This window comes from Tachyglossus aculeatus, chromosome 10, assembly GCF_015852505.1.
Source record: "Tachyglossus aculeatus isolate mTacAcu1 chromosome 10, mTacAcu1.pri, whole genome shotgun sequence".
NCBI lineage: Eukaryota > Metazoa > Chordata > Mammalia > Monotremata > Tachyglossidae > Tachyglossus > Tachyglossus aculeatus.
In genome coordinates this window covers 48,213,224-48,329,231 of record NC_052075.1, presented here as the reverse complement: position 1 = coordinate 48,329,231, position 116,008 = coordinate 48,213,224, and the positions used below count along the sequence as shown (strand labels likewise).

At 44.9% G+C, this 116,008-nt stretch overlaps 1 protein-coding gene, 1 long non-coding RNA gene and 2 other non-coding genes across 4 annotated transcripts; 3 read left to right on the top strand and 1 right to left on the bottom strand.

Moving 5' to 3' along the window:
• The first annotated feature begins 23,140 nt into the window (after positions 1-23,140).
• Positions 23,141-23,258, top strand: LOC119933742. Its single transcript, XR_005452615.1, has one exon. It is a non-coding gene; the product is annotated as a 5S ribosomal RNA (ribosomal RNA).
• A 1,203-nt stretch (positions 23,259-24,461) lies between these two features.
• On the top strand, positions 24,462-88,590 carry PTN (pleiotrophin). Its single transcript, XM_038753306.1, has 5 exons — positions 24,462-24,586; positions 71,442-71,551; positions 76,184-76,357; positions 78,283-78,444; positions 88,318-88,590. The coding sequence occupies exons 2-5, from the start codon at positions 71,443-71,445 to the stop codon at positions 88,368-88,370; spliced, it is 498 nt and encodes a 165-aa protein (XP_038609234.1). The 5' UTR covers positions 24,462-24,586; position 71,442; the 3' UTR covers positions 88,371-88,590.
• LOC119933906 lies at positions 33,345-33,482 on the bottom strand. The gene has a single exon (XR_005452773.1). It is a non-coding gene; the product is annotated as a small nucleolar RNA SNORA7 (small nucleolar RNA).
• A 23,173-nt stretch (positions 88,591-111,763) lies between the features above and the next one.
• LOC119932962 lies at positions 111,764-114,250 on the top strand. Its single transcript, XR_005452520.1, has 2 exons — positions 111,764-111,866; positions 113,951-114,250. It is a non-coding gene; the product is annotated as an uncharacterized LOC119932962 (long non-coding RNA).
• The last annotated feature ends 1,758 nt before the right edge of the window (positions 114,251-116,008 follow it).

Below are 116,008 nucleotides of genomic sequence, written 5' to 3'. Positions count from 1 at the left end.
ACCACAGGGCTTAACTGCCTATGGAGATCCTTGAGTTTTGGGGGCCCGTTGGAAGCTGGGAGTTTTTCCCGGGGAGGACGGCCCCTCGCTCTCCGGAGAAATGGAGAGCCTGTTGGAGAGGAGAACTTTCCATCACGTCATGACCTGGCATGCTTTATTACTATGATGGATTGCAGCTCAACTGCTCCTTTGTGCTGCTTTTCTGGAAATCTGTGGATTTTTTTCCCCATTTCACCCCACCATCTTTTGGGACTTTTAGATGCCTGACCATCCGGTTTGTAATGTGTTGGGAGAAAAGAGGAAGGTTTATTCTCCATTCTCCTCTCATTTCAAATGCCTGAGTTAAGACTTTCAAACTCACCCTTATTTTTTTCACTTGACTAGGTTCATGTCTGGACATAGAAATTTGGTGGAAAGAGCCAAGGTCCGTGGTCCAGCAGATCTGAGTTCTAGTCCCAGCTCTGTCACCTGCCTGCTGTGGGACCACAGGCAAGTCAAGGGCATGGGTGCTCGTTTCTTGGGGGTGTGGGAGGAATCACCCCCATGGCTGTGTGAGCCAGACTCTCAAATTTCCTGATCCAAGGCCTCTAAAAAGGCCTCGGAGAGTTTCCAAACAGATTACTCTGTTGGCAAATCCTTTTGTGTTTGTCTCTTCCACTAGAGTGAAAGTTTCTTGAGGGAAGAGACTGTGTTTGGGATTTCTCTAGCACTTAGTACAGAGCAACGAATCCAATCAATCAATCAATCAATGGTATTTATGGAGCATTTACTATGTGCAGAACACTGTACTAAGCAGTTGTGAGACTACAACAGGGGACATAGGGCAAATAGACCTTGGGCAAATAACTTAATTTCTTTGTGCCTCAGTTTCCTCATCTGTAAAATAGGGATTTAATACCTATTCTCCCACTTACTTGAACTGAGGTTACACTCTTCTAGAAATTGGAGTAGATAAAAGTGATGTCCCTGTCCCCGACTTTTGTCTACTCCAAATTCTAAAACAGTATTTGATACACTAAATGAATACCTTTATATTATTATACTAATATAATAATAATAATAATGGTAATCATAAGTCCTGGTCCGATATTTGGCAGTTGATACCATTTTAGCATCCGCTGTTTTTAAATGGGAAGGGGATTCTTTCAGGGATGAAGCCAAGGAGTTCCGAAACATAGTCACGGATCATGTAGCTGAGTTTTTCCCCAGGCTCTTCTTGTCTCTCTCTGTACTCGGAGAGGAGTAATTTTCCTGCTTAGTTAGAATTTACCACTGAGCCAATGTCGAATCATCCTGTTGATCTATCAGAGTGCGAAATTTCAGTCCAGAGCTCTGAAAGGCGACTTCTCGCCAAAATCTCTAAGGAGTGGAAAGCGTTAAAACCTTTTTAACAAAAGTGCTTGCTCTCTCTTTTTTAACCCACAGGCACATCAATAATTCACTGAAAGCTTTCATTTTTAGTCTTCTAAACGTATCCGGTTACATGGAGGCAGCTCTGAGTCCCACAGGGATGGCCAAAACCCTTCAGGGTAATGATGTGTTTGATCAAAAACAGACCAAGGGTCCAAATTGAAGAGGAGGTGAACGGGGAGGGACTTAAGAATCAGACAAGGGTCTAATTCCTGCTTGGTTTGACATTCTCAGTCATCTCTCGGTAGCAGTAGATGCCAAATTAGAAATGAGTCCAGTCTTTCTGCCCAAGAAATGTGTCCTTGGTTTTCCACGTTTTTTCCGTGGAACTTATCAAGGAGGCTATAGTTACAGAAAATTAGAGATGAGTATTCCAGTCTTTCCACATAAGAAACGTGTCCTTGGGCCTTTTTTTTTTCAAATGGTATTTGTTAAGCACTTACTATGTGCCAGGCACTGTACTAAGCATTGGGATAGATACACGTTAATCAGGTTGGACACAGTCCCTGTCCCACATGGGGCTCAAACTCTTGATTCCCATGACTGAGGCCCAGAAAAGTGAAGTGACTTACTCAAAGTCCTTCTGAGTCCCAGGCCCATGCTCTATCCACTAGACCATGCTGTCTCTATGCTTTTCCATGCTTTTTTCATGGAGCATATCGAGGAGGCAACAGCTACAGAGGAGAGATGAGGCTGCGAGGAAATTATGAGCGAGGAGCAAAAATGGTTGTAGGGTGGATGGATGCAGGAAAGAAAGATGGAATTGCCAGGCCAGGGTTAAAATGGCTGTTGCCTAGCTGAAGAGACACAAACTGCTGTCCTGGTCCAATCCCACCACAACTGTCTAAAGTTTCAGTGAGCTCATCCGCGTAGCATGTGCAAGTCCAGAAAATCAGCAGGAAGCCACCACAACGAGCTGCTTCCCACATCTGTATGTTACCGAGCTCACGGGTCTCGTTACCATATTTCTTTCCCAGAACGCTCAATACCTTTGCTTCTCAACCATTGGCATTGACATTTATTAGTGGATCCAAAGCAGGCCAACTGCTTTGCACCGGGAAAATATCACATTAGGCATCTGGTAAATAGCTTCTTTGCTGGTCCTCCTGATTGCTCAGAGGTCATATCCCACTTTGCCTCTTCCCCTTTCCCCAATTTTTTTTAATGGTATTCATTAAGCATTTACTACGTGTCAAACACTGTTCTAAGCTCTGGGGCAGTTACGGGGTGATTAGGTCAGACACAGTCCCAGTCCAACGTGGATCTCGCAGTCTAAGTAAGAGGGAGAACAGGTATTCAATCCCCATTTTACAGTGGAGAAAACTGAGACACAGAGAACTGAAGTGACTTGCCCAAGGTCACACAGCAAGAAATTGGCAAAGTTGGGACTAGAACCCAGGTCTCCTGACTCCCAGGCTGGTGATCTTTCCATCAGGCCACACTGCTTCCCCCACCCAGCTACAGCCTGCCACACAAGCTGACAGTGGGGAAAGAGAAGAAGGAGTTTCCATGGTTCTCCATTCCAGTGCTTTATAATGCTCCTTGCCAGTCACTCCCACATATCCAACCTCAAACCTCTCCTAAATTTGTGGGATGGAGTGAAGACTCTCTGACCTTTCCCATTCCTTTCCACTTCTCCCTGGGAGGGCTCTCCATTTTGCTCCTTGCCCATTCCTCTCACAAACACCTTTTTGGTGAGGGAGCAGAGCTGAGTGTCTTGTCTTCAGTCCAGGAGAAACAGGCAAGAAGAAACAGGTACTTTTGGGCATTTTTGGCATATCAATTAATCAATCAATCACTGGTGTCTAGTGAGTACTTACTGTGTGAAGAACACTGAACTAAGCATTTAGAAGCAGCGTGGCTCAATGGAAAGAGCACGGGCTTTGGAGTCAGAGGTCATGGGTTCAAATTCTGGCTCCGCCATTGGTCAGCTATGTGACTTTGGGCAAGTCACTTAACGTCTCTGGGCCTCAGTTACCTCAACTGTAAAATGGGGATTAAGACTGTGAGCCCCACGTGGGACAACCTGTTCACCTTGTAACCACTCCAGTGCTTAGAACAGTGCTTGGCACATAGTAAGTGCTTAACAAATGCCATCATTATTATTATTATTACAATATAGTAGAGTTGGTAGATGCAATCCCTGCCCACAAGTTTACAGTCTGGAATGTATATATTCATTCATAATCCCTCTCAATTCTTCTCTCAATCAATCAATCAATCGTATTTATTGAGTGCTTACTATGTGCAGAGCACTGTACTAAGCGCTCTCCCTCTTCCTCTCCTTTGTTTCTCTCTCTCCGCTCTCCCTTTTTCTCTCTCCAACTCCTGCTCCCTCTTGACCTCTCCCTTCCTTTCTTTCTTTCCCTTTCCCCCTTCTTCTTCCCTTCTCTATTCCTCTTTCCCCTTCTTCCTTCCTATTTGAACTGTAAGCCCCTTGGGGGATAGGGACTGCATCTAACCTGATTACCTACAAACCACCCCAATGCTTAGAATAGTGCTTGATACATAGTAAGTGCTTAACAATTACCACAATTATTATTATTATTATTATCTTGGCCCAACTCCCTGATTCATTTGTCAGTGGATAAGATACCACTCTGGGGCAGCAGAACATGGATAAATATTGACCATAGGAGGTTAATATGTATCCAGAGCTGGCCAATAAAAATAAAGAAAAAATCAATGCAGAGGCATCGCATATCACTTGGAATGAAGACTAGCAGCTTTTCCCAGCACTGTTTCCAAGCACCGACAGGACCAACGATAAAAAGTAATTTTGTTTCCTGGCTGGAAAACAAACAATCCTGCCCACTACTTCTAACAAAGTGTTTAGAGCACTTAGCAACAGGCTGAGTGATCCTGGGTTCAATAAAATTCTCAATTGCAAGAGTCAAGCCCACAGTCCAGTTCCCCTATATCCATAGTGTCTGAGGATCTTTTGTAGATAAGGGAGAAGTCAGTGGTCAGGGAAATTTGGGCCCAAGGCCAGACCTAGAGATAATAAAATCTGTGGTATTTGTTTAGTGCTTACTATGTACCAACTATTATTCATTCATTCAATCATATTTATTGAGTGCTTACGGTGTGCAGAGCACTGTACTAAGTGCTTGGGAAGTACAAGTTGGCAACATATAGAGACGGTCCCTACCCAACAACAGTCTCACAGTCTACAAGGGGGAGACAGACAACAAAACAAAACATAACAAAACAAAACTACTAGGTATTAAGAGCTGGGGTAGATACAAGATCATCAAGTTGGACATAATTTCTGTCCCACATGAGGCTCAGAGAGGGAGGGAGAATGGGATTAAATCCTCATTGTATGGATGGGAAACTGAGACCCAGAGAAGTGAAGTGAATTGCCCAAGATCACAAGGCAAACAGGTGGTAGAGCAGAGACTAGGATCCAGACTCCCTAACCCATTTGCTGATTCTCTTTATGCTAGCCCATGATGCTTCCTTGCTGAAAATGGTTCTGGAATATTTACCTTTCTTCTCTCCCTGAATCCCATTCCCCTTCCTCTCTCTCTCTTTCCTTCCATCCCTTTCTTTCCCTTTCATGTGCCTCCCACTCCCTTTGACTCTGCCCTCCTTCCCTGCGTTCTCACTGGTGGTCAGTGAGAAGTGGAAAGAGAGTAAGGAGGGGGCTATAAGGGACCGGTTCCATTACTTGGTGGGGGACATCTAGGATCTCCCACTTGAGTTTGGGGATCTTCTCCAGTTTTCATAGCAATCTCTGACATCTTCCCCTTTCCTCTTTCCCTGAGTTGGCAGGGCATCTTCGTGGTATTTGCCTAAATGGTATTTGTTAGGCACTTACAATGTGCAAGGCACTATACTAAACACTGGGGTAGATACAAGATAATCAGGTTGACACAGTCCATGTCCCACATGGGGCTGACAGTCTTACTCCTTATTTTACAGATGAGGGAACTGAGGCCCCAAATCAAGTGACTGATCCAGGGTCACCCAGCATATAAGTGGCAGAGACAGGATTAGAATCCAGGTCGCCTGGCTCCCGTGCTCCTTCCACTAGGCCACACTGCTTCTCGGGGCATGCTGTGTTTGTGATCCAGCCCTTGGCCTGACCCAAGTTAAGGACAGTCTTCCTGGAGGCCGGAGACTAATCTCCCTCCAGCCCTGTGATCCTATAAAATTCTCTCAGGAGACTCATAGAGGCAGAGAAGAAAAATCTGTTCTGAAGGATAAACCACACTGAGTGTTTCAATGGGTGAATTAAACATGGCTGAACTTGGAGGAAATAAACTATTTGGAAAATTTGACTTCTGTGTTGACCTCCTCTCTGGTCTCCCTGCCTCCCACCTTTCCAGTCACTCAGCTGTTCAGATCATCTTTCTAAAGGTCATTTTGCACGTGTCTCTCCACTCTCCCAGAGACCTCCAGTGGCTGTCCATTCGAGAAGCCTCATGGCATATTCATTCATTTGTTCAATCGTATTTATTGAGCGCTTACTGTGTGCAGAGCACTGTACTAAGCGCTTGGGAAGTACAAGTATATGTTGGCAACATATAGAGATGGTCCCTAAAGCATGGTCCTTGGAGTCAGAAGTCCCCCTGTCTCTCCCCACTTCAATCCATACTTCACGCCGCTGCCTGGATTGTCTTTGTCCAGAAATGCTCTGGGCATGTTACTCCCCTCCTCAAAAATCTCCAGTGGCTACCAATCAACCTACGCATCAGGCAAAAACTTCTCACCTTGGGCTTCAAGGCTGTCCATCACTTCGCCCCCTCCTACCTCACCTCCCTTCTCTCCTTCTCCAGCCCAGCCCACACCCTCCGCTCCTCTGCCACTAATCTCCTCACTGTGCCTCGTTCTCGCCTGTCCTGCCATTGACCCCCAGCCCCCGTCCTCCCCCTGGCCTGGAATGCCCTCCCTCCACACATCCGCCAAGCTAGCTCTCTTCCTCCCTTCAAGGCCCTACTGAGAGCTCACCTCCTCCAGGAGGCCTTCCCAGACAGAGCTCCCTCCTTCTTCTCCCCCTCCTCATCCCCCTTGCCTTACCTCCTTCCCCTCCCCACAGCACCTGTATATATGTATATATGTTTGTACATATTTATTACTCTATTTTATTTGTACATGTTTATTCTATTTATTTTATTCTGTTAATATGTTTTGTTTTGTTCTCTGTCTTCCCCTTCTAGACTGTTAGCCCACTGTTGGGTAGGGACCGTCTCTATATGTTGCCAACTTGTACTTCCCAAGCGCTTAGTCCAGTGCTCTGCACACAGTAAGCAATGAATGAATGAAAGTCATGGGTTCTAGTACTGACTCTGCCACTTTCCTGCTTGGGACAGAGACTGTGTCCAACTTGATTTGCTTAATAATAATAATAATGATGGTATTTGTTAAGCACTTACTATGTGCAAAGCACTGTTCTAAGTGCTGGGGAGGTTACAAGGTGATTAGGTTGTCCCACGGAGGGCTCACAGTCTTAATCCCCATTTTCCAGATGAGGTAACTGAGGCCCAGAGAAGTGAAGTGACTTGCCCAAAGTCACACAGCTGACAATTGGCAGAGCGGGGATTTGAACCCATGACCTCTGACTCCAAAGCACATGCTCTTTCCACTGAGCCATGCTGCTTCTCCTGCTTTTCCTCCTCCAGGGTTTATGACAGTGCCTGGCACATAGTAAATGCTTAACAAATACTATCATTTTTATTCCTTTCCTCATCGTGTAGAGACTCCTGGCCAATGGCTTTATAGCCCTCTATCAGCTCTCTCCCTCTTCCCTATCCCCTTTCTTGTCCTAATAATAGTAGTAGTAGCAGTATAAGTAATATGGCTTATTGAGCCCTCACTGGCTGAAATGCACTGTACTAGGCATTTGGGAAGAGTAATATACACATCTCTAGACTGTAAGCTTGTTGTGGGTAGGAAACGTATCTACCTCCTCTGTTGTACTGTCCCAAGTGCTTAGTACAGTGCTCTGCACACAGTAAGAGCACAGTAAATACCATTGGTGATGATTCCCTGCTCTTAAGGAGCTTACACTCTGCTGAGGGAGACAGGTAGAAAGATACTTACCATCAGAAGAATCAAAATAAGTAACTGAATGTATAGGTGAGTAAATGTATACTCACAGGTGCCCAGGGTAGATATAAATTACGTGATGCTACACTCCAGGACACCTGTGTTGGGCAGTAGCAGCACAGGAGACAATTCAGGGACTCAAGGTACTCAGCAGAAGAAGGCGATGGTAAACTACTTCCATATTTTTACTAAGAAAACTCTATGGATACACCACCAAAGCAATCAAAGGTGGAGAGTGGGGAAGTCTGGGAGAGAAATGTCCATGAAGTCACTATGGGTCAGAGATGACTCGACATCAGAGATGACTGGACATCAAAAAACAAGACAAGACACTCCAGCACACATGCTCTGGTCTCCCAAACTCATCTCTTCCCTAGACCTTGTTCTTAGCTCTCCTACTTGTGACCTCAGAGTTACATCCTTTCTTCTGCTTCCTCCCTCTTCAAATCCACCTCTGCGTGTCACTGCCTCTTCCCTTCAGGTTGGGAGTCATTGTTCAGGTTTGGGCAACGGAGGTACACTCCAACTGAGCAGGAACCTTTTCTGACCCACTGAGTGGGAACCACCATGTGTTCATAGATGGTGGAGCTGGCCCTGACCAGTGGAGAGGTTGTCATCCGGTCGGGTTCTACGTCCGGCCTTCGTCACTACCCAGAACTCAGTGTCCCACACACCCGGAGACTCCATGTGGGCTCCACGAAACTTGGAATCCTCTCCCTTCCCAGAGAGGGGAGACCTGTCCCGCTAGACAGCTAGACAATTTGTAAAAGGGTCATTTCATGCAGAAATTGAAGGGAGCAGGGTTATAGGACGTGCTATGCAGGTCAACTTGCTGGAAGGGGCAACATGTTTTAATTAATTACTGGGAGGAATTTCTAACTTTCCTAACTAGCATTTATATAAATCACCTCATTTACATGAACTGTTAAGTTATTCCTCCCATTTCCTCTGAATCAGTCTCCCTCATTTGCACAGGCAGAAATGGAATTTTGGAAGGGAGAAAAAACAGTCTCCCTCATTTGCACAGGCAGAAATGGAATTTTGGAAGGGAGAAGATACTTCCTTGAGGTCATAATCACACATTGGGATTTGCACTACATCTAGATAAAGCTGAGAGAAACCTTTCTGGTAAGGACCCAGGACTGTGTTTTGCGTCTTGCATGGACCCAACCAACTCAGGCAATGTGGCATCCGAGCGGAAAACTGGGAGACAGCTGCTATCCAAAGACCAGAATGGCATATTGTGTTCCAGAACAAAGTGGTTCTTTTCAATCAATCATATTTATTGAGCGCTTACTATGCGCAGAGCACTGTGCTAAGAAATTGGGGGAGTACAACACATGATTAGCAGACACATTCCCTGCCCATAATGAACTTACAGTCTAGAGGGAGAGACAGACATCAATACGAATAAATGAGTTTCGAGCAGAAACTTCGTAAGGATCTTGACACTAGGAGATAGAAGTGAAAACAGTGCCAGGCCGGGCAAGCAACATGAAAGCACAAGTGACGGTGTTTGTGTGAGTACACTGGCCAAGATTGTGGACCCTGAATTGTCCTCTTCAGCCTCAACAACAAGTGAATTTCAGCATCAGCGGCGTCTTCTCCGAAGGACAGCTCTGGTGAGCCAAACCTTTTTGGTTGGAGAGGATTTTGTTTTGTTAGGATTCTTGACCTTAGAGTGCCTAGGGAGAGTTGTGTAGCTGAATCTTCTTTCCCTCAGGGACAATTTGATCTGGAGGAGAGAGGCTTCGACCCAGTGGGGCTCTCACATTATCTTACCCGTTGAGATAAGTTGCGCCCTCTCCCCTTTATAAAGTGAGTGGTTTATTTATTAGTATTCCTGGAAGGGAGGCTAAATCACACTATTGGACATCATACTGCTTGAGGGGAACTAAAATACAGAAACCTCAAAAGCAACGAGCGATGCTCTGGAAAGCCAGGCAAAGCCCAAACTGAGGAATTGAAAGAGAAAAGCAAAACAGCATGCAAGATTCCAAGAGTTCCCCATGACCTTTCTTAATCCTTTCATATTGGGGAGATCAGAAAGAAACCTGTGCCCCTCGGCACCCCAAACCCCCACAAGTTCACCACCAAGCCACCACTAGAGAAATGCAGTGACTTGCCCAAGGTTGCACAGCAGACAAGTGATGGAGCCAGTATTAGAACCCACGACCCGTACTATAAGTAAGGTACATGGATGCATGCCCTGTGGACAGTGCTGAAGTGCACATAACAGGTCCTTTGTGGTCTGTAAGAGTTGATGATGATGATGAGTTGAAGTGCCTGCTGAAGTCCTAACTTCCACCCAGTCACTAGAATAATAATAATAATAATAATAATAATAATAACAATAATAACAATAATAATAATAATGGTATTTGTTAAGCGCTTACTATGTGCAAAGCACTGTTCTAGGCGCTGGGGAAGTTACAAGGTGATCAGGTTGTCCCACGGGGGACTCACAGTTTTAATCCCCATTTTACAGATGAGGGAACTGAGGCACAGAGAAGTTAAGTGACTTGCCCAAAGTCACACAGCTGACAGTTGGCGGGGCAGGGATTTGAACCCATGACCTCTGACTGTTTTAATCCCCATTTTACAGATGAGGGAACTGAGGCACAGAGAAGTTTAGTGACTTGCCCAAAGTCACACAGCTGACAGTTGGCGGGGCAGGGATTTGAACCCATGACCTCTGACTGTTTTAATCCCCATTTTACAGATGAGGGAACTGAGGCACAGAGAAGTTGTGACTTTCCCAAAGTCACACAGCTGACGGTTGGCGGAGCAGGGATTTGAACCCATGACCTCTGACTCCAAAGCCCGGGCTCTTTCCACTGAGCCACGCTGCTTCTCCGAATAATTAGGTTCAGTTGAATTTCAGGAATCGGGTAAGTGGTATCCTGATCAATGACCACCTCCGTTTTTTAATGTCAAATTCTTCTAAGAATTATTGACCGTCTCCATTCAGAGAAAGCGTTCTGAGCCTTTGATATTTCAAGCTACTTACGCTATCGATCTACACCTGCGTTCCACCCCCAGCAAATGCAGGTGAGTGCTTCGATGAGAATTCCCACTGCGCCTTATCTCTTTCCTGCCATCTGGGTTTCCATCCTCAAATATACGACCACTTCCATGTGACTCCGTGGCACCCATTCTCTCTTCATTCATTCATTCTATCCTATTTATTGAGCGCTTACTGTGTGCAGAGCACTGTACTAAGCTCTCTTCCAAAAGGAAAGTGCCTCCTCAGCCCAAATCTCAGGCTGGCATCGGTGGGCCTAATGAAGATGCTCATAAACTAAGTCCTCTCTAGTGTCTGTGGAGGTGGATACGGGTTATGGGCTGATGTGATGCTTTCAGTGATGCGTGTGAAAAAAATCAATGGCCGGCATTTGCTCTGACCAAATAGGTGTTCACGTAACGGTTGCCAGTTGGCTTTTCTGTGGCTTGCACAAGCCACAGAGAGGTTCGGTCTTTTGTGGGAAGATCAAGATTGGCTCTCCTGGCCTGGGGGCCACCACGGCCCCCATTTTAAGTCAGAAAATGGTAGAAAGGCTTTTGACTTGATTATTAGTGCTCCTAGATGACCACCCACTAATAATTAGGGAATTTGACGTGGCTAATGTAAGCTGGCCCTGCTCTTTTTGTCTTGAGGGGACAAGGAGAGGCAGAGAGAGTTGTAGTTAGTAGTGATGGTTTTTACTGAGCTCCCGCTAGATGTTAGGCAGTGTACTAAGCACATGGGAGAAGCAGTGTGGCTCAGTGGAAAGAGCCCGGGCTTTGGAGTCAGAGGTCATGAGTTCAAATCCCAGCTCCGCCACTTGTCAGCTGTGTGACTTTGGGCAAGTCACTTCTCTGGGCCTCAGTACCTCATCTGTCAAATGGGGATGAAGACTGTGAACCCCCTGTGAGACAGCCAACTTGTACTTCCCAAGCGCTTAGTACAGTGCTCTGCACACAGTAAGTGCTCAATAAATACGATTGATTGATTGATTCCCCAGAGCTTAGAACAGTGCTTTGCACATAGTAAGCGCTTAATAAATGCTATCATTATTATTATTATTATAACAGCAGCACAGACATATTCTCTGCCCACAGGGAGATTACAGTCTAATTCTTAGTTTATTCGAGCCACTTCAAACATACAGCTCACCTTCCCTTTACTCCTTAACTTTCCAGATATAATCCTTTGCAAGAGGGTCGTTCATTCATTTATTCAGTGGTATTTATTGAGCGCTTACTACGTGCAAAGCACTGTACTAAGTGCTTGGGAGAGTACGATATAGCATCAGACATGTTCCCTGCCCACAACGAGCTCACAGTCTACAGATGAACTCACAGTCTAGAGAAGGTCAGTATTATGACCCTGTATTCCACTTTTGGGGAGTCAAGGACAGGATCGGTCGATCTCTCGAGGTCACGTTCAGCCTCTGGGTGTGATTCTTTCATTCTAGGGACACTGAGAAGATCACGCCATGAGCCAGATTCTCTCCAGGATAACGGCCACTCCAGGGAACATTAGAATTCAGGAAGGCTATTAGCATGTTGTCAGGGCCAACAAATAAATCAAGTCACAGCAACATAGCTCAAGGGTTTTATATTGCAATATTAATATAGACTATATGGGTGATGACAGAGTCTGCTGCCCAAAAAGCTGGATGAAACTCCTCACTGGAAGGTGCGAGAGGTAGCTAGTTAGAGTTGGTGATAGGCGTGGTATTCCTTCACACCAACAACAGAATCCAAGCAAGTGTGGTCGCAGTTTTCTTGAACTGAAGACAGGGTGTGGGTGAGATTGTCGACAGGGGAAGGTTGCGGCTGTACCACGATTTAGGAAAACAAGGTAGATGAATGCAATCTGGAGACTGAAAACAAAATGGAGTAAGGCTGGTTAACGCTTGGTTTCCACAGTGTCATTTTGGCCATGGCTGCCGTTGAAAAAGAAGTAGCTTCCCGATGACATGGTATTCCAACCTGGTCCTCATCAAAAGCATTTATTGAGCAGCCACTGTGTGCAGAGCACTGAACTACCTTTCAAATGGCTCACTCTGAGGCTTCAAGATTTCTAAAATGTGGACAGAATTTCTTTCAAATCAATAGTCTTACCTTCCTCAAATGGAAATTTTTGTTAATCTTCAGTGTGTTCTCCTATGAAACCAATCAGTGGTGCTTATTGAGCACTTACTGAGTTCACAGAATTGCGTTAAGTGCTTGGGGGAATACAGTGCATGCATTTTTTTTCCTTTATGGTGTTTGATTGATTGATTGATTCGGTAAGCACTTACTACAATGTACCTAGCACTGTTCAAAGCACTGGGGTTAGACAATCAGGTTGGACACTGTCCCTGTCCCACATTGTACTCAGAGGCTTATGGAGAGGGTGACTAGGAATCAAAGGAGCTTAAAATCTAGTGGGGGAAGCAGACGTTACAATAAATTATAGGCAGAGGAGGCAACTGACTGTAAAGATATGTTCTTAAGTGCTGGGTTTGAGGATGCTAAAAGTACTTATGGGACAAGACTCAAGTTCATAGGTCATTTCTAGACTGTGAGCCCGTTGTTGGGTAGGGACTGTCTCTATATGTTGCCAACTTGTACTTCCCAAGCGCTTAGTACAGTGCTCTGCACACAGTAAGCGCTCAATAAATACGATTGAATGAATGTAGTAGGGAGGGAGAAAAGAGAGGGGAGATGAGAGTTCAGACAGGGAGGAGAGGTGATTTTAGCAGGACTTTGATGAGGGGGTGAGAGGTGGTCTGTCGGATATGAAGGGGGAGGGAGTTCCACGCAGAAGCAGGAACAGAGTGGCACAGCAGAAGTGAACTGGGCCCAGAACCCAGAGGTCGCTGGATTTTAACCATCCTCCACTAAATCTTTCCCTCTAGACTGTAAGCTCATTTTTTAAAAAATGGTATTTTCATTCATTCATTCAATCGTATTTATTGAGCGCTTACAGTGTGCACAGCACTGTACTAAGCGCTTGGGCAGTACAAGTTGGCAACATACAGAGCCCAACAACGGGCTCACAGTCTAGAAGGGGGAGACAGACAACAAAACAAAACATGTGGACAGGTGTCAAGTTGTCAGGACAAATAGAATTAAAGCTAAATGCACATCATGAACAAAATAAATAGGAAAATATGTACAAGTAAAATGAATAAAGTAATAAATCTGTCCAAACATATATACAGGTGCTGTGGAGAGGGGAAGGAGGGAGGGCGGGGGGATGGGGAGGAGGAGAGGAAAAAGGGGGCTCAGTCTGGGAAGGCCTCTTGGAGGAGGTGAGCTCTCAGTAGGGCTTTGAAGGGAGGAAGAGAGATAGTTTGGCGGATGTGTGGAGGGAGGGCATTCCAGGCTAGGGGGAGGATGTGGGCAGGGCCGTATTTGTTAAGCACTTACTATGTGCCAGGCACTGTACTAAGTGCTGGAATAGATACAAGATTAATCAGGTTGGACATGGAGCTCATAGTTTAATCCCCATTTTACAGATGAGGCCCAGGGAAAGTGAAGTGACAACAGCAGACAGCTGGCAGAGCCGGAATTCGAACCCAGGTCCTTCCGACTCCGAGGTCCGTGCTCTATCCGCCAGGCCATGATGCTTCTTATTGTGGGCAGGGCAGCTCGTTGTGGGCATGGCACGTGACTCCCAACTCTGTTGTATTGTACTCCCAAGTGCTTAGTACAGTGTCCTGCAACTCAGTTATTCATTCAATCGTGTTTGTCACTCATTAATAATAATAATAATGATGATGGTATTTGTTAAGTGCTTACTATGTGCAAAGCACTGTTCTAAACACTGGGGAGGTTACAAGGTGATCAGGTTGTCCCACGGGGGGGCTCACAGTTTTAATCCCCATTTTACAGACGAGGTAATTGAGGCCCAGAGAAGTGAAGTGACTTGCCCAAAGTCACACAGCTGACAATTGGCGGAGCTGGGATTTGAATCCATGACTTCTGACTCCAAAGCCCGGGCTCTTTCCACTGAGCCATGCTGCTTCTCCTAGACAGTGGATAACATTAATTGATTGATTGACTTGATGGCAAGAGAGACAAGATGGAGGCTAAATGAGTAGGTTGGGATTAGAGGAGCCAAATAGGTGGGATGGGTTGTAGTGAGAGAGGAGTGAGGAAAAGCAGTTGGAGAGAGTGGATTGTAGGAAAATAGTTACCTTTACCTCCCCTGGCCTGCTAAATACAAGTCTTCAAAAGGACTGCTAAATACAAGTCCAACTCCAGCTTGAATTATCTGGTTTTCTTCAAGATTACCTGTCAGTTAAAGACCATGAAGTGGGTGTAAGATAATAATAATAATAATAATAATGATAATAATAATGGCATTTATTAAGTGCTTACTATGTGCAAAGCACTGTTCTAAGCATGGGGGAGGTTACAAGATGATCAGGTTGTCCCACGGGGGGCTCACAGTCTTAATCCCCATTTTACAGATGAGGTAACTGAGGCCCAGAGAATAATAATAATAATAATAATAATAATAATAATTATAATGGCATTTATTAAGTGCTTACTATGTGCAAATCACTGTTCTAAGCTCTGGGGAGGTTACAAGGTGATCACGTTGTCCCACGGGGGGTTCACAGTCTTAATCCCCATTTTACAGATGAGGTTAACTGAGGCCCAGCAAAGCTGACAACTGGCAGAGCCGGGGTTTGAATGCATGACCTCTGACTCCAAAGCCCGGGCTCTTTCCACTGAGCCACACTGCTTCTCTAGACAGGCTTGACGTGTCCTTTGCTCTCCCCTGCTCAGACTATGGTTTATGGCGGGAGCCCTGATAACCCTTACCACAGGTCTTCACTCCCCTAAATAAGTCTCTGCTAATGTCTATTAAACCACTGGAGAAGCAGCATGGCAAAGTTGATGGTGCATAGGCCTGCTGGTCAGAAGGACCTGAGTTCTAATCCTGACACTTGTCTGCTATGTGAACTGGGACAAGTCACTTCACTTTTCCGGGCCTCAGTTCCCTCATCTGTAAAATGGGGATTAAGACTTGTGAGCCTTATGTGGGAGACGGAATGTGTCCAACCCAATTGTCTGGTTTCTACCCCAGCACTTAGAACAGTGCCTGGCCCATAGTAGGCCCTTAACAAATGCCATAATTATTATTATTGTTACTCTACCTAATTCCATCAAATTTTCAGAAAAGGTAGGTCAAAATGCTTAGACCTTTGATCGGAGCATGCTGTTCATTTCGACTCGTGGTGCGGAAACTGTCGGCTGGGATTGCATCATTCCAAGACAGGAGATGGGCAACGGGTTGTCATCCTGTGTGGAATTTCGAAACCACAATTCGTGACCATTTCCAATGGACCTCATTCTACATACTTGACTAGGAACATGCGCCAAGCCAGTGCTGGGAAAGAAAAGTCTCTTCTCCCAAACCACAAAAAATTAAATGAACATGTTGCAAATTGTTTATAGGTATTTACAAAAAAAGAGATTCCCCAGGGCAAAAAGAGGCCTCCCTCCCCCTGCTCATCTTCTTGAGGATTTTGGCAACCAGTCAGAGACCCAGGGAAAGAAAGAGCATCTAACAGAGCTGATCTTGGAGTTCGGTAGCCACTGAATAATTCAGGATCTCTAATGGACAGCGGATCCGTTACTTCCCCTGCGGAGTAGCCGGCCTTCACCGGGTACTCAGGGCTTTGGCAGTTGAAGAGCTGGGAGAATAACAAGAGAGTTAAAAGTGAAAAATCTCTCAAATGTTTTTTGCGTACTCCTGTATGCCTTTCCCGGAATCAAGTTACCACTTCCTGGACGCTGCTGTTCTTGAGAGGATCAGAGGGTGAGAGAAAGGAATCGATACTTAAATCTGAGACAACGAAAAAGTTCGACATGAGACACTCTCTGGGCGTGTGTGTGTGTGTATGTGTGTATGTGTTGGGGGGGAGGCTGTTTTTTTCCCCTTCCTCAAAACACAAAAGCATCCTTCTGAAGACTGCAGACACCCCAAGCGAACCACAGTGCTTGAAATTTCATCGCATAGCTGCCGAGCCATTTAGAGAAGAGTATTTTGGGGGCACTTTTGATCTGGGAAGCTCATTAAATGAATGAATGGTAGCATAAGATGGGGGAGCCCTTTAAGAAGAGGATAAATACAATTCCCTTCCTCGACCTCCTTCTCCTGGTCCCTCCAGCCCCACTCTTGACTCACTTTGAGAATTAGGATTAATGAGATAATGTCTCTAAAGCACTTGGAGTTCCTCAAGAGAGAGGTTCTGTATAAATAAAATGCATTATTATTATTATGAGCTGGTAGGAAGTTTGAGAGAAGGAGTTGGGGCATTTGTCAGAGACTGTTGGGGCACAGACATGTGATGTCAACTAGGGAAAAAAAGGGCTTTGAAATTCATTGTATGTAACCACGCCTGGCACCAGGCCCGGGATACAGTGGGGCTTCTGGCCACTGGCCCAGGGATTAAGAGACCTTTTATGTCTTCGTCTCATTGATATTAGTCACAGAATCGCCCTCTTCATGCCAAGATACAATATGGCAGAGCAGGAGGAGAGCCGAAAGTGCCTTAAACTGGGCATGCCCTGGAGTCAGAGTGCCCAGCTCCAAATTCTAGCTAAATCAATCGATCGATCAATGTCATTTATTGGGCATTGACTGTGGGCAGAGCACTACGTTAAGCAGTTGGAAAAGTACAGTACAATACCATTGGTAGACATGTTCCTGGCCCACAAGGAGCTTACAGTCTAGAGGGGGAGACAGACATTAAAAGTTACTAAACAACTGGATGTGCATCTGGAAACTCACTGGATTCCCAAATTTATTACTGAGGTGAACCTGGGCTATATGGACACAAAATCTCATCTAGGCTTAAATCTAAAAATGAAGTCCCCTTTTCTGGGAATTAACATTTGTTGGAAGATTTCTTTCAGTTGCCTCATTTGCCCAACCCTCTGTGAGTTGTTATGTGGTTCTATGCTTGACTCTCCAGATTCTCGTTCTTCATCAGCCTCTGGAAATGCTTTGCAGACCTCCGGAGGCTGACGACTGAGGCCCTAATGTTTTATTAGACAACCATGCCCAGAGGTCCATTTTGTCTGCTGCATGACTTTGGACAAGTCACTTCACTTCTTGGTGCCTCAGTTTTCTCACTTGTTAAAAGAGATTAAATTTATCCCTCTACTTAGACTGTGAGCCCCACATGTTTTGTTTTGTTGTCTGTCTCCCCCCTAGACTGTGATCCCGTTGTTGGGTAGGGACCGTCTCTATATGTTGCCAACTTGTACTTCCCAAGCGCTTAGTACAGTGCTCTGCACACAGTAAGCGCTCGATAAATACGATTGAAAGAATGAATGAATGTGGGACAGGGGCTGTGTCCAACCTGAGTATCTTGTATCTAACCCACTGCTTAATACAATGTTTGGCTCATAGTAAGTGCTTAACAAATATTGTTATTGTTATTATTATTGGTTTTATTATTGTTAGGCTAGGGAGAAAGCAATTTCGAATCATTTTCTGGGTCCCCTCTAGAAACATCCTTTCATATCCCTGGGGCTTCTTAGAAGGTCCACTCTGCCCATCCGGCGGTATGAGATGGGAGTTAGAAGACCTGAGTTCTAATTCTGCCACTGCTATTTGCCTGCTATGTGCTTGTGTGTGTGACTTGACTTCATTAGGCCTAGGTTTCCTGTAAAATGAGGACTCAATACTTGTTGTCCCTCCCCCACCTATATACTGTGAGTCCCATGTGGAACAGGGACTGTACCTGATCTGATTGTCTTGTAACTACTCCACCGCTTAGTACAGTGCTTGGCACATAGTAAGCACTTAATAAATACCATGATTATTGGAGGGAGAAAGGGAGCTTACTAAGCATGGTGAAAGTTGGGACAACTAAGCAGGACCTGTTCCTAGCCATTCCTCACAGTTCTAGTTGGAATTCTGGGAAAACCCAGCCATCCTTGATCGATCGATCGATTGATTGATGCATCCTTTTCCAGGACCCAATCCCTGGGCTCTTGGGAATGACTAGTCCCTTTGGCAGCTTCTGGTAACCGAAGATTACACAGCAGGCAAATGGCAGTGCCGGTATTAGTCTCTGTGCTCTTTCCAAGAGGAAAAAGAAGGAAGACAAAGGGCAGGCATCAGAGCCATATTGGAATAAGGTGATGAGAAGCTAGGAAGGGAGCCGGGGCTGGGATCTAAGGAAGCACTGACGTCTCGGAGTTGACTCTGGGATTTAGGGGCTGGAGCCGGGACAGGTAAAAACAGAGCTGGTGATGAGGCAGGGGTCTCCACATCTCACTTTCCCATTATCCCTAGCAGTCCAGGATGCAATGGCCGCATAAAAAACCTCCCACATTTGGGCTCATGTGAGTACTAATTAGGGTTTTGTTCTCAATTTTGACCTTACATTTCAAAGGAGTGAGGAAAGAATTTAAGAGCCCTAGGAGACCGATTTGATTAAAGTCATGGAAATTAGGATGTGGGGTGAAAGGTTAAAGACAGCGGGGCCATTTTGTTTGGAAGAGTGAAGAGTAGTTTTTCAGTTTTCTGAAGAGCTACTGCATAGATGATGCTGGCCAGTGATTCCCATCACACAGGAAAAAGAACAAGAAGAAATAGCTTTAGACTGCTGCCAGTGAGAGTTCAGTGGGACATAAGAAAGAAAGAATGGTAAAACAATCCAATTTTGGAGCAGATAATGAAAGACGTTTATATGATCTCCATCTTTGGCAATGGACCATCTTCTGTGAGGGAAGGGCAAATACCATACAAATACAAATACCATAAAAAAGTTAAAAAGGTGTAGGAGGTGGGAACAGATGATATCTTGAAGATTTCTCAGGGTGAGGAGCTTGATCTCCCCATCCACCTGCATATCACAAGTTTAATGAATCATATTTATTGAGCACTTATTGCATGCATTACCCTATACTAAGCACTTGGGAGAATACAAAATAACAATATAAAAGAGCTGGTAGACACATTCATTCCCTGCCCACATTGAGGTTACACTCTAGAAGGGGAGACAGACATTAATATAAACAAATATATTATGGTATGCACATAAATGCTGTGGGGCTGAGGGAGGAGTGAATAGAGGGAGCGATTTGGCTGATGCAGAAGGGAGTGGAAGAAGAGGAAATTAGGGCTTAGTCGGGGAAGGCCTCTTGGAGGAGATCATCACAAATAAGACTTTGAAGGTAGGGAGAGTGATTGTCAGATATGAAGCGGGAGGGCATTCCAAGCCAGAGGCAGGATGTGGACTAGAGGTGAGCCCCAAGATAGACATACACTAAATTTTCTTTTCAAACTTGATTGTCACAAATCCCATTCTACTGTATTTCCTAAAGTTCTGCTTTCTTCTGCCAAGCTTCACTGCTTCAGGCTTTCTTGAAGGCAACAGGGTACAGGAGAGATCCTGGGTACTACAATCTTCTGGGATTGAATTCAGTCAGGGCACATTTGGAGCTGTGTAAGTCGAGTCGGACTAGCCCTGGGATCAGTGTAGCAAAGCAAAGACAGAATCAATCCTATCCTTCAGAAGGGACAAGAGAGAAAATGGAATCAACTCTTTTCTTGGGAATGTCCTCCCTCCCCTTCATCTTGTAGTTGGTAAACAAGGCATGCTGGGGGTAATGACATCATTCCCATGTGCCTTCTCCATCTTTCTCCCTGGGATGGAAGGGAGGTTGCTGAAATAGAAGCCCTTTTGAACTCCTTTATTAAAACCCATGCGTGAGAAGGGGGTACCATATTACTAAAATTGCAAAGCAACACCTAAGCAAGGAAGAATAAAGATGGTAATACTGTGATGAACCCCAAGGCCTACACTCCAAATATTCAACCTTCTGTTCTGAGGCTGGATCTTCTGCTTTAAGTGTCGCCACACAGCAGACTTGCAGCTAAAAGGAAACTGGGAGAAAACAATTCATACATTCAATTCATTCGATCGTAGGCTTACTGTGTGCAGAGCACTGATCAATCACTAAATCAATTGTATTTATTGAGCACTTACTGTGTGCAGAGCACTGTACTAAGATTTGGGAAAGTATAACACAACAATGTAACAGTACAGTCCTCTGCACACAGTAAGTGCTCAATAAATATGATTACTTGTTGTGGGCAGGGAATGTGTCTAAGTGCTTGGGACAATACGATATAACAGAATTGGTAGACACATTCTCTGCCCACACTGAGCTTACAGTCTAGAAGAGGGGGAGAGAGACATTAATATAAACAAATTAAAGACATGTATTTAAGTGCTGTGAGGCTGAGGGAAGGATGAATAAAGGGAGCAAATCCTAGTGCAAGTGATGGGTCATTGAAGACTTTCAGGATGGAGGAAAGAACTCCTTGTCAAGTTGTATTCACTGTTCAGGATGAGCGTTTTTGGATCTGAGATGGTGGGGAAGGATGAAGGAAAGAACTCGTATTCTCTGTTGAGGATGAGCATTTTTGGATCTGAGAGTCATGGGGAAGGGGTGGGAGGATGCCTGTTTGGGCAGTGACTGTTTGGGCAATGAAATGAATCTTCTTTAAACTCAGATGTCAATTACACCCCTGCAGGTGGAGGTTTCAGAGGAAGAGAGTAGACATGTGCTTGGACTGACCCAGACCTCATAGTGCCTCGAAACTGTTCCTGCTAGATTGTAGCTTTTTGTGGCCAGGACATGCGTCTATCATCTCTGTTCTATTATATTTTCCCTAGCACTAAGTACAGTGCTCTGCACACAGCAAGTGCTCAATAAATACCACTGATTGATTGCTTTTCTGGAGGGGCATAACAAAAGTCTTCTGGTGTGCTCTTCAAAGCAGGATTCGGGGGAATATTTTTTTGCCATCGGATGGCCTCAGCCGATGGGTGACTTCAAGGTGTAGAGGTTGGCAAGAGAGGAGGATGAAAGGGTGAGTAGACTAGGCACAATCTTGGGCCAGCTTTGCTGTGCCCTGAGTTGCCAGTCCACCTGGATGGAGGGGGTGGTTTATCAATCAGCCAATCAGTGATATTTACTGAGCTCTTAATATGTGCAGAGCACTGTAATAAGCACTTGGGAGGATACAATACAGCGGAATTAGCAGACATGTTCTGTGCCCATAATGACCTTACAGTCTAAAGAGGGAGACTCTTTTATTGTACTCTCCCAAGCACTTTGTACAGCGCTCTGCACACAGTAAGCAATCAATAAATTCTATTGATTGATTGATTAATTGAATTCAGAGAAGAGGAACAGTGGAGCTTATCCTCATTAGAACAGAGAATTGGACTGTGGGTCCCATCTAAGCTCTTGAGGAAGAATTCCCAGAGAGTGAAGACTTACCTAAGGAAAAGCAGAGTGGCCTAATGGAAAGAGCATGGACTTGGAAGTCAGGAGAACTGGGCTCTAATCCTGTCTACGCCACTTGCCTGCTGTGTGACTTTGGGCAAGTCAGTTCACTTCTTTGGGTCCCAGTTTCCCAAACCGTAATGTGGAGATTCAATGTCTGTTCTTTCTCCTACTCACTGGGCAAATCACTAAACTTCTCTACGCTTCAGTTTCCACATTTTTCAAATGTGGATTTTTGTGTATAACATGCTGGATGCCTATTTTAGCATAACACAATCTTCAAGTTGGTGCAAGTAGATTGGTGTAGAGAGAATTAGATGTGCACATACCTGTGGCATCAAACAAGGTGTGATGTTGCTAAATTTCCCTTTCTCTGCCTTTGGGTTTCTGCAAATTTGCATAATTTAATATAGTAAAATAACAGTGAGTAGCAGGGGTGTAAATCATTCTAATGATTTTGGATTGAAGACAAATATAAGAATTTGGATCAGAAAATGTCAATCGTGGTAGCATCTCTGAGTCATCCACTCCCTACAACCCATTAATTTCCATTGAATCAATCTACCATACATGATTTTCCTATATTTTCTTCAAGAACACAACTCCCACATTACAGTGGATATGAATTCCTGACAACTCGCGGGGCCCAGGAATCTATAATATGCGTGAAATATCTGAAATATCCAAAACCCAGGTATCCAAAATATTAGTGAAATACAGATGTGTGTTTCTTGTGGACATTTGCAGACACCAGAGACTGAAATGCTGGGACTGGGCATGTCAATCAATCAAGAAATCAAGAGCATTTACTAAGCACTTATTCTATACAGAGAAGCAGCATGGCTCAGTGGAAAGAGCCTGGGCTTTGGAGTCAGAGGTCATGGGTTCAAATCCCGGTTGTGTCAATTGTTAGTTGTGTGACTTTGGGCAAGTCACTTAACTTCTCTGTTCCTCAGTTACCTCATATGTATAATGGGGATTGAGACTGTGAGCCCCTCATGGGACAACCTGATCACCTTGTAACCCCCCAGCGCTTAGAGCAGTGCTTAGCACATAGTAAGTGCTTAATAAATGCCATCTTTATTATTATTATTATATAGAAGGAGAGAAAGGAGATGAGGTAGGAGGGGGGCAAGGTGATGGAGAGCTTTGAAGCCAATAGTGGGGACATTTTGTTCGATATGGAGGTTAATAGGCAACCACTGGAGATTTTTGAGGAGTGGGGTGACATGCCCTGAATGTTTCTGCTGAAAGATAATCGGCAGCATGGCCCAGTGTAGAGAACACAGGGCTGCGTGTCAGAAGGACGTGGGGATCTGGGTTCTAATCCCGGCTCCACAACCTGTCTGCTGTGCAACCTAGGGCAAGTCACGTCAACGGCCATACCACCCTGAACACGCCCGATCTCGTCTGAACTCGGAAGCTAAGCAGGTCGGGCCTGGTTAGTACTTGGATGGGAGACCGCCTGGGAATACCGGGTGCTGTAAGTTTTGGGAAGCAGCGTGGCTCAGTGGAAAGAGCCCGGGCTTGGGAGTCAGAGGTAATGGGTTCTAATTCCGGCTCCATCGCTTGTCAGCTGTGTGACTTTGGGCAAGTCACTTAACTTCTCTGGACCTTGGTTACCTCATCTGTAAAATGGGGGTTAAGACTGTGAGCCCCACATGGGACAACCTGATCACCTTGTATCCTCCCCAGTGCTTAGAACAGTGCTTTGCACATAGTAAGCACTTAACAAATGCCATCATATTCACTTCTCTGTGCCTCAGTTACCTCATCTGTAGAATGGGAATTGAGACTATGAGCCCCATGTGAAACAGAAACTGTGTCCAACCGATTTGCTTGTATACATTCCAACACAGTGCCTGGCACATAGTAAGCACTTAACATGCACCACTATTATTATTATTTCAGGTTAATCAGGTCAGACATAGTTCCTCATGGAGCTCACTGTCTACTTTGGAGGAGGATTTAATCCCCATTTTACGGATGAGGTAACTGAGGCCCAAAGAAGTGAAATGACTTGTGCAAGGTCACACAGCAAGCAATGATAGAGTCAGGATTAGAACCCAGGTCCTCTGATTCCAAGTGCATGCTCTTTCCACCAGGCTGCTTCTCTATCCCTGCTATAGTACGGTGCTTTTCTCATAGCAAGTGCTCCGTAAATACCACTGATTGATGGATGGAACCAGGAGACATCACCTAGGCTATAGAGAGGGCACCTGGGAGGATGAAAATTTAACTCCAGGTCCCTTCTCTGAATTAATTGGAAGTGAAGGCCTCCCGTCACCTCTTTCTCTTTCTTATAGCACCTGCTTTGCTTCAGTTTTAGGAGGGGAGACGGGACCTTGAGTGATCTACTTTTAATGAGCTTCCCAATCGGATCACATGAGGGAAAAGTGCTCTTTCTCTGACACTAGCTTTCTCACTCTCCCTCCCCAGCTCCCTAGCTCCTTCCCTCCCTCCCTCCCTCCTCCCTCTTTTTTTGTCCCTCTTCGGCACAGTCCCTGGCTCACTCATAGTCTGCATGCAATTGAGTCAAAGTGAGGATCAGGTTCCCTGCCTTTGAGTATAAAAATCTGGCTAAGGAAGTCCCCGTAGGAGAGGAAAACTGAAACTGGAAAGAGAGGGAGGAGAAGGGAGGAGGAGGAGGAGGAGGAGGAAGAGGAGAAGGAGGAGGAGGAGGAAAAGAGGAGCAGCAACTGGAGCTGTGCTTGTGTGTGTGTGTGAGTGTGTGGGTGTGTGTGGCAAGCAGACAGCAACCCTCCTCTCTTTCTGAACTGAAGACAGGCTGAGCCGGAGGGGAGATTTGCAACTCAAAGTAAGTAGAACTGAGGGTTTGCTTTATCGCGACAGGAGCCTGGCTCTTTCTTTCTTTCTTTTTTCTTTTTTCAGTTCATCTCCCCTTTCTGACACTGTCCTGGAAGAGGGAGTGGGAGGGAAAAAGAGTTGGTGGCAGGGGGATTTGCAGATGGGGGTGTGGGGCAACCCCTAAACTAGAGGGTCTTCCCAGCAATGGGGCTTGGAGGGGTGAGGGCAGTCTAAGGTCGGACCTATAGATTCTTTTGCTTCGGACGTGTTGTGGTTTCAACTGCACAGGTGTCGGACGACACGATCTCTCTTCTGGGAGAGGCAGCGGCAGGCTGTAGACAATCTAGAAGAAGACTGCCAGCATCCTTTCTCTGCCTGGCACTTGCCAGGTAGGACAAGAGCTAGGAGAACGAGAAAGGGCGGATTAGGGAGACGTCCAGGAGGAAGTTAGAGGCAACCGGACAATCACAAAGGGGAATGGACTTTTTGGAACTCACTTCTCCAGCCCTACTCTATTTTAATGTCCGTCTCTCTATCTAGACTGTAAGCTTCCTGTGGACAGGAATCATGTCTACCAACTCTGTTGTAGTACACTCTCCCAAGCCCTTAGTACAGTGCCACTAAGCGCTCACTAAATACCATGGATTGATTGACTGGCTAGATGGGCTGCCAGAAAGTGGATAACCAAATGTTTAGTACAGTGCTCCACATTCAGTAAACGCTCAGTAAATTCCATTGATCGATTGATGGATTGAGAATGAGCCCCTCCACTTTCTCGCCTGCTCTTTGCTGGCCTCTCTGAATCCCCCTGTGCCAGCAGCAGATGAGCAGTACTCAGGGAGCAGCTTTTTCTCTTCTAGAGAGTGTGGTGGCGGAGAAAGAAGTCTTGTGTGAGACTGCTTGGGCTCAAGGGTGCATGCCTGCGTGACTCTTTGATGCAACAAGTTAGAAACTGTTCAGTTGAAAGTTTTTCCAAGGAGATTGGCTGCTCATCTTTCCGTGGCAATAAGAAGGGTCAAAGCTGGCATGGTTTTGAATTTTCTCCTATCTACACCCACTCCAATTTTGAAAAGTTCAGGAGAAAGTTAGCAACCCTTCCTGTTGCCCCCATCCCCTTGAGGATGCCCTCCTTCACCCCTACCCCAGTTTGAGAATACTGTGGGGGAACATTTCTCCCCTCTTCCTGGGGAAAGTCTTGAGAATATTATGGGGGGACATTTCTCCCCTCTTTCAGGGGAAAGGCTTGAGAATTCTGTGGGGGGACATTCAAGAGCTGGGAGGGGGAAGGGAGCGGGGAGAGAGGGAGTGTTTAGGCTTTAAAGTTCCTTTCCTTTCAGCTTTTCTTGTCGACCAATCATCCATGCTGCTTCCCGAGGTGCCACAGCTTTGGAAGAGCGGTCTTGAGTGCTAATAGGATAATGGAAAAAATGCCATGATCTCAGCTAAGGGGGGATTTGATGAAACAGCAGCATTGCATTTAGCCCCTTGATGAGAATCATTTCCCGTGGTAGGACCGCAGATCAATAAAGGGAAATTAAAGGATGGCAAGTGAGAAGAGAAAAGGAAGATAGGGGAATTTTCGCTCCCTTTCCCCTCTCCTTTTCTGTCCGCTCCACTCAGTTGCAGATGGTCCCAGGAGACCGGGCCCACGCATGCACAAACATGTTTAGCCCATGGTTCCTCTGAACTGACTGGGCCAGGGCCGATCCAAAGGAGAACTCTTTCCAACTAGATCACCAGGGGACCCTATTATTTTTCTTAATCTTTTAAAATGGTCAAAACCTCTTCAGGGTCCTTTTTTCCAAGTGGATTTTATCTTGTTAATCCTCATTAAAGTAAGAAGACAGAAATAGCCTCCCACTCTCCAACAAACACAGTGGAGTTTTTTTTATCTTTTGCCTTCAGGACTTCTTTTCTGAGAAGCAGCGTAGCACAGTGGAAAGAGCCCGGGCTTTGTAGTCAGAGGTCATGGGTTCAAATCCTGGCTCCACCACTTGTCAGCTGTGTGACTTTGGGCAAGTTACTTAACTTCTCTATGCCTCAGTTCCCTCATCTTTAAAATGGGGATTAAGACTGTGAGCCCCATGTGGGAAAACCTGATCACCTTGTAACCTCCCCAGTGCTTAGAACAGTGCTTTGCACATAGTAAGTGCCTAATAAATGCCATTATTACTATTATTATTATTATTATTATGAAGATTAAGATTGTGAGCCCCATGAGGGACATGGGCTGTATCGAACTTGATTAGTTGCTATCTACACGAGTACTTAGTACAGTACCTGGTACATAGTAAGTGGTTAGCAAATACCATTAGAAATATACATAATTTGGTGAAGTAAGCCAAGATCTGGTTTGTTGGATTGCTGTGGCTGCAGAGGTCCACTAACACAGAAATGGTTAATTAAATTCCCAAATCAAGTGCTCCACCTGAGCTTCCTTCAGTCAGCACTTGGACTTTGTATTAATAAACTCTTCCTTGAGCCTTTCTGCCCATAAAAGCCAGTTACACTCTGTGGTAATTTCAACCAGATGGCCTCGTTAGGTGAGAGCCAGCCACTTTCACTCTCCACGTCCCAATTTCTGATTTGATTTCCCCTCCCATTCCCCAATCCCTATTCTATTGGGATGGGAAAGCCTAGCAAAACCCTCCTCAGCTTGAGCAGAAAAGGATCAATCAATCACTCGTATTTATTGAGCGCTTACTCTGTGCAGAGCACTGTACTAAGCACTTGGGGATCAAGTGACCTAGGTGGACCTCCCCCTCAGACTGCAACCCACAATCCCTTTCCTCCATCTATGCCAACATGGTCAGTGTGGTCTAGTGGATAGAGCACGAGCCTGGGACTCAGAAGGACCTGAGTTCAAATCCCGACTCTGCCACTTATCTGCTGTGTGACCTTGGGACTTGTCACACAGCTGACAAGTGGTGGAGCCGGGATTTGAACCCATGACCTCTGACTCCAAAGCCCTGGCTCTTTCCACTGAGCCACGCTGCTTCTCAGAAAAGAAGCCCTGAAGGCAAAAGATTAAAAAATCTCCACTGTGCTTGTTGGAGAGTGGGAGGCTATTTTTGTCTTCTTCACTATTTAACGAGGATTAACAACATAAAATCCACTTGGAAAAAAAGGACCCTGAAGAGGTTTTGACCATTTCATTTCTTTCATTTTTATTAAATGAAATATTTTATTTATTTCATTTCTCTGTGCCTCATTTACCTCATCTGTAAAATAGGGATTAAGACTGTGAGCCCTATGTGTGGCATGGACCATGTCCAACCTGGTTAGCCTGTATCTATCCTAGCACTTAGTACAGTGCCTGGCACATAGTAAGTGCTTAAAAAATACCACAAAATAATCAATCAATTACACTTATTGAGCACTTACTGGGTGCAGAGCACTGTACTAAACTCTTGGGAGAGTACCTTGACTGATCTAACTTTTGCTTGGCTCTGTCTTTAACTATGCAGGAGTCTTAATGATAAAAAATAACTTGTGCCTGGACCTAAATGATAAAATAAAACTCCCCTCCCAGCCCACCTTTGACTTCTCACCTAATCCATCATTGGAAGAACCGTCCGGTCATTGAACTTACATGGCTCTCTCAAGGATGGGAATGATCTGAAAAGGGCTCTTCCAGTTAATAATAATTATTATTATTATTATTATAGTATTTGTTAAGTGCTTACTATGTACCAAGCACTGTTCTAAGCACTGGGGTCCCCTTGGGTCTCCATTTTCATTGATTCAGTTATGCACTATTTTACCCAGCTTGTACCCAACTCCTGCCTAGATAAAAATATCCCTGCTGTTGGATGTTGATCTGAGGTAATTTGATTGAGCAAGGCTGTTGTGAGTGACTCTGGCTGGTCAGAATCTCACTGACAAGCTAATGAGGATATGGATTAATACAGTGTTCTGCACACACTAAATGCTCAATAAATACCATTGATGATGATGATAGTCAGCTAAACTTAGCTCCACCGCTTGCTGTGTGGCACTGGACAATGATGATGATGATGATATTTGTTAAGCGCTTACTATGTGCAAAGCACTGTTCTTAACGCTGGGGAGGTTACAAGGTGATCAGGTTGTCCCACAGGGGGTTCACAGTCTTAATCCCCATTTTACAGATGAGGGAACTGAGGCCCAGAGAAGTGAAGTGACTGGTCCAAAGTCACACAGCTGACAACTGGCGGAGCCGGGGTTTGAACCCAGGACCTCTGATTCCAAAGCCCGGGCTCTTTCCATTGAGCCACACTGCTTCTCTGCCAAGTCACTTAACTTCATTGTGCCTGTTTCCTCATCTGTAAAATGGGGTTTCAATAGCTGTTCTCCCTCTGATATGGACTGGGAGGCCATGTGGGATAGGGACTGTGATTTGTTTATATCTACCTCAGCACTTGGTGCACATAGTAAGCGCTTAACAAATACCACCATTATTAAAAGGGAAATTAATTTACAGTCAGGCCCCAGGAAATGGAAGCACATAGAAAACAGGATTCAAAAGCATGGGGAAAAGAAAGGTAAATGAAATCAGTGATCCTTGGATAGACCCTCCTCCCTTCCATCCCCCTCCCCATCACCCTCCAGGCACCATCCTTGGTTGAAGCAGCGTGGCTCAGTGGAAAAGAGCACAGGCTTTGGAGTCAGAGCTCATGGGTTCAAATTCCGCCTCCGCCAATTGTCAGCTGTGTGACTTTGGGCAAGTCACTTCACTTCTCTGTGCCTCAGTGACCTCATCTGTAAAATGGGGATTAAGACTGTGAGCCCCCCGTGGGACAACCTGATCAACTTGTAACCTCCCCAGCACTTAGAACAGTGCTTTGTACATAGTAAGCGCTTAATAAATGCCATTATTATTATTATTATTAAGGTGCCATGGCTTCTGTCAGGTTCTGACACTGTATGCTCCTTTTGGGCAGGAAATGTGCCTACCAACGCTGTTGTATTGTACTTTCCAAGGCTTTTAGTCGAGTGCTCTGCAGATGGTAAGCACTCAATAAATGCCCTGATTGATTCCAAATCTCCGTGATCATGGTTTCCCATGGAGTGAAGTCTGGACTCCTCGTGGGCAGAGGGAATACAAGAAGGCAGGAGTGCATGTGGGCCTATATTTTCCTTAGGACACAGTATTCAATCTTGCCCAAAGGCATATTTCTGCCCATATGGAACATTTGCCTTCAGAGGCCTGTCAGCGTTTTTGGCATTGTAGCTAAAACCACAGACTCGCTCTTAGCCAATCAATACCACTCAGGAGGAAGGGTGAGTTTCCATGGTGCCAAACAACTCCAGCCTAGATAAAAAAATATCCCTGCTGCTGGATGTTGATCTGAGGTAATATGGATTGAGCAAAGCTGCTGTGCGTGACTTTGGTCAGCATCTTGTTGGCTGGTTAATGCGGATGTGGTTTAGTACAGTCTTATGCACACAGTAAGAGCTCAGTACATCCCGTTGATGATATCAACGGGATATCAGTGGTATTTATTGAGCACTAACTGTGCGCAGAGCACTGTACTGAGTGCTTGGTAGAATACAGTCCTGGCTTCACCTCTTGTTTGCTGTGTGACCTTGGGCTAGTCAGCTCATCTGTAAAATGGGAGAAAGGTGTGTGTGTGTTTATGTGTGTATGAGAGAGTGAGTGTGTGTGAGTGAGAGAGAGAGAGTGTGTGCACGCACATGTGTGTAAATGTGCATGCATACATCAGGCTATGCTAAAGCACACTCCCTTTCCCCCTTCTGGAACCATAATTATGGTGAGACAGGAGTGTGCGTGTGTGTGTGTGTGTGTGTGTGTGTGTGCGCGCACGCACACACACTTGCATTTCCCTGGGACTTGTGGTTCCAGAAACACTTGTGGAACTGACAGAAAAATCTATTAGACCCCATAACCCCATAAACTAACAAGGGTATTAGTTTGTTACTTTCCTTCTCTGCCACTGAAGCTTTCTTGCTTAAGAAGCCTTTTCATATAAGCAGCATCCTTCAAATCAGTGGGAAGTGACACATTCTGGGAACCAATGATGCTTTCAATCCCCAGTGGTCTATCTACAAAGACGAGGGGGCTTGCTTTATGAAGGCTGTGGAAACAATGCATTTAGCCTGCGTATTCTTTCGTTCATTCATTCAGTCGAACTGATGGAACACTTAATGTGTGCAAAGCACTCTACTAAGCACTTGGGAGAGTACAGTACGTTCCCTGCCCACAGTGTATTTAGACTGACAGGGATCTGAGGGCAAATGTTCCATATGGGCGGACGTATGCCTTTGGGCAAGATTGAATACCGTGTCCTAAGGAAAGTATAGTGGACACATTCCCCGCCCATGGTGTATTTAGACACAACTCCCTCCCTCTTCACCAATCTCCCCTAGTCTCCTAAAAAATAATAATAATAATAGTAATAACAGTAATAGTAATTGTGGTATTTGTTAAGCGCACTGGGGTGGATACAAGCAAACTGGGTTGGACACAGTCCCTGTCCCACATGGGGCTCACAGTCTCAGTCCCCATTTTACAGATGAGGTAACTGAGGCACAGAGAAGTGAATTGACTTGCCCAGAGTCACACAGCAGACAAGTTGCAGAGCCGGAATTAGAACCCATGACCTTTTGGCTCCCAGGCTGGTGCTCTAGACACTGCACCATGCGGCTGACTAACCTCTTATCTCCCCACTCTATTCTCCCTCCCTTCTGTGTCACTATGTACTAAGTTCTACACCCTCTACACACTATGATACTCATCCCACTCTCAAGGCACTTATGTACAGATCTTTTTCCTGGCTTCTTCCTCTACCTGTACATTATTTGAAGGTCTGTTTGCCCCACTAGATCGCAAACTCCTTGAGTGCAGGGGTCTTCTTTACCAACTCCATTGTCCTCTCCCGAGTGCTCAGGACAGCACTCTGCACATAGTACGTGCTCAATTCATTCATTCAATCATATTTATTGAGTGCTTACTGTGTGCAGAGCACTGTTCTAAGCACGAGGCCTTCCCAGACTGAGCCCCCTTTGTCCTCTCCTCCTCCCCATCCCCCCAGCCCTACCTCCTTCCCCTCCCTGCAGCACCTGTATATATATTTGTACAGATATATTACTCTATTTATGTTACTTGTACATATTTACTATTCTATTTATTTTATTTTGTTAATATGTTTTGTTTTGTTGTCTGTCTCCCCCTTCTAGACTGTGAACCCACTGTTGGGTAGGGACCGTCTCTATATGTTGCCAACTTGTACTTCCCAAGTGCTTAGTACAGTGCTCTGCACACAGTAAGTGCTCAATAAATACGATTGAATGAATTCTTTGAAGGTCTGTCTTCCCCACTAGATTGCAAACTCCTTGAGTGCAGGCGTCTTCTTTACCAACTCCATTGTCCTCTCCCAAGTGCTCAGGACAACACTCTGCACATAGTACATGCTCAATTCATTCATTCAATTGTATTTATTGAGCGCTTACTGTGTGCAGAGCACTGTTCTAAGCACTTGGGACGTACAAGTTGGCAACAAATAGAGATGGTCCCTACCCAACAACGGGCTCATAGCGTAGAAGTGGGAGAGAGACAACAAACAAAACATGTAGACAGGTGTCAAAATCGTCAGAACAAATAGAATTAAAGCTCTATGCACATTATTAACAAAATAAATGGAATAGTAAACATGTACAAGTAAAACAGAGTAATAAATCTGTACAATAAATACCATTGATTAATTAAGAGTAACAATTTGCATACTTTTCATAGCATGGCAACTACCGTTGAAGGGGAATGCTAAAACCATACACTGTGTTTACACTCTGCTAGCAGATCTGATAGTTTCATTTATTCATTCATTCATTCATTTAATCATATTTATTGAGCTCTTACTGTGTGCAGAGCACTGTACTAAGTGCTTGGAAAGTACAATTCAGCCATAGAGACAGTCCCTGCCCATACCAGGCTTACAGTCTAGAAGGGGGGGAGACAGACATCGAAACAAGTAAACAGGCGTCAATATAAATAAGTTGAATTATAGATATATACAAATCCAAACAAGTAAACAGGCATCAATATAATGACATTACAATAGTCAATATAAATAGTCTATAGTCTATATCAGTATTATATAGACAATATAATACTGGGGATAGGGGGGAGAGGGAGTTGAATGTTCAAATGGTCATTACTTTCCATGTGGGGTGACAGCTCTGTCACTGTGGTATCTTTAAAAAAGAATTTATTTTGACCTGAAGCTGAACAGGTAGTTAAGACTAAGAACAAAGTCCTAAGTCAGAATTGATTTGGAGAAGCAGCATGGTGTAGTGGATAGCACACAGGCCCGGGAGTCAGAAGGTCATGTATTCTAATCCTGGGTCTTCCACTTGTCTGCTGTGTGACCCTGGGCAAGTCATTTCACTTCTCTGGACCTCAGTTTTCACATCTGTCAAATGGGGACTAAGAGTGTGAGCCCCATGTGGGGCAGGGACTGGGTCCAACCTGATTAACTTGTATCTACCCCAGGGCTTAGAACAGTGCTTTGTGCATAATAAGCACTTAACAAGTACCATGTATTGTCTTGTCTTACGCTGTCGAGTTGTCTCCGACCCATAGAGATGCCATGGACACACCTCTCCCAGAATGCCCACATCCATCTGCAGTCGTTCTGGTAGTGGATCCATACAGTTTTCTTGGTAAAAATATGGAAATGTTTGACCATTTCCTCCTTCTGTGCAGTAAACTTTAGACCCCACCCTCGTCTCTCTCCCACGCTGCTGCTGCCCAGCACAGGTGAGTTTTGACTTGCAGCAGATTGCCTTCCACTCGCTAGCCACTGCCCAAGCTAGGAATGGAACAGGTACGCCTCTGCTTGACTCTCTCTCCCGTAGTCGAGACTGGTTGAGTACTGGAAACTCTCCAGGTGCCATCGTGTGAGGGAAACAAGTACCATAATAATAATAATAATTATTATTAGCTCATCTCTTGCGTTGGGTTCTCATTCCTCTCCCTTGAAAATATAGACCCATCCTCGAGTCCAATACTCTAACCTAAGCAGAACTGTCTCTGCACTGGTCTGTCATCTGGTAGTCGTGACGTTTGGCTACTGAGTCATTCAGCCACCAGAAAAGCCTATTAAAAGACTATTCCTGAAGGAGCCCTTGACAGGTAACTGATGTCGTCGTGTGTGACTCATCACCAAAATAAAAACTAAAATAAAATCTGAAACTTCAATGGAATTTTACTCCCACTTAAAATCTAAGTACTCCCTAATATGACTAAGCCTTCCCCACCCACAAATCCGTGCCCTAGAAATAGGCTGGTGATGGAAAAAGACTAGAATTGGACTAGGCACTTGAGGTGGGGTTGTGGGGAGGGGGCTAGATTGGAAGACCCTGATGGGGATGTGACCCAAAGCCCCTCTCCTGTCTCCACAGTAAGTACTCTCGGACTGCAGTGAAGTTCCCCAAGAGAGAGGTAGTGTGGCTCAGTGGAGAAAGAACGGGCTCGGGAGTCAGAGGATAGGGGTTCTAATCCAGGCTCTACAACTTTTCTGTCTTTGTGACTTTGGGTCGGTCACTTAACTTCTCTGTGCCTCAGTTACCTTATCTGTTAAATGGGGATCAAGATAGTGAGCCCCAGTGGGGACATGGGATGTGCCCAACTTGATTAGCCTGTATCTACCCTAGCATTTAATACAGTGTCTGCATTGAGAAAGCACTTATCATATGCCATTAAAAAACACATAGCAAACTCACTGGTCATGGGGACACTCATAAATGATACTTTGTTCTGTAGATCAATATTATTCCGTAGGGGAAGACTGAAGGAGGTGGTGTTTATTAAGGGTTTCTCTGGAGTCGATTTCTTTTGTTTTCAGAATCTTGGCTCCCAGTTCCTCTTGGCTTAATTCTCTTTGTAAATTAAAGCCACCCCTGTGCCACTCCTCCCCCAGTACCCTTCCCAGAAGAAGTGTCTGAAGACATCTCCTTCAATGCTGCACTGAAATGATCTTTCCCTGAAATGAAATTTGGGTTGAAAGCCTCCCTAGCTCTCTAGACTGCAAGCTCCTTGTGGGCAGGGAACATATCTACAATTTCTGTGGTATTATACTCTCTCAAGCACTTAATACGGTGCTCTGCACACAGAAAGTGCTCACTAAATATGATCTATTGATTGATATGACACATTCTAATGCCCTTTTCCCCTTTGGTCCTCATTCTTGGTGGACTTATGGCGTGCCTAGCTTGTCGTGGGCAGGGAACGTGTCTACCAACTCTGTCATATTGGACTCCCCCAAGAGCTCTGTATAGTGCTCTTCACAATTTTATTGATTGATTGATTGATTGAAACATAGGGGAATGCCTGGGTTAGGCTGCCTTCTCAGACCAATCAATCCATCGTATTAATTGAGTGTTTATCACTTGCAGAGCACTGTACTAAGCACTTGGGAGAGTACAGGATGACAGAGTTGGTAGATAGAAGAACAAGGCATACAATATAAGAGAGCTGGTAAGCAGGAGAATAAGGCATACAGTATAACAGAATTGGTAGACAGGACAACAATGCGCACAATATAATACAGCGTAACAGCATTGGTAGACATATTCCCTGCCCAGAAGGAGCTTACAGACTGGAGGATGAGGATGACGATGATGATGATGGCATTTATTAAGCGCTTACTATGTGCAAAACACTGTTCTAAGCACTGGGAAGGTTACAAGGTGATCAGGTTGTCCCACGGGGGGCTCACAGTATTAATCCCCATTTCACAGATGAGGTAACTGAGGCCCAGAGAAGTTAAGTGACTTGCCCAGTCACATAGCTGACAATTGGCGGAGCCAGGATTTGAACCCATGACCTCTGACTCCAAAGCCCGTGCTCTTTCTACTGAGCCATGCTGCTTCTCAGCCACACTGCTTTTCATAACAATTCCCAGGACCTAGTTACTTTTTACCCCATTTAGAATGGTTTTCAGTCAAGTAGGAGAGATAGGTCAACTTGTATTTCAGAAAATGAAAGCCACCTTTGTCCCCTCCCTCCCACTCTAATAGTCACATGGATTTCCAGACCCAGGTGGGTTCCTTTTGGTCCTCTTCATTTAGGAGTTTATATTCCCTTCTCTCCACCACAGTTCAGTTATCAATCAATCAATGACATTGATTGAGCGCTGTGTGCAGAGCACAGTACTAGGCCGTGGTGCTTCTCTGTCTGTTGCATAGGAAGTGCTTAACAAATACCATTAGTGTGTCTGTCATTTGATTCCCTCGTTTATTTGGTCAGCTATGTCATAAGCATCCCCCGGGAAGCCACAGTGATTCAGTGATGCAGTGTGTATGTTTGTGTGTGTGCATGCTTGCCTTTGGCATATATTAGCCTCCTCAGGCTCCTTGGAACTCTCTTCCCCTCCCCAGGGATGGGGGACAATTCCCGTAATCAGCCTCGCCCCAGGGCAGGGTTCTGGAAGTGGATTAGGGCATCACCATCTGTCTGGGAAAGGTGCAGACACTGAGTGCTCTCAGATGTGCCGTCTCCAAGCAAGTGCTTCTGGAAAATCCAGGAACCCAACTCTTGAATCTTATTTCTGCCTCCTAGTAACAAACCCCATCCCACCCGACTAATGCATTGTGGTGCCATAAAAATGAGCTCATAGTTTGCCTTGGGCTTCTAATCTTTAGGAGTGACATTTGCTACCCAGTCCCTAGGCCATTTATTTTCAAATATTTACTCTCCATCTTCCTTCCTCTTATTTACTCCACAGCCCTGGCTCTTGGTTTCCTCACCCTGCTCTATCTCAGGACTTAGCCAGGTATGAATAAGAAGGCGATATCTAGATATTTCTGGCTTCTTGGACCTCATCCACGTTTCTAGGGAAAATGTTTTATTTGATTACATAGGGCAACTCTTCAAGGAAATCAGGCCAAGACCTATATGGAATTTTGCCTTGAAAGTAAAAGTGGCTTCTATTACTCATTGCTTTCAGCTGTATTACCACTATAGCATTAGTCTATGGGCTAGGTGTCAGGGGGAGGGTTTTGAAGTTTGGAAAGTGGACAGAAACATTTTTCCAAGTTGATCTAACCAAACTCTGCTATATTGCACTCTCTCAAATGCTTAGTACAGTGCTCTGCATACAATAAGCGTTCAATAAATACAGTGGATTGATTGACCGATCTAGCATGAAGGTAGAGAAGGTAGTCATCAGAAAATACACATTACAGCCTGGTTTGAGGAGTTTTTGAACACGATGCTGCCATGAATTTGACTTTTCCCTACAATCTAGAGCAGAAAATTTTATATCCTCGGCCTCTATTCTCCACCTGTACAGTAAAGATAATAATAACTTCAGTGATTCATCAACAGTCTTTTACATCCTAACTGGATAACTATGTTGCCTGAAAACATTTTCTTATCTATTTCAAATGAATTCACTGTTCATTTGACAAAAGGTCCTGTCATTTGAGATTATAGAGGAGAATTTGACTGGTCTTCTCCAAAGAATTCTTTAGAGAAACCTCAACCCTATTTCTCATTTTGTACTTTCCATTTAATTAAATAGCAACAGCTAATCTCTCTTCTTCCTTATAGCTTCATCCTTACATAAGTCCATAGTAAGTTACTTCTGTTTTAATAATGGTATTCATTAAGCACTTATTATTGTTCTAAACTCTGGGGTAGAACACAAGTTAATCAGATTGGACACAATCCCTGTCCCACACAGGGCTCCCAGTCTAAGTAGGAGGTGGGAAAGATATTGAATCCCCAATTTACAGATGAGGAAACTGAGGCATAGAGAAGTTAAGCAACTTGCCTGAGGTCACACAGCTGGTAAGCAAAAGCACCATTAGAACCCAGGACCTCTGACACCCAGGCCTGTGCTCTTGGTGCTAGGCAACACAGCTTCTCTGTAGTTTTCCCTCATCCTTTTTTCTTGTTTTTTCTTCTCCTTTATAGAAGAGTTGGCCAGAAAAGAATATTCCAATCCAGACGAGGATATGCTACGCAGTACCTTACATAATGACACTGCTATGTTTTCTTTCGTCATCCTAATCAATCAGTAGTATCGACTGATCACTTACTATTTGTAGTGCACTGTATTAAGCACTTGGGTGAGTACAATACAAAAGAATTTGCAGATACGTTCCTTGTCCATAATGAGCTAACTTTGGTCATCTCAATAGCTTGTTGTGGGCAGGGAACATATCTACCAACTGTAAGCCCTTAAAAGACTGTAAGCCTGTTGTGGGCAGGGAATGTGTCTGTGTATTGTTATATTGTACTCTCCCAAGCACTTGGTACAGTGCTCTGCACACAGTAAGCTCTCAATAAGTACCATTGATTCTTTATTAATAAAACCTAGCAGTTAAGTTTCTTTCCTCTTTCAGTCTTCCTGCCTCTTCAAGAGAACTCTGCAGGGCAATGTAATAGATGACTTCCAGTCTTTTGCTTGAGATTACAAGGAAATCAGAGCCCATCTAGGATGTATTATGCTTAAACTATTCCTCCTGATATAAATCACCTCAGACCTGTATTTGAATTTAATTTACTTTCCCCTGATCAGAGAAGAGAATAAATCTCTAAAGATCAATAGATACCACTATAGATTTGCCTCTCTTCACCCAGAATTTTAATATAAGGCTGAGTATGTGAAACAGCTAAGGTGATTCTGTAGTATTGTAGTGTTTGCTTTTTTAGGACTCTACAAACATCCTCACAATCCTTTCTGATCTGGATTTAAGCTCCTGATCCTGTCAGCAAACTCTTTCAAATTAATATCATGTCACATTGGCAGTAGGTCTAGCACTTCCAAGTGAGTGACTTTGAGCCCAAGACAGTATTTATCGAACTGTGGTTTAGGACTACCAGAAGGTATTTAAGGATGGAGAACTCCTTCCCCTTCACATCTGTCAGACTACGGTGCTCCCCATCTTCCAAACACTCCTAAAAATCACATCTCTTCCAGGAAGGCTTCCCTGATTAATTTCCCATCTCCTTATGGTATTTCCCCCTACTACTGACACTCCAGGACTTCTGCAGTCACCTGAGACGTTGGATACTGCTGTCCATCCCCTACCTTCCCCAAATACTTATATATAGATTTAAAACATGGTTGCCATCTATACTGTAAGCTCGTCCTCTAGACTGTAAGCTCATTATGGGCAGGGAATGTGCCTGCTAATTCTGTTGTACAATCCCAAGCACTTAGGACATTGTTCTGCCCATAGTAAGTGCTCAATAAATACCATTGATTGATCAACTGCTTCTCCTTATTGTCTGCCACTCTTTGATTTTTGTAAGCTCTCAGATATAATAATAATGGCATTTATTAAGCACTTACTATGTGCAAAGCACTGTTCTAAGTGCTGGGGTGGGGGGGATACAAGATGATCAGGTTGTCCCACATGGGGCTCACAATCTTAATCCCCATTTTCCAGATGAGGTAACTGAGGCCCAGAGAAGTGAAGTGACTTGCCCAAAGTCACACAGCTGACAAGTGGCGGAGCAGGGAGTTGAACCCACAACCTCTGACTCCAAAGCCCGGGCTCTTTCCACTGAGCCACGCTGCTTCTCTAAGATATAGTGCTTATATAGTGCAGATATAGTGCCTATTAACTCTTTTGTACTCTCCCAAATGATTAATACAATGCTCAGCAGAGACTAAGCACTAACTGCTACTTTCTTTTCCTTTATCTACTGATAACTGTTTTCTTATTTATGTTTTTCCCCTGATTTCTTAGCCCAATATAATCAAATCTTTATACCTCTCAAACTACACTTCCTGAAAGCTCCCTGGAAGTGATTCCTCCCAAGCTGCACTTGACTTAAGTAATCACTTCACCGTGCCTCGTTCTCTCCTGTCCCGCTGTCGACCCCTGGCCCGTGTCCTTCCCCTGGCCTGGAATGTCCTCCCTCCACACATCCGCCAAGCTAGCTCTCTTCCTCCCTTCAGAGCCCTACTGAGAGCTCACCTCCTCCAGGAGGCCTTCCTAGACTGAGCCCCATTTTTCCTCTCCTCCTTCCCCTCCCCACAGCACTTGTATATATTTGTAGAGATTTATTACTCTATTTATTTTACTTGTACATATTTACTCTTCTATTTATTTTGTTAATGATGTACCTATAGCTTTAATTCTATTTGTTCTAACCTGTCTACATGTTTTGTTTTGTTGTCTGTCTGCCCCTTCTAGACTGTGAGCCCATTGTTGGGTAGGGACCGTCTCTATATGTTGCCGACTTGTACTTCCCAAGCGCTTAGTCCGGTGCTCTGCACAGAGTAAGTGCTCAATAAATACGATTGAATGAATGAATTCACACACTTTTTTTTTTTTGATACCAACAATGTCTAGGCTCTTTGGGAGTTTAAATCTAGTATTCTAACATTCAGTACTATATCAAATGCTGGGGTGGATACAATCAGGTCAGACACAGTCCTTGTCCCACATGGGGCTCACTTCCTAAGGGACAGGGAGAATCAGTATTTAATCCCCATTGTTTACAGACGAGGAAACTGAGCACAGAGAAGTTAAGTGACTTGCTCAAGTTCAAAGAACAGGCAGGTGGTGGAGGTAATAATAATAATAATAATGATAATGGCATTTATTAAGTGCTTACTATGTGCAAAGCACTGTTCTAAGCGCTGGAACTCACATCTCTGCTCCCCAAAGTCAGAGGTGCCATATTGAGTCTCCCTCTTTGTATGAACACTATCTGGGTAGTGGAATTATTCTTCTAATAAGAGACTTTCCTGGCCATAGGTCTTGGAGTGGAAGTGGCATAGCCAATCGGAAAGAAAGTGGGCCTAAGAGTCAAGGGTCCTGGGTTCCAATTCCAGCTCTGCCACATGCCTGCTGTGTGACCTTGAGTGAATCACTGAACTTCTCTGGGCCTCATCTGTAAAATAAGGATTCAATTCCCATTCTCCCTCCTTCTTAGCTTGTGAGCCCTGTGTGGGACACAAACGTGCCTGAGCTGATTAGCTTGTATCTGCCCCAGTGCTTTGTACAGTGCTTGGCACATAGTAAGCTCTTACAAAATACTGTAATTGTTAGTATGTATTAAACAAAGCACACCTCCTTGTCGGATATCAGGGCAACCTCAACTCCCTAGTCACTGTGTTGCCCAATCCTTGGGGCAGATCTAAGAGGGGGGATGGCGAGCGGTAGGGTGTTTAAGAATCTGTAATGCAATTGAATATGCTGGCAGTGGAGTTCCTGAGAAAAACTTCGAGGTAGGATTAGTGGAACGTGTCTTGGAAAAGAAAAATTCCAAAAAACATGATGCAATCTCTGTTAACAATAGGTTGGTCCTAATTGCTCGCTCTGCTCCGATTCAGATGCCACTTCATATTTCAGCTTGGAAAAAAGAATACTCACTAAATCTGTCTAGCCAATCTCCCACTCGGGCTTGGTCTGTCCAGGACTAATTCAGAGCACAGTCGGGTATAAGAATCTCTCGTGGGAGCTCGGGGAATATTTGTTCCTGATAATGAGCAAAGCAAATCTGGCTTTTTGCTTCCCTGTGCTTGGCTCTCCATCTCTCCGGTGGGGATATCCACACCCTCTCTTTCTAGGCTTACAAGGAATCAGGCCCTGGAGCACTTCACGTGTTCTGTTTCATCTACCCTGCACTGCACTCAGCTCCTTCTCCCCCTTGATTATCTTTATGTGATTCCATCGATGCTAACTAACGTTGCAAATCAGAACTGCTTAGGTTTGCTTTCCCCTCCCTTTGGTCCCAAATGGTGTCCTCCAATAAAAAATCCACCAGTGCAAACAACAAATGCCTGCGTGAACCCCCACTATTGTTTCTCCTTTGCTCTTGGGGTCTTTCAGGGCTATGTGACCCCATAACTCTTAAGAATTCCTCTTTCTATCCTCCCTTTCTCAAAACTTTGCATTTTTATCATCTGAGTTTGGATTTCTAGCCTTCTGATGCTGGGTTACCATCCAGTGAACAATTTTTGAAGTCTAACCCTCAGAGAAGCAGCATGGCTCAGTGGAAAGATCACGGGCTTTGGAGGTCATGGGTTCAAATCCCAGCTCCACCAATTGTCAGCTGTGTGACTTTGGGCAAATCACTTAACTTCTCTGTGCCTCAGTTACCTCATCTGTAAAATGGGGATTAAGACTGTGAGCCCCCCGTGGGACAACCTGATCACCTTGTAACCTCCCCAGTGCTTAGAACAGTGCTTTGCACATAGTAAGCACTTAATAAATGCCATTATTATTATAACCTATTTAATGAAAATGTGTAACAAATTGATTGTTATCATTTAGTGGTCTTTATTGAGCACTAACCTTGTTCAGAGCACTGTACTAAGCATTTGTACAATACAATAGAGAGGGCAGGCACATTCCCTGCCCACAAGGAGCTTACAGTCTACTAGATTGTTCTTCTAAACATCTTGGTCCAAACTACCACATCTCCTTTCCTGTCCTCATTGTCTCCTGGAGATAAAAATAACAGTATTTATTAAGCACTTACTATGCATCCAGCATTGTACTAAGCATTGGGGTAGATAAAAAATAATCAGGTCAGACACAGTCACTGTCTCACATGGCTCCACAGTCTAAATAAGAAGGGAGAACAGGAATTTAATCTTCATTTTTACAGAGACTTTAATTGACTTGCCCAAGGTGTCACACCGCAGGGAAGCAGAAGAGATGAGATTAGAAACCAGGTCCATTTTGCCCCCAAGCCCATTGTCTCCTCACTAGACCTCACTGTTTCTGGTACCAGTCTTCCTCCTGTCCTTTCACTTTTTTATATCCCGATCCCTCCTTTCTTCTGTAATTGACCACTGTGTATATAATAAATACATCGTTGTTTCCCATTAGATTGTTAATAGAGAGAACATTAGACCTTTCTGGGACCCTCCTCCCAAGCTAGAATGATACAATCCACCCAGAGCGATACAATCCACCCACAGCGTATTCTGTGAATGGGGACAACCTCTGTACATTTGGTCAAACAATCTAATTTTTCCTCGAGACTTGCATTCTTACATAATGACTTCACCATTTCCCACCTGGTAAGTTCAGCACCTGTACATTTCATTACTGAAACCCCATAAGATGCTAATATCCAGGGCTTCAGTAGACATTTTGTGAAGCAGAGACACCAAATACTTCAATCGATCCATCTATCAATGGTAATTGAACAATTACAGTGTGCAGAGCACTGTATTAAGTGTTTGGGAGAGCACAATATGAGAGTTCGTAGAGTTCCCTGCTAACAGTGAGTTTACAGTCTAGGTACTTGATGAAAAGTTGATATCAACCAAATGATCCTTGATGGATGGATTCATTCATTCATTCACTTGTATTTATTGAGTGCTTACTGTGTGCAGAGCACTGTACTAAGCACTTGGGAAGTACAAGTGGGCGACATATAGAGACGGTCCCTACCCAACAATGGGCTCACAGTCTACAAATTAGGACAGATAAATTTTTATCCAACTCCTGCTTTTCCTTTTTTGTTTGTTTGTGTTTTGAATGTATTTTGTTAGGGGACAGTCCTCTCAGTCATTTCATGGTTTAATCAGCAGGGCAACAAAGTAAAGTCTAAAATTGTTGGATATTTTTACTGAGACTTCTAGCCCTCCCGCCTCCACCTTTTTATGTGGTTATTTGTTAAGCACTTACTATGTGTCAAACACTCTTCTGAACACCAGGGTAGATACATGGTTAATCAGTCTGGCTCCAATCCCTGTCCCACACCAGGGTAGATACGGTGTGTGCGTATGGGAGAGAGAGAGAGAGAGAGAGAGAGAGAGAGAGAGAGAGAGAGAGAGAGTTAGTTAGTTATCCACACTCTTCCCCAAAGGGTCTATGTCCCAGTAGAGACACAGGCTCTGAGATACACTTACACTGGAAAACTTAGTTCCTGGAAAGACTAATCACCTGTGGCTTTAACTCAATAAAGTGGTCCAGACTTCAGGGCTGGGGTTGCTCCCCAGATTAAGTCTCCACTAGTTCTCTGTCTGGGCATGGAGCCTCCCTCCTTTTCCCCCACGAGCCCATCAGAATTTTATTTGGTAGAAAATCCCGGCTTCACTGGGGGACGTCGATAAAGTTTCAAGCTTAGTACCAAGTCCTACTGATGAAAATGGGTAGGGAGAAACACATGGCGAAACCCTGAATGTAAAATGGAATCATGTCGGTTCCCTATCCTTGGAGACCCTTTAATAAACTGCTTCATCTTCACCCCGTCTCCTTTCCAGACACTTCCCTCCTAGGTTTAAGGGCTCCCCCTGAACTCACAATACATTCGTTGTCCAGGCCGGGAAATTCTCCCTTCCCCTGGAGAACTCTGCCAAGGCCATCAGCGTCTTTCCATCTCAAGATTGTTTTAGTTTCCCTGAAAGGAAAAGCAGGCTCAGGAAATCAGGACGGCTTGAGTTACAGCTTGTCTGATTTCCAACTCTCCTTCAAGCCTCAGATGGAAGAGGCAGACAGCCCCCTGAGTATGGAGCGAAAGCAGGGTATTTGCAGCATGGCTCAGTGGAAAGAGCACAGGCTTTGGAGTCAGGGGTCAGGGGTTCAAATCCTGGCTCTGCCAATTGTCAGCTGTGTGACTTTGGGCAAGTCACTTCACTTCTCTGGGCCTCAGTTCCCTCATCTGTAAAATGGGGATTAAGACTGTGAGCCCCATGTGGGACAACCTGATCACCTTGTATCCCCCCAGCGCTTAGAACAGGGCTTTGCACATAGTAAGCACTTAACAAATACCATCATTATTATTTTTGCAGAGAAGCAGCATGGCTCAGTGGAAAGAGCCCGGGCTTTGGAGTCAGAGGTCATGGGTTCAAATCCCGACTCCACCAATTGTCAGCTGTGTGACTTGGGGCAAGTCACTTCACTTCTCTGTGCCTCAGTTCCCTCATCTGTAAAATGGGGATTAAGACTGTGAGCCCCATGTGGGACAACCTGATCACCTTGTATCCCCCCAGCACTTAGAACAGGGCTTTGCACATAGTAAGCACTTAACAAATGCTATTATTATTATTATTATTATTATTATCATTATAGTAAGCGATAGAGCACAGTCCTGGGAGTCAGAAGGGCCTGGGTTCTAATTCCGTCTCCACCACTTGTCTGCTGGGTGACTTTGGTCAAGCCTCTTCACTTCTCTGTGCCTCAGTTACCTCATCTGAAAAGTGGGGATTAAGACTGTGAGCCCCTTGTGGGACAGGAACTGTTTCCAACCTGATTGCTTTGTACTGAGAACAATGCTGGGTGAGTGCTTAACAAATGCTATCATTGTTATTAAGCACTGAGAGAGAATACACATGTGGAAATTAAGCACGGTCCCTATCCCTCAGGGGAGCAGGAACATACAATCTAGACAGTCTAGTACAGTGAAAGTCCAATACTTCTTATTTGTTCTATTGCTTACTTCCTCCCTGAAAGGGTGGGGGGCAAGACATTCCTCACCATCGGGGGTGGGCATCCCTGGTGGAACCCACAAGTTTAAGACACTCAGGGATGTTGCTTAGTACAGTGCTCTGCACACAGTAAGCGCTCAATAAATATGATTGAATGAATGACTGTCATTGAGTGGTATTCAAAATTACCAATACTATTGATTGGTAGTGGCACAACATCAACTCTGGTGCTATGAACAGGCTGCTTCTGTTGGTTTTAAGCCAAACTTAGCACACCAATGTCAGTTCTTCACAGGGCATGGTTGTTTTTTATCCAAATGGGCTTGTGTGTTTGGACAAATGATCCTAATTCCCTAATCAAGCAACCATTCAATGGAATTTTTTGAGCACTTACTTTGTGTAGAGCACTGAACTAAGCACTTGGGAGACTGTAATACAACAGAGTTGATAGACACATTCCCTGCCCACAGTGAGCCCCTAGTAATGTTCTAGACAAAGCTTGGATAGAGAACATAATATAATATAATATGATGGCACTTATTAAGCTCTTACTATGTGCAAAGCACTGTTCTAAGTGCTGGGGAGGATATAAGGTGATCAGGTTGTCCCACTTGGGGCTCACAGTCTTAATCTCTATTTTACAGATGAGGTAACTGAGGCCCAGAGAAGTGAAGTGACTTGCCCAAAGTCACCCAGCTGACAAGTGGCAGATCCGGGATTTGAACCCATGACCTCTGACTCCAAAGCCCGGGCTCTTTCCACGGAGGCACGCTGCTTCTCTAACATGTGTTCTCCCAGAACTAGGAAGTAGCCTGGGAGTCAGAAGGACCTGGGTTCTAATCCCGTGTCCACCACTGCTCTGCTGTTTGACCTTGGGCAAGTCACTTCACTTCTCTGTTCCTTCATTACTTCATCTGTGAAATGGAGATCAAGACTGTGAGCCACATGTGGGACATTGACTGTGTCCAAACTTTATTCTATTTAATTTATTTTGTTAATATGTTTTGTTCTCTGTCTTCCCCTTCTAGACTGTGAGCTCGCTGTTGGGTAGGGACCATCTCTATATGTTGCCAACTTGGACTTCCCAAGTGCTTAGTACAATGTTCTGCACACAGTAAGCGCTCAATAAATTTGATTGAATGAACGAATGAATGATTATCTTGTATCTACCCCAGCACTTAGTACAGTTCCTGCCACATAGAAAGTGTTTAACAAATACCATAAAAAAACTCAACAACAACAATAAAAAAAACTAGGTCGATTGAATGTGGTGGGAAGAGATCCAACTGTAGGTGTGGGAAAAGAGGAAATCCTTCTCTGAAAAAGACCAATTCAAAAATGACTTTCAGGACTTGAAGGAAGGATCAATCAATCAATCAATCAATCGTATTTATTGAGCATTTACTGTGTGCAGAGCACTGTACTGAGCACTTGGGAAATACAAGTTGGCAACATATAGAGACGGTCCTTACCCAACAGTGGGCTCACAGTCTAGGAAATGAAAGTTTGGCATGGCTAGGAATTAGACAAGCAAGCCTAGTACCTGTGGTATTTGTTAATTGCTTGCTCTGCGCCAAGCACTGTACTGTACAGAGAGGCAGTGTGGCTCAGTGGAAAGAGCACAGGCTTGGGAGTCAGAGGTCATGAGTTCAAATCCCGGCTCCGCCAATTGTCAGCCGTTTGACTTTGGGCAAGTCACTTTACTTCTCTGTGCCTCAGTTATCTCATCTGTAAAATGGGGATTTTAAGATTGTGAGCCCCACATGGGACAACCTGATCACCTTGTATCCTCCCCAGTGCTTAGAACAGTGCTTTGCAGATAGTAAGCACTTAACAAATACCAAAATTGTTATTATTATTACTAGGTGCTGGGGTAGATACAAGGTAATCGGGTTGGACACAGTCCCTGTAGGGCTCAGAATCTTAATCCCCATTTTACAGATGTCATAAGTGAGCACAGAGAAGTGAATGACTTTCCCGATGTCACACAGCAGACAAGCGGCAGAGCTGGGATTAGAACCCAGGTCCTTATGATTCCCAGCCCTGTGCTCTTTCTACTAGGCCACACTTATAGGAGCTTGGTAGTGCACTTCCCAAGCGCTTAGTACAGTGCTCTGCACACAGTAAGCACTCAATAAATACGATTGATTGATTGATTTCAGCGCTTCCCAAGAGCTGGGACTACGGCTAGTTAGGCATGAGTTAGGCGATGCCTTTCCTTGGGAAAGAAAATCTCAGGGGGTTTTGGGGCTGTAGCTGGTTTCAGGAGTAACAGTGGCATTTAAATAATATTTCCCTTTATAGTTAATTCTAAGTAAGCAAGCCAGGTGATGTACTGTCAACAGTGGCTTCTTTCATTTTCTTTTTTGAAAAAAGTATCCTCCTATTCCTTCACCCTGAGATAGTTAAAATGTATGAAGTAGTCATAGAGAATAAGAAACCAAGAGCATAATTTGGAATTGGGTGATTGATATATTTACAAGAAGATGTTTACCATGATAAGGAGAATTCCAATTAGAATGATTTCATTTGAAAAAAAGGCTAGGTTGCATTATCCTGTATCATAGACTGTAAGCCCGTTGTTGGGTAGGGACCGTCTTTATATGTTGCCAACTTATACTTCCCAAGTGCTTAGTATAGTGCTCTGCACACTGTAAGCGCTCAATAAATACGATTGAATGAATGAATGCTGCATTTCACTGTGTGCCTTCCAGAAGTCAGTCAGTCAGTCGTATTTATTGAGCGCTTACTGTATGCAGAGCACTGTACTAAGTGCTTCGGAGAGTAAAATAGATCGATATAACAGACACAATCCCTGCCCACGAGTTCACATTCTAGAGGGGGAGATGGACATTAATAGAAATAAATAAATTACAGATACGTGCGTAAGTGCTGGGAGCAGGGGTGAATAAAGGGAGCAAGTCAGGGTGATGCAGAAGGGAGTGGGAGAAGAGGAGGTGGGGAAGGCCTCTTGGCAGAGATGAGACTTCAATAAGGCTTTAAAGAATGGGAGAGTAATCAGCTCAGCCAGGAACAGGACAACCCACCAAGTAAACAAATCTTGGGTGATCAGGATCAGCTTCTGACACTCCCTCATCCCGCAATTACATTTCAAAATGAGGCCAAGGTACCTCTCGTTTAATATATTACATCCCAGGAGCAGGTTAAGTGCTGTGCAGGTACTGTAAACATTTGATTATACCACCTAGTTGGGACTGCCTGAACAATGCAATATCAGGATCCACAGCCCAGCAGTGTCAGTTAAACCCACTTTTCCGTGTAAGATGGCTGGCAGTCTTCCAAGGCTATAAGGGGGAAGTGAAATCGTAGATAACAGAGGCCAGGATTTATCATAGAGAAGGGCTTGGCTAAACACACCTCTTGACTGTAACCTCGCTGTGGGCAGGGAACCTGTCTACCAACTCTTCCAAGTGCTTAGTACAGTGCTCGGCACACAGTAAGCACTCAACAAATACCACTGATGGATTGATTGATCCATTAGATTGTTTGCTTCTGAAGACCAGGGAGCACATATGTGTCTTGTTCTGTTGCTGTCTTCCAGGTACTAAGTGCAGGGCTTGGCACTCAAATACCATTTATTGACCAACCACTAGTCAATATGGCTTCCCCCCCTCCCCTGCCTTTCCTTATCTTGTTGGTTCAATGGTTAGGCCCACTTGTAGTCCAAATCCATTCACTATGGAGAAGCAGCATGGCTCAGTGGAAAGAGCACGGGCTTTGGAGTCAGAGGTCATGGGTTCAAATCCCAGCTCCACCAGTTGCCAGTTGTGTGACTCTGGGCAAGTCACTTAACTTCTCAGTGCCTCAGTTACCTCATCTGTAAAATGGGGATTAAGACTGTGAGCCCCGCGTGGGACAGTCTGATCACCTTGTAACCTCCCCAGCACTTAGAACAGTGCTTTGCATATAGTAAGTGCTTAATAAAAGCTATCATTATTATTATTATTATTTCTCTATAGCTTTCCTTTTTCTCCACCAAATGACCGCATGCAGACTCACATACTGTCTTCTCATCTTCCTCTTTATTCCTTCTCTTTAGACTGAAGAGCTTTTATATGGCATTTGTTAAGCACTTACTATGTTGCAGATACTGTACTAAGCATTGGGGTAGACACAAGCTAATCAGGTTCTACCCCGTCCATGCCCCACTTAGGGCTCATAGTCTTAATCACAATTTTACAGGTGAGGTAACTGAGGCACGGAGAGGTGAAATGAGTTGCCCAAGGTCACAGCAGAAAAGTGGCAGACACGGAATTAGAACCCAGGTCCTTCTGACTCCCCAGCATGTGCTCTGTCTACTGGGCCACACTGCTTCTCAGTTTGTGCAAGACACTGAAATTAATCCTATTAGACATTAATGATGTCTACATCTTGCCTGAGAGAAATCCATCCCACCTTCTTAGCTTGTAGGGACAGGAAGGCGGTGGGGTTTGGTGATGCTTGATGTGATATTCCACCATAGCTGCCATGAAGAAAGAGCAGGCTGAATTTCCCTAGAGGAGGCAGGAGACAGCAGGGCTAGATCATAATGGGATGTGGAAGGGCAAACTGGTTGTTGCCCTTGTCTTGTCTTATGCTGTTGAATCATCTCCAACCCATAGCGACTCCATGGACACATCTCTTCCAATATGCCCCACCTCCATCTGTAAACATTCTGGTAGTGTATCCATAGAGTTTTCAAGGTAAAAATTTGGAAGTGGTTTACCAATGCCTTCTTCTGGGGAGTCAACTTGAATCTCCATCCTCGACTCTTTCCCGTGCTGCTGCTGCCCAGCAAGGGTGAGTTATGACTTGTAGCAGACTGCTTTCCACTTTCTAGCCACTGCCCAAGCTAGGAATGGAGTGGGCATGCCTCTGCTTGACTCTCTCTCCCATAGCCGGGAACGGTAGAGTACTGGAAACTCTTCAGATGCGATCCTGAGAGGGGTCTGTTGGCCTTAATTTGATGCTAATATTTCATTATCGGCTGAATGTGGTCACACTGCTGGGCGTTGTTAGGCATGTATCTCTCCTGAGATGTATCTGACCTGAGAATGAAGGAAACTCAGGCTGAGTGAAGTGATTGTCCAGATGCTCCTCATACTTGCAGGATATCTGATGGTGCAGTCTTGTGTTGAAAGATAGATGGGGGAAATCTCAGCATTGGTCAGTATAGTAATAGTTGTGGTATTTGTTAAGCACTACTATGTGCCAAACACTGGGGTGGATACAGGAAAAGCAGGTCAGGCCCAGACCTTGACTCACACAGGCTCACAGGCTTGCTATGTGTACAAGTGGTTGGCATATGGGGTCTATAGGTAGGTTTCCTCACCCAATCACCTGACCTTAGTGAGGAAGCCACTGACTCAGGCTGGGCAAACTCTTGGACTGCCAAGGCTTGGGGGCACGGCTCGAGGGGCAGATGCCTCTTTCCCACTCCACTCAGACCTCCTTCTCAGAGGAAGGGGTGTGAAGTGTGGCAGCCGCAGCAGAGAACTGGCACGCTCATGATGAGTCTGGAGGAAACAACAGGGGCTCACTGACTTCTCAGGTCTGAGGGCTTGCTGTTAGACCACTCTTTTACTGTATTTGTTAAGCACTTATTTTGTGCAAGGCACCGTACTAAGCTCTGGGGTAGATACAAGCTAATCAGATTGGATGTAACCCTGTCCCGCATGGGACTCACAGTCTTAACCCCCGTTTTATACAGATGAAGGAACTGAGGTACAGAAAAGTTAAGTGACTCGCCCGAGGTCACACAGCAGACAAGTGATGGAGCCGGGATCGGAACTCAGTCCTTCTGACTTCCATCCGTGCTCTGTCGGTGAGGTCACGCTGCTTCTGGCCACGGGTGGTGGTCAGATGCTCCCAGACTGTGGTGGTGGAATTGAGTCAGGCTGAGTGGGACCTGGTCGAGCCAGAGCAGATAGAGAGATGGGGTCATGTCCAGAGCCCAGGGATCAGACGAGGGTGGATCTGGGGACAGCCTGCAGTAAAGGGGAGAGTAGCCCACTATCAGCGGGAAACTAGGTTCTGGCCAAGGGAGGATGGGAGTTTGGAGCTCGGATAGGCTGACAGTGGTGGAGCCAGCAAAGCCAGGCAGAGGGGCCGGGGGCACTGGCTTGTGGGGGAAACAGACAGCTCATGGACAGGGACCTAGTTGGACTGTGCCAACCCAATTATCTTGTATCAACCCCAGCGCTTAGAAGAGTGCTTGGCACTTGGAAAGCGCTTAACAAATGCCACAATTATTATTATTCATGGTCCAGGCCTCCAGGACGCCAAGACACTAATGGGGTGAATGTCTGAATGACCGCCAGGCGAGGCCAACCTTTCAGGATGGAGTTTCTGCAATGCCTTCCAGGTTAGCTCCGATCCCTAACAAACAGCTGGTCCATGGGCTCTGAATGCCTGAGGCCACCACCCTGTTGGCAGCCTCCAACTTTGTCAGTCCTTTTCTATCTCCCAGGGCCAGCTGGAAACGGAGCTTAGAGGGGTTGAGGGGAGCAGAGCTGTGAAGTACGGTGATATTCAATTTCCCTTCTTCTTTAATAATAATAATAATAATGATGGCATTTATTAAGCACTTACTATGTGCAAAGCACTGTTCTAAGTGCTGGGGAAGTTACAAGGTGATCAGGTTGTCCCACGTGGGGCTCACAGTCTTAATCCCCATTTTACAGATGAGGTAACTGAGGCACAGAGAAGTGAAGTGACTTGCCCAAAGTCACACAGCTGACAAGTGGCGGAGCCGGGGTTTGAACCCATGACCTCTGACTCCAAAGTCCGGGCTCTTTCCACTGAACCACGCAGCTTCTTTCTCCTAAATGCCATAAATCGGGTGTCCGTCTAGAGACACCACATTATCCTGGAGTAGTTTTACTCTTTGAGGACCTCCTTGTTGTGGGGGGACTAACTTCTCCCTCACCACCTGGGGATTTTTGGTTTCTTTTTCAAACAGCACAGCGTCCTGCCTGTTACATCCTTCTCCTTCCACTCCAAAGCTCTTTGCAAGCATGTTTGTGTGCATGTGCGTATGCGTGTGTGCACGCGCACGCGGATGTGTGTCTTCTCCCACCCCGTCTTTTTTTTTTTCCCAGCTTACTTTTCAGTCAGTAACGCTCTCTCGGTCCCCTGCTCATTGATGAATGAGTTTCATTCATCTTTCTCTCGGTGGGAGTTGCGAGGAGCTGTGTGAATAGCTTAAAGACTACGCCTGCCCCCATTTTTCCTCTCCGCCATTCATTTCCATGGAGACGGGGAAAGGAGGGGGGCAACTGAGTGGGTGGTGGCGGGGGTCAGAGGTCAAGAGTGGTCACTTTTTGAGTTTAAAGCTTTGAATCCCACGAAGGATGGTGCATTGTAACCTTGAGTGACTCTCCAAGAACTCGACTGTCAAAGGATTCAAAGCAGAGCGAGGGAGAGGAGGAGCTGGAGAGAGATCAGAGAAAGAGAGCGGGGCATAAGTTCTGAGTGTCTCTGTCAAGATAGTGTTGGGTGACTTAATATAAGAGCAATTCATTTGTGTAACTTGCATAACATGGCGTGCAGTAGTCCTTGTCAAGAGTCTCTATGGAAATGGATCCCGCCGTCCCTCCTCTTTCCCCTTGTTCCCCACTAACCAATCCCAACCAACCCTGAATTAACCTGAAGAAACTATTTCTTCACTTCTAAAGGAGAAACAAGAAGAGCGAGTGGAACAGGGGTCGGAGAAATACATTTGTTCCTCCCTGGATGATTTCCAAATTGGAAAGCTTTTCTTTTTAAATTTGGATCTTAGTATCTAGTGTAGGTCATGGAGTGACATAAAATGACCAAGAACCATCATTCCTTCAAACTACAACCGTGGTTCAGCGTCTGACCTTAGTTCAAATCTTTGAGGACGCAAATAGAACTTAGATATTTAAAACTCTCTCTGCCTTGGTTTTTAATCAGCTCTTCCTGATTCCCAAAGGAAACGCCTAATAATAATAATAATAATGGCATTTATTAAGCGCTTACTATGTGCAAAGCACTGTTCTAAGCGCAGAGGTCAGTGCCCTGAGGAGATGCACTTGTCTGCTGTGAGACCTTGGGCAAAACATTTAATTTCTCTGTGCCTCATCTATAAAATGGGGATTAAGAATGTAAGCCCCATATGGGACACAGGCTGCATCCAATGTGATTATCTTGTATCTACCCCGGCACTTAGTACAGTGCCTGGCACATAATAAGCACTTAATACCATAAAAATAGATGCTTAGTAGGTAGTGCTATATTTTTTCCTCCTCTATTCTAGAAAGTAACCTCAAACTTAAAGGCCTCCTTGCCTCCTTGCAATGATTTCTGGGTCTCCTCAGTGCCCCGATTTAATAGAGAGTGCCTGGCTCTCTCTTATGACATCCCCAACCAAATTAGTAATCACCGAGTGACTACTGTATGCAGAGCACTGTACCAGGGGCTTGGATGAGAACGGTAGAACCAGTAGCTACAATCCCTGCCCTCAAGGATCTTGCAATCTAGCAGGGGAGATTGATGCTAGAATAAATTATTGAGACTGTGAGCCCCACGTGGGACAGGGACTGTGTCCAACCTGATTTGCTTGTACCTTCCCTAGAGCTTAGTACGGTCCCTGGTACACAGTAAGCACTTAACGAATACTGGAATTATTATTATTATTATTACAGGTAAGGGAAGCACCTTCTGGAAAGCTGGGAGAAAATTTAGAGCACGATCTGGACTCTGGACCATAAGCTTGTTATTGGCGGGAATGTATCTGCCAATTATGTGGCATTGTACTCTCCCAGATGCTTAGCACAGTGCTCTGCACATAGTAAGCACTCAATAAATACCACTGATTGACCAATTGACTCAAAAGTCTATTGAAAACAACAAACTTTCCTTCTAATTGTGAAGATGGTCACTTGATTTTACTGTGCACAGCACAAAGACTGAATGGGAAATGGTGATCAAGCTCATTGGCTGTTCTTAACCCTTTCTGCCTCTGGTGCACTTCAGTTCCATTCCCAAGAGAGCCTCCGGAATCCGTGTGGACATATTGGTAGGGAAAAGCGGAGAAGTGCTTTGAGATAAGTGCATTCTGAATTATCAGAGCCCAAGGGACCCTCTAATCCTCTGTCTTGGAAACTGACTCCATCGCTTAGCTTTTCTTTTTGACTGTATTAGTGACAAGTATGTTTCCCCAACCATGTTCATCTCACAGGCAGGAGAACTACAACCCCCTTCCTAATCCAGCTGATTCCATCCTGCCATCAGTGTGATGGGAGTCTATAAATTCCTAGACAAGGAGAGCTGAATAAAGATGGCCGGGCTTTCTTTTCAAGGCTCACTTAGAGAGGTAGAAGTCATTTGGCTTGCATTGCTAGTTGCTCACTGTGGGTTTTTTTTTTCCTATTGTGGAAGTTCCGTCTGGCGATCCAACACTATCCTGTGAAACGTCCTTTGTACTGGCCAGGGCAGAGCTGGATATAGGAAGGGGGTGGGATTTGAGAGTGAATAGACCTGGGTCTTGGATTGCCAAGAGCCAAAGAAAATGTCTGGAGATTCCATCAACTCTCCCTAGTTGCCAGAGCTGTTGAGAGGATTCTGGGCCCAAGAGATGTGTAAAGGGCATGTGAGTATTTGTGTGTATGTTTAAGCATAATAATGATAATAATAAGGATGGAATTTATTAAGTGCTTACTATGTACAAAGCACTGTTCTAAGCACTGGATAATAATGATGGTATTTGTTAAGTGCTTACTATGTGCAAAGCACTGTTCTAAGCGCTGGGGTAGATACAAGGTTATCAGGTTGGCCCGCATGGGGTTCACAGTCTTAGTCCCCATTTTACAGATGAGGTAACTGAGGCACAGAGAAGTTAAGTGACTTGCCCAAAGTCACACAGCTGACAAGTGGCAGAGGCGGGATTCAAACCCATGACCTCTGACTCCAAAGCCCGGGCTCTTTCCACTAAGCCAAGCTGCTTCTCTAACATAAGGGGGGTGGGGAAATTCCAGGGCCTTTGGCAATGCCACCTTACCTGAGAAGGAGCAAGGGCACAGATGGGCCAAGTCCTTGAAGCCCACTCCCCAAAATGAAGCCCAGAGCATGGAATTTCTGCTTCTCTTCTATTGCCTGAGCTATTTTTGGCTCGGTAAATGGGTTAGCCTAAGCCTTGAGCCTTGCGAAGAAGGAGAGCCTAATTACCAGTGATTGTTTGGGCAGAAAGCTGCTTAAAAGACCAGCTAGGGAGTGGGGGCAGGGAGGAGAAGCTTTCCAAGCCAGGGGTGGGAGTTTTGGGGTGGCGTGAGACCTGTCCACCCCACCTCCCCCAAAGAAGCCTGGAACGTGGGAATGGGAGAGTCTAGCTTTGCTGCTCTGGGCTCCCTGTGCCAGCCTCTCCACCACCCAATCAGTGGTATTTGTTGAGTGCTTATTGTGCGCAGAGCATATACTAAGTGCTTGGGAAAGGACAATATAAGAAACTTGCTAGAGGTGATTTCAGGGGCCCAGGAATGTTTCCTGAGGATGGGAAACAAGACTGGCAGTTCCTCTAGGCTGTAAGCTTGTTGTGGGCAGGGAATGTGTCTGTTTATTCTTATCGCGCTCACCAAGTGGCTCAGTGGAAAGAGCATGGGCTTTGGAGTCAGAGGTCATGGGTTCAAATCCCGGCTCCTCCAACTGTCAGCCATGTGACTAAATGCTATCATCCTTATCCTTTGGGCAAGTCACTTAACTTCTCCGGGCCTCAGTTGCCTCATCTGTAAAATGGGGATTAAAACTGTGAGCCCCCCGTGGGACAACCTGATCACCTTATAACCTCCCCAGCGCTTAGAACAGTGCTTTGCACATAGTAAGCGCTTAACAAATACCATCATTATTATTATTATTATATTTTACTCTCCCAAACAGTACAGTGCTCTGCACACTGTAAGTGCTCAATAAATAAGATTGACTGACTACTGAATACAGAGAGAGAAGCAGCATGGCTCAATGGAAAAAGCTTGGGCTGTGCAGTCAGAGGACACGGGTTCAAATCCCGGCTCTGCCAATTGTCAGCTGTGTGACTTTGGGCAAGTCACTTCACTTCTCTGGACCTCAGTTACCTCATCTGTAAAATAGGGATTGAGACTGTGAGCCCCCCAGGGGACAACCTGATCACCTTGTAACCTCCCCAGTGCTTAGAACAGTGCTTTGCACATAGTAAGCACTTAATAAATGCCAATATCATTATTATTATTACAGTGCTTGACACATAGTAAGTGCTTGACAAATACCACAATTAGTATTCTGTTGTTCTGATGACACCCAGTCTTTCTGCACTTGATTGGAAGAGTCCCATGTTGCTTTTGACTAGGTATGAGAAATATCTTTCTGGGCTAGTGGAGAGGAGAGATTCCTTGGCTATTCCTGCATTTCTAACCCTAATATCCACCCAAAATATATTTTTATATAAAGTAGTTACAATTGTGGTATCTGTTAAGCCCTTACTATGTGCTAAATGCTGAGGTAAATAAAGTGCAATCAAGTAAGAGAGACTCTCTGTCCCTCAAGGCTCTCACAGCCTAAGGGGCAGAGAGAACAGGTATTTAATCCCCATTTCACAGATGAGGAAACTGAGGCACAGAGTAGTTAAGTGATTTATCCAAAGTCAGTCAGTTAATCGTATGTACTAAACACTTGCTGCGGGCAGAGCATAGTACTAAGCTCTTGGAAAACTACAATATAACAATATAACAGACACATTCCCTGTCTACAATGAGCTTACAGTCTAGAGGTAAGGTCACACAGGAGGCAAGATGTAGAGTTGGGATTTAAACCCAGGATTCCTGACTCCCAGTCTTGTGATTTATCCACTAAGCCATGCCACTTCTCCAAAATAAAAGAATAGTTAGTATAAATGTACATTTTATACAAATCCCTTTCTGGGAATTACTTTCAGCTTCTTTCCTAGAAAGTCGTAGTGTTTGGTCAAACAACGCTCCAGACCAACAGCAGGTCAAGCAACATTCCAGAAGACGTTAGTAGCATCTGAAGGGTTTTTTTTTTTCTTTTTCTTTTTCTGTTTTTTGCTTTGATTAGGTCAATGATTTCTGGGCTCGCAAATGAAAAGAGCCTGGGAAATGGAATCCTTTTTCTTTTCTTGAAAATGCACAGCATGAGAAGTCCCTCTGCCAACTTCTTCCGTGTCCTTCTTTGATCCTGAGAGTGTGGAGATTCCCTGTCCCACTTGGGCTTGGCTGCTATGCCTAGCACCAGGATGGACCAGTGTTTAGTACAGTGCCTGGTACACAGTAAGCGCTTAACAAATACCATTAAAAAAAAAAAGGCCAGTGGATAGCCAAATTGATGCCATTGGAGACAGAGTTCTTAGAGCTATTGCTTGACCTGCTCCCTCCCCCAACATACAATCTACTCTTCATCATTCAGGGGCTGATTACAAGATTTGTGGAATATCCAGGCCGATTGCATCTCCTCCTCTTCCTTCAAGTTCAATCGGTAGCATTAATTGAGCTCTCACTGCATGCAGAGTACTGTACTAAGTGCTTGGGAGAGTACAATAAAATGGAGCTGGCAGACATTTTCTTCCATCTACCTACATGAAGAAGAGTGGAGCTTGTTTCATGTGCAGTGCTCTGGACTGTAAGCTCCTTATGGGTAGGGAATGCATCTACCAACTCTGTTGTATTGTTCTCTTCCAAATGCTCAGTACAGTGCTCTGAACATAGTAATCGCTCAAAAAATACAGTTGACTGATTGAGGTACTCTTGCTGGAAAAGGGGCTTTAATGCAAGAAACAGGGTTTGCCAAGGGCACCCAATGGCCTCTTCTCTCATCATACCTCTCCGCAGCTGCCAATTCTTAATGGGGGGAGGGGAGGCTCACACTCAATCCCCATTTTACAGATGAGGTAACTGAGGCACAAAGAAGTGAAGTGACTTGCCCAAAGTCACACAGCTGACAAATGGCAGAGCTGGGATTTGAACCCATGACTTCTGACTCCAAAGCCCGTGCTCTTTCCACTAAGCCATGCTGCTTCTCTGTTTCCTTCTGTGAGAAGGAGAAAGCAGGGAAGAGGGGACAGATTTGGTATGCCCCATAGGGATGGAGATTATATACCCTGGATTCTTCCACCAAGACCTCCACATAAACCCAATATGATCTCCAGATAAAAGCCCAGAATACAAAGTGAGTGAGAGAGAGTGAGCGAGTGAGTGAGAGTGTGAGTGTGAGTGTGAGTGTGTGTGCCTGCAAAGGGCAAGGAGAGGGGAGATGGACTTTTATTCAATGCAAAGCAAATTCCTAGCTAGCCAGAACAGAAGAAACCTTGTGTAATGCTTGGCACAGGACAGATCAACACTGGCACATCATTTAACCTATAACTGCGTGTTATGTTGTGTATCAAAACAGAAAGACCATTCTCTTTCTCGATGTCTGAAATCCTTCCAACGTTCCTGGGTCCCATCGAACCCTGCGGCAAAGAACTGGCCAGAGCTGATCTCCTCAGAGGCCAGACCCCCCGGTTCACTTCCCCATTGCTAGAAAAGTCAAGGGGACCAGAACCCGATTTTAGAAAATCACTGCCTTCTCCTTAGTAGGAACATCTGTCTCTAAGTAATCAATCAATCAACTGTACTTACTGAGCGCTTACTATGTGCAGAGCACTGTACTAAGGCCTAGGGAGAGCACAGTACAACAGAGTTAGCAGACACGTTCCTTACTCACAACAAGCATACAGCCCAGAGGACAGACTGGCTTTCAGCTGGTCAGCGTCCTGTCGGGTAGAGATACAGCATGGGACGCATATATGCCCAGTATTTCTATTTTCAGTGCCCAGCTTCCCTCTGCCACAACTCACGCAACTGAGTTCCGTGGCTCAGAAGTGGCACCTGTGTTCACAGGAAACAAAATGGCAACAAGTAGGTGGGGTTTCCATCTTGACAATCAACACAGCAAACCTATCTTGACATAGGAGAGACTTTTCTGGATACCTGCATGTTCCCTTTGCTGGTCTCAGGGACACTTGGTCTGATATATTCCCGGCTCCAGGTTAGGATCACTGGAAACAGGCCAGCAAGGGGAATCTCGAAGTCATTTTGCAAAGGTCGCTCTCAGTGCTGTGCTCTAGATACAAGGGCTACAAATACCTTTGAAGAAATTTACGTATGCTTTACGTACCTTATCATCTAGTGTCGTATTCATTTATTTATATTAATGTCTGTCTCCCTCTCTATGCTGTGAACTCTTCATGGGCTCTTCATGAACTCTCCCTGTATATATGTATATATGTTTTTACGTATTTATTACTCTATTTTACTTGTACATATTCTGTTTATTTTGTTCTGTTAATATGTTTTGTTTTGTTGTCTGTCTCCCCCTTCTAGACTGTGAGCCCACTGTTGGGTAGGGACCGTCTCTATATGTTGCCAACTTGTACTTCCCAAGCGCTTAGTACAGCGCTCTGCACACAGTAAGCACTCAATAAATACGATTGAATGAATGAATGAATGAATAGGCATATATTATACTCTCCCAAGTGCTTAGTACATTGCTCTGCACATTCTAAGTGATCAAGAAATACGATCGATTGATGGCATTTTCCATTTAAAAGGGTGTTATTCTGAAGGGTCTTGAACCGTAATTCTTTTTTTCCTTTGAGAAGCTGTTTGGTCAAGTGGAAAGCACACATGCCTGGGAGTCAGAAGAACTGGGTTCTAATTCCAGCTCTGCCACTTGCCTGCTGTGTGACGTTAGGCAAGTCACTTAACTTCTCTGTGTTTTGCTTCCCTCATCTGTAAAATGGGGATTCAATACCTGTTCAGGGACTTTATCAAACCTAATGATCTTGTATCTACCTCAGTGCTTAATACAGTGTTAGACACAGAGTAAGTGCTTATCAAAACCCACAATTATTATCTATCCTACTGTAGCCATTCAGAGATAATAATAATAATAATAATAATAATAATAATAATGACATTTATTAAATGCTTAATATGTGCAAAGCACTGTTCTAAGCTCTGGGTGGGGGGGGGTTACAAGGTGATCAGGTTGTCCCCACAATCTTCATCCCCATTTTACAGATGAGGTAACTGAGGCATAGAGAAGTTAAGTGACTTGCCCAAAGTCACACAGCTGACAGTTGGTGGAGCTGGGATTTGAACCCATGACATCTGACTCCAAAGCCCGGTCTCTCTCCACTGAGCCACCAATTTGGAGAGAGGGATGCTTAGTTGATCCGATATGCCTAGAAATTCATCAACCCTTCCTGCTAAGATCATCTACATATCTGAAGGCAGCCATTAATGCCTCAAACTCAATGATCTCGGAGACTCTGTTTGGATGAAATAAGCATCCATGGACTTGCCTAGTTGTGTGGATGTAGCCATGGCAATCAAAAATAATCTGGTGAAACTGTGGATAAAGTGGTTGGAATGATTTCCCAGGGTTGTCAAAGATTATGCACACCTTGTTTGATTATATGATTCTCTTCTCCAACTAAGCCCTCTTTTCCTACTCCCTTCTGCATCATCCTTGCACCCTTTATTCACCTCACCCTCATCCCCACATAACTTTGGCAAATACCTGTAATTTATTTATAAATATACATTTGTATACTATATATAAATATATTGCTAGATATATTAATGCCAGTTTCCCCCTCTAGACTCTATTCTCCTTGTGGGCAGGGAGCATGTCTACCAATTCTGTTACATGGTAACTTTCCAAGTGCTTAGTATAGTGCACTGCATGCAGTAAGAGTTCAATAAATATGACTGATTAATTGATCTTCTTGCTATCTATAGTTTATTTTAGTCCCTGTCACCCCACTAAATGGTAAGCTGGGGAGGGCAGGGATCAGTTCTATTTATTTTATTAGATTCTCCGTGAAGTTTAGTACAGTATTCTGCACACAAGCTCTCAATACATGCTGTTGATTGGCGGCAAATGGAATTTGAAAATAGCCAGAAGTAGAAATGGAGTTTAACCTCTATCTAAGTATTACTGTTAACCTTTTTAATCCCAAGAAAAGGTTCCCTCTGGGACTAGTTCCCTGTTGGATGCAGGTTTTGGTCGAGTTTCTTATTTAATCAGCTCTGTTCCTCCCGGTCCTTGCTCTCGGCTTTTAGTTTTTCCTGTTGCTTTGAATCTTTTCCCTTCATCCCCATCCTTCAAGAAAAAAATCAATTACTAATCAACGGCTCTGCGAGGACTAACCTAAAGCTAATTAAAGGAGGCAGTTCTGCAACGAAACCACAGAGCATTACAATCGTCATAGCTTCTCCAGGTGCCGTGAAGAGCCTTGAATGCCTGTTCACGTTAACTGGCCGGTGGTCTCACTCACTCAATCCCCTCGCCTGCCCCGTTGGGGAATGTCATAGGACGCCTTGCTCACCATAAATAAAGGCAATTGGTCCCTTGTTCAATCAACCATATTTATTGAGTGCTCGCTGTGTGCGGAGCACAGTACTAAGTGCTTGGGAGAGTACAATATAATACAGTTGGTAGACATATTCCCTGCCCATAGTGAGCTCACAGTCTGGAGCGAGAGACAGACATTGAAATAAATAAATAAATTATGGATATGTACATATATCTGTAGGGCTGATGTGGGTGGTGAATGAGGATGATGACGATGGCATTTGTTAAGCGCTTACTATGTGCAAAGCACTGTTCTAAGCGTTGGGGGGGATACAAGGTGATCAGGTTGTCCCATGTGAGGTTCACAGTCTTCATCCCCATTTTACAGATGAGGTAACTGAGGCCCAGAGAAGTTAAGTAACTTGCCCAAAGTCACACAGCTGACAAATGGCGGAGCCGGGATTTGAACCTGTGACCTCTGACTCCCAAGCCCAAGCTCTTTCCATTGAGTCACACTGGTGAATGAGAGAAGCAGCATGGCTTAGAGGAAAGAGCATGGGCTTGGGAGTCAGAGGTCACGGGTTCTAATCCCAGCTCTGCCACTTGTCAGCTGTGTGACTTTGGGCAAGTCCCTTAACTTCTCTGGGCCTCAGTTCCCTCATCTGTAAAATGGGGATTAAGACTGTGAACACCACGTGGGACAACCTGATCACCTTGTATCTACCCCAGCGCTTAGAACAGTGCTTGGCACATAGTAAGTGCCTAACAAATACCACAATTATTATTATTATTGTTATTCAGGGAACAAATCAGGGAGATTCAATCCCTCATTTTTCCAGTCAGATTCCACCTCTTGTTTTGGTGGGGAGAGCAGGGCTGGTGCATTCAGTCTCCCTTCATCTCTCCCTCTCTAGATCTTAAGCTCCTTTGAGAGCTGGGTTCACATCTTCTAACTCTATTGTTCTTTCCCAAATAGTTGGTCCATTTCTCCTCACATAGTAGGTGCTCAGTCAAACCATTAATTGATTTTCATACACTTGTCTCGAATTGCTAATTCCCCTCTTTACCCTGTGATGGATTTGCTTGTACACTTTTTTTAATGACATTTATTAAGCGCTTACTATGTGCAAAGCACTGTTCTAAGCGCCAGAGAGGTTACAAGGTGATCAGATTGTCCCGCGGGGGGCTAACAGTCTTTATCCCCATTTTACAGATGAGGGAACTGAGGCCCAGAGAAGTGAAGTGACTTGCCCAAAGTCACACAGCTAAGTGGCAGAGCTGGGATTTGAACCCACGACCTCTGATGCCAAAGCTCGGGCTTTTTCCACTGAGTCACGCTGCTTCTCTGCACCTGCTGCACTTGTTCTCCTAACACACGCCGAAGAAGAGCAGATGCAGAACTGGGGTTGTGGAAAGGGCTGGAGCACTGAGAAGCAGCGTGGCTCAATGGAAAGAGCTCGGGCTCTGGAGTCAGACGTCATGGGTTCAAATCCCGGTTCCGCCACTTGTCAGCTGTGTGACTTTGGTCATGAAGGTCATGCCATTCCACTCACCCTGTCTTGTTCCCACTGGGGCACAGAATGCAATGATAAAATAGTGGTACTTGTTAAGTGTGTCTGACAAGCACTGTACTAAGCGCTGAGGTAGATGCAAGATATGAGGTCACACAGAGCCCCTGTTTTACACTGGGTTCCCAATTGAATAAGAGGGAGAACAGATACTGAATCCTCATTTTACAGATGCGGAAACAGGCTCAGAGAAGTGAAATGACTTGCCCAAGGTCACCCAGCAGGCGAGGGGCAGAGCCGGCATTAGAGTCCAAGTCCTCCAACTCCCAGGCCTGTGCCTATTCTGATATACCATGATTTCTTTGGGTGACCTTAACTATTAGTTTTGGTGTCGACAACAGGCAGCAGTCATGAATGAGTTGGCTTCTAATCTACCCTTCGTGCTTGCCTCTATCCCTGATGACACGTTGGAACGGCAAACTCTGCGGGGGTTTCAGTTACCTCAAATCCTGTCTCCTGGAGCCTGGATGGGGTCCAGAACAACAAGCAAAAATTGCAAAAAAAAAAAAGACCGTGCAGCCCCAGTGACCCCCTTCCATGCTTTCTGCCTGTTTCCCCTGCTCCCCCTGGATTTGCTGTTAAATATTTCAGTACCCCAGGCAGGTTGCCAGCAGCATAATCGTGAACCCTCTACTGAGAACCCTGTGAAATTTCACCAGTCTGATGGGATTCCTCCCTTGTCCCCTCAACAACCGAGAAAACGGAAGCTTAGAGTCAAGCTAAACGACATCAAAAATATTAATGCATCTTATAGTAATAATAATGACATTTATTAAGTGCTTACTATTTGCAAAGCACTGTTCTAAGTGCTGGGGAGGTTACAAGGTGATCAGGTTGTCCCACAGCAGGCTCACAGTCTTAATCCTCATTTTACAGATGAGGGAACTGAGGCACAGAGAAGTTAAGTGACTTGCCCAAAGACACGGAGCCGGCACTTGAACCCATGACCTCTGACTCCAAAGCCCGTGCTCTTTCCATTGAGCCATGAGTCTTTTGGACTCTCTTTATCCAACCTGAAAAAAGGCTATAGAGTCTAGAGGAGAGAGCACGAGTCCGGGAGACAAGAGATTTTATATCCAGCAAATAATAAAATCTTGGATCTAGGTGGATTCTGTGGGACTCTAATAATGATTACTGTGGTACTTGTTAAGTACTTACTATGTGCCAAGCACTGTTCTAAGCAGTGGGGTAGATACAAGTTAAGCAGGTTGAGCACATTTCCTGTCCCACGTGGGGCTCACACTCTTAATCCCCATTTTACAGATGAGGTAACTGAGGACCAGAGAAGTGAAGTGTCTTGACCAAGGTCACACAGCAGACGTATGGCAGATGTGGGATTAGAACCCAGGACCTTCTGATTCACAGGCCCCTGCTCTATCCACTCACTGAACTATGCTGCTTCTCCTATAAGACTGAGAAAAATCAACCCAATTAGATTGAACGCAAAGGGATTCTAGTAATATTCCGCTACCCACTCTCTTCTGCCCCTCTGGGTGCTTTCTGTGAGACTGAATAATAACGGGGTACCAGGATTTGTACTATAATAATGCCATATCTTGCTTTGTACAACTCTTCTGACACTGGAAAGCAAACCATTACCTCCTCAACTTTCTCTTCAGTCTCAGCGGCCCCAGTCCTTGCCTCTGTTTGGAAGGCTAGGGCCAAAGATAATCTTCAGGCCAAGAAAATTAGCATGAGTCTTGCTCAGATTTCCAGTCCAATTCTTATTGCGTCCCATGGCAGTAGGTTGCAAGAATATAAGTATCCATGTGGTGCAAATGTACTGAGTTTCCTCCAAATGAAAATATTCAGAAACCGCAGCTGAACGGCCACATAAAGGAAAGGCACAGATGATTGAATTGCTTTCAGCCTCTCCGACTTGATTTTTCTTTGACTTGTTGCCTGACTTCCCTTCAGCCAGCCCTGGGCAATGGGCAGATGTGTGTTTTTGGAGACTCTCTTACCCCACCTGGACCCAATTATCTCTTCTTGGCTCTCCTTTTGGTCCTGTCTAGCAGCTTCTCATCACCCTTGAGGTGTGGGCTCGCTCCATATTGGGTCCACTGAGAAACAGGCAACACAGCCAACTCTTGGAAATTGGCCTCAATGACACAATGCTTTAACTGTAGTAGCAGAGGAAGAGAAGCATCATGGAATGGCTTTTTGTGAGATACTTCATGCAGGGGTGCAAAAGTATCTAATAAAACTAGCGTGCTTAAGCCTGCTTTATGGTCATCTGAAGGAGAGAATAATAAAGATAATAATGATTTGTTAAGCACTTACTATATACCAAACACTGTACTAAACACTGGGGTAGATACAAGATAATCAGGTCCTATATGGGGCTGATATTCTAAGAAAGAGGGAGAAAGAGTATTGACTCCATTTTGCATGTGAGGGAACCGAGGCACAGAGAAGTGAAGTGACTTGCCCAGGGTCACACAGCAGACAAGTGTCAGAGGCAGGATTGGAACCCAGGTCCACTTCACAGGCCCGTGCTCTGTCCACTAGGTCGCATCCAGAATCCCAGCCCCAGCTTGAGACAGTTCTTCCTTTTCCCCTTTCCTCCTCTTCCTTTTCCTCCCACCCCGACTTTACTTCCAGGCAAGAAAGATGTTCTGCCTTTGCTCCCAGGTAACATATAGTAAGATATCCCCCTCTAGACTCTAAGCTCACTGTGGGCAGGGATCATGTCTACCAACTCTGTCTCCCAAGTGCTCAGTATAGTGTTCTGCACACAGTAAGTGCTCAATAAATACCACTGAAGGATTGATGAAAGAGGACTGCCATCATCTTAATACCAGATCTGCCTTTTCTAACCTCATTCAGCTCCAGGAAATGATTCCAAAAACAAGACATACCTTCACATCACGAGCCTATCATGGATGGAAAAACAAAAAACCCACCAAAATCCATTTACACAGGACGTTTGTTTGGGTTGATTTAATTTTCTCTCTTCGATTTCCGCCCGGTCTCCTGGTGCTCCTAGGCTTTTCATCTGGAGCCGGGAGGCAATTTTCAAGAAAAATAAACAGGGCCCCACACGTCATTGTGAAGATTAATAGAGGGCAAGGGTGAAAAGGGCACAGGCTCTGAACCTCTGTATGTTTCCAGCTGCATTACATATGCAGGAGGAAGGGACTGGGGAGGGTGTCATGGCTCAATTAAATCATCGTTCTCGGAAGCACTGAGCGTCGGCCAGGTTGTGCTTTCGCTGATGTCGTTTTCTTTAAACCTGGGTTTGACAGTCGATCCAGAATACAGCCTGGGTTGTAACAGCCCTGCCTGGTGGCCAATGGAAAAGGAGGTGCCATTTAATATGGGGGGGGGGGAGGTTTGGCCCAGGGGGATGGATCTTTACCCCGATTGGACAGTACAATAATAATAATAATAATAATAACAATGGCATTTATTAAGCACTTACTATGTGTAAAGCACTGTTCTAAGCACTGGGGGGATACAAGGTGATCAGGTTGTTCCATGGGGGGCTCACAGTCTCAATCCCCATTTTACAGATGAGGTAACTGAGGCACAGAGAAGTTAAGTGACTTGCCCAAGGTCACACAGCTGACAATTGGCGGAGCCGGAATTTGAACCCATGACTACTGACTCCAAAGCCCATGCTCTTTCCACTGAGCCGCACTGCTTCTCTAATTCATTCATTCAGTCATATTTATTGAACGCTTACTGTGTGCAGAGCACTGTACTAAGTGATTGGGAAGTACAAGTTGGCAACATATAGAGATGGTCCCTACCCAACAGCGGGCTCACAGTCTAGAAGAAGAAGTCTCCAATGCCCATTGGGGGTTGGGGGAAGGCCCGTTGGAGGAGCTGCAATTTTAAAAAGGCTTTGAAGGTGGGGAGAGTGATGGTGTGTTGTACATTAAGGGGGAGGGGATCCCAGGTCAGAGTCAAGACGTGGGCAAGGGATCCGTGGAGAGATAGGTGAGATCAAGGTGCAGTCGGTTGGCGTTAGAGGAGAGAAGTGTGCGGGCTGGATCATAGTAAGAAATCAGTGAGGTAACATGATAGGGAGAGGTGATTGAGTGCTTTAAAGCCAACACCACATTAGGGCCATAGTTCTCCCCAACTTCAAAGTCCTCCTAAAAACCTCACCTCATATAGGAAGCCTTCTCGGATTAATTGACAACAGCCTACTTCCATCCACCAAACAGCCATCTTCAACGTATGTGCATTTTATCCCTACTCTCAGCACTTACGTATGTTGGACTTTTTATTCCCGTGCTCAATAATTTAGCCATTTCGTTCTGGCATGCTTACACTTGTGCCCTTTCTATCCTTGCTCTTCATCTTCCTCTCAGTAGTCATAAATCATTTTCATCAGTCTCCCTCATTATGTTGTTAGTTCCTCGAGGGTGGAGAACAGGTGTCTTGCTTCTGGGCACTCAATGCAGTGTTTCGCCACTCAGTGGTGCTCACTGATGGATAGATTGGCAGGGGATGCTGGATTCCTGGCTTTCTGTTGGGACAAATAAGATGGTTGCTCTTTGGGAAATTGGGGAAAAGGTGAGCCAAGTTGAATTTCCTCTCTCCATCTCCAGGGGATCCTCCAGCTTGGAATTAAGGTCGGGTTGTTGGGTGACCTGGGTTGGGTAAGCAGTTGCAGTGTGTCCTTCCCCTCCTCTCATCCCCTCTCCTCACTTAACTTCTCTGTGCCTCAGTTCCCTCTTCTGTAAAATGGGGATGAAGACTGTGAGCCCCCCGTGGGACAACCTGATCACCTTGTAACCTCCCCAGCGCTTAAAACAATGCTTTGCACCTAGTAAGCACTTAATAAATGCCATCATCATCTTCATCCTTCCCCAACCCTCTTGGAGCTACTAGCCATCAGCCATGCAAATAGCAGAAGCCAAAGAAACTTTATTCTACAGCCTGACTATTCATTCATTCATTCATTCATTCAATCGTATTTATTGAGTGCTTACTGTGTGCAGAGCACTGTACTAAGCGCTTGGGAAGTACAAGTTGGCAACATATAGAGATGGTCCCTACCCAACAGCGGGCTCACAGTCTAGAAGGGGGAGACAGACAACAAAACAAAACATATTAACAAAATAAAATAAATAGAATAAATATGTACAAGTAAAATAAATACAGTAATAAATACGTACAAACATATATACATATATACAGGTGCTGTGGGGAGGGGAAGGAGGTAAGGTGCAGGGGATGGGGACGGGGAGGAGGGGGAGAAGAAGGAGGGGGTTCAGTCTAACCCCAGCTCCACCACCTGCTTGGGTCAAATCACTTAACTTCTCTATGCCTCAGTTTTCTAATCTGTAAAAAGGGGATTATATACCTCTTCTCCCTCCCCCTTGGACTGTGAGCCCCATGTGGGACAGGGACTGGTTATCTTGAATCTACCCCAATGCTTAGGACAGGGCTTGGCACATAATTAAGTGCTTAATGAATATTATTATTATTATTATTATCCCCCTCGCCCCCCTCTCCATCCCCCCGTCTTACCTCCTTCCCTTCCCCACAGCACCTGTATATATGTATATATGTTTGTACATATGTATTACTATATTTATTTATTTTACTTGTACATATCTATTCTATTTATTTTATTTTGTTAATATGTTTTGTTTTGTTCTCTGTCTCCCCCTTCTAGACTGCGAGCCCACTGTTGGGTAGGGACTGTCTCTATATGTTGCCAACTTGTACTTCCCAAGTGCTTAGTACAGTGCTCTGCACACAGTAAACGCTCAATAAATATGATTGATTGATTGATTGATTGATTGATTACAGCATTCCTCCCACAGTGCTCCCAATAAATACTGTTGAATGAATAAATGAATGCTCCTAGAGAGCTATGGAATTTAATGGGAAGAAAAACATCTTGGAGTCGAATGTCAGGAAGGAATAAGGTGCTTCTAAAACAAACTGTGTAAACTGAAAACGTGATTGGACCAGTGCATTATATTTATGCCTGAACTAAGCACTAGAGCTGACTGTGTCCAGTAGGTCTGCATTTCAGGCTCGATGAGTGAAGGCCAGGGCCTAAGACTGACCAATTATTCTTACTTATTTACTCAGATGGCATACCACTGGACATGCTAATTGGGCATCTTGCACATCTGATCTTTATATTATGGGGAAGGGAGGGGACAACTTGAATAATTTCAGTGTCCCCAAACTTGAGCCTCTTGGATGCCTTTCAGTGCTGCTTCTTGGGTCCTCTCCCTAAGCGTTCTGCAGGGCTGAGCATGCAGTTACTCAGTAATGATTAATAACGATGATAACTGTGGTATTTTTTAAGCGCTTACAATGTTCCAGGCACTGTACTAAGAGCTAGGGTGGATAGAAGCAAATCAGGATGGACACGGTCCCTGCCCCTCAGGGGACTCAGAGTCTTAATCCCTGTTTTACAGATGAGGGAACTGAGGCACAGAGAAGTGAAATGATTCACCCAAGGACACAGAGTAGACGAGAGGAGGAGCCACGATTAGAACCGAGGTCCTTCGGACTCCTAGGCTTGTGCTGTATCCACTAGGCCATGCTGCTTCTCTTCCACAAGGGAGGGCAGCTACAGATGTGCCCAGTAAGGCAAGAGGCTTCCAGGGATGTTGAGCATCTATGGCCCTGAAAGATCTGCTGTCCACATTCGCCCTGTTTTCCTTTTAACATTTAAGCAGGGTGGCTTAATGGTTAGAGCACAGGCCTGGACTTCAGAAGGCCCAGGGGTTTTAATCCCAGCTCTGCTACTTGTCTGCTGTGAAACCTTTGGTAAATCACTTCGGTAAATCGGTACACCAGTTGCCTAATCTGTAAAAAGGAGATTAAGACTATGAGCCCCATGTAGTTTACAATTATTATTATTTCTATTATTATTGTTGTTATTTCTGGGCTTTGGCCCTGGCTTTTTACTGCTTAAGACTTCTTGGCTAAAGTCCCCCAGTTCAAGCTTTCCATACTGAACCACTCCAGGCTTCAACTTTGAGGCTGCTTGGAAGCATCTTGAATCCTGAGCTGTTTGGGAGTAACTCTAACAACAGGCCTCTGGGGGATCAGTGCGTTCAGGTTTGGGCATATTTCTGCATTTACTTAACAATGAAACGAAACTGTGGATGCAGGAATTTAGCGCTGAAACTCCAAATACCCTCTTAAAAAATCATGCTCTTTGAGGTTGCTTCTCTTAGGGCATGTGAGAATAATGGACCCTTAAATGTCTAGAGCATCTTTTTTCCCAAGGGTTTTAAGTTCTTCACTTGAATTCCCTTATTAAGTTGTTGACTGTCCTTTTGGAAGAGAGAGATGGAGCTAAGGCCACTCTTCTTTATAGTGCTCAATAAATATGGTTAATTAATTGATTGACTGCTAGGGTGATCAGAGAGAGGTTAAGGAAGCAGCATGGCCTAATGGATAGAGTATGGGCAGGAGAGTCAGAAGGGCCTGGTTCTAATCCCTGTACCACCACTTGTCTGCTGCGTGACCTTGGGCAAGTCACTTAGCTTCTCTGTACCTCAGTTCCCTCAATTGTAAAATGGGGATTAAGACTGTGAACCCCTTTCCCCACTCCCTTCTGCATAACCCTGACTTGCTTCCTTTACTCATCACCCCCAACCCAGCCCCACAGCACTTAAGCATGGCTCAGTGGAAAGAGCATGGACTTTGGAGTCAGAGGTCATGGGTTCGAATTCCGATTCCACCACATGTCTGCTGTGTGACCTTGGGCAAGTCACTTAACTTCTCTGAGCCTCAGTTAATTCATCTGTAAAATGGGGATTAAGACTGTGAGCCCCACATGGGACAACTTGATCACCTTGTATCCCCCCAGTGCTTAGAACAGTGCTCTGCACATAGTAAGCACTTAACAAATGCCATTATTATTATTATTATTATAAAAATATCCATAATTTATGTATTTATTCATATTAATCTCTGTCTCCCTCTCTAGCCTGTAAACTCACTGTAGGCAGGAAATGTGTCTATTATATTGTTGTGTTGTACTCCCCCAAGCACTTAGTACAGTTCTTGGTACACGGAAAGCACTTAATAAATAGGATTGATTGATTGGTGAGGCACAGGTGGAGGAAACTTAGAAAAGATAATAATAATAATAATGTTGGTATTTGTTAAGCACCTACTATGTGCCAAGCACTGTTCTAAGCTCTGGAGAGGATACAAGGTGATCAGGTTGTCCCTCGTGGGGCTCACAGTCTTAATCCCCATTTTACAGATGAGGTAACTTAGGCACAGAGAAGTTAAGTGACTTGCCCAAAGTCACACAGCTGACAAGTGGCGGAGCCGGGATTAGAACCCACGACCTCTGGCTCCCAAGCCCAAGCTCTTTCCACTGAGCCACGCTGCTTCTCTGATGAGCTATGTCTCCCTGTCTAGACTGTAAGCTCGTTGTGGACAGGGAGTGGGTCTGTTATATTGTTCTATTGTACTCTCCCAAATGCTTAGTACAATGCTCTGTACACTGTAAAGACTGAATAAATATGACCGACTGACTGACTGACTGCGACTGAAGCTTCCGGCTCCAAAACACCGGCGAAACGCATCCTTGAGGGAGCCCATCAGTCCCCTTCCACCTCACGCTGCCTGATGCCATATTTTTTTGTCCTTTTGTCAGAATGCAGCCGCAGCCCCAACAGCGTCGCAAACTTGCAGCTGTCTTCTTGGCCTTCGTTTTCATTCTGGCAGCTGTGGGAACTACTGAAGCTGGCAAAAAGGAGAAGCCAGGTAAGACTGGTAGGAGCCTGGAATCGTGCAGACCAAATAGCTCTGGGGGAGTGTCTCCATTCAACTCCCCTGAGCTTTAGGGGTGAGGGTGTGGGGGGGTGCAAGATACCATGCGATCAAAGGTAGGAATCTGTTCCTTTTTGAAAAACAGAGGGTGGGCCTAGATTCATTCATTTAATCATATTTATGGAGCACTTACTGTATGCAGAGCACTGTAAATAATAATAATAATGATGGCATTTATTAAGCGCTTACTATGTGCAAAGCACTGTTCTAAGCGCTGGGGAGGTTACAAGGTGATCAGGTTGTCCCACGGGGGGCTCACAGTCTTCATCCCCATTTTACAGATGAGGGAACTGAGGCCCAGAGAAGTGAATTGACTTGCCCAAAGTCACACAGCTGACAGTTGGCTGGGCCGGGATTTGAACCCATGACCTCTGAGTCCAAAGCCCAGGCTCTTTCCACTGAGCCACGCTGCTTCTCTAAGTGCTTGGGAAGTACAAATCGGCAACATAGAGAGATGGTCCCTACCCAACAACGGGCTCACAGTCTAGATGGAGGCAGGGGGATGGACTAGATGACCTTTCAAGGATTTGGAGCCCAGAGCATTGTGAGGGAGAGGGTGCACCACAGGCGAAAGCAGCTCTATTATTGGTACAGGGGATAGGATGCTTCCTTGTCATATATGAGGTAGTCAGATGCCCTGAGGTAGGAGGGTACCACCTGGGGTGGGGCAGGGGGTGGAAAGAGGGCGAGAAGGGCACTCTCATCCCCAGGGCTGGAAGTGGTGGGGTCTCACTGCCTCTCCTCAGTGACATTGCATCCGATTTTGTCTCAGGGGGGCACTCTCTTCTGATAAAAAACTCATCATCATCATCATCATCATCAATCGTATTTATTGAGAGCTTACTATGTGCAGAGCACTGTACTAAGCGCTTGGGAAGTACAAATTGGCAACATATAGAGACAGTCCCTACCCAACATTGGGCTCACAGTCTAAAAGGGGGAGACAGAGAACAAAACCAAACATACTAACAAAATAAAATAGAGTAGATATGTACAAGTAAAATAAATAAATAAATAGAGTAATAAATATGTACAAACATATATACATATATACAGGTGCATACTCTCTGAGCTCTCTGAGACTAGATCAGAACTCTCTTCTGATCAAGGGCCAGACCTGTTGTTGCAGTTGTGGGGAGAAAGAAGCCCATGATTGTCATAGGGGTGTTGTCATAACTTCCAGCCTTCTCCTTTGACCCCTCAACCGATGGGAGGGAAGTTTTCTGGGTGTGTTGTGCCTCTTCCCTGTCTCTGACTGCCATCTGCCCTCTCTCTCACCTCCTCCTTCCTCACCTTCCTCCCCCAGCTACCTGGAGCTCGTCTTCAGCCCACCTCCCATTGCCCACCCACTCAGCCTAAGAAGGAAGTGGGTCAGTGGGTCTTCTGGGAATGTTGGTGAGGGCAAGTTTTGACTCATTTTCTTCTACCCTGTACAAGGAGAGGTGAGACTCAGAGCCCTGGGCCAGATTCTGGGGCCCAGAAGGACTCTTAGTAGTTGAGTCTTCCAATTCACAATTCACTATTCAATTCCCATCCACCATTTTACCCTGCAATTCACTGGTATTAGTCACTAGATAATCATGTTTACCATGAAGGGAAGAGCCTGGACCTGGGCTCAGAGGACAATTGGTTCTAATTCCAGCTCTACCACTTGCTTGCTATGAGACCTCGGGTCAGTCAATAATAATAATAATAATGTTGGTATTTGTTAAGCACTTACTATGTGTCAAGCACTGTTCTAAGCACTGGGGGGGATACAAGGTAATCAAGGTTGTCCCACGTGGGGCTCACAGTCTTAATCCCCATTTTACAGATGAGAGAACTGAGGCACAGAGAAGTTAAGTGACTTGCCCGAAGTCACATAGCTGACAAATGGTGGAGCCGGGATTAGAATCCATGACCTCTGACTCCAAGTAATAATAATAATAAGCATAATGGCATTTATTACGTGCTTACTATGTGCAAAGCACTGTTCTAAGTGCTGGGGAGGTTACAAGGTGATCAGGTTGTCCTACAGAGGGCTCACAGTCTTAATCCCCATTTTACAGATGAGAGAACTGAGGCACAGAGAAGTTAAGTGACTTGCCCAAAGTCACACAGCTGACAAGTGGCGGAGCCGGATTTTGAACCCATGACCTCTGACTCCAAAGCCCGGGCTCTTTCCACTGAGCCACGCTGCTTCCACTTAACTTCTCTGGATGTCAGTGTGTTATTTTGAACTCTCCCAAGCTCTTAGTATAGTTCTCTTGACACAGTAAGAGCTCAGTAAATATGACTGATTGATTCCCTCACCTCAGAACAGGGATTTAGTACCTGTTCTTCATACTTAGACCATAATCCCCATTTGGGACCTGTTTATCTGGTATCTACACCAGTAAACACTGGTGTCTACTATGTTTGGCACATAGTGAGCTTGAAACCAGTACCATAATATGATTATTATTATTTTTTTTGTCAACCAAGCAAGGAAGGTTGCTCACACTTGGGTATCTGAAGCCCAATCAATCACTGGCATTTATTGACTACTTACTTTGTGCAGAACACTGTACTAAGCGCTTGGGAAAATACAATATAACAGAATTAGCCATTCCCAGCCTATAATGAGCTTGGAAAGGAGACTCTCTAGTTCACTCCCCAAGGGAATTCGCCCTCCCTTTTCCTTCAGAAATGCTGCCATAGATGAAAGACGAAAAGACGAAAGATAATAATATAATAATAATGACATTTTTATTAAGCACTTACTATGTGTAAAACACTGTTTCAAGTGCTGGAGAGGTTACAAGGTGATCAGGTTGTCCCACGGGGGGCTCACAGTCTTCATCCCCATTTTACAGATGAGGGAACTGAGGCACAGAGCGTGAAGTGGATTGCCCAAAGTCACACAGCTGACAATTGGCAGAGCTGGGATTTGAACCCATGACCTCCGACTCCGAAGCCCGGGCTCTTTTCCACTGAGCCACGCTGCTTCTCTGAAGATGAAACACCCATCCTAACCATCAGTAAAAACTTGTCCTAACCATCAGAGAACATCTGCCCTAATCTTCATTGTCCTTGGTCACTTCTGGAGCAGGGTCATCCTGGGAATTATTCTTCAGGCTGGAAGGATGAGGGGATGCTGAGAGTCCAGGATCTTAGGGCCGCTCAGTGGGCCTTGAACGTTTTAAAGACCACGACAATCCTCTGGGAATTCCAGGGCATTGCGGACAGGGCTTTCCCTCATGTCTCCGACCCCTCTCATCTGCTTTATCTCACCCGGGCCTCCCTTGCCTTCTGTGCTACTTTTAATAAATATAAATATTTATTACTCTATTTATTTTACTTGTACATATTTACTATTCTATTTATTTTGTTAATGATGTGCATCTAGCTTTATTTCTATTTATTCTGATGACTTGACACCTGTCCGCATGCTTTGTTTGTTGTCTGTCTCCCCCTTCTAGACTGGGAGCCCGTTGTTGGGTAGGGACCGTCTCTATATGTTGCCAACTTATACTTCCCAAGCGCTTAGTTCAGTGCTCTGCGCACAGTAAGGGCTCAATAAAAACGATTGAATGAGTGAATGAATGAATAAACCAAGGCGAGTGTTTTTGAAAGTCAGGAAAGACTATGAGCCCTTTGTGGGACAGGGACTGTGCCCAACCTGATTATCCTGTATCGGTCCCTGAACTTACTACAGTCAGTCACCTGTATTGATTGAGCGGTTACTGTGTGCAGAGCACTGTACCAAGTGTTTGGTGGAGTACAATGTCCAATAATCCCGTACAATAATCCTGGCTCCACCAATTGTCAGCGGCGTGACTTTGGGCAAGTCACTTAACTTCTCTGTGCCTCAGTTCCCTCACCTGTAAAATGGGGATTAAGACTGTGAGCCCCATGTGGGACAGACAACCTGATCACCTTGTAACCTCCCCAGTGCTTAGAACAGTGCTTGGCACATAGTAATTGCTTAATAAATGCCATCATATAATATAATATAATATAATACAATATAATATAACAATTAATTTACATTATATTGTATTATATTATATTATGATGTTGTTATGTTATATTATATTATGTTATGTTATGTTATGTTATATTATCATTATTATGTAACAATTTAGCTGACACATTCCCTGCCCACAATGAGCTTACAGTCTACCATCCCTGTCACATAATAATAATAATAATAATAATGGCATTTGTTAAGCACTTACTATGTGCAAAGCACTTTCTAAGCGCTGGGGGGATACAAGGTAATGAGGTTGTCCCACGTGGGCTCACAGTCTTAATCCCCATTTTACAGATGAGGGAACTGAGGTATAGAGAAGTTAAGTGACTTGCCCAAAGTCACACAGCTGACAAGTGGAGGAGTCAGGATTAGAATCCATGACCTCTGACTCCCAAGCCCGGGCTCTTTCCACTGAGCTATGCTGCTTCTCCAAGCACATAGTATGTGCTTGACCAATACCATTGAAAAATGTAACAAAAGACTTCGGCAGGTCTTTTTGGAACAGAGGACAGTGGTTTCCAATAGGTGACTTTCCTTCCGCCATGGCTTCTCCCACTACAAATTCTTTTCAGAGAAAAAGGCGAAGAAGTCGGACTGCGGGGAATGGCAGTGGAGCGTGTGTGTGCCGACCAGCGGGGATTGTGGGCTGGGCACCAGGGAGGGCACCCGGGCCGGGGCCGAGTGCAAGCAAACCATGAAGACCCAGAGGTGTAAGATCCCCTGCAACTGGAAGAAGCAGTTTGGAGGTAAGGCGCCCCACATTTCCTCTTATAATAATTATGGTACTTAATACTATTAATACTAATAATGATGATATTTAAGCACTTACTATGTGCAAAGCACTGTTCTAAACACTGGGAGGATACAAGGTGATCAGGTTATCCCACGTAGGGCTCACAGTCTTCATCCCCATTTTACAGATGAGGGAACTGAGGCACAGAGAAGTTAAGTGACTTGCCCAAAGTCACACAGCTGACAACTGGAGGAGCCGGGATTTGAACCCCTGATCTCTGACTCCAAAGCCTGGGCTCTTTCCACTGAGCCACGCTGCTTCATAAGTATAGTATTTGTTAAGCGCTTACCATGTGCCAGACACTCTACTAAGCACAGGGGTGAATACAAGCAAATCAGTGTGGTTACAGTCCCTGTCCCATGTTGGGTGCACAGTCCCAATCTCCAATTTACAGATGATGTAACTGAGGCACAGAGAAGTGAAGTTCCTTGCCCAAGGTCACATGGCAGACTAGTGGCGGAGCTGGATTTAGAACCCATGACCTTCCGACTCCCAGGACCATGCTCTACCAATTATGTCGTGCTACTTCTTGTTAAGTGCTTATTATGTGCCAAGCACTGTTCTAAGCACTGGGGTAGATACGAGGTAATCAGGTTGGACTCAGTCCATGTGCCACATGGGACTCACGGTCTTAATCCCCATTTTACAGATGAGGTATCTGAGGCCCAGAGAAGTGAAGTGACTTGCCCAAGGTCACAAACCAAGCAATGTCAGAGTCAGGATTAGAACCCAGGTCCTTCTGATTCCAAGGCCCTTGCTCTATCCAGTGAGCCATGCTGTCATCATAATAATAATACTAATAATGGCATTTATTAAGTGCTTACTATGTGCAAAGCACTGTCCTAAGCGCTGTGCTCCACATTCTGGTTTCTTAAAACCTCCACCCTTGGCCCTTACACCCATCCTCTATACTTATATCAACTTATAGACCCGGAGCATATATCGATCTGATGTCACCACTCAATTAATACGATTGATTGATGGGCTGATCAATTGATTTTCCCTTATTGACTATCTATTTCCAGGCTCCTGTTTCTTCCATTTGCTTTTTCCTCCCCATTGCATTTATTAAGCCCCTACTGAGTGCAAAGCACTGTCCTAAGTGTTTGGGAGAGGGCTAAAATAGCAAGACACCCACCTCTTAGGTCTTCCTGGGTCTTTATGGGAAGTAGCATAGCCTAGTGGAAAGAGTACAGGCCTGGGACCTGAATTTTAATCCTAGCTCTGCCCCTTGTCTGCTGTGGGACTTTGGGAAAGTTACTTCACTTTGCTGTGCCTCAGCTCCCTTATAAATTGGAGATTAAGGCTGTGAGCCCCAAGTGGGACATAGACTGTGTCCAACCTGATTAGCTTGTATCTACCCCAGTGCTTAATACAGTGCTTGGCACATCGTAAGCCCTCAACAAATGCCACAATTATCATTATCCTCCTGCTCACCTTACTTGTAAATCATCCATTTCTACCTGCCGGTTTCCCCCTCTAGCGGGTAAGCTCCTTGAGGGCTGGGAGTAGTTCATCTGCTGCTGTCGGACTCTCCCAAGTGCTTAGTACAGTGCACTTCATCTGGGATGGATTCAACAGATGTCACCGATGGATAGATTGAAAACGAACCCGTGGAACTCCACTTGGCCTTTCCCTGGGTCTTGTCTACGAGCCTCACCCCATATTCTCCCCTCATAAGTCTATCAGGACACGACTTTAGACTTCTCTCCTGGGTCCACAAAGGAGGAGATGCACTCAGGGAGCGAGGTGACCCAGTTTTGACCAAGGCTTATGTCCCCCCCGCAATGGGCAGAGCCTGGAGGAGGGCCCGCAGTGCAACAGCCAGGCCCCAGGTGTGGTGTTGTGAGTTCCACTTGGCTCCTTTGCCCTTTTCAGCAGAGTGCAAATACCAGTTCCAGGCCTGGGGGGAGTGTGACCTGAACACAGCCCTGAAGACCCGGACTGGAAGCCTGAAGAGAGCGCTTCACAACGCGGACTGCCAGAAGACCGTCACCATCTCCAAGCCCTGTGGAAAGCTCACCAAACCAAAACTTCAAGGTAAACCCCACCTTCTGCCTAACCAGACAGGCCGGTCCTGCTGCGTGTCAGGGGCGGCCAACTGGGGTGTCTGGATTCCCAGCCTCTACCGGGTCAAATAATCCTGATTCTCTTCTCTTCTACAGGCAGGTCTGAATTTTTTCAGTCCTTGTATGACCGATATTGTTTTATTGAGGTCTTCTCCAAGGCCTGACACTCTGAACTCTCTGAAGCAGCATTTTTGGCCTAGTGAAAAATGTTCAGTCCCGGGACACAGGAGACCTGGCTTCTAATCCCTCCCTGCCACTCGTTTGCTCTGTGACCTTTTTAAAGTCACTCAACCTTTCTGTGCCTCATTTTCCTCATCTGTAAAATGGGGATTCAGAAGCTGCTCTCCCTCCCCTTTAGTCTGGAACTGGGTCTGATCCGATTGTACTTCATCTACCCCATCGACTGGCACAAAGTTAGCCCTTTACAAATGCCATAATTGCTATTCTCATTTTTGAAAAAATTCAGCCAAAAGATGCAGTAAATCTCTCTCTGGTGGCAGGCACCCTATAGGTATCTAATGGGGGTTCAGGAAGAAAAGCGGTACCTAAGAACGGTTGTCCCAGGCGAACTTGGGGCTCTCTGAGTTCTTTGAGATCCAGAAAGTATTTAAGAAATGATCTCTTTCTGTGGAGGACTTGGGTAAAGGCCCGGCTTGGGGTTGGAGCCTGTGTGACATCCACCCCTCCTGTCCTTCTCAACAGGTGCAGACAGATGTGAAGGCAGCATGGCCTAGTGGATAGAGCCCGGGCCTGGGCATCAATAGGGCCTGGGTTCTAACCCCGACCCTTCTACTTGGCTGTATGACCTTGGGCAAGTCACTTCACTTCTCTCTGCCTCAGTTCCCTCATCTGTAAAATGAGGATTTAAGACTGTGAGCCCCATGAGGGTCAGGGACCGTGTCCATCCAGATTAGCTTATTTATTAATTTTTTTAGTGATATTTGTTAGAAACTTACTATGTGACAGGCATTGTTCTAAGCATTGGGATAGTTACAAAGTAATAAAGTAATCAGGTTGGACACAGACCAGGTCCCAAATGGAGCTCACAGTCTTAATCTCCATTTTACAGCTGAGATAAATAATAATGGAAATAATAATAATAATGGTACTTGTTAAGCGCTTACTATGTGTCAGGCACTGTTCCAAGGCTTGTACTGTTCTAAGTTCTGATTATGAGGCACAGAGAAGTTAAGTGATTTGCCCAAGATCACACAGTAGACAGGTGGCAAAACCAGGATTAGAACCCTGAGCCTTCTGACTCACAGGTCACACTGCTTCCCTCCTATCTAGTCAGAGGTCATGGGTTCAAATCCCGGCTCTGCCCATTGTCAGCTGTGTGACCTTGGGCAAGTCGCTTAACTACTCTGTGCCTCAGTTACCTCATCTGTAAAATGGGGATTAAGACTGTGAGCACCCCTATAGGGCAACCTGATCACCTTGTATCCTCCCCAGTGCTTAGAACAGTGCTTTGCACACAGTAAGTGCTTAACAAATGTCATCATTATGATTATTATTATTACCTTCTATCTAGCATGTATCTACCCCACTTATAAGGTTCAGTGCCAGGCACACAGTAAGAGCTTAACAAATACCATGAAAAAGGCATCACCCTCCCCTGCCAAACAGCTGCTTTTATGAGAAAACAACTCACAGTCAAACCTTCCTTCATAGTTACGCTAGCACGATCGATTATCCATGTTCCAGACAGCCAGAAAGTAACAAAATAGGACACTGGGGAGGGAATATTTTGCTCTTCTTGCTCAAAGGGAAACTCTCTTTCTCACCCTTTTGCTTTGCTTTCAGATTTTTTTTCTCTCTTTCTTCAGATGAAAATGGAATTTCCCACCTCTTTCCTTTTCTCGGGCCTCCCTTTATGCCCCTGTATGAGTCATTTTGAGAAGGGGTGTCCCTACAGTGTAGAGGTTGTAAAGTCATAAAGACTTACACCAAGATTCAGACTCTTCTCCTCTCAAAAGGACCACTGAGACTAGACTCTCAGGCCCTTTGACCAAAAGTCCTGGTCAGAAAGGTGCAGGATGTCCTGAGAGATCCATTAATCCGTCAATCAATGGTGCTTATTGTGTACTTACTGTGTGTAGAGCACTGTACTAAGTGCTCTGAAGAGTATCAGAGAATTTCTAGTTCTGATGCCTGCCCTCAAGGAGCTTACAATCCAGCAGCAGAGATGGACTCTCACTCCTCCTTGACTTCCACTCTCCTGTTTCCGCATATATCTCTTCTCTCTGACAGATTTACGGTCTTTGAAATGAAGGGTGGTGAGGTTAAAATGAGGTAACTGGTGTGAGAGTGGTTTGGAAATATCAAAGCATAAATAAATTCCGGAGAAGTAATATTATCGGTAACAATGCCAATGGCCTCATTCAGGCAATAAGCCAAGAATGAGAGCTTGCTTGGTCAGAATGGACAAGAATCTATAGCGGTGCAGCTTTGATTTTGAGTAATGTCCTCAGTAATCATAAGAACTCCTTAATCAATCGATTGAGTAATAGTATTTATAGAGCTCCCTATTAAATTATTAATTAAATTATTAATTATTAGAGTAAAATAGGAGTTAGTAGACATGATCTCTGCCCTAAAGGAGCTTACAGTCTACTTCTCTGCCAAATGTTTAAATTACCTGGATAGTAAAATGACAAAATAATAAAGGGAGGGGAGAAAGAGCTGTCTGTTTCTGAAGCCAGCTAACCCAGAAGGTGGTTTAGGTAGTTTCTCTCCCTTAGACGGTTCAGGGAGTGACACCGTAAACATTCGATAAGCACCACTGATTGACTGTTAGCTCCTCTAGGACAGGGATTTCATCTTTCTTCTGCATAATAACTGCGGTGTTTGTTAACCATTTACTATGTGCCAAGCACTGTACTAAGTACTGGGGTAGAAACAGAATAGGACACTGGGAGGGAATATTTTGCTCTTCTTGCTCAAAGGGAAACTCCATTTCTCCCCATTTCGCTTTGCTTTCAGATTTTGTTTCTCTCTTTATTCAGATGAAAATGGCATTTCCCACCTCCTTCCTTTTCTCAGGCCTCCCTTTAAGAGGCCTGAGAAAAGATCATCAGATCCCACATAGTCTGCACACAGTAAGCTCTCAATAAATATGATTTAATGAATTGTCTGAAAGTGAGGGAGAAAAGGTACCATTTTACTGAAGAGGGAACTGAGGCACAGAGAAATGAAATGATGCAGCAAACACATGGCAAGGCAGGAATTAGACTCCAGGCCCTCTGCCTCTCAGGCCTGTGCTCTTTCTACTTGGCCACACTGCTTCTGCGCATTTTCAAAGTGTCTGGGCCAGAGCTGTTCAATAACATGATCAATAAATATTGATGATTGTGATCCACAAGATAGGGCTGTCCTTCAGGGGGCTCCTGATGGTGAGATTTTATCCATGTCTGTGCTTGCCTAGTCCTGTTTTAGCTTCTCCCTCTCTGAGGCATGATCTTTCCAAAACCTGTGTTCTAGTGATGCAGAGAGGCTCATCTTTCCTTTCATTTAATTTAAAATTTTTTTGATATTTGTTAAACACTTACTATGTCCAGGCACTATACTAAGCGCTAGGCTAGATACAAGGTTTTTAGGTTGGACACGGTCCCTTCCCACACTGGACTCAAAGTCTTAATCTCCATTTTATAAACTAGGTAACTGAGGCACAGAGAAGTGAAGTGACTTGCCCAAGGTCACACAGCAGACAAGTAGCCAAGCTGGGATTAGAACCCAGGTCCTTCTGACTCCCATTCCCATGCTCTAGTCAATAGGCCAAGCTGCTTCTCATGCTGCATCAGGTTACCTGGTAGGCCCCAGAGGGGTTGAGGGAGGCATGCTGTGTCATACACATCCTCTGTAACTAAGAACTCACTGTCCAGACACAAAGTCTATGTACTTTAATTGTTTGTGACTTTTACTGAAAAACTGAATGAAGTCACATATTCTGGCTTTCCAGTCATGCCTCCACCTCCCTGGCCAAATTCCAGATTCTGAGACATGCTAATGTTTTTCATCTGCTGGTCATGAATGCAACTAGATCAGTATTTAGTATTACAGGCAGTTGAAAAATAAGACACTATTCACACTAATTAACTAGAGGAGTGAGGGACTTTCTGGCTTTCTGCAAAGAGCTTCAAACTGTAAATCAATCAATTAATCAATCAGTGGTATTTATTGAATGCTTATTATGTACAGAGCAAGCAAGTAGAACGGTGGTTCTCTTTAATCCTGACTATCGGTCTCTCCATTGTCACCTCACTTGCTCTACATAGGGAGTTTTATTGAAACCCTGTCAATTTTTCTATGGTATTTGTTAAGTGCTTACTATGTTCGAGACACTGTTCTAAGCTCTGGGGTAGATACTAGCTAATCGGGATGAACGCGATCAATGTCCCACATGGGGCTCACAGTCTTAATCCCCAATTTACAGTTGAGGGAACTGAGGCACAAAGAAAAGAAGTAATAATAATGATGGTATTTGTTAAGCTCTTACTATGTGCCATGCACTGTTCTAAGCACCGGGATAGATACAAGGTAATCAGGTTGTCCCACTTGGGGCTCACAGTCTTAATCCCCATTTTATAGATGAGGTAACTGAGGCACAGAGAAGTGAAGTGACTTGCCCGAAGTCACACAGCTGACAAGTGGCGGAGGCAGGATTAGAACCCATGACTTCTGACTCCCAAGTCTGGGCTCTTTCTGGCCCAAGGTCACCGAAGCAGACAAGTGGAAGAATAGGGATTAGAACCCTTTCCTTCTGACTTCTAAACCCATGCTCTATCCACTAGGGCAAACCTTAAACCGTATAAGTTACAGGTGCTCAAGCAATGCCACCAGCAGGGTCTGTTCTTGAGTTGTTTTGCTCCAGAAGGGGTTAGGGTTTGCATGGTACCATTCACACTCTCTCACCTGGCCCCCCACCTTCTGCCCCGAAGCTTATGTCATAACGTGGCTGGAAGGGTGAACGGGTGCAGTCTGTGGTCACAGAATGGACCATCTCCAAGCATCATCTGAATAAATATTATAGGATGAGATAGGTAACTCAACTTATCTGGGTAGCTGACCAAAGATGACAGTTTCCATTCTGCTGTGAAGGGCCACATTTGAATAATAATAATAATAATGATAATGATGATGGTATTTGTTAAGTGCTTACTATGTGCAAAGCACTGTTCTAAGCACTGGGAGGATACAAGATGATCAGGTTGTCCCACGTGGGGCTCACAGTCTTCATCCCCATTTTACAGATGAGGAACTGAGGCCCAGAGAAGTGAAGTGACTTGCCCAAAGTCACACAGCTGACAAGTGGCAGAGCTGGGATTTGAACCCATGACCTCTGAGTCCAAAGCCCAGGCTCTTTCCACTGAGCCACGCTGCCTCTCTCCTGAATGGCTTTTGAATGGCTTTTGACCCACATTTAAGAGAGGAGGAGCAAAACCTGACACCTAAAAACTTCCTTAGAAGCCCTCTTCCAGTTAACACCTTAAGGTTGAAACCTCTGCTCCTTATCTGAGAGAGAGCAGAATGGTTCTAACAGCTCTGGGGATGAGAGGGACAGTCAGCAGTCATCTTGTCAGGACTGCTTCACTATTCCAGTGGCTCATTGCCACCATCTTATTTATTTCAGGGTATTTGGTTCGTACGGGTAAGAACCAGGGTCATTCATTCATTCAATCATATTTATTGAGTGCTTCCTTTAGGGAGAAAAATGCCTGGCGTTGTGCAGTTCCTTGTAGAAAAAGAAATGGCAGCGACATATATGAATAATAATAGTAATAATAATGATGGCATTTGTTAAGCGCTTACTATGTGCAAAGCGCTGTTCTAAGCACTGGGGAGGTTACAAGGTGATCAGGTTCTCCCCCGGGGGCCTCACAGTCTTCATCCCCATTTTACAGATGAGGGAACTGAGGCACAGAGAAGTGAAGTGACTTGCCCAAAGTCACACAGCTGACAAGTGGCGGAGCCAGGATTTGAACCCATGACCTCTGCCTCCAAAGCCTGGGCTCTTTCCATTGAGTCACACTGCTTCTCACCCATTATCTCATGGAGCAGGGCTAGCCTGCTTGGTTTTACATCCTTTCACTCTCTGGAATCATTTTGTTGCTTCTCCCTGACCTCCTTCTCCCTTACCTTACACACAGTTTTCCACTCTCCCTGTCTTTCCAGGTTACCCTTTCCCACTTTGCCTCTCTTGTCTTCTCCATCTCCTTCCTCTTTTATCTCCCCACTCTCCCCTTCTTTTTCTTTTCTATGAACTTGTCATATCAGCATTGCAGGCAAGCCCCAGAGCAGGGAGCTGTGATAAAGAAGAGCCCAAGCTCTCTCTTCAGATTCCAGCTATCCTCTGCATGCTGACAAACAGCAGGGAGTGAGAACAAAAGAAACTCTCCCAGCTCTTTCATGGTTTCTTTGCAGGGGTTTGTTCTTTCCTCCCCTTTTCAGAAAACTGTGAACACCTGTGTACTAAGTGGCTGCTTCCTAATCTCTGAAAAGATAGCCAGTTTGTAGTTTATCGGTGGAGCTTTTCCACACACATCTTTTTGCATTCACCATCCCGGTGGCCCAAAATATCCAGAGTGCGTGGTGTTATGCATCTCGTCAGTGAGTCAGAGAAAGGAGTGATTATTGGCTTTTTGGAACAGTTGCTATGCTGGGAGGGGGAATCCTGAAATGACTGCAGGTAGCATTTGTGGACATGAATCTTCCCTTGGGAGCATTGCAAATTCTAACCCTGTCCCTGCCCAATATGGACAGATTTTGGAGTTTGTTTCCACCACATCTTTCTCCAAACTACTGCCTGAAAGAAGGACCAGCCATCTGTGGGGAAATGCTCATGCAAACACACACACACATACACAAACACACACACACAAACACACACGCACACACACATGAGTGTCACATATTGACCCAGAACCAAAGCCATTTCCTATTCTTATTCCTAAACAAGTCTCCTTGTCAAATCGTGGTGACAGGAATTGCATATCTGTACACTGTTGGAGGCTTTAGGTTCTGAGGTCTTTCACTCTCAAGAGTTAATGGTGGCATTTGTTAAGCGCTTACTATATCCTAAGTGGTGGGGTCAGTTTCCTTTCTTCTCTGAATCCCAGGTAGGCAGAAAGGAGGGGAACCCAGTTTGGGGTGATAGTATGTTGGAGGGAGAATTTTTCCCTGCCACAGTATGACCAAATTTTTGAAGCCGGGCCTGGGTAAGCCCCCACTGTCTCTCATTTCCTATGAAAACCAGTGTGTGTGAGAAAGAGAGGATATTTGTCAATGATTTCTATGGTGCTTGGTCCTAATAATAATAATAACTGTGGCATTTGTGAAGCATTTACTATCTTCTAAACACGGAACTAAGCACTGGGATAGACACAAGATATCCAGGGCAGATACGGTTCCTACTGCATACTGGGCTCTCAGTCTAAGTAGAAGGGAGGACAGGTATTAAATCCCCATTTCACAGAGGAGGAAACGGAGACCCAGAGAAGTTAAATGACTTGCTCAAAGTCACACAGCAGGCAAGTTCTCTGACTCTCAGGCCATGCAGTTCCACTAGGCCACGCAGCTTCTCTGGTTCTGATTCCAGAGAGGTCCAGGCAGAGCCCAGAGCACAGTATATTTCTTCTCCTGCAGGCCCAGCAGAAAGTGCACTCACCCCGCCCCTCTGCTTCCATGTCCCACCCCCAACCTTTGGAACAGATGGGGATCATTGCCCAGGAGAAGAATCAAACTATGTCCCTTCAGCCCCAGATGCATGCCTGTTTCTCCTGGGACTTCCCTGCTTTAATCACTCAATCAATCCATCGATGGTATTTATTGAGGGCTCACTGTGTACTGAGCACCCTACTAAGTCCTTGGAAGAGTACACTGCAACAGCGTTGGTTGTTCCCTGCCCACCAGGAGTTTACAGCCTACACAGAGAGACAGGCATTGAAATCAATTATGGATATGAACTTAAGCACGGTGGGGCTGAGGGTGGTTTAAAAGCTGCCAGCTATTCTCTTCAGGTGTACACACTCCAGACAATAAAGCGTATTTTAATAGTTTTTCCTCACCCTCCTTTCCCAAATGGATTTGAGGAACTCACGAGATCAGACCCAACTCCACATCTGTAAAATGGGGATAAAATAGATCAGAGACTGTAAGCTCATTATGGGGGAGATTGTGTCTGTTCATTATTATATTGTACTCTTCCAAGCACTCAGTGCTTTGTACACAGTGAGCACTCAATAAATACAATTGAATGAATAAATGAATGCCCTGTATGGGACTGTTACTGTATCTGATCTCATACGTATATTATAAATAATTTATTCATATCAATATCTCTCTCCCCCTCTAGATTGTAAGCTCATTGTGGGCAAGGAACGTGCCTACCAACTCTATTGTACTCTATTCTCCCAAGCGCCTAGTACAGTGCTCTGCATGCAGTAAGCGCTCAATAAATACTTTATCCAGTGCGCTGCACTGAGTTAGCACATGAAGGGGTGGAAGGCATTTATGGGTTCTAGCCAAACTTTGTTGGGATACTTCCAGGTACGTGAATCTTTTGTCTTAAGAAGTTCAGGAAGATCGTTTTCCCCAGGATACGATTCTCATGGCAATGTACCAGCCTGCCAGGATTTAAACTTGACCCAAACAATCACCCACTCCCCTTTTCTTCCCACAGTGGTATTGGATTATCCATGTGGATCTCATTATCTTTAGATTTTACATCCAAATAGGAGTTTATTTAAAATTGTAGGCATAGATTCTCTATTTATTTTTCCATCCATCTTGTTTCAAGAATTACTTCAGGGGGCAAGGTTGAGAGAATTTATGGAAATTTTAACATTGAAAAATTGAGTGCCAAAGTCACGGTGTTCCAAGGACTTTGTCTTTCAGAAGCCAAACTGTGATTACATCCATAAGAAGTAACTCCAATGTCATGTTATATTCAAGGAAAACTCAGATATGGTAATTAGAAATATTGCATATGCTTGGTAGAACCAAGTACTTATGGTTAAGAGAAAGCAATAAATTTGATTTCCTTGGCTTTGGGCTTCCAATATTATGTTAAAAGGATCTTGTTTTTCCATTGAATAATACTAGTCTGAATTTCTTTTATTATTCCTGGACTAATTCAGTAATTCACAAGTGTTAGAAGGAAATCAGGCTGTGAATCATTCACCAAACAAAAGATTAAGTCAGAAAACTTATTATTCTCCCCTTGAAACATGCTACTTTGCAGATAACCTGAAAAAGTGCAAGTTTTCCCCGAAGTTAAAATATTTGGATCTATAATAAGTGGATAAGTGTGGCACAAAGCAGACACTTCTGAGGTAAAAAGATGGTCACCAAGTGAATCTTGGGTCAGATGCCGTTTGGCCTAGTGGAAGGAGTTTGGCCTGGGAATCAGAAGATCTGGCTTCTAATCTCGGCTCTGCCGCTTGTCTGATATGTGACCCTGAGCAAGTCACTTCACTTCTCTGTGCCTCAGTTCCCTCATCTGTAAAATGGGGATTAAGACTGTGAGCCCTATGTGGAACAGGGACTCTGTCTGACCTGATTAGTCCTGGAGGCAGGGTCTCAGGGGCCAGTCACATTTTTCTTACCATGGCTGAGGTGCCTTGGGTGCTTAGAGCAAGGCTGTCCAGGCTTCTCTCCCATAAAGACACACTCCACTTCCATTTCCCCCTAGAGTCCACAGTTTCTCCCCAACCTCTACCGTCTCCTCTCACGAAGGGATGGAAGCAGCCCAGCCCATTCTTGTCTTCAGTAGGCTAAGCCCCTTCCTATATCTTTCCGGGTTCGGCGTGTGGACGTTCACTGACAGAGCCATCTGTTGTCTTGGCAGAATCCAAGAAGAAGAAAAAGGAAGGCAAGAAACAGGAGAAGATGCTGGACTAGCGAGCCGACGTGATGTGAGGGGGACCGTCAGGAACCAGATCGGTTAACAATGTTATTCACGTCTACTGTAGGGATTTATCCAAAAGTTATTTATAGCTTAATTACACAATAGGAAGAAAGGAAAAAAAAAAGAACCTTTTTTTAAGTAGTATTTTAAAATGTGTAACCATAACTCCTTTTGTAGAGGCCTGCAATAAAGGACTGTATTTCCATTTAGAAATTGAATTCGAATGAATGATGAAAAAACAAAACCCCAAAAGCAGTCTAGATTTGTGGTTGGTTTTCTGAAGTCAAGCAATGATTTAGGTTGGAATCCAACACACTTTTAGTCTTTTTGGTTCTTTTTTGGGAGAAAGGGGAGGGGGCTGGCGTAGGGGTGTTGACACAATAGTGTGTTATTCTCAGGAGATGTAAACTAAACCTGGGTGGGTGCATATTTGTCCCCCGCCAAGATGGGTTTCCCATGTCTGAATGGAATCTTAGCCCTGAAAGTCATTCAGTAGTGAAATATCACTACTTCTGCCAGAGGATCCCTAATGGCATTCAAACCACTTAACGGGGGAAATTCAGTGGTCCCTTTCCTAACAAAAGTGAAATATTGTGGTTGAGGTGGGCTAAAGAAAAATATCCTATGAGGGAAAATTTCCAAGTTCAGTAGTATTTTCCAGCCCCAAAATCAACTTTTAAAGTACCACTTGTGATAAAGAAAATTCAGCCAATGGTGAGAAAAGATTTCTTCATGAAATTAGTTACCTGTAGATTTTCCCTCCTCTTCCACCCTGAGTCTTCAGGCTGTAGCTGAGCCTGAATAGCTGTTTGGAGGATGGAGCTATTCTCTGAATGAAACCCCATGTAGATGGCTCTCTACTCTCCCAAGCACTTAGTACAGTGCTTTGCACACAGTAAGCGCTCAATAACTATGATTGAATGAATGAATTAATGAACTGAATAATTCAGGCAAAACTGTTCACACTGGGGTCTGAATGATGAGGGTGGTGTGTCTAAGCATACCACATTAATCGTATAATTGCCCTACGCTCTTTCTTTGGATTGGGTAAATCCAGTGGGAAGGGTAGGTCCTTCCCACTGTGAGCAAAGGACATGTTCAGGAATTTTCTTTGCCTTTATAATAATAATAATAATAATAATGTCATTTATTAAGCGCTTATTATGTGCACAGCACTGTTCTAAGCGCTGGGGAGGTTGCAAGGTGATCAGCTTGTCACAGTCCTTATGAACATTATGATAAACTATGGCAAACGGGTGCTATTGTCTCCTGGAAGATCCTCAAACAGTTTATTGGGGTTTCTGGAGTAGGGGTGGGGGCAAGTATTGTTTTCCCCAAGACATGGTGGATGAACTTTGGATTGCTCAGCATGAATCCAGAATGACCCCCGTCCTACTCTTAGTCCTGGAGAAATGACGTCCCATTTTTTACACTTTGCCGGACTTCTTCCGGAAAGCTCCCATCCCAGGAATCCTTGCTCTACTCCCGTTTGGTTCTAGGAAGAGCAGAGAATTCTAGACCTGGAAGGAACCCTAAGGAGTAGTTGAGTGACCCAACCATCCATTTCAAATGGGCTGGAGGTTGTCCATTTTTTTTCTGACAAATCTCCAGAGAGAGAAACTCTCTCACTAGCCTGTTTGGGGTTTTTTTCTCTCACCAAGTGTCCAACCAAATATTCCCTGCTTTAACTGTAAGTTCATTTTATTCCTCTTTCTGGGTACTCAATACCCTTCACCTAATAATAATGATAATGATGATGGTATTTTTTAAGCGCTTACTATGTGCCAAATACTGTTCTAATCACTGGGGAAGATACGAGGTAATCATGTTGTCCCACGTGGGGCTCACAGTCTTAATCCCCATTTTACAGATGAGGTAACTGAGGCACAGAGAAGTGAAGTGGTGACTTGCCCAAAGTCACACAGCTGATATATGGCGGAGTCAGGATTAGAACCCACGACCTTTGACTTCCAAGCCCGGGTTCTGTCCACTGAGCCATGCTGCTTCTCTAGAAACCCTTCATGTACTTGAAGAGAATTGCTACCTCACTGCATTCTCTTTTCCTGGATGAACAACCCGATTCCTTTAACTTTTCTTCATAGGATCCACCTGTTCCATTCTACTCTGGGCTGGTTCCAGTGTTTCTTCTATTCCTTCAAAGTGAGTCAGCTGAACAGAGTAATCAAGTTCTGATCCGTGCAGCATGTGTCATATGTGTCATATTTCTGGGGATTCATGTCAATACCATGCTGGTTTTTTAGCCAGGAGCATCAAACGACAGACATATTCAGCTTGTGCTCCACTAGGACCAGAGACTCTTACTCTCGCATCCCTAGAAAATACTTGGGCATGACTTAGGTTTGATATATCTGCCTCTACAAAGTCACTGAGCATTAAATTCATCAATAGAGACAATGCAGGTCCACCTATGATGGAGACATCTCAACATGACTCTGTTATGTTGCCAACTTGTACTTCCCAAGTGCTTAGTACAGTGCTCTGCACACAGTCAGTGCTCAATAAATACGATTGAATGAATGAATGAATGACAGTAAAAATCAAGGCCTTTCTTAAGAACTTACTATATGTTGAGCACTGGAGTAGATGCGTTATGGGGTCAGACACAGTCTCTGTCCCACGAGGGGCTCACAATCTATCTTATGCCCATTTTACAGATGAGAGAAGTGAGGTTCAGATAGGTTAAGACTGTAAGCTCATTGTGGGCAGGGAATGTGTCTGATATTGTTATACTCTCCCCAGTCCCCAATACAGTGCTCTGCACACAGTAAGTGCTCAATAAATGCAACTGACTGACTGATTGACTGACTTGCCTAAGGTCAACCAATAGGCCAGTGACAGAGCTGAGACTAGAACAAGCACTGTCTCCTGATTCGTAGGGTCTTGTACCCTTTGCATTTGGCTGTCTCCCCACTCAGTGCAGCTAAAGGAGAGAGATTAGGAGGTTTAGGGGATGGTGAGGGCCGAGGAGAATCAAGAATACTCCTATCTCCTGTGCTCAGCACCGCTATTGTCTTCTCTATCAGCCTGTTGAATTAGACAAGCCAATTATCCCTTCAGGATGAGACACTTTTACTGGAGGAAACTTTCACTAGTGTATTGTCTCTATTCCTGAACTAGAAGGAAGGCCCATCAGCATGAAAATCTCACCTTTGGCTCCCATGTCCCACCTTGTCTTTCACTACCAGCCTGGCACCTTTCCTTGTAAGACACCCTAGCACCCTTTAGCTGGACAATGCCTCAGACCACAGCAAAACCATCCCTAGAAATGACAGCTTGGCAGTTGGGGCCCAGCTGGTGTTGAAAACCACTTTCCTAAGCTCCGCCATCTGGGAGGCCGGAACCATCTTTTGAGGAAGTGGCGGGAGCTTCTAATCCCCTCCAGGCTCTTAGGCCTGCCGCTTTGGCTGATTTTGGCTGGAGAACTGAGGCAAGAAAGAAGAGGGGTGATCGAGATGAACACATCTAATGAGGTGTGGCCCAGGGCTTGGAGAAAGAAAGAGACTGCTAGTAGAGCAAGGGACAGTCTGTCTGAACCAGGCATGAGTCCTCTCTCCCCGGGACCTTAATCAAAGGCAGGACACAAGGATCAGGTCTCTTCAGGAGGGATGCAGTGAGGACTGGGATAAATGGAAAGGAGTGAGTCTGAGTGTCATTGTGGCAGCCAGAATTCTAAGCACTGTAGAGGAGACCATAACCCAATCCAGTCTTCTCTTTCAAGCTCTTTCACTGCTACTAGCCTCAGGTAAAGTGGGAGCAAGTGAACGCTCAACAGGCCGGGGCAACTGTGAAGGAGACTGACTCAATGAAAACAAGCCTGGGAATCCTCCCACCATCTTCCGGCATGGTTGGGGCCCGATAGGAATCCCAGGAGTGAGGAGGTGGTGGGTTGTTTTGTGGGGAGCCCTAAACAAAGCACCATGATGATCTTCAGATCTACTCCCGAGTGCCAGACAGGGGAAGTTCATCTGCTCAGTCTGTTGCCCCACCCCACCAGTACACGTGGACGATTCAATTTCCTACAAACTGCTGGGATTTTCTGTGTTTGCCCTGTTCAGTGTCACAACAGAGTTTTGTGAAGGCCACTTCTGGGGAGGGACATCAGACAGCCTCCGGAGGATTTGGAGGCCTTGTGGGGAGGGGGTGCTGCCCTTTCTCTGATCAGCTTTGTGTCAGGAATTCTCTTCCTGAACCACCTAACCCCTATGGAAGCAGTTAGCTGAGGTAACAAGGACATTCCTCCTAGACACAATCCTCTATTGTGATAATAGCAATAATAATTGTGGTGTTTTTTAGAGTGCTTTCTATACATCACACACTGTCTTCTAGACTGTAAGCTCACTGTGAGCAGGACAGGTGTCTACCAACTCTATTATAGTGTATTCTCCCAAGTGCTTAGTTTGGTACTCTGCAAACAGCAAGCACTCAATAAATCTGATTGATTGGGTGGATACAAGATAATCAAATCAGACACAGTTCCTGCCTCACATGGGGCTCCCACTCTAAAGTGGGAGGGAGAACAGGAATTGAATCCCTATTTTACAGATGGGGAAATGGAGACACAGAGAAATTAAGTGACTTGCCCAAGGTCACACAACAGACAGAGGAACCTGGATTAGAACCCAGGTTTCCTTTTTCCACTAGACCATATTGCACTCTCCCAAGTGTTTAGTACAGCACTCTGTGCAGAGTAAGTGCTTAATAAATATTGCTGATTGATTGCAAGAATATCCCCTGATATGTCCTCATCAGGGCCAGAAGGAGGATGAGGAGATGGCTGTTCTCTCCTACTGCTTTGACAATGAGAACTGGTTTGGAAGCTTCTACCTCCAAACACCCTGAAGACAGGATGCTGAAGCTTCCCCCAGAACATTGAGGGCATTTCCGATGCCATCTTTCCTTTCCAGTCCTCGGCTCAGGCAGATTCACTCAGGGGAAGTGCCGGATTTAGGAACCAAAAGATAGCCTTGCTTGTGGAAACCGGAAACCCAGGGCTCTCCATGAAGGTGAAACCTTCCTCCCCAAAAGTCCTATTTTGGGTCTCCCTTACATTATCCTCCTGGGAACATTCCATTCTGCCTTCCCAGTTTGAGGTTGGGAGGGATTAGGAGAGAGTGACTGAAATTCAGAGATGAGGGAAGCCACTTCCATTAGTTGAGGTTTTCTCGGATCCAGGGAGGCCCTATTGTAATGGCAGAGAGGAGAAATGGACAGTTCTCAATCTCTGCCTTGGTTCCCTGGGGAAAAAAAGACATTTGGGTCACACTGAGAGTGTTCCCAAGGGCGGCAGAAGAGTCTGCCTGGACTGTGAAAGAAAGCAAATTTTGAGTGGCAGAGACTCTGAGGAACAGGATGCCTTCATCTCACCCATCCCCAAGTCTCTTTTTACAAGCCACCTCCTACCTTGGCAAGAAATGGAACTTCTCTTTTCTTCAGCTAAGATGAGGGGTACAGGGATCCAGGAAGGGAACTATCCCAAAGGAAAACAAAGGTTCACACCTTGCATTGTTTTTAAGTCATTTCCAAGCCTGTCAATGGCAACATTGCCAGTGCTCTGAGCCTGGAGTTTGTGGATGAAAGAAAGGAAAGAGAGTAAGAGGGAGAAAGTGAGTGACAGAGAGAGTGAGAGAGCTTCTCTCCTGTCTTGAAAAATATACTACGGGCAGAAAACGAGATAGGAGTCAGGAGATCAAGACCCTGATGCAGTTTCTGAAGGACTGATTTAACTGCACTTGGTGGAGGGGGAGGGCCGGGGAGAGGTGTGCGTTTGTGTGTGTGTGTACCAAGGAAGGGACAAGAATCAATGACACTGATTCGTAGAGCAAGGAGTGGCTGCCTCAAACTTCCCAAGCGCTTAGTACAGTGTTCTGCACACAGTAAGCTCTCAATAAGTACGACTGAATGAATTAGTGAATGAATGGATCAGGCTCTAAATCGAAGAGGTTACTGGCTTCTCTTAATCCTAATGGGTCTCTTTTGGCCTCGTTGCCCCTCACATCCCCTCCTGTTCCACCAAGAATAAACCCCCTCAGTTGTACTGTAGCACAAGTGAAATTGCTCCACTTGAGGATATTACACCTTGGAAAAGGAGTTAGTGGCTTGAATCTTTGCGCAAGAATAATAAACCCAAATCCAAAACCCAGCACCTGCCATTTGACTCTTGCAGCTGGGAAAAGAGAAAGCGTGTTTAAAAGAAATCCTTTACAGGCAGAAGATTGCTTGATGAATCTCTAATGTATATACCCATTAAGCTTTAGAATACTAAGCTACTTCTCTCGTTTTCTTGTATATTGACTATTAGCCCTGTGTTACCCTTTTGGTTTTTGACAACCTTTACGAAAGCCATATATCTGCATTATTGAATGAAACCGTGCATAATCCTTTTTATAATCTATCTAATGGTTCACCAGGCTGTCTGGAGTGAAGCACCCTAGAGAATGTATATGTCTATGATTGTATCTTCATGATTGATTTACTCTTAGTGGAGATAAGAATGCTAAATAAACTAATCCAGGAGAGCTCATTGGTTGTTGTTTGACTGAGAAGACCATCAGGCACAATTCAAATTGGCTGGAGGGGGTTATCAGAAGTCTTTGAACCATTATTTTGGGGACAGGTAAATCATTTTCTACCAGGTTTGGGGGTAACAGGGCTATTGTTCTATAACTAAAGTCCTGTCTATGAAAGGAGACTAAATCCAGCCCTACTAGGCTGAATGACCCAAATGATTCCCTGCCATATTATTTATCCACATAGTGCTCTCAAGAGTGTGAATCAGTTCAAGTAAAAGTTAATCTCTCCACAGGGTCCACCCACTCTAGCAAGAGCATCTTGGAGAGGGTTTTTTCCAGAGGAGTAATCCATCTTTAATGCAATCCTGTAAGGAGCAAGGTGCTTTCAACCCTCTTGCAGTATCCTCCAGTGTCTTTATAGTCCCATCTCCTAAGGTCCAGCCTCCTCCGACATCACAACTATGGACTGATGGGCAAACTGATTTGATGTCAGTCCCCCAGCCCTGCCCCCTTTCCCTGCTGCTGCCCTGTAAAGCTTGGAAAAAACAAAGGCCCGGGAAGACTGAAAGAGCTAGGTTGTCTTACCCCTACTCTGCTTCGGCAGCTCTTTGGTTGTTCATCTTAAAAGGCAAATCCTTTCAAGTTCTTGGTGATAAACAGAGCTGATAAGAGTGGGATAAGAAGTGTGCCCATCAGCAAATCAGAAATAAGAACAGTCAGTATTTATTGAGCACTTACCATGTGTGGAGCATTGTGCTAAGCACTTGGGAGAGTACAATATAAAAGTAAACATACATATTCCCAGGCCCCAATGAGCCTACAGTCTCAAGCCTCCCTTCTACACACATCTGTCTCCTATTCCCCTTCTCTTCTTGGACACCACTATGAATCAGACACATTCCCACTAGATGGACTGAAGAGCAAATCAGTATCCATGGTCAAGGATGCAAACTTCAAGATGGGGGTGGAGGGTTTCCACTGATTTGGACAAATGATGGCAGAAGCCATGGATGCACATGGCCCTGAAATGAAGCTGAAATTCAGAAGCAACAGGCTTGGTATTTTCAGAGTTGCTTTGTCTTGTATGTGCCCCAGCAGTGATTCTTGGCTCCTCCCCAAATGAGGTTGGGTGGATCCAATTTACCTCAGTGTCAGACAGGGCCTTGGATCCAATCTGCCTCAGTGTCAAACAGGGCCCTTGTCAAACTTTTTGCCCTTGATTCCAAGGACTCTCTCAGCCTGCTTCAGTATTCCTGTTCACCAACTGAGAGCGCTTGGCACAGGAAGCTTGGGCAAGAGAGGGGGATTCTGGATTGGGAAGGGGTGAGGGAATTGGGTTCCTCCAACCCCATCTTGGTTTCAGTCCCCAGATGAAGGGACATCCTGTTGTGTTGAACTGTCCTGGAGAGAAATGACCAGCAAGGTTAATAGGACTGGTCAGCGGTGCAAACAGATCTATAGCTATGTCCCAGAACCCCTTGACCTGACCTTTGGTCTTGCACAAGAAGTTATAAAAAGGGTCCAGGGTCAAACCAATGAAATGATGCTACTACCACAGTTACCCAGTTACTTTTTTCCCTAGGTAGGTGGATTCATGACTCCAGTTCATTCATTCAATCGTATTTATTGAGCACTTACTGTGCGCAGAGCACTGTACTAAGCGCTTGGGAAGTACAAGGTGGCAACATATAGAGACGGTCCCTACCCAACAATGGGCTCACAGTCTGGGGAGTCAGAGAGAACAAGGAGCGGAGAAGCTAAGAAAGGGAGGATTTTTTTAAAAATGATATTTCTTAAGTATTTACTATGTGCTAGATGCTGTACTTACTTTGGGGGTAGATCATGCTGAACACAGCCCATGTCCCATATGGGGTTCACAGTTTTAATCCTTATTTTACAGATGAGATAAATGAGGCACAGAGAAATGAAGTGACTTGCCTTCAGTCATATAACAGACAAGTGACGGAGCCAGGATTAGAACTGGGCCCTCTGATTCACAGGCCCCATGCTTGTTCCACTAGGCCACGCTGCTATTTTAGGAGGAGAGATGAGAGAAGTTCCCTCATCTCTTCTCCTCCTTCCAATCCACACTCCCTCATTACAAGTTGTCAGAGGGAAGCGTGAGTATTAATGCCTGCAAGATGCTTTGAGAATTTACAAAACCACTCTATAGCAGACACTGATAATTCTAACTACCCTGGTGGGCTCTGACATTTCAAAGGCAGCCCAGTTTGGTGCTAGAATTGATCTTTTGAGGACTAAATTAGTGTCTAGAAACTGCAGCTCTCAGGAGGTCTCCCAAGTCAACTCTGTAATGTGGCCTAGTGGAGAGAGCAGGAGCTTAAGAGTCAGAAGGCCTTGGGTTCTAATTCTCGCTCTGCCAATTGCTTGCTGTGTGACTTTGGGCCAGTCACCTAACTTCTCTGTGCCTCAGTTTCCTCACCTGTAAAATGGGGATATGTGTTCCCTTCTACTTAGGCTGTGAGCTTCATGCAGGACAGGGACAGTACCTACCCCAGCTCTTAGAACAGTGTTTGACACATTCTAAGTGCTTAACAAATAACATTAAAAACAAAGAACAAAAAAACCCTCCAGGGTTGGCAACAGAAATTGGTTCCCGTGAAGAAATCCTGGGAGAAAAATGCATACCAAATGTGTGGAGTCTAAGATGATTATGGCAGTAGAAAGCCCTCTTCTCCTAAAGGATCTAGAAAAGTAAAACTTCTCTGTCTAGGCAGTAGGAGAGCAAAACTCCAGAATGGATTTCGCGAATAGAACTGTAATCTCAGACAGTAGACCCTTCAGAGGTTGAAGTAGTGGCTGCGGGAGAGAAAACTCTGAGCTCATCTCTTACTGCAACCCGTGAGTAAGCATTGACCTGTATCTGCCGAGCATCGCTTTTCTCATCTTCAAAGCCCTTCTGAAATCAATCAATCAATAGTATTTATTGTGCTCTTACTGGGTGAAGAACACCGTAATAAGTGCTTGGAAGAGTACAATGCAACAGCATTGGTAAATATGTTCCCTGCCCGTAACCAGCTGACAATCTACTGGGGGAGACAGACTTAAATAAATAAATAAATTTCAGATATGTACATAAGGGCTGTGGCACTGAGGGTGGGGTGATTGCCAAGTGCCAAAAATCACATCTCCTCCAGGAAGCCTTTTCTGATTCATCTCTCAACTTTGCACTCTACCTTCGATTACTGCTACTTCAGCACCTCACCTAAACACGTGGACATTCACATCCACCTCCTTTCACTTGCATCCCTTCCTCTACTGGTAATTTTATTTTTATTTTATTTTTTTACTGTCTGCCTCCCTCCACTAGATTGTAAGTTCCTTAAGGGCAGGTATTTTGCCTACTATATATCTATTGTCCTCTCCCAGTAGTTTAGTACACTGTTCGTGCACCGGGTAGGTGTTCAATAAACTCTACTGATTGATCCTCTGTCCCTTCATGACCCTCTCAAATTCATTCATTCATTCAATCGTATTTACTGAGCGCTTACTGTGTGCAGAGCACTTGACTAAGTGCTTGGGAAGTACAAGTCGGCAACAAAGAGAGATGGTCCCTACCCATCAATGGGCTCACAGTCTAGAAGGCGGAGACGGACAACAAAACAAAACATGTAGACGGGTGTCAAAATCGTCAAAACAAATAGAATTAAAGCTATATGCACATTATTAACAAAATAAATAGAATAGTAAATAGGTACAAGTAAAATAGAGTGATAAATCTGTACAAATACATACAGGTGCTGTGGGGAGGGGAAGGAGGTAGGGCAGGGGGGATGGGGAGGAGGAGAGGACAAAGGGGGCTCAGTGTGGGAAGGCCTCCTGGAGGAGGTGAGCTCTCAGTAGGGCTTTGAAGGGAGGAAGAGAGCTAGTTTGGCGGATGTGTGGAGGGAGGGCATTCCGGGCCAGGGGAAGGACGTAGGTCAGGGGTCGACGGCAGGACAGGCGAGAATGAGGTACAGTGAGGAGGTTAGTGGCAGAGGAGCGGAGGGTGTGGGCTGGGCTGGAGAAGGAGAGAAGGGAGGTGAGGTAGGAGGGGGTGAGGTGATGGACAGCCTTGAAGCCGAGAGTGAGGAGTTTTTGCTTGATTCGTAGGTCAAAAAGCATCACTAAGATTGCTGGCATAGGAGCCTGACTTTAACCTAAGACTTTCTTCCAAGCCTGCAGGTAGCAGGTTTCCAAACCTTCACCTTTCTTTCATGTGCATGGCAATCAATTCCTTCCAACGGCTCAACCTAGAAAGTTTCAAAGAGGTTTCCCTTCCTTCCACTTTTAATGTCCATAGATGACTCAACACTTTATGAAACAGATTCTTTCCATTTAGATACAAGATAACCTAGACTCACTTGTGGCTCACAGTCTAAATTTGGGGGAAAACAGGTATTGAATCCTCATTTTTTAATGGTATTTGTTCATTATTTCATTCATAGATTCAATCACATTTATTGAGCGCTTACTGTGTGCGCGCTATGTGCCTGGCAATGAAACTTACCTACCTTACCTAAGCATCGGGGTAGATACATAGTAATCACGTTGAACACAGTCCCTGTCCTACACAGGGCTCACAGTCTTAATCCCCATTTTACAGATGTGGTAACTGAGGTCTTCAGAAGGGAAGTAACTTGCCCAAGGTCACACAGAGACAAGTGGCAGACTACAGTTTGATCAGTTGGGGTTGGTGTCAGATTCCACAGTGTCCCTTCGACCCCAAAGAGTACTTTGTCCAACTCTGCCATCTTGATCTCATCATTGCAAAAAACATTTTTTTTTTTATTAAACAGTCTGTTTGGCTTTCAGGAGGAACTCTCTGGAAAGTGTTCCCTCGTGGCAAAATAATATAGTTACCTTTTTTGTGCATCTGTGTTTTGGCATCTATCTTCTTTCATTTGATTTTGTTGTTGTTGTTCCTAAAGAATCACCCTCCAAACGAGAGGAGGGATGGCAGTGGTTTTGATTTCCAGTGTTCTGCAATTGTCAGAGACTTGCAATCGTCAGAGGCAGGCCTGCAAGCTGCTCCTGTCTCTACGTTTGAATTCCAAAATGCTCACAAATTCAGTTAGCTATATCACCCTTCCATACCTTTTAAATAATGTATGAGCATTAGCTTCTAAATGTTACTGTAAAATTTAACCATAAACACAGTTTATTCATGTTGCTAAAATAAATTCAGAGCTAAGACTTTTCCCTATCTCAGATTTCTTACTTGAAGATGATGAATATTTGAAATCAACAGACTAGTTTTTCTTCTCTCGCAAAAGCCTCTTGGGAGGCAGGGTGGCTTACCAAGTGCTTAGTACAGTGCTTTGCACACAGTAAGTGCTCAATAAATACAACTGAATGAATAAGTGAATAGAATCTGGGCCTGAGGTTCATAGCACCTAGGTTCTAATCTCAATTCTGCCACTTTCCTGCTGTGTGACCTTGAGCCAGTCACCTAACATCTGTGCCTCAGTTTCCTCATCTGTAAAATGGGGATTCATTACCCGTTCTCCCTCCTACTTAGATAGTGAGCTCCATATGGGACAGGGACTATGTCCAAATTAAGTGCTTAACAAATACCATTAAAAAAAAAAAACCTTCTGGATGAGAAAAGAAGTAAATCTAGGGACTGCACTTTGAAAGGGATAAGAAGCAGCAGGGCTTAGTGGAAAGAGCCTGGGCTTTGGAGTCAGAGGTCATGGGTTCAAATCCCAGTTCTGCCACTTGTCAGCTGTGTGACTTTGGGCAAGTCACTTCACTTCTCTGGGCCTCAGTTACCTCATCTGTCAAATGGGGATTAAGGCTGTGAGCCCCCCGTGGGACAGTCTGATCACCTTGTATCCCCCCAGCGCTTAGAACAGTGATTTGCACATAGTAAGTGCTTAATAAATGCCATTATTATTATTATTATAAACCGAAGCAATAGCCTCTGTGGTGTTTCCTATATAGCATACTATAGTATACTCTATGTTCCCCCCAGCAGTGTTGTAGATTATAAACGTATTAATATGTAGTACAGTAGCTACTTTATAATAGGCCATAAATTGGGAGCTGTGCACATGGAAATGTCACTGAGGGTGAATTCCTAAATAATGTGGTAATTTAAATAAAGGATCCTGGCTCTCCTGCAGTTGCTACTGGTACCTTAATGACTCCTCAGGAAGGAACCAAGGAGTATTAATGCGGCTGAGAAGGAATCATAAAATACCACCGGATGGATGGCAATGCTAACCCGCCATTCTGCAGTTGCAACGCACACCAATTCCTTCCCTAAGTCCTATGGGGATGTGACTTGGGTCCCCATAGCTCTTCCCCCCTCAAATTTTTTGCTACGTCTTTCATTCTGGAACAATGTAGCACTTTACTTCAAAGTACAAAGGGATTTACCTCTCCCTTCGCAGGGGAAACAAGATATTGTCTGTTATCTGAAACAGTAGACTGATCTTTTTCTTCCGGAAAATCTTTCCCCATTGAGGAAAAATTGAAACTTTCAGCAGAACAAAAGTCGGATAGGTTTTAGGCTCAATCTCAATCAATATGTCACATTTATGGGGCACTTTCTGTGTGCAGGACACTGTACTAAGTGCTTAGGAGAATACCACACAACAATATATCAGCTCCTGCCCACAATGAGCTTACAGTCTAGAGAGGTTGTTCGATAAACCAACAGAAATGTGTTTATCGGTCAGTCACCGGTATTTTTTTGAGCTCTTACTCTCCCAAATAAGCACTTGGGAGAGTACCATACAAAAGAATTAGCATTTCAATATCAAAACAATTAAAGAAACAAGAGAGTTGTATGTTTCAAGTTCTGTTGCAAAAGTCCTGAAATACCCAAGCCATATTATTGAATTTTATAGGCCTCATGAAGGGACATGTTTCTGAACCAACCTTCTTTACCTTGTCAGTCGATCCATGAATAGTATTTATTGAGCCACTGTGTGCAGAGCGCTGTACTGAGCGCTTGGGAGAGGACTACAGAGTTAGGAGAATTGCCCTCTGCCCTCTAGGAACTACTCACCTTGTGTCCCAAGCATCCTTTTTGAAGGCATTTTAATTGCTTAAACTCTTTGCACACTCTTTGGTAGGGTTCACTACATCCTTAGGGAAAAAATGCAGGGATTCCACATCAGTTCCACTAAAAAAATTCTAGGGCAAGCCATTTTAACCAACTCCATCCTAAGCTCCTATATGGAAAGGTTTTATAAAAACTTTTGACAAGCTCTGCCAGTGATAAGATTGCACCTTATACTTTTGCAGAGATGGAATCACCCCCTGACTGAATCCCATCAAATCTGATGGAAAATCTTAAGGCCATAAAATAGGTCTTTGCAAAGAACTTGTTGGATACAATCTCCGGACTTGAGGACATTTAGGGTTTGGTTTAGTTTAGTTTGGTTTAGTTTAGGGTTCAGTTTCTTGGGATTTTTTAAAATCTGTTAAGCCCTCTGTACTAAGTGCTGGGGTAGATGCAAGCTAATCAGGTTGGGCATAGTCCCTGTCCCACATAAGGCTCACATTCTGAATTCCCATTTTACAGATGAGGAATCAGAGGCCCAGAGAAGTGAAGTGACTTGCCCAAGGTAACACAGTAGACAATTGGTGGAGCTGGGATTAAAACCCAGATCCTTCTGACTCCCAGGATAATAATAATAACAATGATAGCATTTATTAAGCACTGTTCTAAGCACTGGGGAGGTTACAAGATGATCAGGTTGTCCCACGGGGGGCTCACAGTCTTAATCCCCATTTTGCAGATGAGGTAACTGAGGCACAGAGAAGTGAAGTGACTTGCCCAAAGTCACACAGGATGGTGCTCTATCCACTTAGCCGTGTCACCTCCCAGTGCTCCACACATAGTAGATGCACAATAAATACCATTAATTGATTGACTGACTTCCTGGAAAGAAATGCTTTTCACAACTGTTTCCTGGTTCCCTGAGAATTAATGTTCGTGCGTTACTTCCAAGAAGTATTTCACCCCTTCACTCCTTCTCAGATTGGAGCCTCTATTAATAATTTCTATATTCTTAAATGTCCTCCTACAAAAAGATTTACTTGTCATAATGGGAACCGGGCCATTGGGGATTAAGTGGATTGGACCAGGGAGGATCCTGAAAACTTCATAAAATAGAATCTTGGCCACTCTAAATGCTCTTTAGATAATTGCATTCCTCCCCGAATCTGTCAAAATGACTGTAGCATTCTTATTTCGGGCAAAGTCTGGTGGAAAGTCCGTAATCATACCCCTAGTGTCTTGCTGATTTTATTCTCAACATTTCATCATCCTGTTCCACATTCTACGAGTCAGCGGACTTGGCTCTTGGGTTCGAGGCCCCTGTGCACCCAAAGTCGCACTCTACGGTGGGGTGGAGGGGACCCCCATTTCCTTTCTTCCCTCCCCCATCTCTGTCCTGCCTGGCTCACCCTCTCATCTCTCACCAAGCCACAGCGGGAAAATCACGCATGGCCAAAGAATGAAGCAAAGCATCACTGCCAGAGGTCTGTGCAAGGCTTGAGCTGGGACTAAGGAGGAGGGTGCATCTTTTGCTGAACTTAGGACGCTGCGGTATCTCTTTGCCTGCTCAGGTAGGTGTTCTTCCTCTGTGCAAGGAGCAGATTGGGCTCCTCATTTGTAAACAGTGACAAATAGGGATGTGCACTAAGCACCTAGGACCACTGACCCAGTTGCTTTATGCAAACAACAGTGACTGAACTGCAGCAGTCAAATCAATGGATGATATTTATTAAGCAGCGTGGTTTAGCAGAAAGAGGCCGGGCTTGGGAGTCAGAGGTCGTGGGTTCTAATCCCAGCTCCGCCACTAGTCAGCCGTGTGACTTTAGGCAAATCACTTCACTTCTCTGGGCCTCAGTGACCTCATCTGTAAAATGGGGACGAAGACTGTGAGCCCCAAGTGGGACAACCTGATAACCTTGTATCTCCCCCAGTGCTTGGCACATAGCAAACACCACCATTATTATTATGGGCAGCAGCGTGGCTCAGTGGAAAGAGCCTGGGCTTTGGAGTCAGAGGTCATGGGTTCAAATCCCACCTCCACCACTTGTCAGCTGTGTGACTTTGGGCAAGTGTCACTTAACTTCTCTGTGCCTTAGTTACCTCATCTGTAAAATGAGGATTAAGACTGTGACCCCCCGTGGGACAGCCTGATCACCTCGTTACCTCCCCAGTGCTTAGAACAGTGCGTTGCACATAGTAAGCACCTAGTAAATGCCATTATTATTATTATTATGTGCAGAGCACTGAACTAAGTACTTGGGAGAGGAGACTATAACAGAGCTGGTAGATGCATCCTCTGCCCACAGTGAGCTTGTGGTCTAGAGGGGGAAGAGGTAGAGTGGTTCTGGAATTCTGATGCCCTCCCTGCCTCCAAAAGCATGGCCATCTGGACCCATTGAGGTTCCATTTGTTAAGCACTTGGCCACGTGGCCAATGTTGGCCACATTGGCAGAGATGGTGGCAGTGGAGATGGTGGTGGTTGGGACAGGGAACACTCCACCTGCCCAAAGCAACCACCCAGAATGAGGTGGTAATGGGCATCATAGGACGGAAGGTCCACAGGGCAGCCCTTCCTTTCCACTGTTATCATATGCCAAATGGCTGATGCCAGCTTCCGAGGCCAGTTCCACAGTGTTCTCTCAGGGAGCTTCCCTCCCCCTTAGTCTGCAAGCCCAGGTGGGATCTGGACTGTGTCCATCTGATTATCCTGTATTCACCCCAGTGTCTAGGTCAGTGCTTGGCACCGAGTAAGTGCTTAATAAATAGAAGGACCTGGGTTCTAATCCCAACTCTGCCACTTGTCTGCTGTGTGACCTTGGGTAAGTCACTTCACTGCTCTGGGCCTCAGTTACCTCATCTGTAAAATTGAGGTGAAGGCTGTGAGCCCCATATGGGATGGGGACTGTGTCCAACCTGATTTGCTTAGATCCCAGTGCTTAGAACAGTGCCTGGCACACAGTAAGTGCATAACAAATTCCACTATTATCATTATAAAGCAAAGAGACATCCCCGAGTGATCACTTCAAGAATATTTCACAATGAGGCTGGTTCCAGAAGTTGGACTATTGCCCAGTTACACAATTGCCATGGTAACCTTTGTCTCTGTGATGAGGGCCACTTATGTTCCTGGGTGTACAGACTCTGGTCGGAGTTGCATTTTACTGGGAGTAATTGATGACTCGGGCCTATTTCCACCCCTAGATGAGAGGTGGAAGCAGTGAGATGTCTTGCCAGCAAAGATGGTGTGGACCGCAAACTTGCTCACACTAGAGTTTCCCTAGCAGCCATGAGAAAGGGAGGGAGGAAGGTAAAAGGGGAAGGATTGAGGGAGATGGGGGAGATGGAAAGAGCGGGGGAGAAAGAGGGAGAGAGGGGGAAGAGAGAAGGAGGAGAGGATGGGGGAGAGGGAGAGAGAGGGAGACAGGTGAAAGGGCAAGAACATGGAGAGGTGGAAGAGATGGAAAGAGTGGGAGAGGGAGAAGGAGGGGGAGGAGAGGAAGGGGGAATGGGAGAAAGGGAGAGAGACAGATGGAGAGGAAGAAGGGGGGAGAGAGAGAGGTGGGGGAGAGAAGAAGAGACAGAATGATAGAGGAGTGAGATGGGGAGAGGGAAAGGAGGAGAGGGAAAGGAAGAGGGAAAAGATAGGGATTGAGAGGGAGAGAGGGAAAAAGAGGGGGAAGGAGAAGGGGTGATTAGCTGGAAAGCTGCTGGAATTGAAAGGAAAAGCAGGCAGCGGGACAGGAAGAGGAGGAGGGAGAGGAGGGGATGCAGCAGGATGGGTCTTCAGAGGGGAGGACCAGATAGGTGTGTCTGTTGTGGGAAGAACTTTCCAGGGGACCCAAGGAGTGTCTTGGCTTTTGTTTTTCCTTGCACAAGGTCAGTACTTGGGCCCAGTTTTTGTCTCCTGCTTAGTTTAAGTTCCTTTTGGATAGGGAACATGTCTACCAACTCTGTTACATTGTACTCTCCCAAGTGCTTATTACAATGCTCTGCACATAGTAAGCACTTGATAAATATGATTGATCTATTAGCAGATTCCTCAGCTCTGCCTTAGATTCTTAGAGCCGCCCCCACATCTTATCTGTTTTCCTTTCCACTTTGTGGTTCCTGCACCAGGAAGAAAAAGCAACACTATAATCTCCGTTATGCATTCGCTTGTAGGACACACTGAGAATGCTTGAGCAGGGTAGTTTAGGATTCATTGCTTCTCTGTTACAGATAATGAGATATCCCGCGGGCATCCAACAGTACATATAAAATCCTAAAGTTGACACATCAAAACGGAAGACAGTCAGTCATCCAACTGCATTTATTGAGTGCTTTTTGTTGGCAGAGCACTGTACTAAGCGCTTGGGAGAGTCCAACATAACTATCACAGACACATTCTTCTAGATTGTGAGCCCGCTCTTGGGTAGCGATTGTCTCTATCTGTTGCGGAATTCTACTTTCCAAGCGCTCAGTACAGTGCTCTGCGCACAGTAAGTGCTCAATAAGTACGACTGAATGAATTCCCTGCCCACAACGAGTTTACATTCTAGAGATCGTAAGTTTACAATGCTCTGGCTGGCCCAGCATTTGCCCTCTAAATCTGTTGCTTTTCCAAATGCACCGTGGATCAGGGGCTGGCTCCAACTAACTAATATATATGGGTACCCCAGTGCATACAGGCTTATGTGCTTGGCACAGAGTAAGGGCTTAACAAATACCATCATCATTATTATAATTATGTGGGGAGGGATGTACATTTCTCCTGTCTAGCTGCAGCGTCTGGTGGGAAACCACGGCTGGAGTTCAGCTTGGCATTTCTCAGACTCTGTGTCTGTTCCCTAGGACGGGAATTCAGGATGGGGAGGCAAGGCTTCCACCCGGTGGATATTGGTGAAACTACAATCAACTTCTCTAATAATAATAATAATAATAATAATAATAATAATAATAATAATAATGATAATGGCATTTATTAAGCGCTTACTATGTGCCAAGCACTGTTCTAAGCGCTGGGGAGGTTGCAAGATGATCAGGTTGTCCCCCGGGGGGCTCACAGTCTTCATCCCCATTTTACAGACGAGGTAACTGAGGCCCAGAGAAGTGAAGTGACTTGCCCAAAGTCACACAGCTGACAATTGGCGGCATGACCTCTGCCTCCAAAGCCCAGGCTCTTTCCACTGAGCCATGCTGTTTCCTTAGCAACCAAAGGCGTCGGATCTGGGCGGTGGGTCTTAATCGATCAGTCGATGAATCAAAAAATCAATTTATTGAGCACTTACTGTGACATAATAATAATAATAATAAGGATGGCATTTGTTAAGCACTTACTATGTGCAAAGCACTGTTCTAAGCACTGGGGGGATAGAAGGTGATCAGGTTGTCCCACGTGGGGCTCACAGTCATAATCCCCATTTTACAGATGAGGTAACTGAGGCTCAGAGAAGTTAAGTGACTTGCTCAAGGTCACACAGCAGACATGTGGCAGAGCCGGGATTCGAACCCATGACCTCTGACTCCAAAGCCCGTGCTCTTTCCACTGAGCCGTGCTGCTTCTCTAGCAACCAAAGGCGTCGGATCTGGGTGGTGGGTCTTAATCAATCAGTCGATGAATAAAAAAATCAATCTATTGAACACTTACTGTGACGTGATGTTGATAATGCTATCTAGTAAGCACTTATTATCTACCAAGCCCTGCTGGACACAGGTATTTCTGTTAAGGGATGGATCTCAGCAGTAAACATACAAGATAATCATTGTAATAATAATGGTGAGAGTAATAAGAAAACAATAATAATAACAATAATAGTGGTATTTGCTAAGTGATTACTATATCCTAAGCATTGAACTAAGTGCCAGAATAAGTACAAGATAATCAAATCGGACAGACCTCCACCTATTGAGGTAATTATAATCAAGTGATGTGTTGGGATATATTTAGAATAATCAAATCTGACATTGTCTCTGTCCAACACGGGACTCACAGTCCATGAGGGAAGAAGAGCAGGCATTTAATACCCATTTTACAGGTGAGGAAACTGAGGCATAGAGCAGTTAAGTGACTGGCCCAAGGTCACATATGATGCAAGTAGCAGAGCTCAAATTAGAACCCAGGTCCTCAGACTCCCAGTCATCTTTCCACCAGGCCAAGCTGCCTTGCTACTAGGGAGTTCAAATATTTTTTAAATGTTTAAGGTATTTTGTTGCCATCAGACATAGCTGGATTTCCTTTTGGATTTACCAAAGCGTGGAATAGGATTTCTTCCTCCTCTGTTATGGTTTTGCCAGCTTTAAGCTGCAGGCTTTCTTTGAGGAAGAGATACATTTCGGGAAATGCCTTTTTGGTAGAATTATTCTCGGGCTCTGAAGGGGGAAAAAGAAGAAGAAGAAGAAGGAGAAGGAGAAGGAGAAGGAGAAGGAGAAGGAGAAGGAGAAGAAGAAGAAAAGAAGAAGAAGAAGAAGAAGAAGACGAAAGAAGAAGAAGAAGGATTGATTCTTAATTATTAATTAAGAAGAAAAACCACTGTTCTGAGAGGGAGTAGATATAATAAAATCAGATCATACACATTCCCTGTCCCACATAAATCAATCTCACATTTACCCTGCCCATAACGCATTTTCATGGGACTCTTAATCTCAGGGAGAGACAGAACAAGAATTTAGCCCCATTTGACAGATGAGGAAACTGAGGCAACAAAAAGTTAAGTGACTTGTCCAAGTTGTCACCCTTCAAGAAAGTGGAGGATTAATTCCTGGGATAATTCCCATAGTTTCTTACACTGAAACGTGTGTTGCCTGATCTCCCCCTCCCTGTAATTTCTCTGAGTGTCCATCTCTGCACACTTGACTTTAAGTTTCTTGAGGGCAGGGATCGTGACTACCAACTCTCCTGTCCTCACCCATGCGCTTAGTACAGTGCTCTGCACATGATAAGTGCTCAATTAATACCACTGATGGATTGTTGTTCTGCCCAGAGTAAGGACTCAATAAATGCCATTGATCGATTGATGGATTGAAATTTCAAACCATCTGAAATAATTACATCCCTCTTCTGGGAGCCAGTTGTTCCCCAGCTCTCTCCTGGTTATGGGAGCCAGTTCACATTTAATTAGCAAATGGATTTGTTAATGAGGCAGCACAATCAATTCCCCGCCTGGCACGGAGGCTGGGAGGAGTTTCCAGCAAATATAACGTCTCCTAGGACACTTTCAAAGGACAGTGGTGGTACTGGGTACCCCATTTTTCTTACACAAGGGCCACAATGCTTTAGTTTCTTTCCTCCCAGTACCACACCTGTATGTTTCCAACCTCAAAGATTCTCAATTCCCTTGAATTGACTTTCCAACTCGTGATCCCTTTCTTTCCACTTCCCCAATTCCCTGCAGTCCATGAAAAATGCAGATGCGATCATTAAGAAACAGTGTGGCCTAGTGGAGTGGCCTGGGAATCCGAAGGACCTTGGTTTTAGTCCCGGCTCTGCTTCTTGTCTGTTGTGGGACCTTGGGCGAGTCACTTATCTTCTCTGGGCCTTGATTACCTCATCGGTCAAATGGGGGTTAAGACTGTGAGCCCCATGTGGGGCAGGGAATGTGTACAACCTCACTGTATCTACCCCAGTACTTAGAACAGTGCCTGGCACATAGGAAGCGCTTCACAGATACCATTTTTAAAACTTCACCCTTCTGCTTTTCTCTTTCTTTTCCACAGTTCTTTCCTGTGGTTGTGTTGGAGACTGGACCAATGGAGTCACAAAGGGAGGGCCAAGGGCCACCTCGTCAGGCTTGGAGATTCATTCAATCGTATTTATTGAGCGCTTACTGTGTGCAGCCACTGTACTAAGTGCTTAACAATAGTGGCACTTATTAAGCACTTATTATGTGCAAAGCACTGTTCTAAGCGCTGGGGAGGTTACAAGGTGATCAGGTTGTTCCCCGGGGGGCTCACAGTCTTAATCCCCATTTTACAGATGAGGGAACTGAGGCACATAGAAGTGAAGTGACTTGCCCAAAGTCACACAGCTGACGATTGGTGGAGCCGGGATTTGAACCCATGACCTCTGACTCCAGAGCCCAGGCTCTTTCCACTGAGCCATGCTGCAACCCAGCATGGAGCTGGCAGGAGATGGCAGCGTGGGTTGGAGATGGCAGGTTACATACACACAAAAGGAAGCACTTTTTCATCAGGGGTAATATGGCCTTGGGAGGAGAGTAGAGGGAAGTTAAGGATGAGGAGGAGAAGTGCTAGGGATGTTAGATGGTTCATCCCTAAACATTGTGGGGAAAATCAAGGAAATAAGCCAGTCTTGTCTGCAAACTGTGCAGTGTGTAAACTTCCTGTTGGCAGGAATCACGTCTACTCTCCCAAGTTCAATGCTCTGCACGCAGTTGGCACTCAATCAATACTACTGATTGATTGATCAATTGGCTTCCCAGATCCTCCAAGTATCCTGTTTCCCTTTGGAATCATAATGTAGGTTACCTCATTGTGCGCAGGGATTATATCTGTTGTTGTATTCTACTCTCCCAAGTGCGTAGTACAGTGCTTTGCACACAGTAAGCACTCAATAAATATGATTGATTGAATGAATGAGGAATCTGGGTGTGATCCAGTGATGATTTCATGTATATTTTTATGTTTGTAGGATTCTAGGGTGAAAGTTACCATCACTAAAAAATTCATGGAATATTTTTGACACTTTATTTTTAGAAAGGACTTTCAAAAACAATGATCTCATTTTATCCTCACAGCACCATTGTGAGGTAGGGAGAGGTAAGCTTTACTACCCCTCATTTTACAGGTGGGGAAACTGAGTTCCAGAGGGTTTGTGACTTGATCGGGGGCACCCAGCAGGCCAGAGGTGGAGATGAGACTAGAAGCCAAACACCCTAACTCTCCAGCCCATGTTCTCTCCAGTATACTAAGCTACTTTGTACCTCCTGAGGAGTGCCCTTTTCAGCAAAGCAAGATGCTCCACTTTATTTTTTTTAAATGGTATTTGTTAAGTACTTATTATGTGCCAGACACTGTACTAAGCACTAGAGTAGATGCAAGATAATCAGGATGACAGGGTCCATCCATATGGGGCTCAAAGTATTAATCCCCATTTTATAGATGAGGAAACAGAAGCAAACAGAAGTTAAGTGACTTGCCTAAGGTCACACAGCAGACAAGTGACAGAACTGGGATTAGAAACCAGGTCTTCAAACTCCTAGGCCCGAGCTCCTTCTACTAGACACTGCTGCTTCCGTAACCCTCCACTTATCCTCTGCTGGGGTGGGTCTGGTTACATGTACAATGCCAGACACAGAGGGAGACGTGGGGAAGAGGCGGTGGGTGGGAGTGAGAATGTTGTTTCAGGGTCCTCCCGAAAGACACAGGGATGGGAGTGGGGAGGAGGGGAGGGTATTCACCATTCAAACCTGCTTCACCCGATGTGAAATCTGTCCGGCTGGCTGCCTCTAGCCACACAGCTCTCCTACTAAGAACTGTCATATTTAGTCAGTCAGTCATATTTATTGAGTGCTTACGGTGTGCAAAGCACTGTTCTAAGCACTTGGGAAATACAAAATAAGCAAGTGTCACATTCATCCACACAACAGAAATCCCAGTCCCAGGGCTTAATTTACTGGTGCTCCTTGCTTCTTCTCTCCCAGAAGGCCCACCTCCCCAGCAGCCACTACAGCCCCCTCCTGCCCCCCGCAGAGATGACCTTGTTGGTGACTGTCACAAATCTCGGAGGCTTTTGTGACCATTTCCTTTCCTTTGTTCGCCAACAATGCCATTGTCAAGGCCACTCAGATGCTCGCCAGATTCCAGCTGCCTCATTTATGGCCCATTCAGTGTTTGGCTTTGGGAAATTAAAAGTCCCCATCTGGAGCAGCGGCAGGACGGAGAGCCCAGAGGAGCGGCCCTCTGAAAGGACTGGAGACCCTTGATAAGACGAAAAGTCCGGTAAAACGGTCGTCCAATTGGTCAGTCAGTCATATTTACTGAGTGCTTACGGTGTGCACAGCACTGTTCTAAGCACCTGGGAAGTACAAAATAAGCAAGTGACACATTCATCCACACAACAGAAATCCCAATCCCGGGCTTAATTTACTGGTGCCTCAGTTTCCTCATCTGTAAAATAGAGATTAAATATCTGTTTTCTCTCCCAAGACTGTGAGCATCACGAGGGTCAGGGACTGCATCCGAACTGATTATCTTGTATCTCCCTCAGTACTTAATACAGTGTTGGGAACACAGTAAATGCTTAACAAGTGTCCCGACTACCATTATTCTGTTGATAGATGATTTTTTCTGGGGAATTCAGAAGAAGAACAGAATTAACCTTGGGTGTTTAGGAAAATACTCCAGAAAGGAAATGTTGTTTGACAAAAACAACAAAGTGGTGAAGTGGGGAAAGGGAAGAAGAGAACCTTGTCCTGTGGGGGGTGGGGGTGGGTGGGTATGAGGGTTGGGGGATCAGCTAGAAGCAGAGGGAGGTGAGTCAAATATGAGGAGGAGTGGGGAGAAACAGTTGAGTAGAGGCCCAGGGAAGGAATGAAGGAAGAGGGAGGAGAACAGACTATCTGTGAAAGCAGAGAGGAGGGTGGGAACTGACATTGTATTGCAAGAAAAGGCAAAGAATTTGGATTTGGTGTCGAAGGGGAGGGGGTGTCCTGTGAGAGATAGCGGAGGAGTGTGATTGTTTAGGAATGTGAAGACGAAATTATTTGAGGAGTGGTGTTTGAAAAAGTGGGTGAGGTCCAGAGAAGACAGAGGGAAAGGAATCATTTATAGGAAAGGAAGGGAGAGAAGTGACTTTTCTAGGCGGATTAGAACCTAGAGAGAGAATGTTGATTTTTGCAGTAAGATCAATGAAGGCTTTTTGTGGCAATCTGGGAGGAGAGAAGAGAAGGAGCAGGGAGTTATTTATTCTGTTATATCTTGGCCAACAGAGTTTTCATCTGCTCTGTCCCCTGACCCATGCTTTTATGTCCGGATTTACAACTTTCCACCACTTCAACTCCTACCTCTGATTCTGCAGCTGGGGAAGAATTAATCAATAAATGATATCAGTGGGTGCATGGCACTGTATTAAATTCTTGGGAGAGTACAACACAACAGAGTTAGTCATCGCGTTCCCTGCCCACAGTGAGCTTACACTCTAAAGGGGGAGACAGACATTAATATAAATAAATAATATACAATTTATAAAGCAATAGCGTTGTAGTAATTTGGGGAAATTGGGGGCCCCAGAGGGCATGTTCCAGTGAGTAGGATGGACTTTGGCAAAACAGCAGCCATGTCCTGTCATCACGTACCTCTATGCAATGTCTCATCCTTCTCCTGGTCAGCAGCCAGTGTAATGACCACTGAACTTAGACCCTGGTTTTTCTCGGGTCCAAGTACCTTTCATGAATCACAGTTTTCCACATTTAATTTGGTTCTAATATCGGCTCTGCCATTTGCCTGCTGTATGACTTGGGTGAATCATTTCAGTTTTCTGTGCCTCTGTTTCTTCATCTGTAAATTGGGGATGAAATAAGTGACCTATCTCCCTCTTAGACCTGAGCCCTATGTGGCATAGGGACTGTATCTGATGATTATCTTTTATCTACCCCAGTGCTCAGGACACTGAGCCTTTAAGAAATACTGCTATTATTATTATTCACTCAATTCATTCAATTCAATTCATTCAATCATATTTATTGAACACTTACTGTGTGCAGAGCACTGTACTAAGTGCTTAGAAGAGTACAAGAGAACAATAAACAGACACATTCCCTGTTCACAATGAGTTTAAGTCTAGAGGACAAGCTTATGGTCTATTATTATAATACTAAAATATATATAATAGTAATAAAAAAACTGAAACCTGACCTATCCTCTCCCCTCTTCACTAGTTTTGACTTGAATTTTGAGGTTGCTTGAACCCCCAAAATGCTAAAGGGGTGGTGAATCAAAACCAAAAAAGCTTGCAATAAAATCTTGATTAAACCCAGCATCCTAGATTGTCCCTCTGGCTATCAACCGGTCTATAACACTCCATCTACTTCAGTGTCTTGTCAGAGAAAGGTTGAACTGGGACGTGGAAGGAGGGTAGACTGGGAAAATGGAGAAGAGGAGACACCCAAGATGAAGATCAAATTCTGGCTCCAATCTTCCTTTCCCCTTGCTTCTCTGAAGCCTTTATCAGCTAAAGAACCGCCGTCCTGTCTCCGTTGGAATGTGCCTCTCTGAGCACTGATTGTAGGTGGCTGCTGAAATTTGGCCTTTTCGACAGGGCTGGAATAACCTCACTGTTCTCCTATCTCTTTCCATTAAAGTCGCCGTCACGCTTGACTTTTTAACGACTGAAGGGTAGCCACGGAGAGCATCACTCCTTCTATTCCAGTTGGTGTTTGTCTCTCTAGGCCTGATCCTGGCAGAGAAAAGGCCAAGGGAAAGTCTGGTTGGACTGTATCTACCCCAGCGCTTAGTAAAGAGTCTGGTACATGGCAAGAGCTTAACAGAAACTGCTATTATTATTATTACTATTTGTTGCTGAGTAGAGATGTCCTGGATCTAGACCTCTCCCCCTCCTTCCAAAATTAAAGCAGCCTGAATCTCACTGATGTTAGTTTTGAATAACTGTGGTATTTGTTCAGCATTACTATTTGCCAGGCACTGTATTAAGCTCTGGGGCAGATGCAAGGTAATCAGGTGGGACATAGTCCCTGTCCCAAATCGGGCTCATAGTCTTAATCCCCATTTTACAGAGGAGGTAACTGAGGCTCAGAGAAGTGAAGTGACTTGCCCGAGGTCACACAGCAGACAAGTAGCAGAGCCGGGATTAGAACACAGGTCCTTCTGATTCCCAGGCCCGTGAACGATCCACTAGGCCACGCGACTAGGAAGAAGAGTAACATTAGAGGCAGAGCTTAATCAATCAGTCAACTAGATCCCGCCTTCACCACTTGTTGTTTTTGTGACCTTGGACAAGCCATTTAACTTCTCTGTGCTTCAGTTCCCTCATCTCTAAAATGAGGATTAAGATTATGAGCCCCACGTGGGACAACCTAAATACCTTGTATCTACCCCAGTGCTTAGAACTGTGATTGGCACATAGTAAGTGCTTAACAAATACCATAATTATTATTATTATTGTTGTTGTTATTATTGTAAGCTCCTTGAGGCTAGGGATCAAGTCTACACACAGTGCTGTACTCTCCCAAGCAATTAGTAGGGCTCAATAAATATCACTTACTGATTGCCACATCTTTTCAAGAGGGGAATATAAGGACCCACTCTGACCCTGTCACGGCTTAGATACAGACTCTGGTTTGGTCGCTCTCAGTTTCTGTGCTGGTTTTGCTCAGTTCCCAGCATTCTCTGTCACCCAAAGCCCTACCCAAGCAGAGAGCTGAATTTGGCCCATTTCTATGATTCGAGGATTACCAAATCTTTGGTTTATGTTAGTTTCTCAGTCCCTGGGTAAGGTTTTAATGACTATTACTGTGGCATTTCTTGAGTACTTACTATGTGCTCTTCACAGTGCTAAGTGCTGAGATAATCAGATTGGAGGCAGTCCCTTTCCCACATGGGACTCACAGTCTAAGGAAAGGGAGAACAGGTAATGAATCCCTATTTTACAGTCGAGGAAAGTGAGGCTCAGAGAAGTCAAATGACTTGTCCAAGGTCACACAGCAGGCCAGTGGCAAAGCCAGGATTAGAACCTTGTCTTCACCACCCTGGCTTCAAGGAAGTAGTGTGGCCTAGTAGATAGAGCACAGGCTCAGGAGGACCTGGGTTTTAATCCCGGCTCCACCCCTTCTCTACTGTGTAACCTTGGGCAAGTCACTTCACTACTCTGGGCCTGTTACCTCATCTGCAAAATGGGGATTAATAATAATAATAATAATAATGATGGCATTTATAAAGCACTTACTATGTGCAGAGCACTGTTCTAAGCACTGGGGAGGTTACAAGTTGATCAGGTTGTCCCACAGGGGGCTCACAGTCTTAATCCCCATTTTACAGATGAGGTAACTGAGGCACAGAGAAGTGAAGTGACTTGCCCAAAGTCACAGACTAAGAGTGAAAAGCCCCATGTGGGACAGGGACTGTGAGTAAGCCG

Coding starts and splice junctions, on each gene's coding strand:
- PTN (XM_038753306.1), top strand. CDS start 71,443: ATGCAGCCGCAGCCCCAACAGCGTCGCAAACTTGCAGCTGTCTTCTTG. Junction 71,552..76,183: donor TGGCAAAAAGGAGAAGCCAG/GTAAGACTGGTA, acceptor AATTCTTTTCAG/AGAAAAAGGCGAAGAAGTCG. Junction 76,358..78,282: donor CTGGAAGAAGCAGTTTGGAG/GTAAGGCGCCCC, acceptor TGCCCTTTTCAG/CAGAGTGCAAATACCAGTTC.